Genomic DNA, 144,179 nt, shown 5'->3' on the forward strand with positions numbered 1-144,179 from the left:
TTCAGAGTTCACTATAGAGTTAGGTGAAGACTTTGCTGAGATTGCAATTCAACCCAACTTCAACCCCTGCCCAATCATGTTTCCTTACTCCTCTCTTCTCTCCTGCCCTCCCCTTACCTCCTTTTCTCTTCTCTCCCACATGTATTGGTCCCAGTTGCATGGTAATCTCAGTGTCTGCTTCCATAGGCACCTACTCTTTGAAGTGAGGGTAACAGTTACCTTTGGGGTGGTAATGACTGGAAAATGGTAGAAGAGAGCTTTTTGGGGTGCCAGTAATGTTCTATACCTTATTGGCAGATATACAGGTGTGTTTACTTGGTAAAAATTATTTGAGCTATATATTTAAGTTTTATATACTTGCTATTGCTATGTTATACTTCAATTAAAACATTTGCAATAAAAACAAGCCAATGAATATACTTGATGAATGGGCATATTTGAACAATTCTATAATTATTTCATTAAGATTAATTCCTAGAATTAGAATTGCTAGATCAAAAATGGACATTTTAAACTTAGGTGCCTATTGACAGAGGGTCCTCCAGAAAAGTTGTATCAATTGACACCTCATAAACAGAGGGTGAGAATGTTCAGTTCCCACATTCTTGCCAATGATAGATACCATCAATGTTTCAAATCTAGTAAATAAAAAAATATGTATGAGGTTCTTTTAATATTCTATTGCTCTTCTTTGGAAATAATTATATGCTGATGGTTAGTTGGCTAATTTTAAGTAATTAGTGAGGCCTACAATGTTCCTTAGTTGTACCATTTTATTGTGAAAAGTAGATAAAAGTTTAAATATTTAAATTATAGAACCAATGAGCAAACATTGTAAATAAGCAAGTTTGAACTCAACACAAGGTGTTACACAAAATCAAGAGAAAATGATAACACTTTGGATCTCACGGTGATAGCTCCTCCAGAAAGGCATAATGGTCATAAAAACATATTTGCTGATTCCCAAGATAATTCCTTGAGAAGGATACAGAAAACTAGAAAATGTTCAGAGGAAGTGACCAGAATAGTAAAGATTTTCTTGTTACTCTGAATGGTGTCATTTTTTCCCACCCTACAGTGTTTTTCTTTTTTAAAATACTTGGGAAACACTGAGTTTGGTATTTAAATTCCGTACCTTTGCTGTATTATATAAACCTATTATTCTAACAATGTTTTGGTCTGATTCTCCTTAATCTTCTAGGTGTATGATCAAATGGTGCAAATAACATGACTTTGTTTCTTCCTTTCTAGCATGTATAACCCATTTTTTATTTTCTTATTGCATTGGCTAGAAGTTCTGGAAGAATGCTTCACCAAGATTGTGGAGGATGAGTGTTAAGTAGGTGTACTTTTCTGGCTCCTTAACACGTACAGATTATTCTTAGTAATGACAGCTTATTATAAAAATAAACACTAACGTTATATAGCAAGAGAAATTTCCTAATTTGCTATGCAATATCTTGGGCTCTTTGGTAGCATCCAATATGAGGTACTTCTACTGCACAGTTTTAAAGACAAGACTCTTCTGAAGTACTGACTTCCCTTCAGTCCAGTACTGAAGAGTCACATTTGGCTTATAAACTAAGATGCTGTCCAGTTAGCAGTGACCAGTAGAGAAGACAGAACTAACACAGAACGTAAGCCACAGCCTCCTGCCTCCCCAGTTTTGATGAGTTATAATGGACATACGATAACTGCATGTATTTGGAGTGTACAATCTTATAAGTTTTTGTAAACCACCCCTGAAATCATCACCAAATCAAGATAATGAACATATCCATCATCCTCCAAAATTTTCTCATGTCCCTTTGTATTTCTTCCTTCTCTCCCTTCCCTGTCCCACCCACCCGACTTCTATTACCACGCAACCATTGGCCTGCTTTCTGTTCCTATAGATTAGTTTGCATTTTAAGACTTTTGTAAATAGAATTATACTGAACTTCTTTTTTTTGGGAGGGGGGTGCCTGGCTTCTTTCACTTAAGATAATTATTTTGATATTCCATGTATGTTTGGATATATATTTTCTAATTTCTTAACATTTATTTATTTTCTAGAGAAGGGGAAAGAAGGGAGAAAGAAAGAGAGAGAAATTTTGATTGAGAGAAACATGAATCCATTGCCTCTTGCAGGCACCCCAACAGGGGATGGAATGTGCAACCCAGGCATGTGACCTGACCGGGAATCACCCGGCGACCTTTAGCTCCACAGGACGATGCCCAACCAATTGAGCCACATCAGTCAGGGCTGTATGTTTGTATATTCATTAATATCAGTAGTTTGTTCCTTTTTATTGCTGACTAGTATTTCATTGTATGAGAAAACCACAATTTGTCTATCCATTCATGTTCTGATGGACATTTGAGTTGTTTTCAGTTCTTGGCTATTTCAAATAAAGCTGCTATGAACATTCATATATAAGTATTTATGTGACATACGCCTTCATGTCTCTTGCGGAAATACCTATGAGTGGAATAGCTGAAGCTGGTTTATGTTTAACTTTTTAATAAACTGCCAAAAATGGTATAACTATTTTAAATTTCCACCAACTTTGTATGATGTTCCTTTCTGTTTTTTCACATTCTCTTCAAAACTTGGTATGTTCAGTCTTCTTATTTACCTATTTGTTTGTTCATCTCTTCTGTTGCACATGTATTGTTATCTCACTGTGCTTTTGATTTGCATTTCTGTAAGGCAGGGTTTCTCAACCGTATCACTATGGATACTTCAGACCGAATAATGCTTTGCATGTGAGGCTGTTCTGTGCATTGTAGGAAGTTTAGCTGCATCCCCAGCCTCTACTCACAATGCGCCAGTAGCACCCTCCACCCGTCATGACAATAAAAAATGTCTGGGTTGTAGGAGCAAAACTGCACCCAGTTGAAAACACTGCTCTCTCTCATGACTAATGATACCAAACATCTTTTTATGTGCTTATTTGCCATCAATATATTTTCCTTGGTAAAGTGCATTTTTGAAACCTTTCGTCCGGTTTTAAAATCAGATTGTCTGCCTTGTTGAGCTGTGAGAGCTCTTATGTATTCCAGATACAAGTCGTTTGTTGAATCTATGCTTAAAAATAATTTCTCCCATTCTATCTATGCCTTGCTTTTTCATTTTTATAACATTATGTTTTGAAGAGCAAAAGCTCTAAATTTTGATGAAGTCCAATTTGTTTATTAATTATTTTCTTTTATAGTTTGAATTTTTAATATTCTATTTAAGAAAACCTTTTGGGATGCTAGTAATGTTTAATTACATAGCATTTTTATTTTATTTATTATAACTTATTGAATTTTACCCTTATGACTTGTGTACTTTCCTGTATGTATGTTTTATACTCTAATAAAATTCTTTAAAAATTAAAAAATAAGTTTTGTGATTGGTGGTGATAGTTGCAAAATAATGTGAATGTGCTAATTGCTACTGAACAGTACACTGGAAAGAAGAGGCCAAATTTTATGTTATATATTTTTTACTACAATAAAAAACAAGTATATGAAGCAAAAAATGTGAAGATTAATTTTAGAAGATAATTTGACAAAGTTCTTGGTAAAATTATCCTGTTTATATATTTTAAATTCTGCTGAAGTGAAGAAATTTTACTCAAATTCCACCCTGAAAAAAGAAAGAAATGATACGTCAACCTGAAAAAAACACCCAATGACAAAAGAATCATTTGAGAAAGAAAACAATAGTATTGAATTTATGGTCAAAGAATAAAATAACTATCCATGAGTCAATAGTGATATAAAAAATGGTTGAATGAGTAAATGAGTGGGAAGGAAGGGAAAACATTTCTGTACAAAAGCATTCCAATTAATAACTATAGAAGGCATAAGGAAAACAGAAAATCTCCATTAGAACATCACAGTAATAATAGCCACAGGCAGGAACAACTAATAAATGATAAAATTAATGAACAAGGTTTAATAGGAAATGGCATATTTACATAGCATCAAAGTGTCTTTTCCCAAATATTGTTTACCCTGGAGGAAAAACATAGTTACTTTACAGCAGAGAAACCTAGCAGACACCGCCTTACTCAACAGATCAAGATGAACATTGCAGGTAATGGGATATATGACGTGTCCTCCCTGATATGATCTGAGAAGCACACATTACCTCTGTGATATTCTTTTCCAAAATATATCGCTTCAATCTAACCATGAAAAAGTGTCAGTAAAAATAAACTGAGGGTCATTCTACCAACTACCTGACTAGTATCCTTTAAAAGTATTAAGGTCATGAAAGACAAAGAAAGACTGAAGAGCTATCAGAGACTGGAGGAAGCTAAGAAGACATACATGTTGTATGAATCCTGGTTAGATCCTGGAACAGAAAGGCTTCTGTGGAAGACTGGTGAGATCAAAATCAGGTCTGAGTTAGGATTTAGTAAGGGCATTGATGGCAATGTCAATTTATTTGTTTTGATCATTGTATGACTGTTCTGTAGGATGTTAACATCAGAGGAAGCTGGGGTAGGGGGAGCTCTCTGTTCTATATTTGTAACTTCTCTGTAAGTATAAAATTATTTCAAAATAAGAGATTAAAAAAAGAAGACTGACAATACCAAGTGAGGGCAAGGATATGAAATGAGAACTGACAGTAGATGTATAAATTCTTGCAACCACTTTGGGAAACTGGTATTAACGAATAAAGATGAAAACTTGTATATCCCGTTATTTGGCAATTACATTCCTAGACAATAGAAATTCATATGTATGTGTGCCAAAAGACAAATACAGGAATGTTTTTGTCTGCTGCATTATTTGTAATTGGCAAAGAATGTAAATAATCCAAATGTCTACCAACAGAAGGATGAAAAAAATTATGTGATTTCTTTGTATACTGGAAATGAAATAACTACACACAGCAATGTGATTTTGAGCAAAAGAAATTAAACACAAAAGATTATATACTCTTTGATTCCACTCATATAAAGTTCAAACACAGAGAAAACTATCTGTGGGGTTAGAAATGAGAATGATAGCTACCTTTGGGTAGAAGGGAGGGGCAGTAATTTGTCAGGGTCACAAAGGGACTCTCTGGAGTGCTGTAATATTCAATTTTTTGATATTGAGGATGATTATACAAATTTTGTATTATATTTATTATAACTCATGAATCTGGCCTTTATGACTTACACACTTTTCTGAACATATTTATATTCAAATAAAATTTTATAAATTAAAAGGTAAATATATTTTTAAAATCATGTAACTGAGTTCCATTTTAAGTGTCTTGGTTTCTATCAGATACATGTGCAAGGCAGGAAAACAGGGAGACTTTTGCATTAGGACCTTAGTAAGAGCACTGTGTGTTGGGATGGGGAAGATGAAACATATTAGAAAGATACGAAGGAGGTAAAATTGGCAAGTGTTTGATTGAAGGTGGGTAAAGATTTGAAACTTTATGCATTAGGCCATAAAGATCTAATAATTTTTTCTTAGGAGGGGAGGAACATAATGAAAAGGTAATCTTTGTACCACTCTTAGCATATGCTACCTTCTATTATAATTGACCTATTTATAGTCATGTGTTTGCTAATAAATGACAAGCCTCTTGATGGAAGAGACGTGGTTTTATATTCCTTCTATCTCAAGAGTTTAACTCTCTGCTCCACTACAGTAGAGTGTCATTTAAGATGACCATGATTAGAAGACAAAAAACAGCATAAGATGTGAAACTCAATTGGGAACAGACAAGAAAACATCTTAGAAAATACATGAAGGACATTAAAACACCTATTATTAATTTTTAAAAGACTCTTATTAAACATGTATAGAAAGTTACTTTAGTAACCTAATGAAGAACTATGTATTCAAAGCCGTAGCCAGCCTCATACTTGGTGGTAAAGCAACAGAGTCACTCATAGTAAAGAAAATAATAAATGGGCAACTTTTACTCATCCCTGAATTTATAATTGTTTTGCCAATGTAAAAATATTTTATAAAGCAGACATATATATTGAAAGGGAGACCATAGTATCATTATTTGTAGGTTGATATAATCATCTATCTCTGGAAACCTCAAGAGAATTAAAAAAGACATCAGAATTAAAGATAGCCTCTTATTTACATTATAAGTTATTTTTTAAGTCCAGTGTAAGTCCTATTTTCTCCATGAGACCAATGCCAAGGAAAGAAGGGACAATGGTAGGGGGAGCTAAGAAGAACCATTTTCATTATTATCGGCACCATTGAATTTAGTCATTTATTACCATTCATTTATTCAATAAACACTGATCAATTCTCCCTCCATGCCCCTTCCATTTCCTCCCATATGAGGTAATCAAGGTCAAGAGCTCAATGTTTATCCCTCCATGACTTTCCCTATACTTTTACAATCTATATCACAACAGTCAAGTTCTGTGATACAGTTACAATGGCATATCAAGGCTGCTAGTTGCACCCATTATCTGTTCTCTCCTCCTTTCACAGCAATAGAATTTTTATCTGTGCACATGGGTACAAGTTAAAAACTATATTTCTCAGCCTTCCTTGCAGCTAGATGTCGCCATACAACCGATTTCTGCCATTGGAATGGAATACTAATATGTACAATTTCTGATTATATATTTTAAAAGATTTTGTTTCCTTTTTTAGAGAGAGGGTAGGGTGGGTGAAAGAGAGAGAACCATCAATGTGCAAGAGAAGAGGAACATTCCCCTTCTCCTTTTCTCTTTCCCAATGACTGAAATGTGATCATCATGAGAAGAGTTGGAGCAACCTTGTGGGATTTGGAGATGGAAGCTTTATGCTGAAGGTGACAGAACAGTAAGTTCAAAAGAGCATAAATCCCTTGGTCCTCAACAGCACTGAGTCATCTATCTATCTAAAGATTTTTATGAGGAAGAAACATACTTTTACCTTGTTTAAACCACTGTATGTGGACTGTTGTATGAAACTAATACAAATAATATAAACACTGGACAGGACAAAGTTGTTTCTTGTCTTTGAGGAGCTTATAGTCCAGCATGGAAAACAAATCATTATAATAGCATTTGATAAGTGTCACAGGGTGCAATGAAGCCACTGAGGGCAACAAGCCTAGTCTGTGGAGGATATAATGTTTTCTCTGGAATCCAGAGGAATAGTTTTATCCACTTACTCTTGCTTGAAAAATTTCTCTCTAGGCTTCAAAGACAATTATTCTCCTGAGTTTCCTCCTACTTCCGTGAGTGATCCTTAGTTCTTCTTCCTAGACCAATTGGTGAAGGTTGGCCTTTTTCAGAGCTCTCTTGATGTATTATCAATTCATCCTCATGATTGCAAAAGCACTTCAGTGCTGATGATTGCCAAGTCCAGCCCACTCTTCTGAGCTTTGAACTCATATTTTAATTGCTTGCATCACAACTGCACTTGCAAGTCTCACAGGTATCTCAAACTAATTATGCCAAAATGTGAGCTCTTCCTTTCTTCCCTCTAACTGCTCCTCCCACAGTCTTCTCCCTCTCAGTAAAGGTTATCAGTAATGCACCCATTATGGGAGCCAGAAACTTGAGCCATTCTGAACAACTCCTTTCCCTTGCCCCGCCCCCCAATATATCACTAAGTATGCTGATACACTTCCAAAGTCTCTCAAATCCATCCACTTCTCTCCATCTCCACTGCTACCACTGGTCCAAGCCACTGGACCTCACCTTTCTCCTCACTGATGGTTACATTCTAAATGAGTCTCCAAGCCATTCTGCACACAGCAGCCATAGTAATATTTTAAAGGCATAAATCAGATCGTTTAAACATCCTTCTATGGATTGCACTGCATGTTACATTAAAATTCCAAATGTTTAACATGATGCGCAGGTTTCTGTCTGACCAGGCGTCTGACCTGGCTCCTGCCTACGTCTCCAACGTCATCTCTTGACATTCCCCTTAGCCAACCACTCCTCCTGTTCCAGTTATCAGTGTTTCACTCTTTGCTGCTGCAGGGCTGCCCTTGCTGTGGCAAAAGGTCTTTCCAGAGCTTTTTTTCCTGGCCATCTCTTACTTATACTCCAGGTCTCAGTTTACTGCTCCTTTCTCAAAGAGGCTTTGCCTATTCTCTGATCTAAATTATGTTCCTTTGTTTTTCTCCCGCATATAACACCTAGTTTTCTACCCTGTGGAAGACTGCTAGTTGACTCCCCAAAGATGTTCTCCCTTTCTTTTGTAATAGGAGAATTTAGCTGTGCATACAGCCTCTCAGCGGAAGACTATGTTTCTCGCCTTTGCATCGAGATGTGGACATGTGGCTGTTTCAGCCAAAGGGACATGAGTGCAAAGAGTGCAAATGCTAGGGTTTCCCTTTAAGTGACTAGGCTTATATTCTCCTTGCACCATGTGGTGAGACCTGTGCACTTACCCTGGATCAGATGTGGAATGCACGTGTTGTGTGGATGGTGGGGCCACACTATCAGCCTTGGCCTGTCTACTTGAGACTCTTAGAGGAGAAAAAGATTTTAATCTTATTTAACTACTAGACTTCTGAATCTCACTGTTACAGTAAAGAGGACCATTGATGGGTTTTAGGTAGAGGAGTAAGGTCTGCTGGCAGCACACCTAGAGGCACAACACGATGTGAATGCTACCCCAACAGCATTGTGCAACCCTGTGGGACTGCAAAGAAATTACATGGTCAGTTTTTTTAAAAAATTATTGTTTTATTGCTTTTACAAAGAGAGAGGAAGGGAGTGAGAGAAAAACATCGATTGGTTGTTCCATTTATTATGTATTCATTGGTTGATTCTTGCGTGTGCCCTGACCAGAATGGAACCCGTAACCTTGGTGTATGGGGATAATGAACAACCTGGCCATGGCCACATAGTCAGATGTTTTTCAAGATTACTTTCGTTGCGATAAAGAAAACGGATTGGATGAGAGAACACATTGAGGGAGAGAAGCCAGAGAAATGGTTGCCATAAGGCGGAGGAGAGAGAACTTCACAGATTAGCACAGCACAGGAACAGAGAGAACAAATTCCAGAGATATTTTGAAAAATGGACTCCACAGGGCTTGGTGTTTGGGTGTTATAGGCAAAATCATTGCCTCTTAGAGATACTCACATAATAATCATAGGACCCTATAAATACATTACCTTACATGGCAAAAAGACTTTAGTTTTGATTAAATGAATAAACAAATGGAAAGTTCTTTGAACAGTGCCTGGCACAGAGCAAATACCATGTAAGTGTTAGCTGCTATTGTTCTTATTATTACCTACAATAATGTGTTTGCTTTGTTATTTAAGAATAATACATTCCAGCCTTGGCTGTGTACAGCCCAGCTCATTAGAGTGTTTTCTCAGTACGCCAAGGTTGTGGATTCGATTCCCAGTCAGGGCACATACAAGAACCAACTAATGAATGCATAAATAAGTGGAATAACAAATCAATGTTTCTTTCTCTCACCCTTCCTCTCTTTCTAAAAATAAATAAATAAATAAAAAGAATCAATTCTGCCATAAGAAAAATAAACATTATAAGGAAGAGAAATCAAATTAAAGTAGAAGCAAGTAGTTTGTGAGATAAAGTAAGTAGTGCATATATGAGCTGAACATAAAGAGGAAGGTTGGAAGGTCCAAGTAGGCACCAAATATTCTTGATACAGTAAATATTCATGAAGACTATCCAGCACTCAATGTTCATCAGGAAGGCTTAAAATGATCACTCACTGGTGACACACCTACACATTTGCTCTCTGCTAAGAAATGCAGATGAAATTCATAGCTGCTCATAAGGCTAATTAGTGAGGTAGAACTGTGATCAAGCATACTTGCTCCTGTCTCTCAATAGAGAAAGCAAGTGTTGGCTTTGGCACTAGGCACTCTTTGTTTGCCAAGTCCCCTCATTGGTCCTTGTACACAGACCATTAGCACAAGGAAGGTTGATGTAGTAGAGAGAGAGAGAGAGAAAGAGAAAAGGGAGAGAGAGGGCGGGGCGGGGGAGGAGGAAAGAGAGAGGGAGGAAGAAAAATGCACAGGTTCTATGCATATTTCATAAAATACACCACCTCCTGTACCTAGCTATCCTAAATGTGTTAATCTACCCTCTCATCTCCCCAACTTTTTACTTTGCATTTTAAATGGATTCAGTAAGCCATGTGATTTCCACATCTTAATTTTGTCTTTGAGTCTTTCTGTCAGTGACCTCTGGGATAGACTGCCTGGCAGTATATATGGAAGCTAATTTTCACACCACAGCCACCAGTTACCTCACAGTGGGTGGGGAGATTCCCAGGAAGTGGAAATCATTTTTTCTTTATGCAAGTTTGCACCTTCTTCTTAGTTATACTGAAAAGGAAAGAGACTGCCAGGAAAAAATTCATGCCCTAACAAGGTCAATTAAAACATTTTCTTTTATGCTGACCCTTGATGCCATCCTGTGTCTATTTGAAACAGAATCGCCAGCTTCAGTCTAGGAAGATTTGGCATCACTTTTCGACATGGAGTTTCCTTTGAGCAGCTCTCTCAGTCAAGAACTACCTTTGCCCCTCACCTCCTCCCACCCTTTCCATATGCAGGACAGACCTGACTCCTGTTAGGCCTGCAGTTTTGTCTACCTTCTTCCTTTTTCTCTTCTTTCCTTTTTAAAAAGTTGCTTCTTTAATGTCTGGACAGATATTAAGAATGATAACTCTATTATGACAGCTACCAAATGGGTCTTTATAAGCTGTTCAGTTTCAGAGAACACAGTGGGAAGCTGTTTCAAGGCCACACCAGACCAAAATCTGTCATTCTGAGCCTCACAACCACCTTCATCTCTTTCATTTGAAACCTTTGCACTCACTACCTTTAACTGCTTTGCTCTGATCAGTATTGCAAGTGGACTTATCACAAGACTTAAGCCAGTGCCACTTTGTATTTGTAATTTTCTTTTATTCTTTCTAAAGAGGGATCTCAAATCCTTAAGCTTCAGGGCCTATAAAAACTCATATCAGTATGATTTCGTGGTTAAAAGCTTAAACCCTGGAGATGAAATTAAGACTTCTCTCCCTTTTACTGTTCAGTAATTTTGAATAGGTCACATTAAATTTCAGCCTCCGTTTTCTCAGTTGTAAAATGGAATATTACCTATGCTTTTAGGGTTATGGTAGACTTAAACAGTGCTTCATATATCATATGTTCTTAAATGTTCACTGCCATTATTATCATTGTTGTTATTTCCAGACGAGACCGTAAGTTCCCCGAGAACAGGATCTGGCACCCCTGAAGCCCAGCAGAGACACACAGAAAACACCTGCTGAAGGAACGATGCCTGTCACAACCACCCTTCACATCCTCACTTCTGTCCAACCAGAAATACAACTTTAATTACGTTCTTACTGCAACGCACACGGTTACCTCCACAGCAAGGCGCCAGACAGATATGCTCAGCCGCACCTTCTCAGTCTGAAAGGGTGCATCAGCCTCGGTGTATCGCTTTCCCGGTGAGTCCTGAAACCCCCGCTGTTTGCCTCCCGTACCCCGCCCAGATCCTGTCTCCCGGGTCAACTGAGGACAGCCTGCCAAGGCCGGCACTGGAGACATTGAGGTAGCGCATTAATAGCGTTAGCACTGAGCCTGGCACTGAATAAGCGCTTAATAAACGTCTGCTATAATTATTATTACAATAGTCAGCCAGGCCGCCCTCTACTCCCCTCCCCTCCCCCCCGGAGCTAGGCCTGCGTCGTTTCCCCGGGAGGGGGGGTTCTCAGCCAGGAGCGGGGGGTAGGGTGGAGGACAGCACCTCGCGGTCCCGCTTCCCCTCCTCGAAGGGCAGCGCTAGCAGGGCTGGGTTCCGAGGTCCCCGGGGGCCGCCAGGGCTGGCGCTAGGCCCGGAGGAGCGGCCGCCGACGCACCCGCCGCAGGAGGCGGAGCGCTGCACCTGGCGGCGGGTCCTCGGAGCTCGGCCCTGAAACGGGTCCAGCCGGTAGCGAGCGGCGGAGGCCCGGCCGGAGGAGGAGCAGAACAACAAGCAGGAGAGAAAGTCGCGCCGGTGCGTGCGCCCGGATCGCCGCTCCCGATCGCCCCACCAGGCCCGCATCCCTCGGCCGCGCCCGGCTCGCTGCAGCCCCCAAGAAACCAGAGATGGTGCGCGCCGCCCCGACGGCCGCCACCTGGGCGCCCCTAGTCACCGCCCCGCGCCGGGGGGAGATAGCTCCCCGAGCCCCGCGACCCTGAGCGCCACCCCTCTCGCAGCAGGTGAGCCCGGGCCCGGCGCGCGGAGAGGGAACGCGCTCAGCGGGGGCGGCCCGGCAGCCCCACCCTGACCTGCCCGGTGGGGGAACCAGCCAGGCCGCTGGACTGGGAGCTCCCCTACCTAGTGCGGCGCGCACACCTGCTTTCGGGGGAGGGGGCTCTAGGGGAGGGGCCTTGAGACAGGGCGTGTGTGGGTGTCTTCGTTCCCAGCCCCACTGGCCCGCCGCTCCCACCCTCCCCTCGGCTTCTGTTGGTTGTCATCTTTATCGGGTGCTGGGGGAGATGTAGCCGGCACCCCCTGCGCGCTCGGCCCCGGCAGCACTTCCGCAAACGTAAATAGAGTCGGGAAAACAAAGGCACTGCTCGCTGGAGCCCTCGCGGGGCTCTCGAAGCAGCAGGGGAGGGGGCTGGCTGGGTGGGGACTGAGGGTTGGGCCCAATGACCAGGCCCTTCTCGGTCCAGGCCCACTCGCGTCCTTGCTGTAAACATCCTCGGGAGAAAGGAGGAGGCAACAATCACCAGACAGCCCCAGTGACAAGGACGTGGCCACTTGTGTGTCAAGAGGAGGAAACTGACAGCGTCTGCTTCCTCAGGTGAATAAATACGAAAAAAAAACCAAACCTCTTCCCCTGCCTGATAACATCCTAGAAGAAATCCCCCACCTTATGCTTCTTCAGCTTGGTGTGTAACATGTCCTTAGAGCCCTTTTGGGATAGTAATGGGGGTTACTAGTCTTTCTGGGTCCTATTTATTCCCTACACAACCCCTTGTAAATTTAAGTAGGATGGCGAGACAGTCCAAATGCAACTTTCTCCCTCATTTATCCTCTCCACCTGGACAGACAGGTGAATTAATTACCCTAAGGCTGGTACACGGTGCATTTGGCCTCTCCCACACACATGGGCAATTACAAACATTTCCTTTTGTCCAAAAATATTTAATTTAATAAACACCTTCCAGAGCTATTGGAACAGATAAAATCTTGCTTATTAGTCAGAGGAAAGAACCCAAAATTAAAGAGTTGAGGTTCTAATTCCAACTGCTGTGTAAATAGTCGCTTGTCTGTGGGTCTGTCACATGTGCCTGAGCCTGTTTTGTCTCATGCGAAAAGAAATGGTTGGATAGTATAGTGGCCAAATTTTCCCAAACTATTCTAAAAGTTTAGGATTTTGTGGAAATCTAAGACATAAATCTAATCTAAATCTTCAATATGGATAAATGAAAAGGGTGGGTGGACATCCAGCTGACCAACAACATGTGATGAAAACAGATGTGTATTTGGTAGGTCCCTGGTGCCTGCAGCACATCCCTTTCCCAAGACGTGGCCACTAGCCAGCTAAAAGGGTATGGTATGCATCATTGATGGCCTTGTTAAGTGAAAGGAGAGGACAGGAAGCCTCCTCATTGGGAAAGTCAGCTTTTGACACTTTAAGCTGCTGGTCATCAGCAAACATGGAAGGTATTTTCAGTTATTTAGTGGTAGTCAGATGGTTTATCACAAATTGTAAGTAAAATTTAGGATTGCATAGCAAGCAGGAGGCTGGGACAGTGCTAAGGAGCCCAGTGCAAGACGCTCTGGGGAAGTAAAAAGAGAGAGGATCATATTTCAATAATTCATTAAAGCTACTAAGCATGTTTACAGTAATTAATTCCTAAGGCACTTTCTGTGTCTATACAAATAAGGTAAATATAAAAACATGAACGAAGGTAAACAAAATAGAAAGCCTTGCAGGTATAAGGTATTGGATCACCATCTATCATATATAGTTTCTGGATTATTAACAGTAATAAGGCACTTTTTGGGCATTTACTATGTTTAAGACACCATCTTAAACTCTTAATTTCTAAATATCTGTAAGATGAGTCTTTTCCCCAGTTTTGTGGATGCTGAAAAGGAAGCCTAGACAGAAGGAATGGTTAAACCAAACACACCATCAGTAAGAGGTGGAGTTTCACATGACCCCTTGTTAAGGGCTCCAAAGCCCAGGAAATTTCCACATGGTGTCCCTCCCTATTTAGGACTTATTGTCTCACCACTGACACAGGTGCCATTCTTTGCTTCTTATCTTTGAAAATTAACCTCATTTCAATGTATGTTTATCTATGTAAGGTATTCGATATATTTAAAGTACATATAGATTAATGCATATGTGTGTTTATCCATTTGTTCTTACCATATTTTTAGGTCAAAAGTGAGTGTAAAAACTAATATAACTGAAGATAAATTTAGTTTTAGTCTGACAGGTTTTGTTGTTTTGCTTGTTTTCGTATTCAGTAAATCTTAGTTTAGCAATCTCATTGTAGGGAAAAGGAGAAATTCAGTAATGTAAATGTGCCTGTTAGCTGTTTTGGTACATTGTCTTGAGAAAAACCGAGATATAGTAAGTGAAAAAAGGAAATTGCAGAAGAGATTTATATCATGCACATACTTAAACCTGCATGCAGGCATACATATACCTCATTGTCCCCAAACTGTTGACAGTCGCTACCTGAAAGAAATGGGATGGGATGAAGAGAAGAGGGTGCTTTTACTTTTTACCTTATAAAAGTATGTTTGGGCTTTAAAAAAAATTTGCAACGAGCACGTATTATTTTATTATATAAACTAAACAGAGAAACAAAAAAGTAGTCACTTTATACAAATCCAAAATAAGAAGAAAATGGAATGTCCTATACTCTGTAATGTTAGAAAAGTGAAATGAGACTCAGGAGATCAAAGAGCAAGGTGGTAGTCTAGGAATCGGAGTCATGGGAACAAAGAGGGAAGAGTCTCAGATGACTGAGTTTTTACCTTTTCTAACAGTATATGTAGCTTCTTCTACAGCACCCCCATTTGTCCTCCTCAATAAGAATGCTTTGATGCACATACCAATTTATCTGCTAGAGTAGGGCAATAAGGATTTCTTCCGGTTTTGCTAGTTAATCATGGCTGTCTAGGGAAGCATGACTGTTTTTATGTAAAGATAGGAGGAGAGGTAAATTCACCTGCTGTGTCCTTCCATGAAATTATGGCATTCGGATGACTTCAGGTGTGATTATTTTTAGTATTTAGTAATTAGTAACATAATTTCAGAAGCAACAAGTTATCAGTTTAGTCTTGTCTGATGTGATGTATAGTTATGCTATATAATCCCACAATTCTGCTCAGTTTTATGTAATATTAAAAAAAATCATTGTTTAGAATCCTTAAAAATTGATAATTTCCCTGCTCAGACTTAGAAATCTAGGGCCAAATGCATTTCATAGCTTTCAGAATCAAGAAAATACTCTTCTTGTGTTTTGTACATGAAGTGAATCTGAATAAGATCAGTTTATTTTACATTTTAAAAAATCTTCACCCAAAGATATGTTTGATTATTTTGTTCTTTAGAGAGAGAGGAAGGGAGAGAGAAAGAGAGAAAGACTGATGTGAGAGAGGAACTTTGGTTGCCTCCATGTGTCCAGACTGGTGATTGAACCCACAACCTAGGTATGTGCCTTGACTGGGAATTGAACCCGCAACCTTTTGGTGTATGGGACAACACTCCAACTGATTGAGAGCCACCCAGCCAGAGCCAGGTTAGTTTATTTTAAATATGATAGACAATCCTGAGGAAATGGGAGCTGTAAAATTATTTTGCAGAAGAGATATTCTGACAATTTTAGGTGTCATCCAACATTTTGTTTAAGGTTCTTATTATGTTTAGGGCAGAGGGAAATCTTAGGCTTTTTGATTTACGAAGCCCTGTTGCTCAGTCGCTTCTCTTTAAACCCTGAAATCAAGGGCAAAATACTTCCCTAATACTAAGCCAGTTTAAGTAAAACATTTTCATTCAAAAAACGAATGTGGCATTTCCCAGGGCATAGCATTTTGGATTCCTGGAAAAGGCAATCATACATCTGATGTAAATTATGTGTGTGGCAATGAAAACACCTTAATGTCTCCATTAAGAACATTCCATTTGGCTATAATTCCTCAGTGGTTAATTAACATTAGCTGTCTGTGACCATTTACTATATTTTACTAGCATTTTGGAGGGTGAGAAGGGCCTGTATCAGCCTGGTTTGTTGTCCTAAATCCTGAATGACACATTATCTAGGACTTAGCCCTGTTTTGCGATTTCAGTAAGCCTTGCTTTGTAGCTGTTTTTTTCTCTCCATATTTAGAAGATAGTTATTTACTACTTTTAAAATGGCATTGTCTAAATTAAATTAGTTGGCCAGACAGCTTTTGGAAACTATCAGAGTCATTTGCTAAGACAAGGATTTATTGGTGCTGAGCCCAAAACAGAAAACCAAACCAAACCAAAACAAATAAAAAAACAAATGTGAAACACCTAAGCCTTGAGCCTACATGTTAATATATGTCTGCTGTAGATACTACAACTTTGATTGTTAGTTTGTGGCTCCAAATAACACATAAGCACACACTTACTTGACTTCAGCAGCCGTGAAAACTACCCCCAGTGTTGTATTTTAAGTATCCTCCCTCTGCATATGTGGCTGAGCTATGGATGTGCAGATGACTGTGTTGAAGGGATGTTAAGATTTGAAAATGCGTGTGAGAGCCCTGTTATTACCTGATGATCTGCTGTGCTTTTGCATTTTATTTTATTTTATTTTATTTTTTTCAGATTTAATGTGTTTTATTGATTAAAATAGTACATTTGTGCCAATTTCCCTTCCCTCTGCTCCCCTCCACCCGGTGGCCCCCCTCCCTCCAGTGGTCCCCCCCTTTTAGATTATGTCCATTAGTTGTGCATACAGTTCCTCCCAACCTCTCTCCGTCTATTCCATTCCCTCCTACCATGATCCCCAATTCCTATATCATCTCCCTCCCTCTCCCCACTCCCCCTCCCTGTTGACCTCCCCCCAATATGCTTCCCGTACCCACAGTTCCTTTTCCACTCTCGTTGCCTGTTTAGTTTGCCTTTGTTTCATCTCCCTAGCTTCTGTTTTTTAAACCAGTCCCTTTAACATCTCATATAACAGTGGTTTGGATCTAATGAACTCTTTCAGTTTTATTTTGTCCTGGAAACACTTTCTCTGTCCTTCTATTCTGAATGACAGTTTCGCTGGATAGAGTATTCGTGGTTGTAGGTTTTGGATTTTCATTACTTTGAATATTTCTTGCCAGTCCCTTCTTGCCTGTAGGGTCTCCCTTGAGAAGTCAGCTGATAGTCTAATTGGGACCCCTTTGTACATAATTCTTTTCTTCTCTCTTGCTGCTTTTAAGATTCTCTCTTTATCTTTAATTTTTGACATTTTGATTATAATGTGTCTTGGAGTGGTTCTCCCTGGGTCCAGTCTCTTGGGAACTCTCCTTGCTTCCTGGACCTGCTTGTCTATTCCCTTCCCCAAGTCTGGGAAGTTCTCCTTTATTATATTTTCACTCAATTTTTCAAGTTCTAGTTCATCTTCCTCATTCTCTGGCAAACCAATGATTCTTATGTTGGGCCTTTTATAGCTGTCCCAGAGGTTTCTGATCCTCTCATTGTTGCTTCCCATTTCCTCTCGCTGCATTGGTTGACTGCTTGTTCCTTCTCCATATTCCAGTTTGTTGAAATGAACTCTGGATTTTTGTTCCTCACCATCTGTCTCGTATGCGGTTTTGTTCCTTTCGTTATGAAAGTTTTTCGCTTCTTTCTTATCTTTTTCCTGCTCTTTTGTGAATTCTGTAAGCCACCTGATAACAATGGCCCAGAACTGAGCCTCTGACAGGTTTCTTATCTGTTCATCTGTCAGGTTCTCTATCTGTTGCCTGGTGAGCTGTGTCACCTGGATTTCTATAGTTGTCTGCCACATTTTGACAGATGCGTTTTGTTTTCTTGGGCCGGCTGTAGGGGGCAGTGCCTGTGTACGCGTCACAAGTCAGCGACCGGCGCCTGTCTGCGACCTATTTCGCAGCCCTGTGGTGCTTTCTTTGGGGGCGAGGGTCCAAGGTGGATTCACACAGTTATTCAGCCAGGAGACCGGGATCCGTCCTCCCGCCCCCCTGGGCCTCACTGTTCAAGGCGATGCGGTGGCTGTTTTCCCCGGCGCTGGGGTCGCGCACCGCCAGGGGCTTGATTGCAGCCGGGATTTTTCGCCGCCCCGCCGCTGTCCCAGGTGCTACCGCAAACAGCACTGCCCTCTTTAACTCTTACCTGCCCAAATGGCACCGCTGGTTTATAACTTCATATGTTGGGCTTCCGTGTAGTTTTATTTTCTGGAATTTCTAGTTATCCTTTGTTTTGAAGTAGTTGTATTCCTCTCTAGTTGTAGAGGGAGACCTAGCGTGTCCGTCTAAGCCTCCATCTTGGCCGGAAGTCCTGCTTTTGCATTTTAGGATGTAGGTGGTGGAGTGAGACATAGTGGGGCATGAAATGGGATTGAGTCAAGGATGCACCGAGACACCTCTGGTAACGTTTGTTCTGGTGTGCATTTGAGAAGGGAAGACACATTCAGGGAACATTCTGCAAGTGGAAAACAGGCAAGCCCAACGTGGAATGACTGTGAGGAAATATTCTGATCTGAGAACAAGAGAGGGACTGAGGGTCAGAGGGAGACAGACATCATGAGTCAGCAGTGGCCAGAGGGAGCTTTGGTGTGGCTTTACAGGGCATAAAAGGAGAACTAGAAACGGGAACTGATGTTGTCTCAGCAAGCCTGATTTGTGGGTTAACTGTGCCAAGGGAAAGTGAGTGGGGAGGCTGAGCTAGTAGTTAGCTCCCTGTGTGGTTATCTAGAGCTGGAGAGACCTCCATCGCCCAGCGAGGCAATGGAGAGCAGAGACGTGGACAGCAGAACCCAGGACTCGCAGAGGAGCTCTGAGCCCCAGAACGGTGGAGGAGTGGGTCTGTATGAGCTTTGTGGAGAATTCATCTCTCATACCTGCTCTGGGAACTTTTAGGGACTACATTAAAGTGGAGTACACTTGGGCCCAAGATAAACAAGGCCTTTCTCAACAGAGCAAAGCCCCAAACCCACACATTAAACACATAAAGCAGAACCATACAAAGTGACATGCACACTGTCTCTCACTTTTTAAGAAGTGCACTGGTCTTATCCAGCATAGTCAAGCTTCAGTAGCTATTATGGAGTGCCTTCTTCATTCTGTTTCAAAAAAATATCTGTGGAATTGGCCTCTAATGTACAAATGGAACCCAAGCTCGCCTTTGTGAGGGAGTTTGAATAAAAGACTTTATTGTTAAACTTTCAATATGGCAAAATGACACACATTTAAATTTCTTTCCTATATAATGAGATTCCCTGCATTTTTAAGGCATAATCTTTTTAAAGAATGTTTAAAGCCCTTATAACAGGTTCTTTCAGTTGAAGGATAAACAGACTTCAATTTAGCAATTCCTCATGACCTTTCATAACTTCAGGATCAAGGGTGTCCCCATTGTCACTCAAATGGGTTGTATTTAAAACAATGCTTTGGAGCAAATCGATGTCTGTCTGTCTGTCTGTCTCTCTCTCTCTCTCTCCCTCTCTCCCTCTCCCCCTCCCTCCCTCTCTCTCCCTCTCTCCCTCTCTCCCTCTCTCCCTCTCTCCCTCTCCTGCCCATTCTTCCTTAAAGCCATGAAAAAATGTCTTTGGGTGAGGATAAAAAAAAAACTAAAACAATGCTTTTTTAAATACAGGCATACTCAGAGATATTGCTATTTCAGTTCTCGACTACAACAGTAAAGTGAGTATCACAATAAAGCAAGTCTCAATTTTTTTTCCTGGTGGAGGGTCTTGCCTTCAGTTTGTAAAAAGAGGCATGCCTGTATGTATTTTCAAAGTGATAAATGTTCATTGAAAAATAAGCCAGTAAAGTATAAGAAAAAAATTAAAGTAACTCCTCTAATTTTATTTCTCAGAGATAATCCTAGTAACATTTTTGTATTATTTTCTTCAAGTCTTTTTCTAAAATATATTTAGTATGAAGTACATAGATTTACAAATATAAACTCTTAAAATACATAGAAGTTTGTGTCCTTTTTTTCAGTTAATGTGATACATAGAGCATGAGAATTTCCCCATATTCTGTTAATTCTTTGAAATTAAGTTCTTTTAAGTTCTATTAATTAAGTTTTATTTTTCTATCCCATGGATATAAGGTTCTATTTTTCTCTCATATGGCTATAATTTAAGTGCTCCTATTACTAATTGCTTACTTTGTTTCAGCCATGAAAACTACTGAAATAAACATCCTTACACTTAAATCTCTGTATTCTAAAAAGGTTATACTTCTGTTCTCAGTTAATGAAAGTGCCTGTCAATCTTCATCCTAACAGCATTGAATATTTTCACTTTCAAAAGTACTGGTATGACATTTATATTAAATCTTTTGTCTTTGATGAGCTAGATAATAAATATTTTTTCTTAAAGGAATTGATAGCACTTGGTAACTCTCAACTTATTAGAGTCCTAACAGCATAATAAAACAATTTTAGATTGTGTATACTGGAATGTGCTTAGGATATAAATTATTGTTTTAAACTATAGTGTATTTAGGGGATATAAGTAAAAATTATTGGTGGTAACTACAAATCTATAGAAAGATATATTTTAAACCCTGAGGTCTATATTTTGAAGTAAATTGTAAACTTATAAAAGATGTGTCTGAGAACGAAACACCTTTAAATTTCTGTTTTAAATGCCCTGTATTATTGATAGATTGTTCTTTCTTTAACTCTCTTACCTTCCTCAGGGTATAACAGTGTCAGAATAGTCAAATAATAATACCAATATTTTATTAAATAAGCATTATCAAGCACTTACAAATATAGTATTATGTCACTTAAATAATACATGTATTAGTGCTGTGATTTAACGTTATATTACTAATACCTGGAATTGTGTTTTTATTTCTCATTATAACTCTTATTTTTCCACAGTCTGATTTTCCTGTGTTCCTAGTACTTTTAGATCTTAGACCCATAGTCCTACACTAATTATATTTACCTAAGTTGGTCCTATTCTGAAAATTTTGAAAAAAAAATTGTGTGTGTGTGTTTATGTGTATAAAACAGGGATTCCATAACTAGGGTTAAAAATAAACCAAAAAACATTTTAAAGATTTTATTTATTTATTTTAGAAAGGGGAATGGAAGGGAGAAAGAGTGGAAGAGAAACATCAATCAGTTGCCTCTCTTACTTATCTGCATTCTGTCTGGGAATCTAACCTGTAACCCAGGCACATGCCCTGACCAGGAATCCAACTGGTGACCTTTCGCTTTGCGGGGTGATGCCCAACCCACTGAGCCACACCGGTCAGAGCCCCAGAAACATTTTAATGGAATTGGAATATCTTTTTCTTTTTTACTAAAATATATTCCATATAAATTGCTTCTAAAATACAGCAAGCAATAATTTACTGAGGAAAATCTTGCTGTAAAACCTTTTGCCCTTGCTGGGGCTAGGTGTCATCCTTCCTTCTTTTTCTTCTCTTCTAACCCTGTACCTATTTTGTTTGAAAACACCATTTCAATGTTGATAGATTTCTCAGGCTCCCTCATGAAAATAGTTGCATTTGTAAGGTCCCCCATTGAGAAAATTCATAAAGATGGAAAGCTAGTAAGAATTGCATTAATATTTATTAGAGAATTAAATGTGTGGTGGTAACATCACTATATGAAAATGAGTAGAATGCATATGTGTGACACATGTAGAGAGTGTTTTCAAAGAATCCCACAGGTTGCAGCTGTTGCCCTGGAGGAAGCAGGTGGCTGGTGACTCCACGCCCGCTGTCCCAGCTCTTGGCTGGAGGGAAGTGAGTAGGGAAGCTCTGGGTAGGCCTATCTTGGGAGATGTGTTACTGGCACCCCAGAATGAAAAGTAGAAAGAATTTCCTTTTAATAGGAAATTAACCTCTTGGTTTCTTTTAGCACTCTTGGTTCAGTAATCTGGGTACTACCACTATTTGTAATATTCTTTCAATGGGGATATGGTTTCTAAGCTTCAGCAATTTAAGTAGAATGAATATTGGAAACAGCCTGTTTATTAGCTTGGTTATCCTGAACAATTTCATTGGCCCGTCTGGCTATTGTTCATTGTTTAGAGAGAGATGACTACAGATTAGTTTTACTTTTATAAAACTTCTGACCTACTTAAATTCCTACATTGTTTTCCTTCTTGACAAATAAGTGCAGAATATTCACTAGTAGCATATTCAATTAATTTCTTTTCATATTTCAAACATCTATTGGATGTTTTTTGTTGGAGAAATGATATAATTATTTTAATTTTTTTTTTCATGCTGTAATAGGACTGTTGCTTGTTTTAAGACAGGAAATCAATTTGAGAAGTAGAAGGAATGAGGTTCTGGGGCCTGCTTCAAGATTATATCATATGCTACTGGCACAATATTTAATCAAAAGCACAAAACTAATAAATAGAAATCTACTTCCATCATGGTTGATGAGGTCTAAGGTCCTAAATTACAAAAACTTTTATTGACATTTAATTTCACAAAGTGAAAGCAAAAATCGCTTGGCTTTTATTACTGAGCCATGTTTAGGGTTAAAGGTTATTCTTCCATCCCTTTTAAGAGATTAAAATAATTTGTTCCTTTTACCCTCTTAGCAGGTTGAAGAGAAATATATTAGAGAGGATTTCAGCTCTTTTTATTCACATTTATAGTGTTACAAGTAAAATTAAAATGTTCCTACAGGGGAGCATATTTCAAATAAATAGTTATTTCTTGTCTGGAGACACTTAACATTCCAGTCTGTAATCCAGCAAAGTGTCCTCTAGTGAGCCAGTGCCTCCCACCACCTGTTAGGCTATGGACATGGAAATGGATATGGATATGAATTCATGAGCATTGATGGATAAAATTCTAGCCTAGTTCAGGGATGGTAACAGAGAATTATAGAACACTCATTGGGAAGAATGCTTTAGAATACTTGCAAAATAAGGCCCAAGGTTTTAATGAAATAGTCAAAGACCACAACCACAACCAATGACCTATGTTCATATGTTTGCAAATTTCTGAGTTAGAAAAATGCTTTCTTATGTATCATTTCTTTTTAGCCCTTGGAACTCCTCTGTGAGTTAGTTGCCTTGGATTTGTGTTTTCAACCCCATTTTTCAAAAAAGAGGCTAAAAGAGGCACTGATTTGTCAAAGCCAGGAGGGCAACTGCAGCCTCCTTCTGTACTTCTCAGTCTCTGGTCACGTTAAACTTCAGTAAAACCTTACATGTATACTGTCATCAGGTTCTTGTCAAAAATAAGGAATATTTATGGAGAGCTTACAAGAGTAAAGAGCAATATCCTAAGTACTAGGTTTCTCCCTTACAAAGTTTATAATCTACTTGGGCAGACAGGAAATATATATATATATATATATATGTGTGTGTGTGTATATATATATACACACACATATATATATATAAAGAGCAGTAAAATTACTCATAAATCCTATAACAGCCTAGGTATGAGAGCAATCTCCAGAAGTAGAGGAAGGAGTTAAGAAAATATTGCAAGTTTATTTCTAGGGGTTCTAAAGATTGCATTAGAGATAATTAATAAATTACTGTCTAAAGTTTCATCACAGGATATTAATATTTACAGTTAGTGTTAAAATAGAAGGTCAAATGTTCCTTAGTAGGGATCAGTAGTAGCAAAACCCTGCCAATCTATTTTCCACATGAAGTTATAATGATCTTTGTAAAATAAAAATGTGATCATTTTACTTTCCTGTTTAATTCTCTTCAGTGGCTCCCCATCAGGCTCAAAATAAATAATACCTATGAGTTCTTATTATATATCAGGCACTGTACTAAGTAAGAGGTCAACATGCATTATGCTTTTATATCCTCACAGCTACTCTATCAGAAAAGTATTATGGTCCTCATTTTGTGGATGAGGACACTAAGAGTTGGAGAAGTTAATAGCTTTCCCAAGGCCACAGAGTTGGTCAGCGACAGATCTCCAGGAGTCCAGTCTCTGCCAGTCTCTCATCCCATACTCACTAAACCCTTAGTGATGTGTAGAAGGTACTTCCTGATCAGGCCTCACCTGTTCCTCCTCCTGTGGGTGACTTACTACTCCTTTAAGACTCCCTTAAGGCTCCATCCCAGAGACTCCTGTCGTCACCTGGGCTGGCTTCTATTTTAACACTTAGTGCAGTATGTTGTGGTTCTGTTTACCTATCTCTCTCTCTCTCCCACCATTGAACTTGATAGCAGAAACTGCATTTTCACCATTTGAATTATTGATCAATAAGAATACATCCCATCCAATGGTTGGTGCTAAATTTATATTTGTTGGAGTAAAAAACAATGAATGTCTTTATCTTCAATATAACATAGTATTTTATTTTCCCTTCTATCATCCCTCAGCTTGATATCTTAGAGCTTTCTGTAATGTGTTGCTCTCTTCTAGCCTCAAATGCCCTTTGGCCCCAGTAGTAATCTTTGAAGGCTCTCCTTCTGTCTTTTCTTTCCCCTATCCAGGAATAGTTTTCCCACCATCTTTGCCTAAGGCAAATCTTACACCTCTTTCAAAGTTCAAGTTAAGTCCCTCACTTTTGATAACTCCTATATGAAGTTTAGTCTTTATACTCTGAACTCCAGAAGCACCCATTTGTCTGTAATGTTTTTTGTTAATTAATTATGCAGTGCTATGTAGCTTCTCTTCTGGCAATCTTCTGACTTATCATTTAAATCTTGTGTTTTGGACTCATCTTGTGACTATACAGCAAGCCTCTGAGGCCCAGAACCAAGCCTGAGTTTCTGGCATGCCTGTTTAGGAGCTACTCAGTGCATGGAGAGGCAATATCTGCTAGGAGCATAATATATTCAGGTTTAAGCATCTTTTTTCTTCAAAAGTTGTCTCCCTTTCCATACTCACATATATGTTTGAATTCCATATATGTTTGAACAGTTTAAATTTAAATACTTAATAAATCTATCAATTTTAACAGGAGTGATTTCATCACTTCTCATCACTAATTCAGAAATACCTGCTATTTGAACGACTAACTAGGTACTGGTAAAATGTCTATCCAGGTTTTAAAAGTCTGTGTTATAGTTTTACAGTCATGGTGTTCATTACTATCATTAGAGAGTACTAGGTGAGAAAACTTTTCTGCTTTTCTAAAAAACAAGAGACCTCCTTATCTAATTAGGATTAACTGGAAACCTATAATAGAGATTTTCCAGAGAAGTTCATAAGTGTAATTCTGTGTATAAGTTGAAATGTAATTTCTCTTTTTCAAAAATTTCTTTTAAAAAAATCTTGAAAACTAAAGTTTGAAACAAAAATATTAGCTTACTGGGTTCATGTTGGTGGAGTATTTAATAAACAGAACCTCCCTTTGATTTGTAAACAGATTAAGTACTGCATCCAGCATATAAATATTTTTACTGCTTTTTACATTCTGTCAATCCTTATGGCAAATTAAATGTAATCTAAGTCAGCCAAAACATGCCCTGTTTTGGTGCATATTTTATTTTTATTAAAATACAAAGGTTTTGGGGTTCATTTGTTTCTTTTTGCCCCAATCCTGTGATTACACAGATGCCTAGAGTCACTCTTTATTTTGTTTCTATGTTTATAATGTGATTATTTTGGTTCCTTTTCATCAAAATCTAAATATGACCTGAAAATATTAAGTCTAAACATCGATGTTTTGAATTGAAACTAAAAGATTTGTTTGTATTTTTAGATTTGAAATTCATATTAAAATTATTGAATGTAACATTCATATGAAAGGTATTGAATGTTATATTACAGGAAAATTTCCTTACCTACTTTGCATTTGTTGATATTTCAAGAACTATTTAACATCTGTACTCACATAACAAGAGAAACCTTGTATATCCTTATGATAATCAAAAATCAATTCAGCCCTGGTTGGTATGGCTCAGTTGGTTGGAGTGTCATCCAGTAACAGAAGGGTTGCAAGTTTGATTCCCAGTCGGGGCACATACCTGGGCTGAGGGTTCAATCCTTGGTCCAGGTTTATGTGATCTGGTCCAGGTGGGTACAATTTCTGGTCTGGCACATGTGGGAGGCAACCAATCGATGCTTCTCTCTTTCTCTTCATTGATATGTACTCTCTCTCCTATCCTCTCTTGAAAAGCAATGAAAAAATGTCCTTGGGTGAGGATAAAAATAAACAAACAGACAAACAAATAAATTCAATAAGGGAAGAAAGAATGGTTTGGAAGAAAGTTACCCATCAAGGCTCAAATCAACATCATAATGTAAGATATTTTGCAGCATTGAATTAGCATTGGACATCAGTTACTCATCCTCATTTAGACAATTCAGGGACTTATGCCCTTTTAAGAAGACTTTGTCTCCTTCTCTGACCTACTTGATAAAGTCTCTGTTGATTTATGGAGAATAATTAATTACAGGCCACCTGATTAGAATTCATGCAGTCAGAACTCATTCTGTACAATTCTGAAAACTATTTTTAGTCTGTGATAGAAGGGTTCTACTGGCACCTTTTAATTATTATCTTTTACAAAGACAAAACTTATATAATTGCATATTTTTTTAGTTTTGATTTTTAAAAATTGGAGTATGCATGTACAATGATTTTTTAAAATGAGTTTACAGACTTGTTTAAAAAATAAAAACAGATTCTATGCCTTTCCTCCTCATTTCCGCTCCCAGAGGCAATTACTTTGCCTGCCATTTAGGCAATTATTTTAATATTCACCTCTATGTTTTTAAATAAAATGCTTGTATTCTTAAGTCTTGATTTTTAAATGTCGGCATTATTTATTGTCTTCCCACTATGGAAGGCATGATTTAACTTTCCTACCCCAACTCTCTATGCCCATTCAACCATCTAATTTCTGTATCTTCCCAGTGTGATTATATGATAATTTTGATTAGTTCAGTATTTATTATTTACATTAATGACTATGTAATCATAGTTGAGGTATGTAGTAAACCATGATTATTTTTCTTTTCCTGTACAACTTTTTTGTTTTCTTGTAGTGTTTTATTTACTTAACTTTCTTTGTATTTATCACTAATTCATCTCCAAGCTCTTCACCAACTGTCGAAATTTCTTCTTAGGACTTGTATTGGTATTCTTGTATTGGTATTCTGCCACTGTCATTTTTGCTGACAAAGAGTCTCCGGGAACCTTCAGACCTGCCCCAGCTAGACGGTTATCCTCTGTGTCTGGTGCACAGCTGTCATCCTGGGATCTCCAGTCACCATCGTGCCCATATTCTCCATTTCCTTTTCTAGTCTTAACATTCCTGTCTATTTAGTATCTACCAATTATTCTTCTTAATCCCTGTACCTTTTCCCCATTCTCCCCAATCCCCCTAACTGCTGATAGCCCTCCAAATGATCTCCATATCTAGGATTCTGTTCCTGTTCTAGTTGTTTACTTTGTTTTTGTTTTTTAGATTCAGCTGTTGATAGTTGTTTGTTGTCATTTTACTGTTCATAGTTTTGATCTTCTTTTTCTTAAGTCCCCTTAACATTCCATATAATAAGGGCTTGGTGATGATGAATTCCTTTAGCTTTACCTTCTCTGGGAAGCACTTTATCTGCCCTTCCATTCTAAATGATAGCTTTGCTGGATAGAGGAATCTTGGTTGTAGGTCCTTGCTTTTCATCACTTTGAATACTTCTTACCAGTCCCTTCTTACCTGCAAAGTTCCTTTTGAGAAATCAGCTGACAGTCTTATGGGAACTCCTTGGTAGGTGACTCCCTTCTTTTCTCTTGCTGCTTTTAGGATTCACTCTTTATCTTTAACATTTGGCATTTTAATTATGATGTGTCTTGGTGTGATCCTCTTGCTTGGGACTCTCTGTGCTTCCTCGACTTGGATGTCTATCTTCTTTGCCAAGTTAGAGAAGTTTTCTTTCATTACTTTTTAAAATAGATTTTCAGTGTCTTGCTCTTCCTCTTCTACTTCTGGCATCCCTATGATTCAGATGTTGGCACTGTTGGAGAGGTCCCAGAGCCTTCTTAAACTCTCCTTGTTTTTTTTTGAATTCTTGTTTCTTTATTTTTTTCTGGTTGAATGTTTATTTCTTCCTTATGTTCCAAATAGTTTATTTGAATCCTGGCTCCTTCCCATCACTGTTGGTTCCTTGTATATTTTTCTTTATTTCATTGTGTATAACCTTCACTTCTTCCTTTATTTTGTGGCTGTACTCAATAATTTCTCTGAGCATCTTTATCACCAGTGTTTTGAGCTCTGCATCTGATAAGTTGGCTGTCTCCTTTTTGCATAGTTCTCTTTTTGGAGTTTTGATCTGTTCTTTCATTTGTGCCGTACTTCTTTGTCTCCTCAACTTGACAGCCTCCCTTTGTTTGCTTCTGTATACTATTAGGTAGAGCTGCTGCACCTGTTACGTTGTAAGAGACAGAGCCTTAGGTATTCATCAGTGCAAGATGACCTGTTTTACCGCTTTGTGGTGCTGTATGTGGGGGAGGGGTTAGAATGGGAACAATGCTGCTTGCTCAGCACTCCCCGCTTTTCCAGTCACTTCACCCACATCCTGTATGTGACTGGTGCCCCTCTAGCTGTTGCCCTGCTGATGGTTCCCAGAGTTGGTGGGCTTGCATATGTTCTAGAACCATAGAGGCCCTCTAAATGGACTCTCCTAAGAGACAGGCAGTTTCTTCCACTGTTCCAACCCCACTGGTTTTCATAGCCAGAAGCTATGAAGCTTTATTTACCCAGCACTGGAACTGTGAGCTGTGTGGTGTAGCCTGGGGCTGGGTTTGCTCCCCAAGTGTCCCTCCCGGCTTTTATCCACCACATGTGAATGCAGGGCTGCAGTTACAGTCACTGCCTTGCCACTACCTCGCCTCCATCACACAGTGTCCTCTCCCTCCCTGCTCCCGGCTCTGCCCCTCCTACCAGACTGGATGAGTATTTCTTCTTTAAATCTTTGGTTCTCAGGCTTTTATACAGTTCAGCTTTCTGGCAGTTCTGGTTTTTTTGTTTTGAGGTAGTCATTCTACTTACGGTTGTGCAAGGAGGTGAAGAATATCTACCTATGCCTCCATCTTAGCTGGAAGCTCTATACCATAGTTTGTTTAACCATTCGCCCATTGAAGGACACCTGAGTTGGTCCAGTTTTGGGCTATTACAAATAGAGATGCTTTAAACATTTGTATTTTTATATGAAATAAGTTTTCACTTTTCTGGGGTAAATGTCCAAAAGTGTAATTTCTAGGTCATGTGGTAGTCACATGTTTAGATTTATAAGAAACTGCCAAACTGCTTTCCAGAGTACCTGTACCATTTCACTTCCCCACCAGCAATGTATGAGTAACCTTTTTTCTCTGCCTCCTTGTCAGAATTTGTGTTGTTGCTATTTTTATATTAGCCATTCATACAGGTATGTAGTGATATATCATATTTTAATTTACATTTCCTTAATGGTTAATGATCACATATTTTCATGTGTTTATTTACATCTGTATATTTTATATATCCTCTTTGGTGAAATGTCTCTTTGTGTCTTTTGTTTATTTTCTAATTGGATTTTTTTTTATTGTTGAGTTTTGAGAATTCCCTTTATTGTAGATAATAGTAGTCCCTTGTTTAACATGTATCAATTTTTCATTTTATGAATCATGCTCTTGGTGTTAAGTCTAAGAACTCTGCCTAGCAACAAATAAGAGTCTGGATATTTTCTCTGAAAGTTTTTTTTTCCCCTAAAAGTTTTATAGTTTTACATTTTACATTTAAATCCATGATCTATTTTAGGTTAATAATATTCCTATACGATATGAGAGTTAGGTTGATGTTTTTATTTTTATTTTTGCCTATTGATGTCTAATTGCCCCAGCACCATTTGTTGAAAAGGATTCCTTTACCTCATTAAATTGTATTTGCATCTTTGTAAAGAAAAATTAGTTGGGAATATTTGTGTGCATTTATTCTTGAGTTCTCTGTTGTATTCCACTGATCTATGTGTCTGTTCTTCTGCTCATATTATACATCCTTGATCTCTGGTAGCTGTATAATAAATCTTCTTTTTCAAAATTGTTTTATCTATTCATTTTCCCTTTCCTTTCCATATATATTTCAGAATAATCTTCTCTATCTACAAAAATATCTTGATGAGATTTTGATAGGGACTGTGTATATAAATCTTAGAATTGAAATCTTTACTGTGTTGATTGTTCCAATTCATGAACATCATGTCTCTCCATTTATTTAGACGTTTTATTTCTTTTGTCAGCATTTTATAGTTTTCAGCATATAGTCCTGTATGTTTTGTTAATTTAAAACTAATTCTTTTAGCAGTTGTAAGTGGTATTATATTTTCAATTTTGGTGTCCATGTGTTCATTGCTAGTATATAGAAACACAATTTATTTTTTTGTATGTTTATCTTGTATCCTGTGAACTTGTTGAACTGACTTACGGATTTTAGATTTTAGAGATTTCTTGGGACTTCACATAGACAGTCATTTCAAATAAGGAAACTATATCTTCCTTTTGGATCTGTATGACTTTTGTTTCCTCTTCTTTCCTTATAGCACTGGCTAGAACTTCCAGTACTATGTTGCAGCAGAGTGCTGAGAACAGATAGTCTTACCTTCTTCCCTATATAGAGAAAAGGCATTCAGTCTTTTACCATTAAGTGTAATGTTATTTGCAGATTTGTAGGTGATTTTCATCAAGGTGATGTTCCCCTATATTCCTGTTTGTCTGAAACTCTTCATATATGACTTTAATTTTGTCAAATTCTTTTTAGTCATCAGTTGATAGGGTCATATTATTTTTTTCTTTAGCATCTTGATATGGTGGATTACATTGATTGATTTTCAAATATTGCACCTTGGACTACATTCAGCTGGGTCATAGTATACAATTTTTCTTACATATTACTAAATTTTCTTTTCTAATATTTTGCTAGGGATTTTTGAATCTATATTTAAAAGGGATATCATGCTATAGTTTTCTGTATGTTAAGACTGTCTTTTCTGAATATAAGATTCTGAGGTGACAGTTCTTTTCTTTCAGCACTTGAAGATATTGTGCCACTTTCTTCCGGTGTCCATGGTTTCTTGTTTTTTAAATATATTTTATTGATTATGCTATTAAAGTCCCAGTTTTTTTCACCTTTGCCATCCTGTACTCGGCATCTCCCATTCACTCTGGCAATCCCCTCCCTTAGATCATGTCCATGGGTCATGCATATGAGTTCTTTGGCTACTCCATTTCCTATACCGTCCTTAACACTGCCCTTCCTATTCTGTAACTACCAATTTATACTTCTTAATTCCTGAACCTTTTCCTCCATTCTCCCCCTTCTTCCTCCCAACTGGTAACCATCCAAATGATCTCTATATGATTCTGTTTCTGTTCTTGTTTGCTTAGTTTGTTTTTTAGATTCAGTTGTTGATAGTTGTGCATAGTTTTGATCTTCTTTTTCTTAAATAAGTCCCTTTAGCATTTCATATAATAAGGGCTTGGTGATGATGAACTCCATTAGCTTTACCTTCTCTGGGAAGCATTTTATTTGATCTTCGATTCTAAATGATAGCTTTGCTGGCTAGAGTAATCTTGGTTGTAGGTCCTTGCTTTTCATCACTTTGAATACTTCTTGCCAGTCCCTTCCATCCTGCAAAGTTTCTTTTGAGAAATCAGCTGACAGTCTTATGAGAATTCCTTTGTGGGGACCTATCTGCTTTTCTCTTGCTGCTTTTAAGATTCTCTCTTTAACTTTAACCTTTGGCATTTTCATTATGATATGTATTGGTGTGGTCCTCTCTGGGTCCAACTTGTTTGGGACTCTCTGTGTTTCCTGGTGTTGTATTTTTATTTCCTTCACCAAATTAGGGAAGTTTTCTTTCATTATTTTTTTAAATAAGTTTTTTAATTTCTTTTTATCTTCTCCTTCTGGCACCCCTATTATTCAAATGTTGGTACACTTGAAGTTTTCCCAGAGGCACCTTATACTATCCTCATTTTTTTGATTCTTTTTTATTCTTGCTGTTCTGATTGAATGTTTTTCTTTATTCCTTATGTTCAAAATCACTGATATGATTCTTGGCTTCATTCACTCCATTGTTGATCCCCTGTACATTTTTCTTAGTGCCACCTTCATTTCTGATTGGATCATTTTTATGCTGCTAAAGTACCCACTGAGTTCCTTGAGCATCCTAATAACCAGTGTTTTGAATTCTGAATCTGATAGATTGCTTCTCTACATTCTGTTTAGTTCTTTTTTTGAGTTTTGTTCTGTTCTTTCATTTGGGCCATATTTCTTTGTCTTCTCATGGCAGCCTCCCTGTGTTTGTTTCTCTATATTAGGTAGGGCTGCTTTGATGCCCTGTCTTAGTAGTGTTGACTAATATAGAAAAGCCACTGTTAACTGCTTGGGTAGGCCTGTAAATTGGATGGGGCAGAGACTTAGGTGATCACAGGGTGGGGGTCCATGTGACCCAGGTTGATGGAGTCTCAGATATGGTGCCACTACTCTATGGCTGTGTGGGGGGGAGGGCTTGGAAAAAGAACACTGGCTGCTGCCTGGCCTCTAGAGTTTTATCTGGGAGGAAGCTGTCCCTCATAGTCATCCTGATTCCAGATACTACAGTTCCTCCCCTTATGCTACTGGTACCCTCAAGCTTCTGCCCTGATGCTGGAGCCTCAAAGGAGAGCATTAGATTAAGTCCTAAGCTCATTGCAGATGCTTTAAGAAGAGATGCCTGAGAATCCTGTAGATTCTTCCACTGCTCCAATCCCCCCTGGTTTTTACAGCCAGGAGTTATGAGGACTTATTTTCCTGATACTAAAACTCTGGGTGGAGATCTGATGTGAGGCTGGGATCCCTTGCTCCTGAGATGTCCCTATGTCCCTCCTAATTTTTATCCACCACACATGGGTGTGGGACCGGCCTGTTCTGTGGCCCCTTGTCTCCTCCTGTTCTACCTGTCTGAATAAATGTGACTTCTCTAATTCCTTGGTTGTTGGACTTCCATACAGCTTGATTTTTTGATGGTTCTGAGTGTTATTTGTTTTGTAGTCTAGTTGTAATTTTTCCTGTGGTTGTGTGAGTAGGCAAGCCATGTTTATCTATGCTTCCATCTTGGCTGGAAGTCTCTGGTGTCCATGGTTTCTGATAAGAAATTGTGATTGTTGGAATTGTTTTCCCCCTATTGATATGGTAAGTTTGTAATTCTTGTTTCACTGCTTTCAAGGTTTCTTCTTGGTCTTCAGTTTTCATTTTTTTAAACCACAATTCATAAAAGCACATCTGAGGAAATGTATGTAACATAAATACCTGAAAGCTAGTTCCTTACCTGGATGTCCTTGTTGTGGCTGTAGTGACCAAGTCCTGTTGCAAATGTGCAATTGGTTCCCTGTTTCTCATTGCATTTATGGACGTAGTTAAGAGTTTCTTTCTATTTTTCTCTAGAAACTGAACAGTTTTAGCTGCCTTTATTTTCTAAAAATTCTAGACTTCATAGTTCAGTGGGTATGTTTGAACAGTAAAACCAAGAAACCATAAATACTATTTATTTTCAGTTTTCTACCTTTGGTTTAAACATAATCCCTATCATTTGGACATTTTCTGTAGGAACCAGTGAAAATATTGAGAATGAATCTGAACTATAAACCTGCCATTGAAAGATGTAATTAGTCAGTGACCACAAAGAGTATTTGATATTTTGAAAGATTTAAAAATAAATCAGTATGGTATGGCTGCAAGTAATAAATGATGAGAATTCATTCTCACAATTATTTTTTAGCTATTGTTTGAAACTCCTCTGTTGCCTGCAAGATGAAGCTTTATGTTTAAATGTTATCAATTTCATTACTAAGCCATCTTTTAAATTTTACTTTACAGATCAATAATCAAAATTTTGAAGGCCATACTTTCTGATGGTGGTGACAAGCCATGGCAACAGATGATAAAGTTGCTATCTTAACTGATGATGAGGAGGAACAGAAGAGAAAATATGTGCTTGCTGATCCTTTCAATGGGATTTCCAGGGAATCAGAAGCACCTTCAAATGAAACACCCTCCTCCACAGAAACAGCTGCTATTCCTGAGGAGGAAGTAGACTGGATAGAGAAACATTGTGTTAAAATAAACAATGATCTTCTAATTTCCAAGGTCTTTTATTTTTTCTTTTATTCTGCCTATGGCTCTCTTTACCCACTTTTGCCTGTATATTATAAACAGCTGGGAATGTCACCAAGCCAGAGTGGATTGCTAGTGGGTATTCGATACTTTATTGAATTCTGCAGTGCCCCATTTTGGGGTGTAGTTGCAGATCGCTTTAAAAAAGGCAAAATCGTTCTCCTCTTTTCTCTTTTGTGTTGGGTTTTATTCAACCTGGGCATCGGATTTGTCAAACCTGCTACCTTGAGATGTGTACCAAAGAGTCCCCCAACAGTTCACCCCACCAATTCAAGTCATCTGCTAACCATCCTGCCAACAAATTCTTCCATTATCACAACACCAAGAATGCGTGAGAAAAGAAACCTGCTTCTTTCCAACGGGCCAGTGATGTTAGAAACAGAGCCCAATATCACAGAAACAGCTCCAAACAAGACCAGTGCACCCACTGTGCAGCCTCAGACAGCTGAAACTACAGAGGATATTAAGGACTTAACCTTCAATCCAATCACAGGAACCCCCACCCCGCCAGGAAATGTAACCAGGGAGACAACTACTACTGTTGTTGCTACCACCAAATCTTTACCTTCTGACCAAGTCACACTTGTTTATGATCAACAAGAAGTAGAAGCTATATTCTTGGTGATTTTGGTAGTTGTCATAATAGGAGAATTTTTCAGTGCCTCTTCTGTCACCATTGTGGACACAGTAACACTCCAGTATCTGGGAAAACACAGAGACCGTTATGGATTGCAGCGCATGTGGGGCTCCCTGGGCTGGGGGCTGGCAATGCTGTCCGTGGGCATTGGGATTGACTACACCCACATAGAGGTGTTCATTGATGGAAAGGGGTGTAAGCCCCCGGAGTACCGGAACTACCAGATTGTCTTCATTGTCTTTGGAGTTCTCATGACCATGGCCTTGATTGTCGCTACTCAGTTCCGCTTCCGCTACAACCACTTCAAAAATAATGAAAACAAAGGAAAAGAGGTGGAAATCCCTCAGGTGGAGAGGAATAGCTCCACCGAGTCCTCTGAGGAGACACCAACCACCACAGGCCACTCACAGACCTTCAGCTTTTGGGACTTGATCAGATTGCTCTGCAGTGTGCAGTATGGCTCGGTGTTGTTCGTGGCATGGTTTATGGGTTTTGGATACGGCTTTGTGTTCACTTTCCTCTACTGGCATTTGGAGGATCTGAATGGAACCACAACACTTTTTGGAGTATGTTCGGTCCTGAGTCATGTATCTGAGCTGACAGCTTATTTTTTTAGTCACAAGCTTATTGAATTGATTGGCCATATCAGGTAAGAACCTTCCTATGTCTGCCCCATAGCAATTAGACCTTATATTTTCATAGTTTTATAGCTCCTTTGGTCATGTTTATGGAATTATAATTTGTACTGGTGTGGGAATGGGGCTTTCTATTCCTTTCTCTTTAAGGAAGAAAGTAGTGAATCTAATTGGATTATCTAAAATAAACAAACAAAGAAAATACACTTTTTTCTGTATGCCAACAGCAAATGTTTTGAGGCACAGGCACATCAGTTTAGTGAGTTGTATTATCCATGGAACTTGAAGGACCTGCCCATCTCAGGCATTTATGAAGGAGGGCTTAACTAGATAAAGAAGATAATGTTTTTTCAGCCTTCAGGTATTCTCAGCCATTTAATGACACAGCTAAACACTGACTATATGGTGTATAAAGATGTCTGTTATATTGAATAAGACTGTGATGTGACCCACCATAATCCCTAATTCATATTACATGGAGGAAAATTCTTATATCATTTCTTCCTGGTTATTACAAGAGTTTCTGTATTTTATCTTCCATGAAGACATGGGACATTAAAAAATGTTCCTTTGGCCTAAAATTTTCCATGTAATCCTTTTAGTCAAAAAATCTAATGCCTAATGTTTCTTCTGTGTAATGTTTCTCACCATTAATGTTTGTCTGAGGTTGACTGAACAGTGCCTTGCCCTTTATAAGTTTTTTGCTTTGTCATTGACTCTACAATAAAGAGCTGCTACACTTAAAGCATTTGTACATCATAGGAAGGTATGGCATGTCTGTTCCTAAAATTGAAAGTTGCCATAACAAAAAAAAGCAGCTCTGTGTCAGTGTGTATGTGGTAATCTTTTTTTTTAAATAAAGATTTATATATTTATTTTCAGAGAGAGGGGAAGGGAGGGAGAAAGAGGGAGAGAAACATCAATGTGTGGTTGCCTCTCACACGCCCCCAACTGGGGACCTGGCACGGAACCCAGGCATGTGTCCTGATGGGAATCGAACCGATGACCCTTTGGTTCACAGGCCAGCACTCAGTCCACTGAGGCACATCAGTCAAGGCTGTATGTGGTAATCTTTATGTCTGCTGGTTCCATGAGAAACTGGAAAGAAATAGACACTGACAAGATCTGAGAAACAGTTAGATTTTTTCTTTTAATTTCCCTTTTACTAACTGAAGAAAATATTTTCTAATGTAAGGTTTCAACCTAGAATCATTCTTTCCCTCAAACAGCTGTAAATATTTTTTCTTGTTTGGTTTTGGTTTTGCCTCTGGAGGCTGTGCCCTAGTCCTTCTCTTTCTCAAATCTCTGATCCCTTTGTTGTCACTAAACAAACTCAGGCACTGTGTGGATGGTTCCCAGATCTACAGAGTCCCCAAGGCACATTTAGTGGGACTGATCTGAAAAGAGTTGTGTAATACTAACGACTTGGAATGTGCTTTAACCTTGTCCAGGTTGTGTTTACATTCTCTGAGCCATGTGGATTGATTAAGATGATCAGGCCGGGTGTATATGGTTGTATTATCACTTCAGCTACTAAAATCAGCAATTCATTTCCAGAAAGGTCCCCAGTTAGGTCTTCCCAGTGAGAGGAGTTCCCAGATGTCATTATTTAATCAGTTAGTAGAATTAATTGAATGTTGACTAAGTAGAGTATATGTATAGGTTCTATTTTCAAAGAAATTGTTAGATTCTTCTCACATGGTAAAAGCAGCTTCATTTCTGCCTTTGCCTTTTGCCTGAGGTATATATTTCCATAATTAAATCCTAGCAGGTTTACTACTTTACAGAAGTGAGTTTACATTTGTGTTTTTCTTTCCTAAGCATTTTTAGTTATTTTTCATCACTTAAAATCCTATGGCTCACTTAATCTTAATTTTTCTGGTTTTATGTACAATAAGCATCTTCCTTTTCTTAATTATGTGATGAGAGAAGGCTTTTGTAGTCACATCGTTGCTCCCAGGAGCCCACTGGGATTCCATCAATTTGTGATCATTTACCTCTTGGATTTGAATTCTGTCCAATAAAATGTATTATCTTAACTTTTTAAAAAAGATTCTGATAGCTGTAGTGAGATTATGCCCACATATTCAGGTAGAATGAATATGGGTTTTTTTGTTTGTTTTTTTTGGTGAGAAATTTGGGAGCCCATTCAGGTGGTGGTGGTTAAGATTTGGGGGTTTGAAAATGTGGTGGTGACAGTTTAAACTTTTCATTGGAAAAATATCATACCTTAATAATTGGTGAAGAGAAATTATCTTTCTATAAATTCATAGTCTTTATGTTTTCCTTGTTGGATCACGAGGAGGTATTTCTCTGTGGCTCTTACATATGCATATATGTTTTTTCAGTATTCTTTGACTGTCTCATTGGGACTTTGTTTTGGGGGGTCAGCAGTACCATAATAATTGTAGATACCCTAATGTAGTCAAAAGTGGATTTTCCACAAATTCTTTATAAAGATTCATAATAAAGAAAAATTCATACCAGAAAATAATTTTTTTAAATAACATGACCAATTTTGATTCATTTAGTATTTTAACAGTTCTTAATAGTTTAGGCCCAGTTTTTCAGGGGAGAACCTGTCTGTAAGTCTAAATATATACACACACAGAGTAGATGATTTCTGAATTTGACCTTCGATTTTTGTCTTTCTCTGGGAAGTGGCTTTCTCAGGAAAATAGGAAAATGCTTAGTATTTCCACTAAAAAAAAGTAAATTTATTTTGATTTGAAACCACAAGACTTTGGAATTTAGAGCAAGTATATTTCTAGATGAATTTTTGTAAAAACTTATTTAACTAGAAATATAAATGTATCTTAAGGGTATATTTAATATATTGCTGAATGTTTCAACAGCCATAAATAGGGTTATGATAAAAATACATTGCTATTAAATATTTGTAAATTTGTAAATCATTACTGTCCAATATTAGGCCACCACCTGTGTTACTTGATTTAAATTTATTAACATTTTAAGGGACACACAAAAATAGACTCAGTCAACTCTGGCTTTGCCCTTAAATTCTTACTCTGTAGGTCAGTTTTGCCATGCAGATGTTATTTGGAAGGTGTAATATAATAACCATTGTTAGCCATTAATTACTACCTGATAATAGCTAACTTTATCCAAACGAACTAGCCAGTCCATTTGGGAAGGAAGGAAACACATGATGCAAATAGCCAGCGGAGGAACAAACAGGCTTTCCTGGTGGGGCCTGGCCGGAAGACCCAGAACAGATAGCAAGATGCTGGCTACCAGCTGAGGACTGTTACGGATGAACAGTTTTTCACGGGAGGAATGGCAATCAGCATTAAAAAAAAGGAGAAAACTGCAGCTGGGTTGATCAGGGAAGGTTGCACAGAGCTGAATTTGAGCTGGCCACCGAAAGATCTAGAGAGGATCGTGCTTATAATTTCTTTCTTTTTCTTGTTTTGTTTCTCATTCTCTCCCTTGTTTCTGCCCACCTCTTTGTGCCATTTTTGATCCTGGATCCTCGCTCTCAGATCCTCTCCTCACCATGCATGTCAGGGTGCTGATTTCTGAAGGCTGCTTCTCCCAGGACCTGGTCTCCTGGCTTCTGTGCGGGTCCAGCTCATGCAGTGGCGCTCTACCAACTGATTCACCAGGAGAGCTTTAAAAATTCCTGATAACCCAGACCAGTTACATCAGACTCTCTAGGGTATGCACAGGCATTCATACTTTTTAAAGGTCCTCAGTTAACTCTTAGTGCAGCCAAGGTTGACAGCCACTGAGCTGGGGGTTGGTACAGAAGGAGGATTAGAGTAGAGAGGAAACCCTAGCCCATGCAGAGTCTTGTGTGAGCTTAGGAGAACGTTCCTTCTGTTGCTTTCAGGTGGTTCTTTCCCTTGCCTCTGGTAGTTTCCACACATGCATGTGCATCATTACTCCGCTGAAAAGTCCAGGGGAACCCTCTGTGTCTCTATGTAGCTCTTTCCACCCCTGTACTCTGCCCTTCTCCCCAGACTCACAGCCCTGTCTCTTCCACTCAGGAGTCTGTGCCCTGTCAGACAGTGTCTCTGAGAGCTGCTGCATCTCGCTGTGACTCTACCCACAGTGGGTGACCCTGAGCTCTGGTAACAGGGTCTTTCCCTTCACCCTCTGACCTAGACCTTGTAGAGGCTGCTGCGGTTCTCTCACCTTACACTGGCTTCTCAGTTCTTTTCATCACCTATCTAACCAAGTCCTTGAATCAAGACAGATTGCTGCCTGTTTCTCTTATTAGATCCTAACACATACACAATCTCTAACTGCTTAGGAGGACTTCTGATAGCAGTGAAGTCCTTTACCACAATGAAGGGACAGAATGAAAATAGAGTAACTGAATTCTTGATTAAAAGACAAAAAGATGATGGACCTTAACCAACTTTCTTTTTCTCATTTCTTAAGGGAGTATTATTTATTCCTTAAAAACAACTTTTACCACAATAAAAAATGTTAAAGACTTAATTTTCACAGTAAATTTGAAATTATAAGTTATACATGCTCTAAAGGAGCAAGTATTAATCTGTTATTTGAAAATCAAAATCCTACATATTTGTTCAATTTAGTTGAACAGTTATTTAGGCTTAGAGAATCCCAGATTAATAGCATGCAGATATGAGCACTAAAAGGATGGGGGTTGGAAAAAACAGGGGCGACTGAAGGCCAGATGGGTGCTGGCATGAGGTACAGGAACACGTACTTTATCCTGGAGGCAGCAGGGAACCATAGCAAAGTTTAGAGGGGGCGGGCTATAGATTTTCACTTATTTGAAATGGGTAACTTTGAAGCAGGGAGCCCACTGAGGAGGTTCTTGAAATAGTCTGAGTGGGAGGTGATACAGGCCTGAACTGCAGCAGGTGCAACAGAAATTGAGGGAAGGGCTGGATTTGGAAGGTATAATTGGCAGAATGATTTGGATGTAGGAAGTGCGGTAGAGCTACACGTTTGCAGCTTGGGTTCCGGTAAACCCGAGAGAAAATTCAGGAAGGAGATGCAGAATTGGGGGAGCCATCTGAATTCAGTGGGTTTGTTTAGTTTGAAGTTGGAACATCTAAATGGGAATGTCTAGCACAGTTGACTGTTATAAGCCTGAAGCTGAATGGAGAGGCTAGGATTGGGGATTCATATCTGGAGTAGTTAAAACCAGGAACATGAATAAGGTCAACAAGCAAATATTGTGGAAGGAGAGAAATGGGCTGAATATTAATTATGACTGTTTTCAAGATTGTACTCCAAGTTTCTGAACTTATTGAAATGTTGGTCTATGCATTAGTTCTTAAAGTATCCTCATACTTAAGAATAATTTGTGTTATGAGGGATTATGTTGTATATTATTTGCTGTAACCTGTGTCCACATCTTCCTTCAGCAGCAAATGACTTTCTGGTCACCCCTCCAATGCCATCACCTGAGCCAGGCATGCTCTATGAGTGTTTGCAAGTGGTCTGAGGACATCAAGGGAGAGAAAAAACTAAAGGGAAAGAAAAAGAGATGGAAAGAAAGGAAAGTAGAAAAAGGAAATATAGGTTCTTCCTAGGAGAAAGTTTCTTCCTGTCCTTATTTCTGAAAGGCAGTGGTACACAGTGGTTACACACATGGGCTTGGAGACTGCCTGGTTCGGACCTGGCTCTGCCGCTTGGAACCATGTGGCCTTGGACAAGTTACATCACTCTGTTTTGTCATCTGTAAATAGGAATAGCACTAGTACCTAACTCTTAGGTTTTGTTTTGTTTTGTTTTTCATGAGGACTGAGTGAGATAAAATATAGCAATTGTTTAGAGCAGTGACTGGTATTTAATAAGAGTTTAGTTCATTTTTTTACTGTTACTTTGTCAGTCTTCTGATATATTACGTTGCTCATAACTACAAGACCCATTGAATATGATAAAACTATAATGACTTAGTATAAAGTCAGGGGTATACAGATCATTCAAACTGCAAAGTTAAAATGTATGTTGCTTTCAAAATAACTAGCATTCCCCTTCAAAAACATCCTGATCAAATTGAGATTCCCCCCCCCGACCCCCCAATTTATGATAACTGTAGATTGTTTATATTCTTCCTGCTGTTTTTTTAGGGCTCGATGACAATGAACTATAATCTCTGTAATAGATGGCATGCAGAATGATTGTAATTATAGCTGTTATTATTTATAAGTGGGTAGATTTCTATTTTTCTATTCCTTTCCCACTTTACCTTCAATGACATTGCTATTCATATTTATAGGAAAAGTCTCTTAGAGCTACTTCAAGTATAGATTCTCATTATTAAACTATAAGCCGTAGAGTCTCAAAAATAGAACTTAGGATCAAGAGCTGAAAGGGTGTAATTTGGTTTTTACTGGCCCTTGAAAAGAACATCTTTGCAAAGAAATATATTACCATCTTATGTCATAGCTCAGGCTGACTCATTAATAACAACATTACTGATCATTGAGCTATTCATAGTTCAGAACAAAAGGCCACTGTTGCAGGGTAGTACAAGTAAATCCAGGGATTTCAGTTATTGGTGTCATATTTGTTTTGTTTTCTACTTTTGGTGGCTGGGTTGACTGAGGCAGTCACTGAATTAAAGAGAACAGGACTAACTCTGAATGAACTGTAGCTTTTGTGGTTGTGGACGGCCTCTCTCACCATCTCATGGGCCAAGGTGGTGGTCTCTGAAGTACGCAAAAAGACCTGGAAACACTTACGCACATGTACAAGGATGCTTACTTGCATACTGCAGCTTTCTGGTACTGAAAAAGAGAGGCAGTCTAAGTATCCATCAAATGGGGAATGGATATGTTCAATATGGTATAGTCACAGGATGGGATATTGTGCAGAAGTTCGAATATGTTGAATGGGAAAAAAGCAAGTTTCGGACTGATACACAATTTGGTACATTTATACATATTTTTATGGATATACCTAAAGTATACAAAGACATTTAAATTTGTAGCGGGAAAATACATTCCAAATTCATATTAGCACTAGCTTTCTGGACAGGATGTAAAAAGAAGGGAACTGGGACAGGGAACAAAGAGGACAGAGGACAAGGAGAGCCTACACTTTATATGTAATATTTAATTTCTTTATGGAAATATGGCAAAGCATTCGTAATTTTTCATTCTTATGCTAGATATATGTAGTCTCTATATTTTTACTTAGTATTTTCTATTGGAAAATAGCTTGAAGTTTAAGTCTATGTATAGTGAGTGGATCAACATAATTGTCCTCCTATAGAAGAACCAAATATGTATGTGTGTGTGTGTGTGTGTGTATGTTTTAAAGAAACATATTGTATCCAAATATATCAGGGAAGTACTGAAATTTTATGCCTCTGATATGTACATTGCCCACATATTTTCCCCTAAGTAACATAAATAAAATGATTAAAAGTCTACTTTATATAATTATCATGATTTCAGGTCTTATTTTCCCTCTCTTTAAAATGCGATCAGGTGCAGATTTATAGTAACTCATTAGGAATTAATACCAAACTGTACCCAACAACCCTGATTTGGATAGTAATTATATTTCTCTCTATATGAGAAGAAATCGAGGTACATTCCAAAGATCATAAAGTTTATTACTGGCAGTGGTTTTGAATACAGGTATTTGCATGAGCTGTTTAATATATCTTCTGTCATACAGCCTTTTTTGTATAAGTCAAAAACCTATGTAATCTGGCTAATTATACTTCTGCTTAGCCATAGAAATATTTGGGAGATTGCAATTATATAATTTTGTAGAATACTCTGAAGAGTAGATAAGAAAATAAATTTTCTTAGAAGCTTACTTCATAGCATTCATCTCTGAAGCCTTTCCAACTGGAAGCAAGAATACCACTCTATTCTTATTTCAGCATTTTTTCTTTGCCTTTTCTCTGTTGAAAACAGCACCTTTGAATAGTAGTCCATAGAGACAAACAGTAACTTGTTAACTTTTTCTTTCCTTTAAAAAGATAACAGGCAGATTAAAGCTCAGATATTATCAGAAAGAATCAGTGTTAGGTTACACTCACCTAATATATTTTTGAACCATGCTGTTGCGTGTTGTGGTTGACTGCTGAGTACAGTGAGGAGTCCTCAGCTGATGGAGTGTGGTAATGGTCCCTGGTTCTAACTGTGGGATGCTGGCCTGGGATTTCATTCCATTTAGGAGAATGAGAAAAAGAAGGGAGCAGATTGGCCCAGCCTTGAATCCAGTCATCTTTCTAAGTCCTGTTGGGTAGTCTGGTAGCTATCCAGGTTCTTTTCTTCTTTTTGCCTGTTGACCTATAAAGCTAGTGTGTATGTGTGTGTCAATGTGCATGTGTATGCTTGATCTATATTCAAATACTACACCGGGTCTGACTTTGAATATGTCAGCATTGAACTCTGTTAAACCTTTGGTTCCTCATTTGTAAAGTGGATATAATAATTGTATCTAACTTGTATCATTGTTATTAAGATTAATGAGATAATAGTATGGCACATAGTGAGTGCTCAACTATAAACAGTAAGTGGTATTATTACTGTTATTATTCACTCCGTCAACAAGTATTTTATTAAGCACTTTTGTAGTTCCTGAAGATATCTGGAGTGCATAATAAGATAGACAAAGGCCAGTCCTCATGGGACATTCTATTGGGGTAGACAATAAGCAGTAAACAGATTATTTTATTTCCGATAATGATGAGTGATAGATGGCAAAAATAATGCAGGATGTAGGGTCCCAGAGTGATTGAGGAGAGGCGACTGTTTTAGCTTGGGTAGGGTGGGAGGATTTCTCTGAGGAAGTGACAGCTGAGCAGAGATCTGAATAAAAGCTACCCAGTGAAGATTTAGGGGCCAGAGGAGATCCGCATGCTTGAATGGCCTAAGGAGAGAAAGAGGAATAATAGGAAGCCAGTGAGGTGGGCATGGATCCTGCAGGGTCTTGAGGATCATGCTAAGAGACAGGATGTTATTCTAAGAGAAGTAGGAAGACATTGGTGAGTTTGAGCAAGGGGTGACGTGAACCAATTTCTGCTTTTATGTTTTTTAAAACAATTATGTGGATGAAGAATTTATTATCATAATTTACCTTGCTCTCCTTTAGAAGGGTCATATTTTACTTCATTCTCTGAGTTTCAGAGACATTATGAATTGTTCCTTTTTTTTTTCTTGAGTTATAAGCTGGTGATTCATGCACTGTCTTTGTTGATGTAGTGTCTTCCACCAATCAAGATAAAGGATTTTCTGAAAGCAACTTCACAATTTCAGAATAACCATAGAATCTAGAGGATTAACAAAACATAGAAGTTTAAAAATGTTCAACCTTAACAAAAAATATAATTATGGGACAGTATTGTAAATGTAATAATAGTTGTTACACTATCATTTGAACACTTACCTATAAAGTACTTACAGAGGCACTGCAGAATGCTTTACCTCCAAGCCCTCATTTAATCTTTTTAACAGCCCTGTGAATTAGGCACTGGCGCGTCCATTTTAGAGAGAGGTTCAAAGTGGTTAAACAGGTTGGTTGCCCGTGGTGACACAACTAGTACCTAGCAGAGGTAGGATTCAAACCCACACCACTCAGACTCCAAAGCCCATAGATTCATTGGCACAGAGTTAGAATGGCGAGTATTTTGTTCCTTTATGCAACCTAGTCTTACCTCTTCGTGTTATTCTTTTCTGCTCTGAGTGACCAGTGTCTGGTACAGCTCTTTCAGCTGTCACAAGCACCTTCCTGTATCTTCCTGGTAAGATCTCCATTCCTCTAAAATGCCCCCTTTTCCCAAATTATTCTTTTTACCCCCAGTGAAACTTAATTCCTACAGAATAGCTATCCTCAAGCAGTGATAGGATGACAGTAAATGTGATTAAACTAACTCACACGGAATATAAATGGCAAAAACGAATATTTCTCATGATGACTATCTATCGTACAGAAAGATGTGGAACTTGCTTCCTCACAAGGTAGCTAAGATCTATGTCACTTAGGACTCTTTTCACTTGAGGTGGCAGAAAACCTTACCCAGAGTGGCTTAGGCAAATCAGGGAATGTATTGTGTAACTGAAAAGTCTAGCAGATGGTCTTAGGTGTAGCTTTAACTAGGCCTCAAATGCTGTGATCAGAATCTGAGTCTCGCCATCTACTAGCCCTGTCTCCTGTTGGGTCGGCTTCGTGCCCAGGCCTACACTGGAGGTCCCAGGCAGGTGCAGGCACACATGTTCCCAGGATCAAACCCAGGTCAAAAGAGAATGCTGCCTTCTCTTAGTTTCTGCTTAGCAGCTAAAACAACAACATCTATTGTACTGACTGCCCACAGATCTGACTTTGGGCTAACACAGCCCACTTCCTCAGCAGAAACGCCCTTCATATATTTGAATGTCCCTCCTACAGCTTTGTGCCTCCAATTCCCTCAGGGATTTTCCCTAGAACATCATCCCAGACTCTCCTCCCACTTTCCTCATCCTTATTCTGGCTCCTTTCTCTTTATCAGTGATCTCTTAAGTGTTCCCACTTCTTCTGTGGCATGGTTAAAGTAAAAAACAATGGAATTATTATCTCCTTTTAGTTTGGTCATGATAATCTTTCAGTCTGAGTTTTGATGAACTTGTTTAGTTTCCTCAAATTTACCTTGGGGTCAGCTAAAACTCTTGAGGCCTTTTTCAAATTAACTGTTATGCCAGATGTCAATGATTATTTTCTGCAAATTATAGAATTTGTGTTCTATGTATACCTCAGGCCATCTCAAGGAAAATTTTTAAACAGAATTATGGTGTGTGTGTGTGTGTGTGTGTGTGTGTGTGTGTGGTCATTTGACTTTAACCTAAATGGAAACTATAATAATAAAACAGCATAGTGTATCTTGCAACTGGTTGGGTTCCATTAGGGTTCTACTTTGTTTTGAACATCCTTATTTTTCTACTTGGAGATATATACAACTTAAGAAAAATATACAGATAAACTAAGAGAAGAATGGAGAGATATAAATATGGCCAGGAACTGGCACAGTAAACTGGTTGATCGTTACCATAATTATATTCTTAGCTCATCAATCTCTTTGGAGAGGAAAGATTTGAAAGCAGCAAAATAAAGAATGACTTAACACCAGTAAAGACTCAGATTTCAATTTTCTAGAAGAAAAAAGTAAAGGAAGTATTGGTAGCTGCACAAAACATACACAGCTAAATGGATATTTTCCCCCACCTACTGTTCTGACACAATGTGGTTGTTATGCTCTGTTCTACAAGATGGTCAGTGACCGGCAACAGCTGCTTGGTGATGGAGACTTGGTGGCTTCCAAGATCTCTGTTGGTGATTCAGCTGTGGTACGGTAGGTATGGGAGTGCCACTGACTCTTTGAGCTTTGTGGCTTGTATGTTAACTCTTAATCTTCTGGCGAGATAGGCCTGTGAGTACTCAATAACCCTGTGATCTGCTTATTTACATGTGTTGAGGATCCACTGCATGAGTGCTTCAGGATGCCCCAAATAACCCAACTGTAGTCAGGTATTCGTTGAACTATTGTTTGTCCACATAAATGACTTAATATTTATCTTCATGTATAGCCTATTAACATTAATCAAGAATATTGCCAAATATGGACACCCATTTTTTTTAACCATCCTAGTTCTAGGCCACTTTTCTAAGTCAGTTCATTCTTTCACATGTCCATCATTTATTCCTATACTGTAATCAGGTATCATAGTATGTGTATGTATATAATTATATATGCATAGTTTGTATTTAAATCTTGTTCACCACCACATCCCTGCACTTACACAGTATTCAATAAATATTTGTTGAATGTTGCTCTATTTAAAGTATTCATATTGTCGCTCTAGCCATGCATATTTATTGAGTGCCTGCTATGTGTCAAGCACTGGAGATGAAACTGAGCCAAAGTAATATGAAATAGACCTCACCTTGTGTGGAGCATACAGTCAGGTTGTCGTATGGTTACAAATGAGATATGGGTCGCCAGGACAGGCATGTGGTGCTGTGATCACATATAAAGGAACTGAGTGAGATCTGAAGGAGGGTAGGATATCAGGTCACAGTTAGGGACGAGTGGGGACATGGCCCAGTGGGTCCACCTGGCATTCATGTGGCTGGAGGACAGAAAGCTAGGCAGAGCATTGTGCTTTAAGGGAAGATGGTTTATAGAGGAATCTTGTTTCCTGTCAGCAGTTTTGATTCAAAGGTTCCCACTGAATTATATATGTCTTCTGATGATTCAGGTGGCTCATGAAGCAAATGAGCATGATTCTTGAAGTCAGGCTGTACAGACTGCCATTTTCTTTGTCAAGAAAGAGTATGATAATGGCAATGTTGATTACTTCATGTGCCTTTACTATTTGTATGACTGTGTAGTTTATTCACAGGCAGTCTCACAACAGATTCAAAAGATAATGAATATTGAATATAGGGTGTTGAATTGTTTTTTAAATTTTTATGTGTTGATTTGAGAGAGAGGAAGGAAGGGAGAGAGAGAGAGAGAAAGAGAGAGACAGAGAGAGGGAAACATCAACTTGTTTCACTTACTTCTGCAGTCATTGGTTGCTTCTTGTATTTACCCTGACAAGAGATTGAACATGCAACCTTGGCATATTGGGACAACACTCTAACCAACTGAGCTATCTGACCAGTGCCTGTCTATTGTTTTTAAGCCAAAATAGAAACCCAGGTAACAATCCCTTCAGGTTGGAGAGCCATTGGTCAAACATCATATGTCATTTACTGTGCCTGTTTATAGCTACATGAAACACAGTGACTGATCTCTACTCATTCTTTAAGAAAGTAGATATACACATGGAAGAAAATTCAAGAGTACTGGAAGATATCCAGTAAAGTTTCTCTCTCACACCTGGACAGTCCCCTAACTGCCCTTCTTAGAAACCATCAGTGATATGACTTTTTAGTGAATCCTTCCAGAGATGTTCTACTCACATGTAAGCTCATGCATGCATATATAACTCTCCTACTCTGACATAATATTAGAATGCTGTACATACTATTCTGCAGTATCTTTTAGTTTGCTCTAGGTGACAGCATCAAGTAGTTAGTGGATTAATGATAAAACATAACATAGTCACAACTTAAACATTATAAAACACAAGAATATTTAAAAATTTGCTAATCTTTTGATGTAGGGCTAAACCTTTTCTTTGAGCACAATTTTACTGATTGGGATTAAACCATACCTATAATCTATGGTTTCCATCAGTTTCAATTTCTTTAATGTGGAACACAAATTTAAAGATACTTTCTAACAATCTGAGAGAATTCTTTTAGTTTTTTATTAACCCCAGTTTTTATGGTTGTCTTTCCCATGCCTAATTGGATAGTTTTTTCACCTTTTAAATATTGTTATATGATTACAAAAAAGTACATAATTCACTAAAGAAACTCAAAATCTACAAAAATATACTCTTTGGACAATGAAGGGGCCTGTAATGAAAACTTCAATATAACCATCGATCATGGTTTGGTTTCTATCTCCTTCTGGAATTGTTTATGTAATAATATAACTTGAATATGGACACACACACGCACACAGACACACACAACATTTTATGACACAATGACCAGGAAGCCAGTGTTCTGAGAGACTCAGTCAGTAGTTCTCAACAAGAGTTGTTTAGAAATGCACAGGGGCATTTTTAGTTGTTTCAGAGACTGGCATTTACGCGCAGGGTCAGGGATCCCGAACATCCTTCAGTGAATGGGTAGGTCCCATAAAATAAAAAATTATACCATCCATAAGGATAGTGGCCAAATGAGAAACTCTGTTTTCAAGAGAGCAGTTCTTCTTTTTGCCTTAATATTTTATCAGTTTATATAAGATGATGTTAACTTAATGTTACTGTAGACTCACTGAGTACTTGAGCAAGGCAGGCTCTTTCTGAGTACAAAGATAAAAGACACCATCCTTATCTCCCAGGAACTCACAATCTTCTGTGTGCTACAGTGGTAGATTGTGACAAGTATCCTAATGGAAACAGTGTAACAGAGGAACAGGGGGAGGTAAACCAATTATACTTGGAGTCACCTGGGAAGGCTTTTTGGAAGGGAGGATCCTTTTCAAGGATGGGACTCTCACAATTAGAGGTAGCAGTTCCAGAAGGCGAGTCTTGGAAAAAGAGGAATATGTCATCAGCTCTGCCAGCTCTAGCTAAGCACTTGATCTGGGCATGAGGTGTGGCAGTTCCAGCCACGTGTTGTCAGGTCGCTGACTCTGTGGCCATGTCTTCTCTCCCTGTCTGGCTGCTTTTGCTACCATTGGGGTGTGAAAAGAGTGTACCATGATGGTAGCTCAGGGAATGCCAGCTATGTTCCCTTTAAACCAGACACAGGATGGCAAGAAATGCCACCACGAGCGGACAAGAAAGGGGAGAGAGGACAAGAGATTCCAGATAGTTACAATAAAACCCTGTTCTGCTAGAGGGCAGAGAAACCCTGGTGGAACATTTATAGTAACATTACATCACGGAAGTTGGCTGGGAGGAGGGGAATGGGTATGAGAAAACATATTTTTCTAGACTAAAATTTAACTCTTTCAAGACGTAAACTTTATATTTGAATTATTCTCTAAAGAATTTGTATATATATATTTGTCCTACCTTCTTCAACAAACTATAGGGAACATCATCTTACTAAGGTCATCAGTAGGAATCAGTGATTGTGCTAGAAATAAGCTTCATTCCCGGGGAGGACCACACTGCTTACGTTGAATGCTTACATTAAACACCAGAATCTTGACTGTAGGTAGCAGCTGATGTCTGCCTGGTAAATGAACTTCTGCAACAATATCTAAAGGAGGTTTTTGTTTTGTTTTTAATGACAAGTTTATATGGACCATAAAAGGATGACCTGGGAACAAGGGAACCTAACCTAAGTGTGAGACATACTATTTACCATTCAGAAAACCCAAGCTGAATCATACATGAGGCAGACTCTAGACTGTGTGCTCCAAGTATCTGGTATTAATGACCAATCTATCTCATTAGAATTGGTAAAAAATCTAGCTAGGCATAGCTGAGGAAGTTGTCTGGGTGGTCTGTAACCTGTTCAAAATGTTGCTTTCTGAATCTTAGTTTGTTGCTAGTCTCTTTCATGTCCCATTGTGCCCTCGAGCAATAAGCAATAGTTGTATGCATTGGAACCTGTGCGTCTTGTAAGGCAGGTTGCAGAGAATTTTCAGTCTACCTATAGGTACTTTACTTCTGATAGAAAAAAACAATCTTTATCCAGGTATTTTGTTTTTATTCAGTGATGTTTTTTGTTTGTTTGTTTTTGAGGAACTTTTATGTTTTTCTAGTAGAGGTTTTGCAAAATGCTTGTCCCAGTTCCTCATTGGGCTGAGACTTGGTTCTCTTGCATGGTATTGCGCTTTTGTTCCTCAGATCTGAGCATTATGGGATAGCCCTGCTTTGAGGTCTTTCTTTGCTGCTAATACCCTGCATTAGCTCTGGAATAAAAACTAATTTTCAGATTGGATCTAGACTGGAAAACTTCACTTATCTTTTCATAAATCCTTAGACTTTGACCCTTTTTATATCTTTTACTTTTATATTGTTCAAACACCTTCCCTGTCTTCAAACACTTGAGATTTTATGGTTAACCTTTGTTCCCATTGTTCCCTCTGCCTGTAATGCTTCCCCCACCCTTTTTTTGTCCTATTATTTCTAACCCAGGTGTCCCTAAATCCCCAGGTACAGCCATCAGCCTCTTCCCTGTATTCCCACTGCACTTTGTGCATATCTCTTAGAGTATTATATTTTAACTTTGTTTGTCTGTCTCACCACTAGACTGTAAGTTCCTTGAAGGCAAAGAGGATTTCTCTTCATTTTTATTCCTCTTAGGTCTTGCACAGTGTGTATGGTACATAGTGTTATCTCAACAAATATTTGTTGAGCAAAATTCATGTTCATTGTGGTTTAGAGAGGTTCTTGAAGAATTCAACTCTATTATAGATGGTTAAAATTAGAAAAGTAGGGTGTCATAACTAGCCTAAACTCTGTTAGGAACTGTAGAATGACTCACAATTAATTTTATCCATATTTGAATACTGTCTGTCTGGAAAAAAAGGTACCAGTTTTATTATAAGATTACCACCAATTTGTCCTGCCATTGTGTCCTGTGAATTGTGGTTGTATAAGAAATTAGAATCTCATAAACTTTTTCTCCTTTGCCCAAATACAGAATCAAGGTGTGTTTCAAGCGATTTGGGTTTTCCTTGGTGCAGTGTTCTCTGCTGAATTATTTGATCCCTACCAGTTGTGTTCCTCTTTATAGAAAAGTTCACTTACACCAACCACCTGTGCTAACATTGCCTTTATTTCTTGCCCATCTTTATACCTACTGATTTCCTGTTGTAGGGAGGAAATAGGAAAGTGATGATGTTGTTTCCGAGCTTTTGCATTATAGGTGTTCAGTAGGTATCTGTATCTCACTGAGAAAGATTTTCAGACTATTTTTCTATATTTCCAGACTTCACCATGGCCAGGAAAATTCTAGTACCCTAAACATGTACTCTGTATTCAACATAATAAATTTGATTGTCCAGAAGATAATCTAGTAAATCACATTATAGTTCCAGTTTATTAGCAAATCCTTGATTTCATGAGTGTATGTATTTGCTAGGACTGCTATAACAAAGCACCACAGATTTGATGGGTTTAAAAACAAAATTTATTTACTCATAGTTCTGGAAACTAAAATTCCAAGGTCAGAAGGTTAGCAGGGTTTATTCCTTCTGATGACCTGTCTCCCTGGCTTATCTTTGTCCAGTGTCTTCACTGGGTCTTCCCTGTGTGCCTGTCTGTGTCCTAATCTCCTCTTATTGGAGATTAAGTCATATTGAATTAGCACTCACTCATATGACATTTTACTTTAATTACCTCTTTAAAGCCCCATCTCCAAATACAGTTACACTCTGAGGTGCTGGGGTTTAGGACTTAGGACTTCAACATATAAATGTATTTGGGAAGGACGACACACAATTCACCTCCAAACAGTGAATAAAAGGCAGTGTAAATATTCCACTCAGATATTAAAGAGATTCTTAGGTTGCTGAGATTAAAATGCTGCCTTCCCTTCTGCTCATAATTTTACCTTTGCTGATTTCTTGAAGTCACTGGCTTCCCCAGAGGGCTGGTGAGGAAGGAATGCTAGTGCTCTTCTATCTTTTGGAATTCTGGAATAAAAATTTTGTCAGAGAACAAAAGGTTACTTGATTACTCTTCTTTAAGATAATAATAATAATGAGGGTACCATTTATTGAGTGCTTATTTGGGGCAACTCACTGGGTTGTAATAATCACAACAAGCCTGCAGAGTAGATGTTATCCCTACTTGATATGAGGAAACTGAGGCTGAGAGAGATGAAGTAACGTGCCCTGGATACTTCTTTTCTTTTTTTAAAAATCCTCACCCAAGGATATATGTGTATTTACTTTTTTTTAGAGAGAGGAAGTGGGAGGGAGAGAGAGAGACATTGATGTGAGACAGAAACATTGATTGGTTGCCCCCCATATGCACCTTGACTGGGGAGCAAGCCCACAACCTAGGTATGTACCCTGACCGGGAATCGAACCTGCAACCTTTTGGTGCACGGGACGACATTCCAACCAATTACCCACCTGGCCAGGGCACCCTAGATACTTCTTGTTTTGGTTTTTCTCCTCTAAGGTACCTCTTGGGTCTTGAAGGATGACTATCAACTGTGAGGTTAGAATATGGGAAAGAAGTGAAGGATATATCAAGCTCATAGCCACTTGGCTTGTTGGTGACAACTTGAGACCTAAGGGTCCCAGAAGTTATAGACTCCAGGGGATGAATTCCACATGGGTAGTGATATGAAGGCATAGCACAATCTCTTATACTGGGCTGATTGATTCTGGGTTGCTTTAGGCCAGGACCTTTGGACTGTGGGTTGGATTAAACAATGGTTGTCATAGTAAATAATTCAGAGTTGGGTTTAGAAGAAAGGTTTGGGAGAAGCAATATGAACATAGGGAAGGTGTGATATGAAAACAAGGAAGATGCATTACCAATTTTTAAAAATAGGAATATAGTATTACTGGAAGCTGCTTGGAATGAATTAAATCAGTGGTTGTCCAGTCTGGCTGAGTATCTGAATAATCTGGGCAGCTTTCAAAAGCTCCATGCCTGTGTGCCAGCCCTAGAGATAGTCATTAACAGTGGCGTGGACCTTGACATTTGCAGTTTTTAACAGTTACCTGAGTAAATCTGATGTACATCCAAAATGAAAAAGGAACTAACGAGACAGGCCAGGGTTTGGTGAGCTACAGCCCATGGGCCACATCTGGCCTGCTGCCTGTTTTTGTATGGCCCATGAATTAAGAATGGTTTCTACACTTTTAAGTGGTTGAAAAAAGTCACAAGAAGAATATTTTGTGATATGTGAGAATTATATGAAATTTAAATTTCAATGTTTATAGATCAGATTTAAAAAAAAATTTAGAGAGGGGAAGGGAAGGAGAAAGAGGGGGAGGGAAAGGAGAAAGAGAGGGAGAGAAACATCAATGTGTGGTTGCCTCTCATGTGTCCGCAACTGGGGACCTTGCCCGCCACCCAGGCATGTGCTCTGACTGGGAATCAAACCGGTGACCCTTTGGTTCACAGGCTGGCGCTCAATCTACTGAGCCACACCAGCCAGGGCTATAGTTCAGATTTTATTGGAACACAGCCATCCATGCTCATGCATTTACACGTTGTCCTGTGGTGGTTGCTTTCGCTCTACAACAGCAGAGTTGAGTAGTTAGTTGCAAGAGACCAACAAACTCTAAACTATGTTTGCTGATCACTGAGTTAGGTTAAGTCAAGCTCATCAACAGAGCTAATTTAGAACTTAAAAAGGAGACACAGATTTGTGTAACTTGTGTGTTTGTGTAGTGTATTTTGCATTTAATTTCCTGTGGGCTTTTTTGTTTGTTTCCTAGCAGAGAGACCCTGGCTGATTGATCTGTAGCAAGTTTGTTCAACAAATCAAATTTTTTATCAAAGAGGATTGAAACATATACTTTTCCCCTCAAAACATACAAGTACAAAGAACATAATGTCTACAAAATATGATGACCCAGACCTTTTCAATACTGAGAATCTCCCAAATCCCAATACTCATTTCCTATTTCATTCTCACCCCCTCAACCCCTTTTTTGTCTTTCTCCCATCCTTCTGTTCCACATTTGTAGTTAATACCAGCTGGATGCCTCAAAGCATTTCCTTTCCTTGATCTAATATTTGAAAAATGGACAATATTTATAGGAATGATTTTAATATAAAAATATAGTTGAGCAAGCAAGATTAGGAAAATACTACTGATTGTCGTAATATTTCTTTTACCTTCTATTTTTCACCCACTTGAATTTAGAAAAAAAGAAAAGCATTAAGGCCAGAAAAATTAACAGAAAATGGAGAACAACCAAGAAGGAGAAATCCATACCATCAGGTTGTGTTTTATACAAAGCAGCAGCCACTCTTTGCTTCCAACCTAGCCCATCCAGTTCAGAATGAGAGAGATCGGAACATTATGCTTGGACATACCACTATGGGCCTTTGTTTATTTTGTTTTTACTCATAATTTTGGTGGTGATGATTGTGAGGAGGAAAAGTGAGCCTATGATTTCATGCTTTTTAAAAAATAAATAAATATGTAACAACTGAACTAATAGGAAAAAGTATTTGATTTCCAAGTTCATTATTCATCATTGGATGATAGTTTTGATGACCTTGAGAATCTCCTTGTGAAACTGCTTGGTGTCTTGGGTACTACAAGCAAGCCCACATTCATATTCATATGCTCTCATTTTTATCCTGTCCTTCCCCTATCATAGTGAAGTAGCTACTCTCCCAGGCATATTTATCCTACAGCCACCTGGAAAGAAGCCAGCAATGTCATTACAGATGGCAGTGTGCCCAGACTATCTTAAAAAAAAAGCATCCTCTCTGCTACTAATTAAGTTTCAGGAAGGGTGATGCTCGCCTTTATATTAACAAGCATTTTGAAAGGCTGAGGGCAGATATGTAGAAGCAATCTTATTCCTAAGAGTTCCTGGTTAAATTTCATTGTCCTTTAGCTTCCCCACTTCTAAGTTTGGAACACTGTCTGCTGGATGATGGACGGTTTGGGCAGGGGAAAATACTGTTATTGTTTGTATCTTATACCAGGGCCCCAACTTATTTTCTTTTGCTTTCTTCAGGGTTCTGTATATTGGCCTGGCTTGCAATACAGCTCGCTATATTTATATTTCCTATCTGGAAAATGCTTGGACTGTTCTCCCCATGGAAGTTCTTCAAGGTAAGTTAACAGCTGGAATTATAATTATTTTTCTATCTGACTGAGCTATGACTATGTAAAAGATCGGTGGCCTTCAGCGTCTGACTCTACAAAGGAAGGGTGGACCTGCTGTTTTATCTGATTTTGAGGTGGTGGTTAAGGAAGAGGTGACATCAGTGGGGCTGGCTTTTCAGTTTTTCTGAATTCTGTTCTGTGTTTGTTGAGCCAAACAAAGCTTGATTTGACCCACACCCTGTGATTAAACAAAGAAAGAATTCTTGGATAAACTCTTATGTACAGTTGTTAGGCATATACATTCAGTTATTTTTGAATTTAATGAATTTATCTTTTCAAGATTTTTGGTGTTTTGATTTTGTAGGTTAAGTACACTTAATGAAAAAAGTTGTCATAATTATTTTATACCTTCAATTATTTTTGTCACATCAAGTGATTTATAACTAAAGCTATAGTCAGGCTATTGTTTTCCCCTTAAATCTTTGCTCAAATATGCAGACCTGAATTCTTCTATTTGCTTTAGTGCACTGTTTTCCTCTAACATATAACTTTGAAAAAATTCTAGGAGGCTCTTTCCATGTGGCTTAAGAACACTGAAAACATGGATATTTATTTAAGCTCATTGCCATATTAACTCATATATTTCCAACTATATCCTAAGAACCCCCATTCATAGCTTGGCTAAACCATGGTGGCTGGCATTATGATTAAAATAGTGGTTGGTATTATGATTAAAATAAAGGTTCAGGACAAGATCATTGGCATTGAGGTCTTCTGGGACAGCCCAGGCGCCTAAATCATTAATTGCATTAAATAGTCTGTGATTATATACAATTTCATTAGCTTTATATATTGTTATCATTTTCCCTAACCCTAAGGATGCAAATACAGCATGATCAACATAATTTCTTATAACGATATCTAAGCCGAAAGACTCACAATTAGCTTTCCTCTGATGTAAGTGGCCTGATGTGACTTCTGAAAATGGTTTGCTATTCACTTTACCCTTAAAGCCCCACAAAATCATGCAAATAAAGAGGTTCAAATCTTTGTGTCCACTTTAAAAACACTTGTGAAACTTCCCAGGCCATCAAGGGTATGCACAGCAGAAAAGCTACCAAGATCTGAAGGATGTCACTTCACAGAAGCAATGTGTGCCATTCTGCCATTACAATGGTGGAGTTAGCAGGTGTGCCCAGGCCAAACAGTGGGGCTGGACACAGGGTCAGTGACCCAAAATGAGTGCTGAATTTTTGCTACACAGGCTTAAAATGCAGAGAATAATGCTTAAGGGTTGAGCATTAAACACAACCAGATGAACAAAGCCCCCGAGATGTGGCACAGAATTTACAGAGCTCATAGGTGTATTAACCCATACATGAGCTCTCAGACCTGCCATGTCGAGAGGCTCCTTACTGAAAAGGAGTGGATTGTTCCTCAACCAGAAGAAGAGGTTGCACAGAAGGAAAATATACCCCAGAAGAAACTGAAAAACCAAAAACTTATGGCCTGGGAGTAAATTCAGCATCAAATAAATGTTAATAAATGTAAAAGCAGAAAAAAAAGACAATTACACATCTGAACAAAATGCAAGCTCATTCATCAGATCCTGTCATGGAAATAGGGGGGGTGCATATCCTAATTAAAAGGAGATAATAATTTATATTCACACTATAATTATAAAATTCAAATATATACACACTTTAAAGGTGCTTTTCTGAGGTCTGATGCAATGGAGTAATTGATGAAAGGAGATTGTGTTTATAAAAATGTAGAAAATAGAAAGACAGTCTTATAATTAAAAAAATATTGTTTGTAATAATGAGAACTCTAGAAGAGTCGAGGTGGGATGCATATCTCGGCATTATGTCATTTAAGAATAACAAGACACTAAACATGAACGTAGGAAAGAATTGTGCAATAACAAGGTATATGCAACACAGTTCTTCGGCTTTTTCACCTCTAGCTCCTATCCTGTTCTCTGAGGCAGGATCCTTGCCTGACCTAACTGCTTTTTTTATTGGTATGTCACAGTGCAAACTCTATAAATATAACAAACACACTGGTATGCCTACAAAGAAGAAAGTATATTGTAATAATATATGCATATTTTTATCTCCTTTTAAAAAGTATGAATTGCATGAAAAAGGACAGTTTGCATAAGTGATTCAAGAAAAGAGTAAAGGAGAGAAGCTTTTTAATGAAATGGTTAAAGGAACAAGAGAAGAATGTAAGAGGGAAAAAACAAATGCTGTTGTGAATCAAAAAGCTGTTGAAAAGAAAAATATATATTAAGTAGCTACAAAGAGTCAGGCAGCATGCTGGGTGCCGGGAATGAAATAAAAAAGCCATATATTAACTTAGGCCCCAAGGTCTCAGCATCTGTTCCAGAAGCCAGATGTGTAAACATGTAATTACTGTACAGTGCGTTAAATGGAATCAGGAATGATTAGCTTTGTGAAGCAGGGAGTGGGAGGATGAAGATATTATTGAAAGATTCCCCAAGGAAATCATGTACAGGCTGGATTTTAAAGGGTGAATAGGAACCCAGGAGGTGGCCTAAAGACAACAGGCATTTTGGCAAAGAGAAGAGCCCTGTGCCAAAGCTCAGAAGTGGGAAACAGAATAGCGTCTTCAGGGAATCTGTGGTGTGCTGCGGCCAGAGCTCAATGCATTTATCATTCCGAGCTGCCAAACCAGGACATAGTTTTATAATACCTACGTGTACCCCAGGGCATTATTCCAGGATTTAGGGAGTTGGCCATGTACTGAATCTAAACAGAAATTCCTCTTCCTGTGGCAGGCTATAATTTATACTCTGTGCTTCATTTCATTCTCCCCTGTGCCAGTAGAAGCCCACTTGCTGATCTGAAACAAATAGAAAGGGGGATCTATAAAAACAGAGTCTCCTTGTCTAATAGAGGGCTCTGGCTCTTTGCGTCTAAAACTGGAGGAGATAGTTTCATTCCCTGGCAGAAGTGAGTGCTGAGTATTTCGGTTGTATAACAAAAACAAAATCTCTTGCCTTTGTTTAACTCACACCCACCCCACAGAAGACAGTAAATCATCCATGTGGAATTAATCCTGTGTCACAGGAACATACTTCAGCCTGAAAAGGTTTGTTTTGCCAGTCTGGATCCTTCCATCTTTATGAGCTTATCCAAATGAGGCTCAAGTCCCTGTGCTTAAGGCAGCTCTACTTAAAACACAGTAGACAAGAAATGATGATGACAAAGCACTGAGTGATTGAATTACAGTATTAGAGATGCACCTTAATCCCTTGACAGGAATTGTTACCTGATCATTACCAAAGACCTAGCCTTGGGGGGGTGGGGGGAGAGTTGGGCAGTGGAACGCAGGGCTGTCATCATAAATGGTCTTGACAATCTTGACACTGAACAGTCAGCACTTCCATTCTTTGATTCTCACCAGAAGGTCTATCTCATCTCTCCATCCTGTCACCCCTTGCCTCAACCCCAAACGCTATGAGAACTAGTACCACCTAGCGGGTGACTGAAGGAAGGGGAGAAGGGAAGAGGTGTACTTTAAAAGATCTCATATCTCCTGCTTGTCAGTCTCTTCCCCTTTTGTGTTGCACGTGACTAATGCAGGAAGATTCCATGTTCTCCTTCATTCCTTGAAGCTCGTCATCATCGGCAGCATTAGCCTCCTCAGGCCATGTTGGTAATAATTAACAGATGAGAGGGGGGATTAAGCAAATTTCCCCCTCTCTGGGCCCCTAGGAAGGAGGCTATGCAGGTATCTGTCCGGGGATCAAGGTAAGGCTGTTGGATGCTGTTGGGCATTGTGGGGATGTTTCTTACCTAGGATCTTTCTCACATTTGGTAGACAATATTCTTTTACAGTCTTATTCTGTCAGCAGTCCAGCTACCATTTGCAGCAAATATATTGTTCTGTAGGCAACTGGTGGCACCATATAAAGAAGTAGGACTGCTCATAAGGAACCTGTAATTTATTTTAAAAAGAGATAGTGGGTCTAAGTACCTAAAAGCATTGCAGGGTGGAGTAGAGGGGGTGGGACAGTTTATATTTCTCAAGATCTCATTTTACAAACCCATAGGAATTTTCTCCTTTACTTTTGTACAAGAAACATTTAAACATTCTTGATTGTGGTGAGGAGGATACACTTTTGATAAAAAATCAAGCCCACATTTCTTATGCACCATCCTGTGTGGGTATTGCTTGTGAACCCTTGCAAGATTTTGAGATGACTGTGATTAAAATTATTCTTGCTATTAAAATGTACTTAAGGAGAGCAAGGCCAGCTGGGGTTGCTGTACCTAAAGAGGTCCTTTTGAGGTACGTGAATTAATGGCTCAAGTACTGAAGTGTGAAAAATGAGGCCTATGTCAGGTCGTTCTTTGCAGGATGCTTGATCAGTGGGAGCTGGGCTAAGATTCTAATGAAAGATGGTTTTTTAATGTCACCAGTAGGAGGGCTTGAACTGACATTTATGAAGCTTGCAGTCTTACTAAGTATGCCTATTCAGATGAGTAAGACATGTCTTTATTCATCTTATGTCTGGAAGAACATGGAGAAATTGTGATGAAAGGATTACTATGATATCCTTATCTGACAGTTGAAATTCTAGACATGATTACAGTCTGTTACCATCCATATTGGAAATTTTCTGTCTGGCTTAACACTTGAAACACAAGTGGTTTACCATGTGAATATGTGAAATAGACAGAGGGTCTAAGTTAAGCATTTGAATCGACAAATTGGCATATAAAAGTCATTGGTGTTACTGTTGGAATTTTTAATTAGAATGTTCTTATAAATTGTAATAGAGCAATTTTATTCTTTGTCACTCCCATGCTAAAAGTTACTAGAGTTCTTAAATAACCTTTTCTTCAAAATGGACATTATTTTGTTCATTTGGAACTTATTTCAAATGTCTTCTGCTCTAAGAATCCTTTTCTGGTAACTGCATCCTACATTTAGCTCTTCCCTTTCAGGACTGTTCTCAAGCTTATGGACTGTGTCTCATAGTTTAGCATTTAATTGCAACCCAATTATTTTACAAATACTGTTAGTTTTACTTCCTGACTTAAAAAGTTATAACTCTTTTTTATTTTATTTTTTTAGTTTATTGATCACGCTGTTACAGTTGTTCCAATTTCTTTTCCCCCTGCTCCCCCCTCCCTCCAGTTGTCCCCCGCCCCTTAGTCCTTGCCCATTGGTTGTGCATATAGTTCTCAACATCTTCCTATCTATCCACTCCCTCCTACTGTGCCTCTTAATCCCTGCATCATCTCCCTCCCTTTTCCCCCTTCCCCCTCCCCGCTGACCTTCCCCCAATATGTTCCCCGTACCTATAATTCTTTTTCCCCTCTTGTTGCCTACTTAGTCTTTGTTTCGATTCCCTAGCTTCTGCTGTTGGTTGTTGTGATACAGTTTTCATTTTAATGTTCATAGTTTTGATCCTCCTTCTTCTAAACAAGTCCCTTTACATTTTATACAACAGTGGTTTGGATCTGATTAACTCCTTCAGTTTTACTTTGTCCTGGAAGCACTTTCTCTGCCCTTCTATTCTGAATGACAGCTTCGCTGGATAGAATAATCATGGTTGTAGGTTTTTGATTTTCATTCCTTTGGATATTTCTTGCCAGTCCCTTCTTGCCTGTAAAGTCTCCTTTGAGAAATCTGCTGATGGTCTTATTGGGACCCCTTTGTAAGTAATTCTCTTCTTCTTTCTTGCTGCTTTTAAGATTCTCTTTTTATCCTTAATTTTTGACATTTTGATTATAATGTGTCTTGGTGTGTTTCTTCCTGAGTCCAGTTTCTTTGGAACTCTCTGTGCTTCCTGGACCTGTAAGTTCATTTCCTTCCCCAAGTTAGGGAAGTTCTGCTTCATTATTTTTTCACATAATATTTCAATTTCTAGTTCTTCTTCTTCACCCTCTGGCAATCCTATAATTCAAATGTTCATTCGCTTATAGCTGTCCCAGAGGTTTCTGAGCCTCTCCTCATATTCCTCACTTTTTGTTTCTTCTTTCTGCACTGGTTGACTGTTCCTTCCCTATGTTCCGATTTGTTAATTTGGTCCATGGCTTTCCCTTTCTCAACACTTGTCTTGTATGTATTTTTGTTCATTTCAGCAGGACTAGCCTTCATTCCTTCCCTGTCTTGATTCAGCCCCGCTATTATATCTGTAAGCTTCCTTATAACTATAGCTCTGAACTGAGCCTCGGAAAGATTCGCTATTTGTTCATCGGTCAAGGCTTTTGTTTTTTTCGTTAGGTGTATGATTGGTATTTCAATCATTAATTCTGCCATTCTGACCATTTTGTTTATCTTTCCTTCTTGGGTGGGGCGCTGTCACAACTCCTATGCTATATTGGGCGGAGCCCTGTGTGCTCGTCACAACCTGGCGACCTTTCTCACTACACTGTGGTGCTTTGTGTGGTGGCAGGGGTCCAAGACGGATTCCTGGTGTTACTCTCCACTGAGAAACCGGGAGCCTCCTCCGTCCCCACAGTCCGAGACAATGGGGTCTGCCTTCCCCGGTGTTGGAATTGCGAGCCAGCGGGTCTGGTCTGCAGCCAGGGCCACCTCCCAGGTGCTTCTCTCCTCCCCCTAAATACGGGTGTCTGCTTACCCAGTCCTGCTGTTCGCTGCTGCGGCTGCCGCCTCCAGCACAGTTCGATCTTTCTCAGCCTTGGTTTCGCCCTTCCTACCCGTCCGGACGAGCACCACTTGTTTATGACTTCATACATTGGACTTCCATGTAGCTTTATTTTCTGGAACTTCTGGTTATTTTTGGTTTTGCAGTAGTTGTAGTCCTTCTTAGTTCTGGAGGGAGACAGAGCGTGTTGGTCTATGCCTCCATCTTGGCCAGAAGTCAAAAGTTTTAACTCTTAAATGCAAAGACCATATCTCAGACTTTTTGAATTCTCCAAGAGATATGCACATAGGAAGATGTACTGTAAATATTTGTTGATTTTACAGTCCCCTGAAAAAGTACTGTAGTTGATATTATCTTTTTTAAATTTTTATTGTTGTAGTCGATATTTTCTAATTTTTAAAGCTCTTTAGTGATACAGAAAGTTTTATCTCAAAAACTGATAAATATGTGAAGAAAATCTGAAAGCTAAACTTAAAGGCTGACCCTTTAATATGATAGCTTTTTCCTAAGATACCACCCCACCATTCCATTCATTGTACATCTGTGAAAACATCAGTGTATTTTACTCATGCTCCTACCTCATTCTATAATTCTATTCAATTTAGATGAGGCAGCTTAAACCAAAATATGCTGTAATCTGGAAACCATAAAGGCTTAGACTTCAATTAGATTATTTAAAAAATTATATTCTATTGATTATGCTATTACAGTCATCCCAATTTTTCTCCCTTTGCCCCTCATCCATTCACCACCCCCTAGTTCCACACCATTGTTCATGTCCAATGGTCATGCCTAGGTTCATTGGCTACTCCATCTCCTATACATCCCCATGGCTATTCTGTAACTACCCATTTGTACTTCTTAATCCCCTCACCTCTTCACCCATTCCTCCATACCCCACTCCCATCAGGCAACCATCAAAACACTTTCTGTATCCTGATTCTGTGTCTGTTATTCTTGTTTGCTTAGTTTGTTTTTTAGATTCAATTGTCGATAGATTTGTATTTTTTGCCATTTTATTGTTCATAGTTTTGATCATCTTTTTCTTAAATAAGTCCCTTTAACATTTTATATAATAATGGTTTGGTGATGATGAACTCCTCTAGATTTTTCTTGTCTGGGAAGGTCTTTATCTGCCCTTTAATACTAAATGATATCTTTGCTGGGTAGAGCAATCTTGGCTGTAGGTCCCTGCTTCTCATAACTTTGAATATTTCTTGCCAATTCCCTCTAACCTGCGAAGCTTCTTTTGAGAAATAAGCTGACAGTCTTATGGGAGCTCTCCTGTAGGTAACTACCTTCTTTTCTCTTGCTGCTTTTAAGATTCTCTTTTTGTCTTTAACCTTGGCATTTTAATTATGATGTGTCTTGGAGTGGGCCTCTTTGTATCCATCTTGTTTGGGACTCTCTGTGCTTCCTGGACTTGCATGTCTATTTCATTCCAGATCAGGGAAATTTTCTTTCATTATTTTTTCAAATAGATTTCCAATTTCTTGCTCTTTCTCTTCTCCTTCTGACACCCCTGTGATGCAGATGCTGGACCTCTTGAAGTTGTCCCAGAGGCTGCTTACACTATCCTCATTTTTTTGGATTCTTTTTCCTTCTTGTTCTGACTGGCTGTTCTTTGCTTCCTTATGTTCCAAATCATTGATTTGATTCTCGGCGTCATCCACTGTACTGTTGTTTCCCTACAAATTGTTCTTTATTTTAATTAGTGTATCCTTTGTTTCTGACTGGATCTTTTTTATGCTGTTGAGGTCCTCACTAAGTTCTTTGAACATTCTTTTAACCAGTGTTTTGAACTCTGCATTTGATAGATTGCTTATCTCCATTTCATTTAGTTCTTTTTCTGGAGCTTTGATGTTTAATCTTTAATTTTGGCCATGTTTCTTTGTCTCCTTGTTTTGGCAGCCTCCCTGTGTTTGTTTTTATGTAGTAGGTAGAGCTGCTATGACTCCATGTCTTGGTAAAGTGGCCTAATGTAGTAGGTGTCCTGTAGGGTCCAGTGGCACAGCCTCCCCTATCACCCAAGCTGGTTTTCGAAGTGCACCCTTCATGTGGGCTGAGTACACCCTCCTCTTGTAGTTGAGTCTTGATTTCTGTTGACAGATTAATGGGAGGGATTTACCCAGGCCAATCAGCTGCAAGTCCTGGCTGTGACCACTGACCACCAACCTCTGCCTTCCATAGAGGATCAGCTGTGTGGTGGCAGGGTGGTAGTGCTCTGATATAGTCCATAGCTGTCCACTGGGTGAACTGGCCTTGGGGTTTCCCAGGTAGAGTAGGCCAAGGTCAGCCCCCACCTGTGTTTTGGCTGGGGCCACCATGCCTGAACTATAAAGCAACCTTAGATAGTTGTTACTTGCGCTGAGCTTGGAGATTCCCAGGCAAAGCCAAGTTGTGAATCTAGGCTGGCTACTGCTGGTGCTGAGCCTGAGGCCACTTAGCAAGAGGCACTGAGGCTGGCTGTTGCTTGTTTGAAAGGACTAAGAAAGTTTTGAAGCATGAACCAAGAACAGCCATTCATATGGAAAAGCAGCTTGGGTGAGCCTGTAAGTTGGATGTGACTAAGTCTTTGGGAATCTCTAGGGTGGGGCAAACAGTGTTAGCCAGGTTGATGGAGTTTCAGTTAGAGCAGCAGCCTGCTGGCTCTGTAGCTCTGTGGGGGGAGGTTTCAGAAAAGGGACAATGGTCTTTGCCTGCCTTTCTGTCTGGGAGAAAGCTGGCCCCCAGCCATCGCCCTAAAGCCAGGCACTTCCCTTTCTCCATGCTGCTTGTGCCTTTCAAGCTGCTCCCCTAGTGCTGGAGCCAAAATGAAATGAGTCTGTATAAGTCCATGTCTGGGTTCTTTAATAAGAATTGCTTGGGACTCCAGAAGTTTCTTTCACTAACTAAATCCCTGGTGGTTTTAGTCGGAAGTCATGGGGACTTATCTTTCTGACACTGGAACCCTATGCTGGGGGACCTGGTGTGGGGCTGAGACCCCTCACACCCGAAATATCCCTCCTGATTTTTTATCCACCATATGTGGATGTGGGACCAGACCATTCTGTGTCTGCTCCCCTCCTACCAGTCTGGATGGATGTGGTTTCTTTGATTCCATAGTCGTCAGACTTCCATTCAACTCAATCTGATGTTTCTGAGTGATGGTTATTTTTATTTTAGTTGTTATTTTGATGTTGTTTTATATTTTAGTTGGAATTTTGATGTGGTTTTGCGAAGAGGTAAGTCACTATCTCGACCAGAAGTGAATTAGATTATTTTGTATTCTAGCTCCCCAAACTAAAAGCTCTGTGTCTTTTGGAAAAATGCTCTATCTGCCTAAACCTCAGACTCTTGTGCTATAGAATACATATTGTGAGTATTAAATAAACTAATCTATGCAAAGTACTTAACATATTACCAGGCACATAGTTAGCCATCAATAAGTATTAAGTAATATAAAGTAACAACAGTAAAATAAAAAAATTATAAATAAATAAAAATCAAGACCAGGGGAAATATAGGGTGGGGTAAAGTAGGTTTACAGTTGGTATGGAAAATATACAATAATTAATAAATAATACAAGAATAAACTGTTTCACATATAATTGTAATCCTACTTTTGCCATACTCTGTAAATGACTAGTCAATGCATGTTATTCTTAGTTATCATTGGGGAAGTGAAATTTTTACTGGATTTGATACAAAATTTCTCATGTGTGGCTTGATTTGGGGAAACACTGATCATGAAACCTCAGTGTTGTCAACTCTTGACAGTAAACACAGTCAGTTTTGGGGTGGGAGTCTCCTAAAACCTGCTTTAATGTATGCCAAGGGCATAATGCCAGCATGTAGAATTCATGAGGGCCCCCCCAAACATTGTTGTCTCAGTTACAGAATTTTAAGTAACTCATCTTTTTTTAAACTTGCAAGGGGAAGTTTATAGAAGCTTTATTTCCTCTGTCAATTTTTCCTCATAGATAAGATTTGGATGTTTTCTCCAACCTCACCCAGGGTACCTCTTATCCACAAATGCTTTTGTTTTCATATCCCAACATATAGACCACACCTTAGTTTCATTTCAACATTCTTTTGGTCAGCTGTCATTACATGTCAAGCCTTGTGCTAGGTGCTGGATGTTTTTGTTGTCTCAAGGAGCTCAGTCAGCTTTTCTTTTCAGGTAAATCCTGCCCCCTTCCCTCCATCTGACTATAAACTCATGTTGGTTAGGGTTGTGTTTTGTATGTTGTCATATTCAAGAGCAGAACATGGGCACGTAGTCTAGATGTTCAATAAGGGCTGTTGAATGAATGCACAAGGGAGATTCTTGTAGTGCTGTATACTGGTGGATCTTGGACAATAACAGTAATTGTTGCATGTTTTATATAACGTCTCTCCTACCTGACACACAGACGGTTCATTCATGCAGCTGCTGCTAGGTCCATTGCTCTTTGTAGGTTCCTCTGCTGTTTTTGAAAGCTCCATTGCTTTGATTGCTCTGACTTTGGCAGAAACTGGCTTGCTGTTCACCTGACATTTCCTCTTCTTCATGGACACACACAGAGCAAGATTCTGTTTCTTAGCCTCCATTGCAATTAGGTATGACTGATTCTGCAGAAACGGAATGTGAGCAGAAACAATGTGTGTCACTTCTAAACCTAGCCCATAAAAGTTCCCATGTGCCATCTTCTCCCTCCTCTGCCAGGGTAACCAGGTGTTTTAAAGGGCAGAGTCCGCATCCTGGGTCCCTGAATGACTATAAGGAGCAGAACTGCTACTCATCCCGTCCCTTGCCATTTAGACTTTATGTGAGCAAGAAAACATCTAATGTGTGAGCCTCAGCTTGTTTTATTTTTATGTTTTTTATCCCAGCATTTGAGAGGTACACTGAACTAACTGAAATATATGCTTTGGTCCATCACTGGAAAGGGGTTGTCACAATTGATTCAGTGTACTAATGCTAAAGGGATACTTATGTTTTGTTCAGTGAGCTTAAGCCAGTGGCAGAAGAAAAACAAAATAAAACAAAAAATTCTAGTTCACCAATACTTTGTCATTTTTCACCCCTCCCAGACATTATGATGTGATTTCCCCAAGCCAAGCAGAATTTTACAAAGAACAACTGTCCACTCGGCAAGAAAGGATTTTTTTCTTGCTCATGTGTCATGAATGGCAATAGGGCATTCTTGAGGGCCAAGACTAAACAATTTTGGAATTCGTGTTCCAGAATCAGATACCAGTGTTGAGTATTAGAAGGTAAAGAGTTACTTGCGGGCATATAGAAAATTGGATAATATGTGTAATGTGAGCCCTTTAGGGAAGGAGGGAAAGAAGGTAGTAAGAATATACTTTTCTAAATTGCTAGCTTGTTGGTCATGTTTGATGTTATCAATAAAATTTCTCAAAGCAGATGGTTACATTTACTATAGAATATTTGCAATAGTTGTTATGAGGATTTATAGTGTACTTAAGCATTGAAATTCTGCTTAGACGCACTGGGTTCATATATTGTTGCACTACCCTGTTGTCTTCTATGGCTTTGGACAAGGGACTTTACTCTCTCTGGGCTTTAGTTTCCTTGTTGGAAAAGGAAGGAAAAAAATAGTACCTGTTACTGGGAGGAATAAATGGGATTATCTGTATAAAACACAGCATAATTCCTGTTAGAGTAAGCTGTTGTAATATTATTAATCAGAAAATATTTAATGATAATCATAATTATCTCTAGTGGTTCTAGGTTATTCAGATGTTAATGTGTCCCCAAATAGTTAAATTCTCAGTAGTAAGTGGAATGAAAATATCTCTATGTTTCTGTTAGGTGCAGAAGCTAATCTTGAGAAACCCCAGTAAAGGTAAGGGAGGACTGACTGGGAAGCTAAGTTTCCATGACCTGAGAAGCTAAGTTTGTGTGACCTATGTGATCTTTGAGAGTCATTCATTGTCAGTTAACATATGATGTTGAATTGCCACTCAGACATATTTATGAAGTACTTATATATGAGCTGGTATTGAATTATCACTCACAAACGTCAGCAGCTTTGTGACAAGTAGTCAGGGTTAACATACGCAAGGAAATCAATTTGTGTCCTTTTGTTACTGTTATTAGTGGTGGTGATGTAACATTTTTTATTCCTACTGTTTGATCCACCACCTTAGTTATCTCATACTGAAAGGTTTACAAAAATTGTTGCTCCAGTGTAAACACATTTACCCATGCCACTGAATAAATCTGTTCATTTATTTCATCAAATGGAGATTAATCACATACTACTTTTTCACAGTTCTTTAAGAAAAAGTAAAGGAAGTACTTTAGGCAGCACAATTGTCAAGATTTTCTTTCTTACAAATATGTAAAATGGTAGAGGGGTTTAGATTTCTGGACTGCTTTTTTATTATTTAAAAATTAGAGGATCAGAACACAACTATAGTAAAAAATCATTGGCAAGATTTTCAAATTATTAATATGGTTAGTAGAAGACTGCATACTCAGATTTAAGAACAAGAACCAAAATTCTACAATTGCCTTTGTGTACAAAGGTGATGTTACCAACATAATCTCCTCTGTGGATTGTTTAGTTTTGCTAGTTTCCTTTCAAGGAAATGATATGGATTCCTAATTTACACGATATTTTGAAACAAGGTATTTCAGAGAAGCCAATTTGAATTCTACATCTGCCTTGGAAAATGCTGGAGCATACAAGAAGAGTGGCTTTCATTCTTCTGCTTTTAGTACCAGAGAAAATTTTTTTTAATGTATGCTTTACTATTTTTTCTTTCAGTTAATGCCCTGAGTTGCTTTAAAGAATATAGTTCCCATTATCTAGTCAGGTCTCAAAAAGCTACAAGGAAACTCTAGCAATCTAACTACAGAAAATCTTTTACATCTGCCACTTAATGCCAATCAACAAATTCTAACAATTGTTTAAAAGCATCCTCACTTAAGTAGTCCTGCTGGAAAGGCTTTAATTATCTTAGAAGACTAAAAGTTTTGGAAAACCCTTAGAATTAAAAACAAAAAAAAAAGAAAGAAGGAAACCCTATTTTGGTGTGCCTAAGCTGTCACACTTAAGATAATTAACTGCTAAAATTATATTTGATCTAGAATTAGAGCAAAAATATTTGTTATTGTCTTGGTTGCATAAATACATACGCTCATCTTTCTCTACTTGCAAATCCTGCAATTGATTGCTCAGACATAGACACAGTAAATTTGGTAGCACCATTGAAGTTTATTTATAACCATTTGATGTGGTTTTAGGTTTTTGATGATTTATCTTTAAGAAATTATTTCCAAAACCTATTTGGATGTTACTGTTGGATCTAAATTAATTTTGAATAAATTCATTTTATTTCTTGGAATATTTTTAAGTTTTTTCCTTAGTGTTAATGAAAAATATGTATATCTGTAAAGAAATGGAGTTGACAGCATCTTTAATAATATATTTAATAATTCTACTGTGTCATCTTTTATAATTAAGATTCTATGCATCCATTTCTCAGCTCTGAGAAAGCCAGCAGTATCTCAGGTACTGAAATTGTTTAGCCAGATAAAGCAAATATTTTCTTTGGAAATTAAGTAAGTGTGGATAGTACTTCTAATCATCTAGCCCATATTTTCAGTTAAAAAATAACCTAGTTAAAATGATTACAGGAATAAAAATACATGCCTAGGAAAAACTATTTTTGATGTTTTTCTGTTAACTATAGGACATATAATCTAATGTGACCAGTGAAAACAGTGTTTATTTCATTATGGGTCTACTTAAGTAAGGTCATCACTGGTAATTTGCTTGTATGCAAGTCATTGTGAGTTTTTACTTTGTTGGGTGCTGGATATATTTGTATTCTTATATTCTTGAGCTTTGTTGTGAAACACAGCTAAATTATTTGAAGATAGTATGATCCTTTGGGGTCTTGCTTTTAAAGATTACTTAGGTGGAACCAGAACAGTTTTTAGAGTAGGGCTGATTCTTTCATGAGACTAACAAAAGATGTTTTGAGTACTCTACCAGTCCCAAGAATCGAGTTTTTCCAGTTTGGCTGGTGAAACCAGTACTGTTCCTCGCCCTGTATGGGTTCTGAGTACTGTTTGTATAATGCTTTCTGGTGGTTCCTTCCCTGGTTTTGCAGTTTCTATACACGCTTTAGCTGATCAGTACTCTGATGAATACTGGAGGAAAACCATCTCTGGCCCTTTCCTCTGGAGCTCTAGCCGCCTTGGTCTCCCTCAGGCTGTCAACTCCATCTCCTCAACCCAGTGGTTCCCTCTCTATGCCTCAGAGCTTTCAAGCTCTAACCAGGTGGTAAATGGAGGCTCCTCATCCCTACCCTCTTCTCTCAGAGATTACTGTTCTTACTGCTAATGTCCAGTATCTTGGGAAATACTACTTCATATTTTTTTCCCAGGTTTTGGTTGTTTCAATCCAGTCACTGTTAATTACATTTTGGCCAGAAGCAGACTAATGTCAGATTAAATCTTAAATTTATATTAATCTTTCTGTTTAATTTTCTAAAACATAGGTTAAGAGTGTCTGATGGTATTATCTCCAACTGAGATTATTTTTCAGGGAGCAAGTCCATGACTTGGTCTAGGCAGAACCAGATGATTTCTTAATCCCTTTCATTTATAAAAACCTGTCATGTCATTATCTTTTTATTAAAGCAGTGCCCTAATAATGACTTAAATTTAGACAACGTGCAGTTGCTGTACATTAAAATAACAACCAAAAATTTTTTCTACCGGTTATTTTTCTCCTCTCCTCCCTCCCAACAAATGATAAAGATATAATGAAACTGGAAATGAGTCATTGTAAATGGTCTCTACGTTCTTTTGGAAAACAAATTGGCACTATTTGTTGAAAAGCATAAAAATTGTTATATCCTTTGAATAATTAACCTCACTTGTAGGATTATAGCCAACGTAAATAATTTGGAATATGTAAAAAGCTGTATTTCCAACAATGTTAATCATGGTGCTAATGATAATGAAAAAAATTAGAAAAAATTTTAGTGTCAATATAAGTGCCCGATAAGGGGTTAATACCCAAAATATATAAAGAACTCGTACAACTCAACAGCAAAAAAAGGAGAAGAAAAGGAGGAAGGTAAATAGGGGATGAATGGTGATGGGTGGAGACTTGACTTGGGGTGGTGAACACACAGTACAGTACACAGATGATGTGCTGTGGAATAGTACACCTGAAACCCGTATAGTTTTGTTAACCAGTTTCACTCCAGTAAGTTCAATAAAAAAGGAAAAAATCTAATACCCAAAAAACCCAGCAACCCAATTAAAAACTAAGCAAAGGATTTGGATAGACATTTCTTCAAAGAAGATATACAAATGGCCAGTAAACACAAAAATAAAAAAGTAAAATATGGTCATCAGCCTCACTAGTCATTGGAGAATGCAAATCAAAACCACAATGAGATTACCCTTATACCCATTAGGATTGCTATTATAAAAAACACGAAAATAACAAGTGCTCGTGAGGATGTGGAGAAACTTGAACTCGTGTGTTTCTGGTGGGAATGTAAAATGGTGCAGCTACTGTGGAAAACAGGCAGTTCCTCAAAGTTTTAAATATATTATTATCCATATGACCTAGTAATTCCACTTCTAGGTATACACCCAAAAAGATTGACAGCAGGGACTCAGGTACTTGCACAGCAATGTTCATAGCAATAACGTTTACAATAGTAGCCAAAAGGTGGAGACAACCCAAATGTCCACCAACAGATGAATGGATAAACAAAATATGTTTTCCATACACAGTAGAATATTAGCCTTAAAAATAAAGGAACTTTGGACACATACTACAACATGGATGAACTTTGAAGACTTACGCTAAGTGAAATAAGCCAGACATAAAAGGATAAATACTGTATGGGTCCACTAATATGAGGTACCTAGAGTACCCAAATTCAGAGAGAAAGAAGGTGGTTCCCAAGGCCTGGGGAAAGTTAACATAATGGATACAGAGTTTCAGTTTTGGATAATAAAAAATAGTTATGGAAATGGATCGTGGAGATGGTTGCATAATATTGGTGAATGTACTTAATGCCATGAACTATACACTTAAAATGGTTTAAATGGTAAATTTTGTTATGTATAAATAAACATATCTCTTATAGATAAATGTATGTGCATATATATTGATTATATATATAAAATGAATAATTCATATTTGAAAAAAATAATGTAAGGAGTGCTGTTCAGATGATCCTTCCTGCCCTTCTTCTTCTCCAGGAGTGACTCATGCGGCCATCTGGGCAGCCTGCATTTCCTATCTCAGTGCAGCTGTCCCCCCTGAGCTGCGGACATCTGCTCAGGGCATCCTGCAGGGCCTTCACCTGGGTTTGGGGAGAGGTTGTGGTGCCATGATTGGAGGCGTGTTAGTCAATTATTTTGGTAAGAATGGCTTTCTCTTTTTCCCTTTATTTTTTGATGAAAACTTATGGTTTTTCAGCAATATCTCAATAAACATTCAAATTATTACTGAAGGTTGCCAGAAGCTAAACTCTAGTAGTCATATTCTCTTTCTAGCTTTCATGGTAGTCATAATTGTAAAGCAGTGTATTGAAGTCGTTAAGATGATTAGAACTAACCTATAATCATGCACATTTCTCTGACAAACAGCTTAATGAGATGCAACACAGATACTTCAAGGGAGCCAAACAAATGAATAAGTACATATGCTGTTGTTTGAAGGAGACAACCCTAAACCTGCTGGTAACTGCTAGAGGAAAGAAAATTTATCATTGTTATTCCACTATGAGATTCTGAACCAAAAACTAACCCCATATAAATATATGCTGGCTTTGGTAATGTCATTGCATCTATGACAACACAGTCTGTCTGCCCTGGCAGATCTCCCTTATTGGAAGTGCAGGGGCTGGGGTGGAGATGAGATCATTCTGATGTAGGATCTTAACTGCTCAGTCATCTATGGAAGGTGGGCCCAGGGGTGTCTGAATTTATAGCATGATTTGAGCTCCAACTACAGATTAATAGGGCTGTTTAAAAGTTAGGTAATTGTCTTTACGAATAAGAAAGCACCACTCAATTTTATGGTAAAAGGCACTCAGAGACAATCGTTTATAAGTGCAGTTTTACAATTTGACCAATGACAGATCGAATAGCAGCACCTGGGTCTCCTGACACCTACCTAGACCTGTGTGTTTTCCACTATATGAAGCTAATGGCCATTTGCCATTCTGTGATTCATGCCTAGCTGTGCTGCCTTTGTCCTGAACTTCAGAACATTGACAGTTTTGGATGAAGGGCAACCTGCATTTCTTGGAATTACTTTATAGAGTGCTCTCTTTGTTTGCACAGGGGCTGCTGCAACCTTCCGAGGAATTGGCATGGCCTGCCTGGTGATCCTTCTGCTCTTTGCCCTGATCCAGTGGCTAGCAGTGCCAGATGAGGAAGAAGGTAGACATGGCCATTCTTCTTAGTGGTTCTAAAGGTTGAAGTCATGGGGGATTCTACACATACCGCTCAGAAACCCAGAGGTGGTAACAGAGTGTACAATAGACCTATTTGGCTAGATTTTCTCAGTGCTATATCAGTGGACTCCTGTGTACCATTGCTGGAGAAGAGCTGTCTATGGTGTTGAAAAGAATATTGGTCATTTTAAATAGCTTGGGATATTCTTGATTTTGTTTTGGTTTATTGGAAGTGTTGGTTTTGTATTTCTGTAGTATTCTAAAGGGATTTAAAATTTAAATCAAATAGATATAAGGCTATACAGTAATTTTTCTACTAGGGATAGGAAGTGGTATTAATCCCTATGATTTTACCTTCCTTTGGAAAAAAAAAAATCTAAACCTTAACTTTGAAGTTTTCCTTCAATTAGGTATTACCTTCATTAAAAGTGTTATACAGAAAGAAGGTTATATCAACTACAATGTTTAGATGAAAACAAATTTTCAAGTTTTTTTAATCAACTTTTTTTTTTTTTAATTTTTTTTAATGAAGGCCAACCATTAGAATAGAAATATTCCTGCTCAGCTCTTAGGTCCCAGAATATGGTTTATCTTCTTTTGTTTCCTAGCCTTTGAGTGGCATTTGCCTCAAGTACCTAAGGTACTTCTGTTAGAAAAAATAGCTTGTTACAAAAACTCCAGAGACAGATTTTACTTCAACAAGTTATTAAGAAAGAAAGACCAATAAAAGTGTTTCTCACTCTTGTTCTTTTATATATTAACTGGATCATATCTCTTAAACAGCCTTGATCTCCATGCCTTTAGTATGGGGTTGGCCAAAAAGTCCATATGTTTTTTTCTGTAACATAAAAGGCACATTTTTTATTTTCACCAATAACTTTATTGATTTGGATATTTTGGGTATGTTGGCTATCTCCTGTGCACTAGAACATTGATTGTTCTTAATGTCTCCATTTGATTGCTATCAACTTCAACTGGTCTAGCTGACCCTGGAGCATTGTCCAGTGAGAAATCTCCAGCACAAAACCTTGCAAACCACTTTTGACATGTTTGATCAGTCACAGCACCTTCTCCATACACTGCACAAATCTTTTTTGTGCATTTCAGTTGCATTTTTGCCTTTCTTGAAATAGTAAAGCATAAAATGCTCAAAATGTTGCATATTTTCTTCCATCTTCAATATTAAATGGCTATACAAAAATTCACCAATTTTGATTTTTTTAATGCACGCTGATATGACAACTGTCACAATACAACCTAAGAAAATTATTTCAAATGAAGTTAAAGACAACTAAGCACTACTAGAGCCTTCTTACAGAAAAAATCAAATGAACTTTTTGACCAACCCAATAAAAGGCTAATAAAGACAGCTATCATGTGGCTTTTTCTGTTTTGATGCTTATGTTTAACATCTCAATACTGTAAGTGGGCCTAAGGCACTGTTCACTATCACCTGTGCCCCACTGATGTTATATCTAACAATACATGTCATAAGTAAATAGAAATTAAGGATGATTAAGCCCTGTAAGGAGACCCTGCAAGATAAACCTCATTCATTTGCTCAGTACTGCACCAAGTAAAGAAGCCCTTACTACACAGCAATTAATGTTGCCAAGCACACTAGAATGGGCTTATGAGATTCTCTGCTTATTTAGTTTATTTTTGTTTAAATATGTAGAAAACTCTTTAAAATGATTTAAACATGCTTTTCTCTCCAGATAAGACAATGTTGGCAGAAAGGATTCCTGTTCCATCAAGTCCTGTTCCCATAGCAACCATCGACTTGGTACAGCAACAGACAGAAGATGTCATGCCACACATTGAGCCCAGACTTCCACCCAAGAAAACTAAGCATCAGGAAGAACAGGAGGATGTGAACAAGCCAGCCTGGGGAGTCAGCTCCTCTCCTTGGGTAACCTTTGTCTACGCACTCTACCAAATTAAAGAGATGATGCAGCTAACAAGAGACAACCGTGCTTCTGAGATACAGCCTTTACAGGTAAAATTTCTCTGCTGGCTTACCTTATGTGGGCTCAGTCTTCATTATTCAGATTATTCATTCACAAGATTATGGAAGGTCTGGTGGGGGAAAGAGACATGCAAATAATTTCAGTACTCTGTGACAAGTGCATTGTAGAGGTGTATACAAGGTCTTATAGAGAGAAAATCTTGCCTTGTGGAGTTCAGGAAGGCTTCACAGAGGAGACAATGCTTCTTGAAAGAAAGAAAATAAATTCTTCTGATTTTGTATATTTCTTTAAATTTTTAGTATTGATAGATGATAGTTGCAGTGAGGATATATGTCTCTTGCTTTGAGGGGCATTAATCTGTAATTCTAAAATTCTAGTGGGGACAGTATAAATAATAGGATCTTAATAAATATCTGATGAATTAATGAATACACTGAGCCTCTGTATAGATCTGGTAAGAACATTTAACTCAGTGGAAGTGTAGTTTTGCTGGTGGACTCACATGAAAAATAAAAAGTGTGATTTTTCTTATCCATAGAGGTATAGTCTTTTGAGTAATGTCAAATCGTGTTGGTAAACCTGTGGGTAATTGTACATAAAGCTATACACTGCCTTTGGAAAATGATTAAGTGTGACTTCTATGAACAGTTTGGCCAAGGTGATGAGTCCATATCCCTGTGTTTATGTTAGTCACTCCCTTTCACTTGATGTGTCATGTCAGGTCTGTATCTTGAGTAGCTTCAGAGGACACATAAGAAAAGTCTTAAAAATAAAAAGTCATTTGAGTAACTTCCTTTTTAGAAAATTTGAACTACCTTTATCACAACTTTGTAAACTAACATATATTTCTATAATTTAAACCAAACCTCATTCTTCTTTTTTTACTATATTTTATTACGTTGTTATAGTAGTTCAAATTTTTTTCCCCTTCCCAGTACCCCCTTCCCTCCAGCAATCCCACCCTCCTTAGTTCATGTCCATGGGTTGTGCATATAAGTTCTTTGGTCATTCTTCTTGATAACCATAATGCATTCTAGTCAATGCATGATCCTATTTATTAAGATAATCAGCTCACACAAATCCTCTGCTGAGTCAAAAAAGAAGAATTTCAGGGTTAGAGGGGCCTATGAAAGATACAAAGCGGGGAAGTGAATGAAACAGGAGAAAGGATATCTTTTACATGAGGAGCAGTGTTTTCATTACTTTGGGTACTCATCTTCATTTTCACAGAAGCCTATGAGACTTAAGTATCATTAAAATTTTTTTCTGATATGTTAAGATTAACAAAATCTGGCTGGTATGGTTCAGTTATTCTTATGAAGAAGTCATTATACTAAGATTTTGCTTTCATTTTAGAATCAATCACAGAAATAAAACTTTTTTTTTTTTTTTTTTGGTGCTCAGCTATTTCAAGTGATAGGTACCAATTTAGAGGAACTCTTTAAAAAAAAAAAAAACACATGTCCTGACTTGTATAAATCAGTAACGCGGCATGGAATGGAGCAGTGTGGCATTTCACAGACATGCTCTGCGTGATGTGCTAGAGTGAGTGCGTTTTCCCAGTTACTTACAATTTGTTACGTTAGCGCTTGTTTACATTCCCTTTTTTCTGTGGATGTTCTGTCTTATTTAACTTTTAGTGTATACTTTTAAATCTCAAATATACACAGGACTCCTAATTTCAGGACATTCTTTTCCTGGCCCTGTCTCTGAGGCTGAGAATGCCTTACTTCCTTATAGACAAGGTGCCTTAAAACTGTTGAATTCTGTGATCTCAGCTCACATCCATGCTGCTTGCCCATATAAATATTTGCCGATATAAATTGTGTTCCTAACAGTAACAGGCATTTTGATAGTAATGTTCCTTTATCCATAAGATATGTCCGCTCACAGTGTTTGTGTTTTTCATGCGGCTTTGGCAGTTGCACATAGGAAAAGAGATGAAAGGTAAGACATTCTATCCTTATTCCTTTAATTACTTTCTCCCTGAAGTGATCACTGAGGATAATCTCCCCAAGTTTCCTATGTCTTACTGGAAAGCATATGTAAACAGTGTATATAAAAGGTGTTAGATTAGTTTGCAAACACTGACTGTGAGGCACCTCCTGTTTTTTTTTTCCTTCCAGGGGACCAGTGAGAATCGGGGAGATTCTCCAGCTGGTGGAGCCCAGCCTATCCCATGCAAGACTCACTCTGACCCATCTAGAGACCAACCCTCCCCTCAAACAACATCTCAGACACAGAGCAGCTCCACTCACACCAGTGAGGACCAGCGTGCAAAGGAGAGTGAGGACCAGCAGGCTCAGCCTGCCACTCGGGGACACTGAGGGGTCCTGCTCATCTCACACCCTGCATGGAACTGGGCTCCTCTGCCAGGACACGGGGAGAGGTGCCCCGAACCCATGACATGCTTCACGTTGAATATGCATTGTACCACATATGCTTCTAGATACCTAAACTCATTAACATGGAAACACACACACATAGTAGCTACAGTACATATGGGCAGAAATAGCTGAACTTCCATAATCCCACTGCAATCACAGAAGGGAAATGGAGTTCAATGAGGACTTTCTATTCTTTGGTTGGTTAAGGACTATAGGACTTCTCTGCCAGGGCAGTTAAGAGTTGAAACCAGCAGTTACATTAAGTAAGCGCAGGGCAGGAAAACGTTATGAGGTGAGTGCTGATATAATTTACTCTTCTGATTATTTATTCTAATTATTTGGTTCTTAATGCAAACTGGGAAGAAGCAGAATACACCTATAATTTTGTTTCTCTTAAAGAGAACCATTTAAAACTTGTAAGATTTAAAAAATACAGTAAGCAGATAAAAGTAGCATATATGCTTTTGTTTAGAAAGTTTCATGAGAAACCTGGCATATCTCTAGCAAATATATTTTTATATGTGTATGCTGTATAATGAAAATAGTTAATTCTTTGAGCAAAAGCTGTTATTGACTACTGCAAGCTAAGCTGAGCTTTCAAATGCCTTTTGTTTTAAATGGGCTTTAAGACCAGAGGAGGGAATATTCCAAATAAACCAACTCAGTATCCTGTGGCCTGACAGGGTTTACTAAATATATTGATACTGTAAGTAGCCTATAACACTATATACAACTTTATAGTGATTCAGGCTCTACTCAGCTGATGGAATTTTCTTTTTTTAAAAATCACTGAATTCCTAAAGGTTTCTTTAATTAAGCAGTACTATCTACAAATAACAGTATAAGATTTAAGTGCCTGGGGGAGGGATACAATTTTTAAAAATTACAAAAATGGGTTTTTGTTTTGTTTTTAGTGAGCGGGGCGGAAAAGGTGATGAATAGGAAACCAGGAATGGAAAGGACAGGAATAAGAAGTAACTATACTTTCCAGTGACTAAAGAAACAAATCTCAGTACATTTTTCCTGTGAAGACACAGTCAGAAACATTGGACAGTCTGGATATGGGTATGCTACTGTAAATATTACAACTCCTGTCAGCACAATGGCTGGGTGAATTGCTGCTAACAATGAAAGCTGAGGTTAATAGAAAGACTTAGGAGAGGGCTATGGCAAAGGGAACACTGCTCTAGATGAGTGAAGGTCAATTATAGTGCATATAATAGCTGTGGATAAGCACCGAAAAAAGGCGAGAAGAGAGTTAAAAAAAGAGCAACTCGCTTTACCCTCTGACCCTGATTAAACAGGATCAGTTGTAAAGTAAGAGCTTCTCTATGATATCATCCTTCTGCCTAAAACTGCATCTGGGAGAAGAAGTTCCACACTTGGATACCTAGCACCACAAAACACAGCTTAAAAAAAATAACAGAAAGAAATAGAATTAAGCAAATACTTATTTTTGCACTTGAACTGAAACGTACTGTACTATAAATTATCATGACTCATTTTAAGTGACCTTTAAAAATCAGATGTATTTATTATGCTTATGTAATTATAGAAATAAATGTGTGACAGGTTGAACCTCACCTATGAATGTACAGTATGTCAATTCGTGAAACTGACTGTAGGAAGTCAAAAACTTATACTGTATCTTGTGTTTACAGTTCTGATTTATTCATTGAAAAGCCTGTTGTTTTGGAAATGCACAGTTGATATGTTGAGATAAAAATAAATACCATTTTTAAATATTTCTTAATTGATAAAAGATATGAACAAACCAATAGAAGTCCTTTACTCTGTAATGGATAAAACCAGATTCAACAGGCCTTTGTTATGAAACCTGTACTGTGAGAGCTGATTCAATAACACTGTAATTTCCAGCCTTTTAGAGCAGACACCTTCATGGGTTTGTGGACTTTGTGACCTTTCTTCCTGTCCTCCAAGTGCCATTTTAAAACATATTAAGGTGAATTCAAATTAAATTTTGTTTTGAGAATTTTATAACCCCTCTTGAGATTCCCTGGAAATACCCAGAGGTGTCACAAATCCCAGGCTGGTAATCACTGCCTTAATGACTTATTTCATACTCTTTCCTTTATGATGGTAGAAAAAGTGAATTACCCATAGTGCTGAGCTTATGTGTATCCGAAGAGGTTAGCTGCTAATTATTAAACTATAACCTTAAATAAAACAACAGACTGTTAAAGTAACATATAGCTCCACTGGCCAGTAAACCTCATGAAAAGCCTAAACAATTCATAGGAAGACAACGTTGCTTTACTGGCCACGAGAAGCAAAAATTTGGCTCTGTGCTTCCCTCTGATTTGCAGTGCCTCCAATACTGATGGGGTGGGGGTGCTGAGCCCATTATTAAGCAGTATTTCTTTCAGCCAATATAGAGTTAAGCAGTGAATTCAGGAAAAGGGGAACCACACCTAATAGTTACCAGTTGCTTGCTTAGTGCTGATAAGATTATCGTTTTATCCTTATCACTATCCCCACTTTAAGTATGTTTCCTTGAGCTAACACAGCTTTTATGGGACCAAGTTTACAAAGCCCGGATTCTAACTCAAACCTGATGCCCAAGTGCAGGTCTACCAGAACCCTTCTCCACCCTAGGATGCATGGAGGCCACTCCTGCTTCTGTTGTAGAACAAGCCAGAGAGCAGCCCTGGACCGAACCCCTTCTTCATGTGCCTGGTGGCTGTGTTTCCATTTAGGATTTCTGTAGTCCCAGATACCTAGAAACCCAGCACCGCCAAACTCAGCAGCTTTGTTAGTTGTGAGTGCCAACCCCAGACACTCTGGAGGTGACTTGTTAGTTGTGAGTGCCGACCCCAGACACTCTGGAGGTGACTTGTTAGTTGTGAGTGCCGACCCCAGACACTCTGGAGGTGACTTGGATGGTGTGGCAGCCTGGCAGAGAAAACTCATGAGGTTGGCAGGGTCTCTGAAGACCAGTGCCCCAGGAATCAGGAAGGGCTTATATTTGGTATATCTTTTAAAAAAATTATTCAGTTTTTCTAATTTATTTTAATGTATTTTACAAAAGTACTGTTTGTGATGAACTGGGTGGGAGACTGGTCCGTCACCCCAGATAATTTAGTAGCCCTGTTGCGGACCATTATCTGCTGTACACATAACTACAACGCCGAAATGATTGGCATGTGCATAACATCAATGGATGCAGTCATCTCTTGAATAGATTCACTATGGGGGCCCTTCTTTGACTAAGTTTTTTTAAAGACAGCAATAAAGGAAGTAGCAAGGGTGTGGGAGCTGACACACGGGCTCAAATTCTGACCCTACCACTTCTGCAGTGTATGTTCTTCAGCAACGTTCTCCGAGTCTGTCTTCAACTACAGAGTGGAAACCGTACTAAAACATGTTACAGAGTGGCTCTGAGAGTCAAATGAAGATGCGTCAGAAGTGCCTCATATAGTGCTTGATAGATCTCCAATGAATACTGATACTCTTTCCCTTTCTCCTTTTCATCACTGCTTTTTAGGAAAATGGAACAAATCTAAAAACAAACACCCCCAATTATTAAAATAATAAACAAGGGCAGCTATCACACTGAATGCACCTCCTGAGATTTATCCTGGTAAATGTATACTTATCTCTAATCTTTGATGATCCATTAAAGTAGCACATTCAGAAAAAAATAAATAAATAAAAATAAAAATAAAGTAGCACATTCAGGGACAGTAGGCCAGAGGAAGACTGAAGATTTTAACATATCTTAATGAAGAACATGCCGCTACAAGGGATTTCAGATGTTGATGAATAACAAAAGATTAGAAAAACAGTCACAAAAAGGAAAAAAGTTGTTGGGGTCTACATAAAGGAAGGGGTGGTCTTTGCCAATAGACTGGGTATCTATCACTTTAGCATGGCTAGTTCCATTGTGTGTGTGGAGGGGGGGGGTTGTTTGCATGAGACTTTGTGGTCTGGTGACATTAAACATGTGAATAATAACATGTCCTCTTTCTGTTTACCAAGCAATGTTCTTACTACAATTTGACCCCTTGTAGATCTGTCTTCTGAGAATCTGCTGGTTATATGGATTCAACTGTTTTTATCCTTATGCTAGTTATATTGTTGGGTATGAATCACTACATGGACAGAAAATATGAACTGGCTAATGTGAGAAAGGTCCCTTAGGGTGCAATGACAAAAATCAAGGTTCTGAATCAATAAGGCTAAGTAAGAGTCACATCCATACTTATCCACTTCATACCCAGCGGGGTATCTCAGAAGGCAGCTGGCTCTGGGAGTCACCTAAAATACCTCTAACTGCAGGCTTTTTCAAAATTCCACGTCCATTATGGTACATACACAGGATCCTTCTATCAGTTGGACAAAAAAGTAAAAGCTGATTTAAAAAATTGCACTTCTGTAATTCTGGGGAATAATCACAATACAGAATAATGTATGATCCTTTTTCTTGATATCATTTCATTCATCCACATGTTTAGATAGATTGATATAACTCTTCATCTATTCTAAACATCTTAAAATCTAAAATCTCTTAAATTTCTAGATTAAAAAAAAAGGCCTAAGTTCAAATATCCTAAATGTCATATGGGCACTCCCCTGTAATTCATCCCTAAGTATTAATGACAAACAAATATAACTAATTCACAAAACACTTTTTTTGTGATATGTAAAATGTGTTTTAAAGCCTTCTAAAAATAGCATTGACTGATACAAATGTTTAAGTATCGCCACCTCCACTATATCTCACCCACACTTTTTGGTGTCAAGTAGTCCAGCTTGCTAACAACATAAGCTTTTGTGAGGCACTTAGCATAAGCAATAACACAACAAAGGGTTCTGTTAGGTTCCATAGCTGCACATCTCGGATGGTGTGAAGCACAAAGCAAACCTTCAACCACCTGTGAAGGACAGAGCTATTTTACTTAATGGTTATTTAAACCACTTAAAGGCCTTGAAAGAAAGAAAGAGAGAGGGAGGGAGGGAGGAATGGAGGGAGAAAGGAAGGAAAGAAAGAAAGAGGGGGAGGGAGAAAGACTGGGAAAGGAGGAAGAAAACAAGGGCAAAAGATCTATGGGAATTATCTGTATATTGTTTGATAGGGGTTAGAACTGTGATGAGCACTATAACAAACCCAAATCAAATGATCACAACAGAAATAACACCAAATATATTACAAACAATGCTTTTAATTGTTTAGCTTTTCACAGTACTCATATAACACTGACAATTCCATAATTTCCTGAGAAAAATAACATGAAAAACAACATCCTGGAAGACTTGCCTCTTCTTTTTCTTTAGCTATTTTTATTGCAATGGTTACACCCAGCTTGGTCAGCACCTGTCTACCCTGGCGCAGGTAAGGCCTGTTGGCAGTCTTGGCTGGGATGTCTCCTGGGAATGCCAGCACACTCTTCACATATTATTCACATACATTTTGTAGGACACGAATGGCCTCTGGGGAGGGGAATGTGGTGAGCACAACCACTGATTCATCTGATATATTTATAATGTGTCACCAATAAATGAAATTATTAAAAAATCAAATGGAACTATAATAAAAATGATGTTGGAACTGTTGACACTTAGAAAACATCACCATCATGAATCTGAATGGAAGATATTTTATTTTTAAAATCAGAGTCTACATGAAATCACATATTGAATTTAGTGCATTTCACACACACAAAAAAAGCTCCTAATAATAAAAGGTGTTTGGCAAAAACAGAGACCTGTAAAACACTGACACACTGCTTAAAAAGGAAAGGTCATTTGGAAATCAATCCAGAAAGTTCCAAATGGATAGCCACGCTCTTACTCAACAATTTAGAACAACTCCACTCAATTTGGCTCAGGAAAGCTGTGCCTAAATTCTCTACACGTCCCACCCCCGGAACCTCTCTTCTAGTGGAAGGGTCCACGTTCTTTATTCCTCTATTTTTTATGGTCCCATCACAGCAAAAATGTCTTAGTTTAATTCTTAAAGAGAATCAGTTTAGCAAATCTTAACACTTGGATGGTTTTGCCATGTTTAGAATTTTTCTTAGATCTGTTTAGGTCTCCTTTGCTCAAGGTCAAAGGTCACAGTCCCTCATTTTAACTCTGAAGCTTAATATCATGAATCAAGAAAAGAAGATCTGCTCCCTGTTAAGATCTGTTCTCTGTTTTGTAGGAAATGTTACAAACATAAAACTAAACAAGTTTTAAAAATGGACCAGTCAACTCGCAGTGTGACAAGAGGTTAAATATATTCAATTTCAACATATAAAAAATATATAAAAATTCTGATTTCTAATCCTTATCGTATGTCTATAAAAGTCTTATCAAAACTTTAAAATATAATCTTAGGAAATGTTTCTCTTTTTATCAGTTACCAAATAACTACTTGGCCATTATTAAAAAATAAAAAGTCACCAATATTGTGAGACCCAAGGCTGTAGGGAGCTGACCTCTTGGCTTGCCGTTAAAGGTCTCTTCTACCTGAGTCATCGGAAATGCTTGGGCTGAAGTTCTAGTTCCAAAGCTGCCTTTAAATAGCTTTGTGGTCTTGAACATGTTGTTTAACCTCCCCAAACCTCAATTCCTCCGCCATTAGCATTTTCTAAACATGTATACCAAGGAATATCAATCTCTTGAAAAATGGTTCGTTCTATGGGCAAATTAAGTTGGAAACTGCTACACACAATTTTCCTCTTTAGGAGACTCACAGTGTGCATTAACATAATTAAAGGTTCTCAGAAGTCCTGCAGTACTTTTGTTTAATTTTGCATCAGTCTTAAGTTGACCTCAGAATCCCTTTACTGACTAACACTTACGAGCAACTGTGCACTATACGTCCCACCTATCTCAGGTCTCTTGCCAGCACTTGTACTGATAATGTTTAGGAAGAGCAATACAGTCTCTTGACACAAGTTCTGGGGATGGAAGGGACTTAATTCCCCGTGTTGACAAGGTACCTGTTCATGCTTACTGGCCCCCTTGAAGATCAACACAATTCCCTTGTTCCTAATGAAAGTCTTCATTCAAGGGAAGTGGTAGTAACAGTAATAGAATCTTGGTGGCCACCTACAGTACAATAAATAGCAGAACTGGGCACGAATGATCATTTATCTTCAATACAATTTACTTTTCTTTTCCAGTGTGACTTAATTTTTCTCCATAGGAAGTGCTTTTGCCACTGTTCATAGACCTACAAGAGGATCCTTGGTTTATACCCAGTTCATCATCCAGATGAAGTCAACGTGCAGGCAGACTGTCAGGCAGTCCTCAGGTTAAAGAGCTGCTCTTCCAAAAAGGCACCCCCAAGACCATATTGTTCTTCATGAAGACTAATTTCTTCAGGCGACAAGTGGCTTCCTCCAAGAACGAAGTCTGCAAACCTATTAAGTTTTTGTTTTAAAGTTAATGTTATCACAGAAAGGTTTATTTGAAAGATAACAGTTGTCTTGCTACATGTCCTCCTTAATTAAATTGGACTTTGCGGCAATAGCGAATGGCATTTACACAGTGAGGGTAAGAACAGGAATGGCTTATGTGATCCTTCCCAAGACATTCAGGGAAAGGGTAGAGAAATAGACATAAGCACTGAGTGCTGCCAAACGTACCCACTCCTGTTTTCTAACTCCTCTCTTCTCTGAGTTTAGATTTATTATTTATTCACTATTTTATTGTCAATACTTTCCCCCTCTGATCTTTAATTTGAGTGCATTGGTATTCAAATAAAACTATGAAGAAGGGAAAGCAGTAAAGGAAAAGATTTTGGGACAGAGATGTCTTAGTGACTCTTAAAATTATTTTCCACATCAGTACAATGAGAAGCAGGTGACAGAGCCCATTTGACCTTTCTCCTCATGTGAAAGTTATCTTTATGGCCTTCCCTATAAAACACATCAGATCAGTATTTATTCTGACATTGGCAGTTCTACTGTGCAAGTCAGAGCACTGAGGAAAAGGAAGAACCTCTGACAGCCTCCACACCATCTGTTATCCAGGGAAGTGGTCTGTTTCTAGTGTGAAGTATCTGTACCAAACCATCATGGTATTTTCACAGTAATTCTAACCCAAGTTGTAGTCCAAGTAGCTGAACAGGGCTTACTTCTTAGGAGCCTGGAGTCTGGAGACGGCCAGCCATGATGGGAAGTCGGATCTGCGGCAGGCTTGGCGCAGTTCCTCCAAAGCACTGGTTGTTTCAGCATCAGCTTGCTCCCTGTATTCATCTTCAGTAAGATACTTAACTGCCAGCTTTTCTGGTATAAACCATTTCTTCATTTTCCTAAGACATGTGGCATTTGGTTGCTACATTCTTAGCCATGTTTGATTATTCAATTCAACACTTTAAGATTTTGAAAATACATTTCTTTGACAGCAATAGTAATATTTCTTAACTATCTTTATATCCTACTGTAATTTTTATTGTTGTTATTGTGAACGAGGTACTTAGAACATGCAGTTTGGGCCTGAGAGTGCATTATTCCTCTTCTATACCATACTAAAGAATGACCTAAAGCATCTGATGATCAATTTCCAACAGAAATGTTAACTGCATCTTTCTTCCTTGGTGATTTCTAATGACACAACCAGACAATTAAGTCTGGCTTCTTTATGCTTGGCCTGCTGATTTTCTTGGGCATTAACAGAAGCAAGCCTTTGAGATGTCCTTTTGTGGAATCCAAGTAATCACTCACCACTTGTCTTCTAGACAGAAAAGCAGGATTTGTGGGATATCGCCTCCACCTAGTGGTGGTGATTCTCACTAATCCTAGAGAGAGCGAGTGAATATTGTACAAGGGTCATGTATGTGCAATAATTTATAATAATTCTTGCTTTACTACATGCTGAAGGGCTCATGACTACAACTGTTTTCCTACCAGGAGAGTCCTAAAAAAAACAATCTCATAAAAATGGTAATGATGATAAGGTTTTAACATACACATTTATAAATGAGTTTTTAAAAAATGGTTTTGGGTAGTTTCCATTATAATTTAACCAAAGATTCCAAAATCTGGATGAGCATCAGAATTACCAGGAGATGTTTTGAACATATATTTTTTTGAGGATTGGGACCCGAGAAATCTTTTAACTTTTAAAGATCATCTGGTGGTTGATATGATGGATTAGGGAACCAATGACATTATTTCCTTCTCCTTTTCTGGATGTGTTGCTTGGTCTCCCTGGAGAAAAAAACCCTGGCCTCTGAGCAGAAGAGTGAGGCACAGTCCTGGCTTTGAGATCACCCACTGTGTGAACTGGGGTCAGTTCAGTGTGTCAGTTTGCTCATATTAAAAAACTGAAAACAGTAACATCTACCTTAGGAGGTCACAGTACAGATTAAATGAACTATTTTGTATAAATTGCTTTCAGCACAGTGAATGGCCCATAGTAAGTGTTCAATAAGTATGATAATAAAAAAAAAAGCCACCATATATTATTAAAATATATTCAAACAGCTCTTTGCAAACTAGAAAATACTCTAGCAATCAAGGTATTATTTCTCTGGTTTATTATTTAACCTATAAATAAGTTCCTGTTTTATCTCCTAGTTCTTCACATAATTATTCACTAGCAAAATGAAAATTTGAGAAGTTTTACTACATTTTGATTATTATGTTCATGATAACAGAATGCACAGAGAGTGCTTAAAAGAATCATAATGCAAAAAATTCTACCCTGGGTTCCTCAGGATGCAAGCCTGGCATATGGCCAGAGGCCTGGAAGATGTGAAGTGGTCAGCACATTCCTGGCAGAGGGACCTCTGGTAATCTCAGTCACTGTCGGGCTCTGACACGGGCAGAGAGGTCGGCCAGCCTCAGCCTCTCCAACCTGGCCCTGCTGCCTTTCAGCCTTGCCAATGTTCTCTGCATGTGCGCTCTGTCCTGACACTGGTGCACTCTTGAACCTGTGACCTTGCCACACATGCAGTCACCAGATGCATAAACAACCAGTTACCCCAAAGTAACCTTAGTTATAGCCAAGTATACCTCATAAGCATTTATTAACTCCCTGTCCCAGCCTTGGTCTCACTGCCTTACTCCAGGTCCTCATCCTCTCCTTTCTGGAACACCGTGATGTCTGATGACTGGTCTCCTGCCTCAGAAGCCCCCCCTTACATCCACCCTCTGCCAGAAGGCAGATGGACCACATCCCGCTGCCTGATGAGTGCTCATGGTCTCTACTTTGATTTTTTCTTATTGAGTAATTTTATTTTCAGATTAGTTGCCAACATTTAAAAACCATAAGAACTCACATTCTAATTCCTAGCTTCTCTAGAAAACCAGCACTAGCAAAGCAGGGCCCATATTCCCACATGACAACAGTCAGCTCAAGTTGAGTGGTAACTGACCCATTTTCAATGAAGTTGCATTGAAAAATTTCCCATAGTCCTCAGGATCACCCCACTACCTTACCTCCTGCTCACATCACTCACTCAGTACCTGCCGGGGCCCCAAGCATTTGATATATAACTCCTGTCTAGGCATCAGTCGGGGAGCACTGACCAATATGCATATTGGTTACCTCCTTCCACTGTATGCAGGGTCAGACTAGATTTATTAACATGGCCTATGATACCTCCATGACCCATCCGAAACCCATCTCACTCACCTGCCTCATGATGGTACCCAACTGGGCTTTCTCTCTGTTAGGAAAGCCCTTCCTACATTTAGTCATCTGGCTATTTTGATTCATTAAGTATCAGCCCAGTAATATCACTTCCAGAAATTTTCCTGAACTTTGTATACCATAGTCCCTGGGCAGGCCTATTTTAACACTTCAAATGTATGACAACGTATGCCTCTGTCTCAACAAGTACACCTCAAGGGTAGGGACCATCTCCTTAATCTGTGCACCTCACATGAAAACAGGTGTTCAATCAGACTCAATGAATGAGGACAGATGTAAATAACAAAGCTATCGCAATAGAAGTTACTTCATCTTTCTATATTTTCAAAAGGCTTAAGCCTTAACTTAAAACCTAAGAGAAAAGAAAGTCCTAAATATAAATAATATCCTTCAACCATTTATGATTCATTTCTGTTCCCTAACTCTTATCTCATAAACACTACAAATACCTTTAAAGCAGTGTTTGACCCTAATGAAAGGAAATATAGAATGAAAGTAGAAATTTTAGGCAACCCAGAGCCCAAGTACTTTTGCCACTGATTTTAGTGAATTCTGGGTGACCTGTAATTACTTAGTGATGGGTGGTACATCTCTGAAGACCGCATCGGAGATTAGATCAGATGCTTCTATTCTCTATCCTCTACTCTTCAAGAGGGAAATTTCCAGATGAAATGTAGTAATTATAAGGTTAAAAATGATTATGTCCAAAAATTCCCCCAAACAATAAATACAACCAGAGCTCAAAGTGTCAAACTTATCAGTAAAAAAGAAAATACATACCACGTCATATAACTGATTGCTTTCATTGGGTGGTGCAGACTCCTGGACAACAGCATGAGGATCATAACTGCATATGTGAACTCAGGAATAGTGGCACCAGAATAGACCAGAAACAAGGAGAGGAGCTGCAACGTCCATGCCAGAAGACGTGTGCTCCTCTCTTCAACAAGGGGCCCATGGTTGTAACAAACAGCAAAGCTGAGAAATCCAAGTATCAAGATATAGCCTGTAAAAGCAGAAGAATGTAAACTAATATAAATCTGAACTTAAAATTTATGTGAAAAACCTGTAAGAGCCTTGACTAAGACCTAAGAATATACCAGAAAAATCTTTATTATTTTTTTCTTTTTCCAATGAAGTAAAATTGAAAAAGGCATTTAAGGCTAGTTATTCCTTCCATGTGAGATACTAGACTGACTTGCAATAATTAAGGATGTATAATCATAAGTTATTATAATATATGCCTATTTTTTAGTCCAGAGTCCTAGAAGGGCAAATGTTATTATGGTTGCTTTGGTCAGGAATAAGCCTCAGCATATGTCACAGTCTGCTACAAACCCTATTTTTCATTATTACTTTCTAGTCACACACACACAAAATGTAATTTTATAGTGGAGGTATCAGGCTGTCACCCTCGCAATCCAGTGCTCAGTTTCAGCAATAGCAATGGTGGGATGATAAGATATTCTGCGTTCCCTGGGGTGATCCAGTGAGGTGCACATGGCTTCTTATGTATTCCACCAAGTGTTTCATCTGTATCTAAGCAAGCCTCAAGATCTAATTTCCAGTTTACAGGAAATTCAGGGGAGAGAGAAACAAAATTAAATTATACAACAAAGGAGTAATCAGAGAAATCCTTGTGCGATATTCTGTAGGACAACCAGCTTGGTCTCTTCAGCATATCACTGTGATGAAAAAAGAACTGTTATAGATTAAAAGAGGACATAACAGGTATAAAATGTGATTCTCTGTTTCTGAAAAGTCAAGTTTTCATTAGTCATTTATGTTTATGATTTCTCATCTTTCATGCTGAATACATCAAGAAAGATATATAAAGAGCCACATTTTAGAGAAATTTTTTCATTACAAGTTAGATGTGGTCGGAGTTTAACCACAACACAATTCAAAAGCATATGCAGTCAAAAGGGGCAAATAGTATTTTGCTGTTTTGATCCTTAGTATAGAAGACTAAGAAGAATGTCACAGGGAAAGAGTCTAAATTGAGATCTAATGAACTAAAATCACCAACTATGGGAATAAAATAAAATACTATTTTTAACAGCACTTCTTAGTTCAAAATGGAAACACACTCCAAAAGAAGCCATCTAGTTGTACTTTTCAGCTTTGCCAGTAATAGAATGTATTTTTAAAAACTTTTACCTACCTAATATATATATTCTGTTTTCATACCACAGCCACTTCAGATTTTCCATCAACTGGTACACCACATAAACTGAAGCAAACCAACAACCAACCATTAAAGCCCCAAAGGTGCTATACTGTGTGTGGAAGAAAATAAATGGCAGAGTTTTTGGTTTATTCACTCTTATAAAAATAGAAGTAAACAAATAAACCCATTTCATTGTATTAGACATTTTTACATCAAACTGCACTGAGGTCAATTCAATGCTCCCTAGAGTCTAATTATAGGTATGGTCCATGAACCGGCAGCTTTGACATCACCTGGGGTCTAGCTGGAATGCAGACTCTCAGGTCCCACTACAAACTCCTGAATCAGAATCTGCATTTCAGCAGGCTGCTCAGGTGACTTGCGTGTACATTAAAGTTGAAGAAGCAGTGTTCTAAAGAATAAATTTATCTCAAAACAATGTTGGAATTGCAAGCTTTAATCAGAGAAATTGCAACATTATCATCATGAACTCCTATTTATCCTCAGCTAAGCATAGGGAATTCCATTTTGGAGAACTAATAATAATAAAGAAATCCCAAGATGTAGCAATGTTGTTATTCAAAGCATCCCTCAGCTATTCCAAGAGAGAAGAAATTGTCACTTAGCATAGAATCAGCCACTGCCACTCATAAGAGAAACACATTACCTAGAAAATAAAAGGATCTCAAAAAAAACTATGACCCAGACTCATACAGTAACAAGTAAATATGGAATCTCTAGAAGAAGATATATTTTAAAGCCAGCTTATGCAATGTAGAAATAGTCTGAATTAGTAATTGTCATAATCAATGTGAATTAATTTGATCAATTTTTCAGGTCTACGGACATCCTGATTTCCATTTTTAAATTCATTTGCACATAGTATACCTACCTTAGGAATTAACCTTTTCACCAGCAGTAGGAAAAAGACAAATGTCATCAGAATACCTAGCACAGTCCCTGAAGAGTAATAGAAAGTCGGGCTTCTGTCAAGACAAGCAGATGAAAGCTATTTAAATGCCAAGTCACACTTTCATTATGAAAAGCATGTTTAACTTGACAACAGTAGCCATATGCCTAAAAAAATGAAATCTCCACCTGAAATTTATGGTAAATAGCTTGCCACTAATTTAAAAGAGAATGTGTGCGTTAACTTCTATTCAGAATCTAATCCAACAATAATTATTGAGCTCCCATCACGTAGCAGGCACTTGTCTGAGAGCTTTACATGCATTCACAACAGCCTTGTGAAACAGCTATTTAGGTTTAAATTTTACAGGGGAGCAAACTAAGGCATCAAGAAGTTAAATACCTTCCCCAAGTTAGTATCTGCTAACTAGAAGATCCAGGCTTCAGCTCAGCTCCTCTGAGTCCAAGCTTTACACTTCAGGCTACGGAAGCAACATCCCATTTATAAGGACCATGGGTGATAGTGAACACTTGATTATGTTATAAGAAAAAGCTCAAAAGTAAATAATGTTAAGAACAGCAAGCTAAGAAGTAAAATATTATTGGAAAGAGTCCTCTTTCCTTAGAAGTTGTAGGAAACAAAGTATCAGAATAAGATGTTTATCAGATATTTGTTAAATTCAACCTTCTGTATCAGAGCCTCAAATCTGGGAGGCAGCCTGAATGTAATAAAGAGATCATCTGGCATCAGAAACCTGGAGTATAAATCTCAACCCTGGCAAGAACTAGTCATGTGATGACAGATACTTATTTTCTCATCTACAAAATGAGAACAATACAGAGCTCACATAGTTGTCAAGAGGATCAAATAAATTAAAATAATTTATACTAATATGTAATATAAAATAATGCACGTGGAAGCACCCTGTAACATTTACATATCATAACTATACAAATAACTATTACTGGTTTTAAAGGCTTTTCCAGTACAAGTTTCAGACCTATTGTTTGCAAAACATAAAGCAAGAACTACCTACAAACTAGTGTGGCAATGTTTAGCATAGCGCCAAAAATGTATTGTACTCTTTTTGATTCACAAAGTTAAGTAACTAAAAATGAATACTTACTGACTCAAGGTCTTTGCATAAAAGAAGAGGAAAATGCCTGCCACAAACACAAGGAGGAGTTTGAAATCCACAACTGGTGTAAAAAAGACACACACACAAAACGAAGATTTTGTGTCAATGTAGTGATAGTGAATAAAGAGAAAAGTCAATTTACTGAAACGTCACTCCAGAAAAACTGAACTGACAAAGTCCAGTATAATAAAAACAGACTTACTGTTTCGATGTACGTGTATTGTGTAATTTCTAACAGGCTTCACAGCGAAGCACACAGGCTCACCATATGAATCAATGGTTATGGTTATTTCATGAGAGTCATTTGGTATCCAAAATTTATGAATCACACATTTGATAACAGATAGAATGGTTTCTGGATACTGGCAATTTTGTCTTTCTGTGATATATACAATACTGAGCAGGCCTGAACTGGTAATTTTCACCTATAAAACAAGAATAAACAACTCCATAAACACAAGAAGTTTCTTAAAATGATAAACAGAGTAGTAAAGACAGCCCAAGATTGGTTGAGCCAAGAACATGCAGGTGCCACAGATAAACCTACATATACTGCAGCACAGACACTTTTGAAAGTAGATGTTTGTTCCCCTGAGTGGTGATTGATTCAACTCCCTTTTCTAGCAGGTTATTGTGGCCAAGGGACATGTAAACAAAGAAGAGATAGGACGTAACAGGCAACAAACTATTTGGTTATAAGCATATGAGAATAGGGTTTATCTGTCTACCATTTTCTACTGTGACTGGGAACAAGAGCTTCCTTCTTCTGGATCAGCTGAACATACGTACTTCTGGTTTCTCTCACCAGCCTCCTGAAGAAGGACCAGAACCCAACCTCAGGTCTTATTTAAGTCTCACAGCAAAGCACTACCTACAATGCCAAGCATGGTGACAACCCAGTTACCATTAAATGGCAACTCTGCTGCTGCCTTCGTCTGTCCCTCTCTATTTCTCTTCTTTGTCCAAGATTAGGGCAAGTCTGAAAAGGAGGGTGAGAGCACCAGCTCTGACTCTCAGGCATCAGGTGGTACAACCCACCGTCTACCTATCCCTCATTTCTCTTGGACTTTAGCCTCTGGCTTGCTGTTGTTCTTTCAACATACATGTTATACACCCCAAACTCCTTCCAATATGCTGGCTTCTCTCAGTTCGTTGAAATCCTCTCTTCTGTTCTTATCCTCTACCCACCTCAGAAAATCACTCCTATGGCCACATGCTGGACCTTGTCAGTCCTAACTGGAGCCCCAAATACAGGTTGTATTTCATGCATCTTACTGGCTGACCACTACCTTCTATCTTTCCAGCATGTCCCCTTTAGCTCCCTGACCCCAGCAAGCCTTTGACCCCACCATAGAGCGAGCATCTTCACCCTGCTCCTCACCTTCCTGATGAACTCAGCCCCTTCTTATTCAGCTGAATTCCAAGATGCACCATTAGGAATCATTCCCTTACATGTACCCTTGACTCTTTTGCATCCCTCTTTTATTTGTCATAACCACCTCCAAAATCCAACCCTCCACCTATCCCATTCTTGCATCTGTGCCACTGATTGTGGTGGAGAAACACATACGGTCTCACTTCACACCGGTAACCGTGAATCTGAATGGGACCTGAAAGATGCAGGCACTCATACCACACATTCCTATCCAGTCACTCTTCCCCTGTCTTCCACAAGGATTTCACAACTTCTCCTTCATCAATTCCCCAACACCTCCTCCACCTCCTCAGTCTTGGCTGGTGATCCTCTTACTTCACTGAAAATGGAAAACATTGGAAAAGAATGTTGACCGGCCCCTACCCTCATAACCCCAACTGTCAGCATCTGCAGGCACATGTTCTGCTTCTGGCCTGTGGGGAGGAAATTATGCCACAGAGATCTGCATGCTCCATTCTCAAGACAAGCCCACAACTTGTGCACTGGATCTGATCCACCTTTGCCTACTCATAGGTATCCCACCATACTTCTTTCTGCTCTTCTAGACCGTTTCTATCAGAATACAAAAGTGCTGATATTTTCCCATTTAAAAAGTCTTCTATTGACTCCACTTTTCCCCGCAGCCTGCAGTTCCTCTCCACCCACTCTCTTTAACCAACTCCAATCAGGCTTTCTTTCCCATCAGGCTATTTTTGATGTGGTCTCCAGTGGCCTCCATGTTGCTAAATCAAATGATCAATTCATTCTCAGTCACCTTATTGGATCCATCAACAGTATTTGGTACTGTTGATCATTCCATTTTCCCTGTTACATTCTCCCTGCTGCCCTCGCCAGGGCTTCCTGGACTTCTTCTTTACTAGTTTTTCCTTCTCTCTTTTCTCTGCTGGCCCCTTCCCCATCTCTGGCCCAGGCTCAGTCATTGGTCCTCTTCTCTTCTCCATCTAAACTTACTCCTTCATCTCATGGTTTTAAGCACCATCTACAGATATGCATCGGTGTTCACTTTTGCAAAAAGAAACACAGGAAAGATATACCAGAACTTAATAAGACTGCCTACAAGGGTTTGGTAGGAATGCATAGAGGAATAAGAGGGGCATTGACACTTCTCTGAAAATACTTTTGTGTATTTATTAATATTAATATTGTACATACTAAAAAAATAACAAAATCAACCCTGAAATGGGAACAAATAAAAACAAATATATTTAAAATGAGTAATATAACCATATTGAAAGAAGATGAGTGGAAATAAATTGACCCAAGTAACTTCTGAGCAAGAGTATTTATACTACATACCCTCAAACTAAAGATAAAAACACACTGTAAACAAATATTGAATTCCTATTACTAGATTTGTTTTACACAATGGCATGGCTTAGCAAATATGAAATTACTTTCAGTATATTCTAGGGTTAGGCAAATAAATCAATATATTGAGCATAATGGGAACCAGGTTTTTCAAAGAAGGAAGTTACACGAATAGCAAGGAGGGAAGTTAGAATTAACCCAATAAATAGTATTGGAGATATCAGAACTCATGGCTTTCAATATGTGTAGAAATAGATATGTTTGCAGGTGAATGGGTATGTATGTGTGTATACCCATATGGCAATGATATCACAGTATAATAAACATACCAACACTGAATGCACCTTGGAAAAATGTAATTCCAGAGCTGGGTCTAAGAAATTACAAGTAAGCCCCGAACATCTTGTTTGTCAGAAGGTAAAGAAGCGCTCAAATGATGGGCACAAGTTAAAAGATCACAGGAGCTAATTTGAAGGGGCTTCTACTGGCCAAATCTAGTACGATTGAATATCAAAATAAATATTTTAAAAATCCCAAGTAATGGATTGTAGTCCAATGAATGACTGGAAATCCACAAGATTATGGGGATATAAATAAATTGGAGGAAACATTCTTCTCTATAGAAGAATGCCAATTAATGGAGAAGAAATAATGAAATTAGAAAATCACCCTTTGACAAACATCATGATTACTGATGCAGGCAAGCATCATCAATAGATAATAAAACTAGGTGATGAAAGTCTGATGAGGAATAGGATTTCTACACAGTCTTAAATTATCTGCTGAAAATATTAATTCCCTACATAAGTGAAATTAGTCATTTTACAGTGGTAAAGCTCTAAAATGACAGATACCACCTTAACCAAGTGATGAAAGGGTATATAAATTATCAGTAATGGGACAAATCAACATCGTGTGCCTACTAATATATCCTAGCTATTCCCACAGCCTAGAACACTCTTTGCCCAGATACCTTCTTAGGTAACACACTCACTTTATTGAAATCTTATTCAAATGTCACCTTCTATCCTGACTACTCTTTTAAATATGCAACTTGCCCCCGACTCCCTCAATCCACTTATCTTACTCTACATTTTCTTTTTTTCATAGCACTTAACTAGTTTTATAATTTTCTTCTCTTTTACATGTATGGCTTACCTGACCCTATCCCCACCACCAAGAGTGTAAACATTATAGGAGCAAGGATCTGTTTTGTTTACTGATGTATCCTAAGAGCCTAGAATTCCTGGTAGTTAGTAGGTGCTCATTAAATATTTGTTAAATGTTGAGTGAGAGAAAGTACTGGGCTATCAATAGTAACTACTATATCTTGGCCATACCTAGGATGAGAGATAACTTCAAAATTTCTATATAGGGTAGCTTGGGATAGCAATTATTTTGGAAAATAAGCAAGAAGGTATCGTCTTGAGCTGTGTCTACACAGCAAATACACTGTACTCACTTAGATGGTATATTTATTTGGAGTGGTATGGAGAAAGTCTGGAGAAGAAAATAGAGAATTAATGTCCCCTCCCACACACCCTTCCTCTTGAGCCACTGTGGATGATGCTACTTTCTACTCTTGAAATAGAACATTTTAATTCTATGTTCCGAAGACATGATTTAAAAGTCTTACCTGCACAGTTGACCATATGTATTTCCACTTCCACTCCATTTGGAAATTTTGATTGTAGCAGTAACATTTTGATTCAGAAGTTTTAATTAAATCCATTTCCTTCAAAGCTTTGCACATTGAAACTGAGATATATAAAAGAAAATATATTTCCTAAATATTTAATTACCCAGAATCTTTTATTTTCTTTTTTATTCACAGGGATAATGGTAGCTGTTTTTATATTCTTTGACCAATAAGTTTTTCTACATGGTAATTATAGTTTTTCAGTCTTTCCAACCTAGCAGGAGACAGACCAAAAATTACATTCCAGTATCAAGATTTTTATGACATTTGGAGGACACTATAAGAGAATAGACACTTCTTCAATCCTGAAGTAGAGGGAAAGGATTGAGGGCAGCTTTCCAGAAAAGAGGAAATGTGAATCTGTTAAGTTGGAGGCAACTATGTACAAAACTATGGAAATGAGGGAAATCACAGAGGTGGTTCAGCCCTTCACAAGGATGGAGTGTAGGAAACGCAGGAGGACATTTCAACACCTGCAGTTAGAGAGGTAAGCCAGTGGTTACTATTACACTTAGGAGTGTGGACTTCGTGCTGAAAGCAGAGCATTAAAGGATTGATTTAGGTAAGTATCCCAGTCTCAGCAAGAAACTGTTGACACTCAAAAAGATTTAACTGAAAAGAGTTAATGAAGCTGTGGGCGGAGTTAAAGCCTTGATGATGAAGCAACAACAGCAGGAAGCCTTCAACACCCTAGGCCTTAAATGCTAAAGGGAGGACCAGATGTTCTTGGAGAGGCTGAGGGGTGGGGGTGGGTGCAGAACTTCAGTGGAACGGTGGGGTGAGGGTATGCGTAGCTCAGCCTCTCTCTCTCCTGCCCTCCCTGCAGTGCCTCAGGCCAAACCCAATGGGAAGCCATGGGGCAAAGCCCCGGTGATGCAATCCATAGAAGTCAGCTTCCAGGCACTAAGCAAGGGAGATGAGGGCAGAGACTGGATCAGTGGGAACAAAGAGAGAATGACCAGTTCAATAAGTAAGTCACAGGAACATAGTCATGTTTTAGAAAGAGAACTCTTTAAGCAATATGAAATATTAGAGGGGAAGAAGACTAAAAGCAGAAGAACTACTAAGGAGGTTACTGAAACAACCTCAGCAGGACATGAGCTAAGTAGGAGGTAGAAAGAACAGATTAAAGAGTACTTAGGAAGCAGAATCAACAGACTTAAGAGACTCATTAGATGAGGGAGAACAAGATGATGTGAAGGCTCTGATGAATGAGAGATGGTGAGACCCTTCACCCAGAAAAGGAATACTGAGTGAAACTTGTACAGGGAATGGAGAGATGAGTTTAATTTTGCACATACTGAATTTTGGTTGGTGGGACTAATTGAAGATGGACAGTTCTGCAGCACAGGAGAAATCTGACTAGAGACAGATGTAGATATATACACATGGGCGTATATAAATATATGTGTGTTATATATAATATACAAATATAATATACAATAACTAACATATAATATAACACAACACAATGTAACATACAAACAGAGAAAGAGAAAGACAGGTGCTATATTTGAGTGGGTAAATGTAGTAGATACCACAAGAAAATTATAAAGTGATGGGGTTCATCTGCTGTTGTACTTTAATTTACTGTAAAATGAAGTGAGATGAAAATAATAAATTCTTCTAGATCCAGGAGAGGGTGTAATCACTACATCTGTCAACAGGAAACAGCAACAGGGACTGATTATGGGCTTACACCCAAGTCCCCCCTTTTCCCATTCCTCTAAAGAAAGTGTGGTTAACTGCTTCTCCAGAAAAACCTCAAAAGAAGCTGGCACAACCTGCTACACTAAAGTTGGGAAAGAATCAGGTAACCAGTCATAACTAGACAACAATTAACATCCATTTAGGGAATAATATTGAGTAAGCCCAGTTAGGTCCCTGTTCTGGCTAGAAACATCCTTAGCATTAAGCTGGAGAAAAGTGAAGACAGACTTGGGGAAGGGATACTGTGAATGCCCACCACTTCCTGAAACACAACTGCATAAATGTCACAAAGCTACCAAAGCAGGCAAGTCATACAAGGATCCAGTACCTTCCACTGTGACACCATCAAATCGGTTAATCTTTACTAAAAACATTTTGAGGAAATGATGTGTTTTAAATATATCAACAAATTTGCAGAGTCTGAGGTGCAATTATAAGAATCCAGGTTAGGAAGCAAGTCTTAAAAGGGCATGAGAAGAAAGCTTTAGAGGCTGTTAAATACAAGACACTAACAATTGGAAACACATTCCTACATGGTCTGTTTACACACAAGAGCCAAAAGGAGAATGCAGACACAGTGCTACCAACACACGAAGCCACCAACACTGAGGTACATTCTTGGCTATATGTGAGATGCAAATGCTCCTGGGTGAGGGCTGCACAAGGGAGAGGGCGCTCAGGGACATCAAAGGGCTGCAGCCAGCTGTATGAATGACAAATGTCAAAGAAGGCAGAGTAGAACCTGGAAAAGCCTGAGCAACTGTGATGAGAACACACTAAAACACATTAAAAATCCTCAACTGGTGAGCAACAGAAGCAGGATAGAAAGGAGGGCTCTGGACTTGCCTTCTAATACCCCCTGTTCTGCCTCCACATAGCTTCCTGTGGGCTCTCTGAGCAGGAACAGGACTAAGTCATGAGGCTACAGTTGAGAACTTTATGCTGGGGATGCCCAACAAGAGAGGAATCCTTACCTATCATTGCAAAGGGAGTACATTCCAGTGGGGCAGGTGAAGAGCATGAGGTCTAAGGTCCACAGACCCCAGCAGCCCCAGACAGTTAAAGGGAAGTTAACTTTCAGCCAGTTCTTTCCTCAGTTACTTCTATTACCACAGGTGCTCAATGCTAGGGGCTTCTCTCGTTGGGGCATCCAGGGTCTCTCCCTACTGTCCCCTCTCCTAGTAGGCTCCACTACTTCAAGGGCTGAATCACTTCCCACAAGAACACTGAACTACCCTCTTGTTAGTGGTCTAAGGGAATATCCTCTTTGGGCCTGAGCTTTGCAAACAAACACTGTCTTCAAATTGAGGTTTTTCTTCTTTTGGTTCTCAGACTGTCTCATAAATCGTTTGATATTTTTAACTCTTAAGAGCAAGATGGTGCAATTTAAGTATAGTGCAACAGTTTGAATTTAGGAGTAAATGCTTCTCTGTTGTCCAGGCCACAGTCCTCTCGCACTTGTATTACTGTAATGGCCTTCTAGCTGGTCTCCCTGCTTCCAGAATTACCCCTGTGACTTTCCCCCACAACTTATTCTCTAATCAGCATGTATTTTTCAAAAAACATCAGAGCACGTGAATGAGCTACCTAAAACCCTCCAGGACTTCTCATCAAACCCATAATAAAATACCCCCTCCCTTGCGAAGATCTGGGTACCTATGATTTTTCCAACTTTCCCTCTGCTTGACTACTCCAGCCACACCAGCCCTCCTGTTCTCAAGGTGCCTCAAATCTTCCTACTTGCTGTTTCCTCGTATATGATACATCAGTGTATTCTGTGCAAGGGCACTCCCAATTAGAAAAACTTGCTCTGACTTTCACCTCAGTCTTCAACCAGATTAAGGTAAGTACTAGGAGGTAGGTTGCCCAATCGATACCTATAGGAACACTATTAAAAGCATGTTGCAAACTGTGTCTTCCCAGGAATTCTCCAGGCTTTGGAGATGCAGTTGATGTCGAATGTATACAATACATGAGACATTACAGACGTGTCAACATTTCATGGTGTCCTCTGGCTGCCCTCATTGTTATCGCCTCTCTCCCAAGGTAAATGCATCTCAATCAACCCACACAAGAATTCCTAAATATCAAAGAAATTAGAAACTCCCAGCCACAAGAAGCCACAAGCCTAGCTCCAAGTGAGTTCATGTGAACCTTAAGGCATAGGTTAGTTGGATGAGGCATTAAGACAGTGACTTGTGACAATCAAGATTCTTATCATGGCTGGCCTACTGCCTTCCTAGAGAGAACCAGGTTTTTTTATCTTAGATCAGAATCAAGAGGCATACTGGTATGCTGCAAGAATTTTAAAACGTGCAATACCTGACTCTTCAGTCAGGGGCACTGACCTCTCTTCCCTTAGATTGTCAAATAAAAAAATGACAACAGACAACGCAAGAGCTATCTGATGTGAATGAATTAAAATTATACCTATATTTTTGTCAGATTGGCAAAAACTCTATTTTTTAGTGTGCCAAAGAATTTCAGTAATTAGTTTATGTGTGTGCCATGAGATGAAAAAGGTTGAAAATCACTGTCTTAGACTGTTTACAAAGGTATGTCTTTCCTAGGCCTCTCCTCCCTTCCTCAGTCTTCTTCTAGAAACATTTCATTGCTCAGTTTCTAGTTCTTCTATCTCCACCAGAGGGTGAGAAATAGAAAATGCAGCAAGCATCACAACTTAATCTGAATTCCATCACGTGTTTGAGCCCTGACACTGAAGACTGTGAATCTGCCTGCCTGCCTGTTTGCAGGTGTCATGGGACTCGCTGGTCCACAACAATATCAACAAACCCTTTACAATTCAATCCAGGAAACAAAAAGGAGTTTCTAGGGATTCATAAAAAATGCAATAATAACCATTCATTTGGTAGAGAGAGAACATTTACCCAGGGAGAGCTACTACTTCCATTTGGGGCTAAAATATGTCTTCACCTTGGAGGGTACCCTATGACCTAGGTATTTACTTCCTTAAACCTAATTCAGATCAGGTGAAAGATCTGGAAGTTCGAGCTATTCCAGCTCTGGCTCATCTCCCAAGCACTTAGGAGTATCTGGGGACCTAGCCTGAATGCCCTCCTTACTCCAGCTACTCCAGCAAAGTTGTGTCTCTAAGCCGTGGAATGAGCATCGCCTTCATTAACTACCTACAGTCCTTAGCAGGCTCTCTTATCTTTTCAATAATCCTGAATTATAGAGAACAGTATATTTCTGGACAGTTGTGCCCCAACTGCTAAGACAACGCATAATTATTTATATTATCAGAGGATCAAGTCAGTATTACCTTAACCAATGAGATCCGTCAGTTCATTTTAAATACCACTCAATTTATAAATATTGAATTAATCTAAGTCTATATATTGTATGTAAAAAGGGACAGCTGCATATCACCTGCTTTAACTAATAAATTTAAATTCACTCCTTTGTAGTTCTTTGTTCATTTATTATTTTCCTAAATGTACAAAGACATATTTAAGTTAAAGAGTTTAGTCATACATAAGGTAAAAAGTTCAGTCAAAACTTCAGAAAAGGGCAGGTGGTACTTAAACCTACTTATATTTTAGAATATGAGTATAATAAAAATAAAAAGCACAAATGCTCCATAAATCTTAGCATATCTTAACCTCCAGCATGAAAATATTTCAGCAACGTTTCTCCTGAAAATTTAACTTTACATGGCCCTCATATAAGAAAAAAATATCTTCAGGTGAAACTGTAACAGAATAATAAAATCACTTATTAGACTATCACTTTCTCCATTTGGACTGTAACTGCTTCTCTTTTGGGACAAGAAAGGAAAGCAGAATAGGAAAACAAAAAGCAAAACCCACATTGTCAAAGGAGTTAGCATGCAGCACCAAAGTTACAAAAATAACTTCTCTATTCTACTAACCTTAATTTTTTTAAAAACATGAATTGAATATAAATCTCCATTTTTTCTCTCCAAGAACATGCATAGAGCATGAAACTGAAATTAGCACATGCTAATGCATATTCAGGTATGATTTTAACTTCAAGTATTGGTTTTTCTTCTCTCATAAATGAATTTGAATACTGTAGTTTCAAATAACCTGTCGCTATAGTTCAAGCCTGGGAATTCAATGCAGTGGCCTGAACTTCATCACAGGACAACACCTAGTTTATAGGAACCTTATCCACTGGTTGCAAACCACTGGTGATTCTTGGCTTGAAGTTTCTCTTCCTCTCAGCCAGACCTGACCATCCTGTGTCAACTGCCTCTGACTTTACTTCAGATAGGGTGACATAAAGCTGGCCCAGGTCTAGATGTTCTCCATTCCATGGCAAGGTGTATATGTGTGGTTGAGAGGAAAATTTAGAACAAGAAGTATCATCTAATCCAAGCCTTTCACACTAAACTTGGCCCCTACTTAAAAGGAAGCACCAGCTGTTTGATCTTAGGGTTCCTCATTAAAACTAGAACTTTTAAGGAAGCAATGGTTCTTAGACTTAGTGTAATCCAGAGGTTCCCACAGTATCATTAGCACACCACAGGAACCAAGACGCTTCACAGCCTATCTGGAATGGCGACTGTCACTCTAAGGCTCATAAATTGCCATTTATGTTTTTTAGCTGTGGGCTAAAATTTTATCAACTCAGTGGGCATCCTGCATGTGTCAGATAGAAGAGAAGCTCTGATAGGTATTTAGGTATGCCTTTGATTAACAAAATAGAGAAGTGAAATGTTAACACTAAATCTGGTAACAAAAACTTGAAAAACATTGGATTTATTGAGGCAAATAAAAAGGCGAGGAAAATATTGGAAACCATTCTGCAATATAACATCTTCATTTTACTGATGAGGAAACTATAGTCTGTAAAGATTATGTGCCTAGACCAAGGTAATGCTACAAATGGGTGGCTGAATGTAATGACTGTACTAGAACTCAAGGTTCTGGGTATTGGTCCAGGGCTCCTTACCATCTTATCATGTTACCATGGTCAGAAAACCCTCCTTCTTGGCAGTATTATGACTTACTTTTTCACCAATATATACTGACGATATTTCGTATTAAGCATTAATTTTCTGATCTGTAAAATGCGTTTATAAATACTCCCCTCCCCTTCCCTGGGGGCTACCATGGGTATCAAAAAAAATAATGCAGTTAAAGCACTTTAATACTGCCTAACACACAGTAAACACTCAACAAATGTCTTATTCAGTATAAGCTGGTGTAAAACAGTTCCCCAAGGTGATTCCCCAAGCTTCCTCTAGTAGACAGCTGTGGCAGAATCTCATAATTGCCTTATTCTTAGATAAAAAACCCTGATTTAGCGGGGTGAGGGGTGGGCACCCTTGGTTGTCTCCCTTGCAACCAGAGCTGGCCAATGGGATGGCCGGTGTGGCTCAGTGGGCTGGGCTTAAGTCCCGCAAACCCAAAAGGTCACAGGCTCAATTCCCAGTCAGGGCACTTACCAGGGTTTCTGTTGGGGCCCCAGTACCAGTCAGTGATCCGTGCTTCCCTCTTTCTCCCTCCCGTACCCTCTCTGGAATGAATAAAAGAATTGGTGGGCAGTGATTCCAGGAACTCTTTTAAAGGATCTTATGGGGAAAAAAATTGAAATAGAAATGCTTACTAAGCTCATAGCAAATAATAGCAGTTCTGGAACTACCACTCCAACTTCCACTTCTGTGCCAGGCTCTTGAGAGCACTGCACATATAACCCGTAACAACACTATGAGCATCTACCATTTCTTGTTTATCTGAGTTTATATGTGACCAGTTTGGTGATTCGCTTAAGGTCACAGAGCTACTCGGGAGCAGGGGAACTTGGGTTATATTCCAAAGCCAAAGCTAAACAGAGAATAAGATTTTCAATCTAAAGGGACGTGCTATACAAAGCCCTGTGCTGCAAGCAGGTCGACTAAGATCAGCTGTGCCAGTGACTAGCTGTGTGACTTGGGACAAATCAAAACATCTCTGAGCTTAGGTCGCTGCTTCTGTAAAAGGAGAGAATTGGGCCAGACTTTGAACTTTGTGGTGCTCCTAGTCCTAAAAACATAAATTGTCCCAGTCTCAGCAGAGATCAGGGAGGCTAAAACAAGCAGGAAGGGAGGCTGGGTCCGCACCGGGGACAGGCCACGCCCGCCGCGTGAGCCCTACTCGGGGCAGGGACTCGCCCACAGGCTCCCTAGGCCTCGCGGCCCCCGGGCAGGGGGAGTGCCCACGCGTGGACTTGGCAGAGTGGGAATCAGGAAGCCGGGAAGGGCATGTGCTCGCCTGCTGCCAGTGCCCGCGGTTACCTGACAACGCCGCCTCGACCGCCTCCTCCCCACGCACCGCGCCAGCGGGCAGTGTGGCCAAGGGTGGCAGCCAGAGCAGCAGCCACCACGGCCCTCCGGGCCGCCGCATCCCACCCGGAGATCAGCTCCACGCCGCCCAGCGCAGCAATAACCTGCGAGGACTCTTCTGAGGAGAGTAGCAGAAATGGCGCGGGGTCTAGAGCGGGAGAAGGGGCGGGGCGGGGGGGGGGTGATGCATCCTTAGGCGGGAAAGGCGGAGGTCCCGCCTCCGGGGCCCAGGGAGGAACCGCCCGAAGCTCCTGCCTCTTCCCGCGCCTGGGTCTGCGCTGGCGGGACACGTCGGGCCCAAGCTGGTGCGGCTCTGGGAGCTGTCTCTGGGCTCTTTCCGGCCTCCGCGCTTCCGGGCCGCATCCTCTCCTGGCGGCCCTTGGGCCTCGTCCCACCTACCGCTGCTGCGGGGTGGAGGTTGTGGGAAGGGAGGGCCACTCCTCGGTGAATTTTGCTTAAAATGTGCCTGACGTGTGACTCAGGGGATTTAGGACTCATTTCTCAGAGCTCCTGTCAGTGATATTCCATGAAGGGGAAGGCCCTTCATCAACTTCCTTTTTCATAAGTAAAAGTTTATTTTTTCTTTTTGGTTTTCGTTTTCTTTCCTGTAACATGCAATAACAAGTTGGCAATTTGGCTGCTTAATTAAATAACATTGACTTGTATGTCTGAGCTCAAAAACACCCCACATTTCAGTATAAGGAGGCTGGAAAAGGTTCACCAATAAAATACCAATTACAATTACCTTGGGTTAAAAAAAAAAGACAACAGGGAACAGATTCTTGGATGCCAGAGGGAAGGAGTATGGGGTGGGGGAGAAGTGGGCAAATTGGGTAAAGGTGATCAAAAGGCGTGAACTTCCAGTTACAAACAAGTTCTTCCCATATAATGTACAGTATGGTGACTGAAGTTATTAACACTATGTTAGAACTGAAAGTTGCTAAGAATAGATCTTAAGAATTCTCAAGAAAAAAAATTTCTAACTTTGAGGTGATGGAATGATAACTTATTTTGATGTATATACATATATACATATTTTAAAATACATACATATATGAAAACATGTATACCTCAAACAAATACAATATGTCAATTAAATCTCAATATAACTGAAAAAATAGTATAGAACTATCAATACTAATATATACATATATTTTTAATCCTCACCCAAGGATATGTTTATTGATTTGAGAGAGAGAGAGGAAGGAAGAGAGAGAGAAACATAGAGTAGTTGCTTCCCACATATGCCTTGACCAGGGATTGAATCTCCGACATAGGTCTGTGCCCTGACTCGGGATTGAACCTGCAATCTTCTCATGTACCAGGTGACGTTCCAACCAACTGAGCCACCTGGCCAGGTCTCAATATTAGTATTATTAGTATAGAACTTACAACCTTAACTAATATTATACTGTTTTGTTTTATTTTTAGAACATACCCTCCTTAGGCCCCAGAAACCCATTAATGTGATTCAATGTTTCATATTAAACATTTACTGGAATAAAAGGTCATTTCCTCTTTTCTAATTATGGTCTTCAGCAGAGGTTCCTCAGAGAACTCAGTTGTGACAGTAATCATCCTCTAAAAATAGCTCAGCTTCATTTTCCCTAAAAGTCTGAGGAGGATTCAGTCACCTTTCCTTGGCTTCAAAAAAGGTTTGACAGACTGCCCTCAAACCCCTGGCACACTGATATATGGCTTTTAGAAAGTTCATAAATCTTGTTATGGACTCTTTGGGAAATGATTTTTACAAGTAAACTATTATTACTTGAACTCTAACCTTGTCTGACCCTGCAGACTATCTCCAGAGAAATGGAGAGCCTGGGTGTTCACTTGCCTCCTGCACAATGTTTTCTTTTTGCACCCCGCCCCCCTCCACCAACCACACTGATTCTGATTTAGTTTAATTTTGGGTGGTACTATGGAAAGTAACTAAAAGAAACAGGTAGATTCTTGAATGACAAGTGTGTTTTCCTGCAGTTGTATCTGGTAGAGAGATAAAGAGCAGGCATACTAAATTAATAGTTAAAGTGCTATTCATATAGCATGTCCTTAATAAATGTCTGTGAAGAAGCTAAATTGAAACACTATGTTCCTGTCTGTGGAATAGCAATAAATATTTTTCCATAGATAACAAGATTATTATAAGGTATTAGTTCTATCATTGGGGGCAATCAAGAAACCCCTTCTGATGTCCATCCCTAAACCTTTATCTCATATGAAAGCCTTAAGTCACTGAAAAAGGGGCAGAAAACACCACAACCAACAGGACTATGGCAAAGATCCACTGCTTCTGGGGGAGAGAGAGAAGCACAAACTCTGTGTCCCTTGGGAAGCAGCAGGAAACACTGGGGCTCAGTGTTCTGAACTGATAAAAAGTAAAGGTTGGGTACTGCTAGGAAACCATCTCTCATTCAAGACATGCCACAGACACATGGTGGAATTTGGCAGCAATGGATCAGAGGGACAGAAATGCTGAGAAGTCTCTCACTTCTTGGCTCAGGAACACAGGACCTGCCTAAGACCAAGACTGGACCAGGAGTATGCCCCCTTACCCCACTATAAGCCTAGCACCAGTAACAAGCAACATTAGTTTTGTTGAGTAGAAAAAAAAGAAGTGTGTAGAGAGATTCCCTGCGTAACAAAACTACTGAAAGCTGAGGGATACTGAGAAAAACTCTCTAGCACTCCAGGCCCCACATAAAGCACAAAATAAGAGCAGTAGAATTTGAATCTGTGGTACACCAAAGGTAATGATAACAACAATAAAACCCAAACTCAGCTCAACTCCTGAGTATGTTGATTCAATCACCCACATTATTGACCTGACAGAAGAGGTATACCCATTTCTGGATATAAATATTATTTACCTCAGTCTTTACTGTTCTTCTACACATGAGATCCATTATTCAATAAAAAATTATGACACCCCCAAAATTAGGGGAAAATCTATTATCAAGAGCTAAAACAATCAATCAATAAAACCATATTCAGAAATGACCCAGATATTGGGTTATGATTAATACATTAAAAAATCTAGTGGAAAAAGTGGACAATATTTGTGAACACATAGGGAATTTCAGTAGAAAGATGAAAATTATTAAAAGTGTGAAATAGAGATGCTAGAAATTAAAAACACATTATTAGACATATAGAATTGCCTTAATGTGCTTTCAGAAGACTGGGTATTGCTGAGGAAAGAACCAGTGAACTTAAGAGAGGTAAATAGAAATTATCCAAACTGAAACTCAAGGCAAGAAAAGAATCTTTCAAAAAACATCAATGTTCAGCTGTGAGACAATGTCCAGTAGTTTCACAAACGCAACTGGAATCCCAGAAGGAGGACAGAGGAAGGATGAGGCAGGGGAAATATTTTAAGATATAAAGCTGAGAATTTTTCAAAAGTAATGAAAATACAAGATAGAGAAAAATCTCGAAAGCAGTCAGAGAAAAATGAAAGGTTGTAAAAAGAGGAATAAAATTTATAGTAGGCTTCTCATTAGAAACCATGTAAGCCAGAAGATAATGAAGTGACATCTTTGAAGTAGTGAAAGAAAAAATGCTGTCAATCCAGAATTCTATACCCAGCTACAATAGCTCTCAAAAAGTGAAGGTAAATGAAGCTTTTTCATTTCCCATAGACTTTCACTACAATAAATGTTAAAAGAAGTTCTTAGGCAGGAAGAGTATAGCAGATGGAATCTGAATCTACAAAAAAAAAAAATAGTTCTAGAAATGATAAAAATAAAAGTAAATATAAGTTTTTTATTATTTTAATCATTTTTAAAAATAATTGTCAAAAGCAAAAACAGTTGCAATACTTTGTGGGAATTTTATGTAGAATTAAAATGAATGACAACAATACCACAAAAGACGAGAGGAAATAAATGGAAGTATACTACCATAAGGTTCTTTCACTATACATGAGTGACATAATAGTACTTGAAGATGGACTGTGATAAATTTAAGATGTATATTGTAAACCTTAGATCAACCACTAAAATATTTTTTAAAGAGGTATAACTAAGAAGCCAAAAGTGGAGATAAAATGAAACAATAAAAAATCCAAAAGAAGGCAAGAATATAGGGAAAAGAAGAATAAAGAATAAATTGACAAAAAGAAAACATCTTAAAAGATACTAGATTTAAATCCAGTCATATCAAAATTACATTAAATATAAAGGCCTCAAAACCATAAATAAAAGGCAGACATTGTCAGACTGGAAAAGCTTATTTATATGCTATTTACTAGAGATACACCCTAGGTATAAAATATACTTTTATAGGTTAAAAAGAAAAGGGTAGAAAAAGATATTCCAAACACCAATCAAAAGAAATTTGAATGGCTATTTTAATAGCAGATAAAGTAGACTCTGCAACAAGGAATATTACCATTAATTCAGTGGGTCTAAGGGAGGGCTTGAGATTATGCATTTCTAAAACACTCACTGGTGGTCTAAGGATTGCCCTTGAGCAGCAAGTCTTTAGACCACTGGGCACATACACACATTGGCAGAATGAGGGCAATTGGAGGGATTCCAAGATCAAACAGTTGGGAAAATATAGCTTACAGCATTATCCCCCTTAGATGTTCACAATGATGAAGAGAATGCTAAATACCAAAAAATTCCTGCAGTCAAGAAATTTGTAGTAAGCAGCCTCTAAAATGGCTTCCAATGATCCCCTCTATTTTCTGGTATTCATGTCATTGTGTAAACAATCCTCTCCCCTTCAGCGTGGACTTCTTTCTAACGAATAGTATATGGCAGAAGTGATGAGATATCACTTCCAAGATTAGGTTATTAATAGACTAGTTTCTATCGTGGGTTCTCTCTTTCACTCTCTCTCTGGGATCACCGACACCAGGGGAAACCAGCTACCATGTTGTGAGGTAGCCCTGTGAAGAGACCTATGTGAATAAACAGATCTTCCCCAGTAGGACTTTGAGATGATTGCAGCCCTGGCAGATACCTTAACTGCAGCCTTGGAGGGACACTGTGCCAGAACCACCTAGTTAAGCTGCTTCTAAATTCCTGATGCTCAAAAAATGTAAGATAGTAAATGTGTATTTCTTCCACCTGCTAAGATTAAGAGTAATTTGTTATGCAGCAATAGATAGCAAATATTAAACTAGCTTAACTTTCCCTGCTCAGTGTTTAGATCCAAGGATTAGGTTTTACTCCACTGATGCTATGTTGTTTCAATCCTAATCCCTCTCTCAGTGTTGAGGAATTCTGAGTGAGACTCTTTATTTGTGCATATTCTCTACCCAAAGTTAAGCCTGATAATTATTTTTTCTAAATACTTATATTGTCCATCATACATAGTTTTGAAAACACTACACTTAATCTTTAGTGAAGTCTTATTTCGAAGTCAAGTTACAGCTGTATAAAAATCTTTATGATACTTAGGCCAGTACTTTGTGTTAAAAATGTTAAAAGGTAAGCATTATGCCTAAGCTTCTTTGTGGTGGAAAAGACACCAGTGAGAAGCAGAAATACAAAAAGACAGAATCAGGAGTGTGGTTAGATTTAGGAAGGCTTGTATGTTCTTTGACATCATCATGGAACATTGCTTCCTCTCATGAAAAGCAGATGGGATTAACAAACTGATTATTGCAGTCTATTATTCTTAAATTACAACAGCATTTGTGTGTCTCTTTATAGGACATGAATGAAACTAATTATATAAAACCCCATATAAGCAGGACACCGGCAGAATCTTTTGTTGAAAGCCTCGTAGCACATTATGCAGACTTGCTTTCTATCCCTCCACTAGAAATAGAGAAAGAGTTTACCCATCAGTGGGGTCAATTAGGCGAGGAAGTTGTATTTGGGCTCACCACTGCCCAGATGACACAGACAACTGTAACTGGATATTAATATCAGCCCATAAATTTCTATACCAAAAGGGATTACTGAAAAGGACAAAATTCATTGACTTTTTGAAGCAGTTGCCCAATTGGGTCTACAGACATTAGCTGTGGACTTCTGGTAAACATCCCAGAATGAAGCACTGATGCTTTGGCAATTTACATCTCAGAGAGTGAAGAAGTTAGCACTCTCACCAGAATGCTAGCAGTGTGGGTCATAAGTAAATGTATAGCATTGAAAATGCAGATTCCCAGGACATACCGTCCAGAGATTGAGTCAGTCTATCTGGGGTAGAGACCAAAATATTCCTTCCTAATATTTGCCCAAGTGATTCAAAAGCATTAGGACTAAACTTTGAGTTTTACAAGTTTCATGGTTGACAGATAATAAGTAGCATTTTAGACAAATTTGTAATTACAGTTAAAAGTATTGTGTGTGCATTTCAAGTAATTCATATCACTATAATATGACATGTATTTATTGGGAATAAAATCAATGTGTAATAAAGGGCTTCCTTTATATTATTTTAGTTACCTGAGTGCTATAATCCCATTTCACCATTTCCACATGGTATGAAAAAGATATACATATCAATTTTCAGCCTCTGTATTTTTCTTCCTAGAATTTTTGCTCTTCATAACTAATTAATTTACCATAACTGTCATAGTGTTACAACCAGTCATTATGAATCAGAAGTAAAATTTAGCTCATGTCAAAAATTATTTAGAAGATTTCACTTAGTTTCTAGATAGGTAGAACACTTAATTAAATAAATTCGAAGAAAATAGACAAAATTTTAGTACTTTGGGTTCTTTCATGAAGAAAGATTTATTCTGTTACTTCAATGATAACTGCCAATGTCATAAAGATTACAGAAATTATGCCATTGTTTCTTCCTTTAAAGAATTCCCACTGTTAGAATTTTACATATATAGAAAAAAAACAAGCCATTTGAGAGTTCTCCATAAAGAAAAAATATATAGAAGTTGACTTGTGGGATCATGTTTTCTTAGTATATTTCATGTAGGAAGTACTTTAAATTTGACTTTCCCTATACTAGTTTAGTAGCTTTTATAATAATTCATGTCAAAACTGAAAGATAGCTTTCAGTATGAATAAATGATATTGGGAAAGATTAGAATAAAAATATCATCAAGAAGTAGATAATATGTTCTCTACATTAAATTGCTAAAGCCTTTTGTTAAAAAAAAAAAAGGTCAAATCAATTCAAATCTTTCAATTTTGATAGAGAGTAAAATTCTTTAAAGCAATGGTTCTCAAATTTTGGTGTGAATTAAGAGTACTGTCTCCAAAGATCCATACTGAATAGTCCAGTGTATAGCCTGGCAATCTATATTTAGAATTCTGAAGCAAATAGTTTGTTGACCATACTGTATTAGTGGTGGGAAAAAAAATATTCAAAAGTGATTGATGATTAGTTTACGATGGCTGGAAAATATTATCTATGGGAAAAGATTGATGTATATACTTCGTCAATCGAAAAAAAAGAAGGTTGAAGAGTTATAGCTTTCTTATTTATTTATTTATTTATTTATTTCCTCATCCAAGGACATGCTTATCGATTTTTTAGAGAGCAGGGAAGGGAAGGAGAAAGGCACAGAGAGAAACATTGATTGGTTGCCTTTTATATGTGCTCTGACCAGAGACTGAACCTTTAACTGAGGCATGTGCCCTGACTGGGATGATACCCAACCAAGCCACACTGGCCAGGGTGAAGAGTTCTAGTTTTCTAAGAATTAACTTAAGGGACTAGGAAACATAAAACTGCTCATTATGTTATAGAACAAAAAAAGAGGGTTTTGTCTGCCCGCTGCCAAAAAAGCCAAACTTCTGAGGAGGCAGAGCCTAGTGTAAAAAGGAAAGAGGTTTTCTTTTTTTTTTTCCAGGTGCTGCACAACCTGGGAGAATGGTGGAATCCCCATCTCAAAGTCCATCTCTTCAGCAAAACCATGGAAAAGCCAGTGCCCAGAATTCCTGGTCCATTCCAAAGCACAGTCCTTTGAAGCCCCCAGGCAGCTGATAAGCAGTCATTCCTGTAGCTTAGCTTGTTCCTGGTCGCTGTCCGTTTCAGATTGCCAGGTCTGCAAGGTCATGTGAAACCACCGACCTGTGCATCACCAGGTGTGCAAGAGTGTGAGAGAGGCTCCTTCCTAGAGGCCAGAGGCCATGTGGCTGCTAGGCCATGTGGCCCATGGAAAGAACAGGTGGATCCACTGTGCAAGTGCAGGTCCTGTAAAAGCCAGCCACAAGCTAGAGAGCATTTCTTTGTTCCCTGGGACTATACTGTACTAGCTTGAATGTTGGCTGGAGCAGGTGCTTCATACTTTGGGTGGATCCACCTTCCAACCACTCCCTTCTTTCCCTAGGCTAGACTGACAGACCTCTTTGGTCCAGCACCGCCTCCTGTCCCATTTTGACTTCCGTTAGGCATGTGCCTGTTTTCTTCTGGTGAAACCCCCAATCTGGTCCTGTAGTAGGGTGTGGATTTTTCCTATCCAGTTATCTTGCTAGCTTTTTCCAATGCTTGGGCCCTATCCACTGAAATTTCTAGCTTTATGTGTGCCCAGCATAAAAACCTCCCTCCACTGCCGTTGCAGCCAATGGGGGAGATTCCTTAGGCTCCAACGCACTGACCCTCCACTGGTAACAAACACTGAATTGTTACATTTCAGAAAAAAGAGTAAGGGAGCAATAGGTTTTAATTGCAGCCAGTAAGTTTAGGATTACATTGTAAATACATTTTCCCAGCATTGGGACCCTAGTTTATCTCTTACCTGGACACCATCCAATCCCACCACTTCACTTCATTTGATTCCTAGGGAACCTCTGCCAAAGTTTTCTTTGCTGCCAACACAAACTTAGGAAACATTTTTCTTAATCAGTTATTCTCTACAATCTAGTGTTTTTCCCCCACCAGAATAAATTTTATTAAAACAATTTATAGTGACATAATTATATTTGAAAGTGTTTTTTTTTTTTTCTTTCTTTCTTTCAGGGAAAGCTGTAAACTGCAGACATTCTTTTCATTTAAGTCCTTTCACTGCTTTGTTAGTCATTTACTGGCAGTGAAAAAAAATTGTGTATGCCCTGGCTTGGCAGCTCAGTGGGTTGGAACATTATCCCAATGTGCTAAAGTTATGGATTTGATTCTTGGTCAGGGCTCATACAAGAATCAACCAATGAATGCACAAAGAAGTGGAAAAACAAATCAATGTTTCTCTCCCTCTCTCTCTCTCTCTGTCTCTCTCTCTGTCTCTCTCTGTCTCTCTGTCTCTCTCTCCCCCTCTCTTTCCCTCTCCCTCTCTCCCCCCCTCTACAAAATCAATTTAAAAAGAAAAAAGAAAAAGAAAAGATTTGTGTATGATTCAGGAGCCCCCTATTCAATTAAAACAGGAATTTTTTTGTCTCATTTCTGTTACTGATCATGTACCTCAGAATATCCCCAGTGGTCACAGTCTATCCAGAAAATTCTTCAATTTACTTTCTTTCATGTATTTTTGGAAAGAACTCAAATATTTTTCTAAAAGGACATGTGGGGGCTGGGAGATAGAGATAACTATAGGTCTCTTATTTTGTTCTGCTATATGTTTCCTCCCTACCCGCCCCTCACTCTCTTGCTCTAAATCTGATCTCAATAACTTCTACTTCGAATATTGCTGTCTATTTTTAGTCTATATCTGACTAGACCCAAGTGTATTTTAGAGTTGTTATACATGTTTTTGACTCCCTTATTTTTCCAGTATGTTATTGTTGATCATGGGAGTGGAAAGAAAGTATCACCAACTGTTCAGAAGAAAAGGATAATGTTTTATTTATAATAAAAACATTTTATTTTATGAAGAAAATTGATACAAAGAGTCTACCTGTTCTGAACTGTTTCTATGACAAAACCATAATTTCTAGATTAGTCATGTTTCAATGGAGATTATGAAGAATAGAAAGTATAAATAATTCAACCAATATACTTCTAATTTTTGCTAATGTTGTTAATCATGTTTTGCCTGTAAAGTCTATTATCTGCCTGAAATGAGATATATTTTTGCTTATATTAAGCAAAGTCTGTAAAACTAGGTGAAAAAGAATATGTACTTAGTACATTTCAGTAACGCCCCCTTCCCAATTACATTTGTTTGCTCTGATTAACAGGCCCTGCCCATATTGACAGGTCCATAAGTCTACCTGTATTATCAGAGTATGTTATTAGTTAGGCTGTTTCCAACTACAAATAACAGAATTTCCAGCTAAAAGTGTTGATTTAGCAGCTTAAGCATGCTATCAAGGTCTCAGACTGTTTTAAGCTTTCTATTCTACCATGCTCAGCTTGTTGGACTTTGTCCTTAAGCTTTTCTCCTCCTAACTGAAAAAAGCTGCCACTGCTGCTGATACTGTGTCCTCACACAACAGTGACCAAAGGCAGGAGCCGCTAATTTCATTTCCATCCCTTACACAGGGAAGTAAGACCTTCTTAGATGCTCTCACCTCCATCCTCTGAGCAGACAGACTCCCTTGCTTGTCCCATTAGCAAGTGATCGGCCCAGGCCCTTGCTAAATGGGGTGCAATGGGTGACTAGTATTTTCAGCCTCTACTGTAAGAGGTACTTTCATAGAAGACAAAAACTGAAATAGCAATAAACAGGGAAAAATCACTATGTGATACTTTTGACAGCTCCCAAAGCCTCCAGAGGTGTCTGAAAATGGTAGTCTGAAGTTTTATGCAGACTAGATGAGTTTTATTCATTATTCTAAACTTTGATAAACATGTTTTCTTTTTTGAAATTTACTCATTGACTGAAAACTAGAGTTGCTTCTATACCAAGTATGTATTTTATCTTCTGTTGATCTTGTTTAGTAGATTTATATAACGTCTTTATTCTAAAGCATTCAATTTCCTAGATAGCAAATATTTTCTATTCTAATAATAAAAGAGAAGACATATCAGACAAAGGAGTATGGTTTACAATGGGGAAAGTGAGGGGAGGATAATAGGAATTATAGAGAAAAAAAGGAGAGGAGGAGTAGAATAAGCAGTGATTAATCTGGATGGTCTAAAGCAGCAGTTCTCAACCTGTGGGTCGCAACCCCTTTGGGGGTCGAACAACCCTTTCACAGGGGCCGCCTAAGACCATCGGAAAACACATATATAATTACATATTGTTTTTGTTATTAATCACTATGCTTTAATTATGTTCAGTTTGTAACAATGAAAATACATTCTGCATATCAGATATTTACATTACAATTCATAACAGTAGCAGTTATGAATTACAGTTATGAAGTAGCAACAAAAATAATTTTATGGTGGGGGGTCACCACAACATGAGGAACTGTATTAAAGGGTTGTGGCATTAGGAAGGTTGAGAACCACTGGTCTAAAGTGAGAGTTCAGTTAACAAGGTCACTTGTCACTTGGAATGATGGGTAAGAGAAGCCATTAAGACATTGGAACAACTAGAAGGGAAGGAGAAGGAAGTTTACTCCTTTTTCAGGCATGCATTTTGCAGGTTAGAATTTGTCTGTCCTAACCACATTGTAGGTGTGTCCTGGAAATGCATGTTCATATAGGTTGGCACTTATTTTTTCCCCTACTTAAAGATAATTTGCCTAACAATGATGTTTAAAATAATCCATGTCAATATTTAAGGTTCTTAATCTCTGTCAGCAAAAATGAAAGCAAAGTTAGAATAGGTCAAGGAATTTTTTAGACTCTGAGTTTCAAAGGACCAGACTCTCCCAGTGATTGGGGCTTTATAAAGATTTATTTCTCTATGTAATATCTAAGCCCACTTTATAGAAAAAAGTTCACCTACATCCCATAATATTTCTTGGATTTATTTTAGGATTAAGAGATTACCCTTCCTGCCTTTCACTTCACCAGGTTCTTTATTGCCTTTTCCTAGTTTTCTCTCTTTTTACTCTTTGCCGATTATATTAATCTGGAAATATTCTTTTTAATACTTTGTCAATCTCAAATAATACACATGAGAGAATCTTGTTGAAATTCTCCTTTTGTTATAATAGCTATCTTTTATGTTAAATAGTTTTTTGTTACTTTAAATCATATCTATTGTAAAATAAAAGATTTAGAAAACAATACAAAATAAATGTATACCCTGATGAGTTATTATAAAGCAAACATTCTTATAGCCAACACCCAAATCAAGAAATAGAATTTTCCAGCTATTCCAGAAGCACTCTATGTGCCTCATCATCATTTCAAACCTCCCTCTCCTCAAAGTATAGACCATTCTGTGTTTCACAGTAATCATTTCTACGTGTTTCTTTATAGTTATCATTCAAGTGCACACCCATAGACACTGTATTTTTGCCCATTAAAACGTTTTTGGCTATGTCTTTTAAATCTCTCTCATTCTATGGGTTCACCTTTCCCATTTTTCTTCCTTATGATTTACCTATTGAAGAACCCAAGATGTTGGACTTGTAGAGTTTGCCACAGCTTCGAGTTTGCTGTTTTCACAGTCATGGTGCATTGTCTTATGTTCCTCTGTCCTCAGTATTTCCTTCAAACTGCCAGTTAAATTCAGAGGCTTCATTGGAATTAGGTTTTATCCCTTTGGGCAAGACTGTAAGTTGTGTTGTGTTCTTTCATCAGGAGGCATGAAATGTCTGGTTGATTCTCTTTTTGTGGTATTACTAACTGTTGATATCTACATCCATTCATTTACTGAGGGTTACAAAATGGTGGTATTCAAATTTCATTATGTCTTTTCCACTTATAGTTGAAATATTTTTATAAAGAGACACATCTGATCTACTATTTGGTGATCTAGTGGTGCAGTTCATATGGAAAAGGTAGGATAGCGCTGACCAGGTAGATCAGTTGGTTAGAACGTCATCCTGATATGCCAAGGTTGTCATTTTAATCCCTGGTCAGGGCACATACAAGAAGCAACCAATGAATGCATAAATAAGTAGAACAACAAATCAATGTTTCTCTCTCTTGCTCTCTCTCCCATCCTATCTGTCTAAAAACGAATTTTTAAAAAGGTAGGATAAGTGGTTGCTTCTTTCCCTGTATTCATTAGTTTTCAAGAGAATAAATTGGTTCCTTTCCTGCCTTGGAAGGAGACCAATTCTTTGTTTTAAAAAATATCATCATGAACTCATGATTTCAACATATTTGATAAGGTTTTAATAAATAGCAATAATTAATTCTTTTTTTGAAGTTCAAATTGTCCTTTCTTTGGCCAGCAGGATTCTTTTCAGGTTGGCTTCTGAACCCTTCTGTAATACCCTAGTAATTTTTGATAACTTCCTTGATACTTGATATCAAATGTCCAGGTTCATCTTGTATATGTCCTGCCCCAGACTTAGAATTAATCATGTTTTCAAAAATCCTGATTTATGATTTCAAGACCACAATCTGGGTATTAATGCTTATTGCTACTGGGTTGATGATTGTTTCTGGGCCTTTTCAGTGATAGAGCTAAGAAATCCATTTATTGATAAGTATACATATAGATACAATTTTACAGATAAAATACATGGTTATGCTGATATTCCAATTAAAATTCAGGAATATGGGGGTTTTTACTTAGTCTTTTAAAATATTTTTCACTACATCTATATCTCTTTTCCTGCACAACAAGATTTCTGGTTCCCAAGGATACACTATATGATGAAATTAGAATGTCTCATAGTTGGTTATTTACATTATTCTACATTGTATACATGGCAAGCTCAGAAGAAAAATATTCACATTATTACCATCGATATAACTATAAAACACAGCTTAAAATATTTTTCATATGTTATCCCCACTCTCACCCTGTTTTTTAAAAAATATCTTTTGTTTTATTCTCACCCAAGGAAATTTTTTCATTGTTTTTAGAGAGAGAGAGAGGAAAGGAGAGAGGGTTTAGAGAGAGGGGAAGGGAGGGAGAAAGAGAGGGAGAGAAACATCAATGTGAGAGAGAAACATCGATTGGTTGCCTTTCGTACACACCCTGATCAGGGGCCAAACCCGCAACCTCGGCTTGTGCCCTGACCAGGAATCGAACCAACAACCTTTCAGTGTGTAGGAAAATGCCTAACCAACTGAGCCACACTGCCAGGGTTTTTTATAGTTGTTTTATATCAACATTATGTAAGAATATAGCCTTTACCCTAATATTAGTTCTTTAGATAATTATGTTTATGTGTATATCACTAGTCCTTATATTAATGTCTCTTTTATCATTTTGATCATCTAAAACTCATCTTTTATCAAGTTCTTCAGGAACAACTAATGAAAACAATATTCTCTGAGTTCTTGCATATTGATAAATGTTGTTCTGTGCCTTTTATAGTTGAAAGTCAGTTTTGCAGGATATAAAAGCCTTGGTTCACATTTTATTCCTGTGTCTATTAAATATGTTATTCCATAAAGTATAGCTGTAAAAAAAAAAAAAAAAACAAAAAAAAAAACCCAGCTCTGATGATAATCTAACTTTCTTACCCTATAAGTCATTTGCTGATTTTGATTGGATAGTCAATGGCATAGTTTATTTTTCTTTAAAGTTCATTTATTTTACTAGAAATATGTCTTGGAGTTGATTATTCTGGGTCAAAATTCTCAGCTACATGTTGTGCTTTTTCAATATGTAGTTTCCTATTTTTTTTTAATTTAAGGAACATTCTCTTTAATTATAGATTTTAGTATTTGTTTTGTCCTTTTGTTTAGCATTTTTTCTCAAGGATTTTGGTTATTTGTGCTTAAATCTCTATTCGTCTTCATATTTTTCACTTTTCTTCAAGTATTGCTTTTTCTTTATTTTTTAATTTAAGAATTTCTTTTGTATTTTATTTCTCTTATGTCACTTCTGAAAAAAAATTTTTATGTCTAAATTTCTCCTGAATTCTGCTTCCTTGGTGGCAGAGTATTAAAATTTTCTGAGTTTTAAACATTTTGATTAATGTTTTCATTTCATGTCTTACATTATTTTCAAAAATGTATTTTAGCTTTTGAGATACAAGATTATAGTTTTGTTCTATGAGCATTTTTTTCAAGTATAAGGATATTATTCTGCTCATTATCTTCCTTAAAAATAACTTTGCAAAGGATTCAATTTCAGTATTTTTATGTTCCTAATTCTCATTTGAAAATGGTTTTCCAGAATGTTTGATATAAGATGTAGCTGAGTAGCTTTTCTAACTTCTCAAACTTTCTATTCGGTTGTTTTCATATAGTGTTAAGAAGCATCAAATTGCTTTATAGATTTTCTGGTTCTGTTCCCTTCCCTCAATTTTATCTGGGCCTCCTCTATCTGTTCTAGTCTCTGTCTGGCTCAATTATGATTCCACTCTCAGCATTTCTCTTCATTGTGATGCTGTCCTGGAAGGAAGTTCTGATAGGTTAGTCTCTGGAGAGTTCATAGGCCTGGACTGCTTAAGTAAGCCTCAGTCTTTCTAACAGACCCTTGCATTCACCATTGACTGCATTGGGCAAAATCTACCCACATGCTTTCCAGTGAATAGTCATTGCTATTTAGGGCTTCTCCCTTTCTCATGTCTGTCAAGTCTGTCAAGCTTCATTGCTTCTGTGCATTTCCTGCTCAGATGCTGATATAATTCAGGTCTTTTGGCTATTGGTGGGTTGTCTTCACTCACATGGATTTTGAAGTTTGTATAAATGTCTTGTAAGATAGTGTCAGTGTAAATGTTGTCCATAGATTTTTGATTTTGATAAGTTATTATTCTTTGTTTTCATGCTGATATTTGGGTTGAAATCATGCTGTTGCTGTAGCCATCTTTCCAGAAAGCACCAAATAGATTTAAAATATTCTCTTCTTTAAGTAAAATATACAATTTCACAAGAATCAGAAATGGTACACTGCTAATACCTCCTTAAGCTCTGATAATCTTGTTATAGCTTCAGCAGGGTTTAGGGAATGTATTCTCACTGTCAAACTCCCACCCCCAAGAGCTTTAGACCAGCATATTTTCAGTCTACTTCTGGCACAGTTAAAAAGAGAAAATTTCTGTGTCCTCAAACTAGTCAAAGAAATTAGATGTTCTAGGTATTAATGGAACCAACTTTACAGAAAACTTTTGTACAAAGCAGGTTATAAGCCAAATATTATATTATGAAAACAATCATCTTGTAATAGAAGAGGTGTGTTCATCCTCAAAAATGACTCTCTTAGGGAGGTATTGTTATTATGAGTGGCATTCTTCAGAAAAAGGAATTGAGTTTAGAGGACTTAAATGACTTGGTATAAGATATTAGCAGGGAGGACTCTTACCACTTCTATGTGTAAATGGTTGACTCTTTCATGGAGAACCTAGTTTTGGAGAGATTCCTGAATAGCAGATGGGAGGAAGTGGAACCTGCCTAGCCAACTCTATCAGTCTCATATTTCCTGAGGACTCATGGGTGACAGGTGCTGTAGGTAGATCTCTATTAAAAGCCTTGCCTAACTCCTGGGGGTCTATAAGGGACAGAGTGGCATTTGAACCTAGGTGTTTAGGCTCTAGCCCCTATGCTTTTTCCTGTGAGCTAAGTCAGCTTAAGCAGTGAGCTCTGTGTGACCCACAGCATAGAGTAGTTCCTTGTGGCATCACTACACATACATGTTTCAGGACATGAGTAGTTTGTATTCATGGTAGATGTGAAAGGACAGTGTCTGCATTTCTGGTGTTTGTGGCAGTTCTACTCCAATGTTTACTCTAAGCAGCAAAGAGGAGAATCCTGTCTTACACCTTAGGGAATCGTTCATTACATTCTAGTATTAAAATTCATGGGACCTTTAAGTTCTACTTTGCAGTGTATCTGTGCTATTTGAATACAAAAAGAATATTTTCCATATATGCCAGCAAGTAAAATTGTTATAGGGAGACCTACACTGTTCCTCTGGGGGCTTTTAGTACCTTCTGACACATTACCATGTACTCCTAAAATGTTGCCCAGTTTAAAACCATGAGAGGAAGTGGAGAGAAGTAGGCTGTGGCTCCATCATGGGAGTTTGAATGTTTTTGTAAATACTTAGACTTTATTCTGTAGAAACTGAGGAGCCAGTGAAGCATTTCAAGAAAGAAGGAGGCATGATCAGTTTTGTATATTAGAGGAATGTGCCAATGAGTTGACTCTGACTCCTGGAGACCCTATGAATGATTGATGTCTGCAATGTCCTGTCCTCAGCAGCCCTGCTCAGCTCCTGTAGACGCATGCCTATGGCTTCTTTTATGGAGTCATACCATCTCATATTTGGTCTTCCTCTTTTACTGCTGACTTCTATTTCTCTTAGAATTATTGTATTTTCCAAAGAATTTGCCTTCTTGTGATTTCCTGAAGTAGGACAACTTCAGTTTTGTCGTTTTTGTCTCCAGCAATGTTTCAGGCTTAATTTGTTCTAGGACTCACTTGTTCATCTTTCTGGAGGTCCAGGGTATCTGTAGAGCTCTCCACCAACACCATATTTCCAACAACTCAATGTTTTTCCTTTCAGCTTCCTTCACTGTACAACTTTCCCATTCCTACACAGTAATTGGGAATACGAGGGTGTGGATGTTCTTACCCTTGGTCTTTAGTGACACATCTTTTTTGTTGGCTATCTTTCCTAATTCTTCCATAGCTGCCCTTTCGAGTCTCAGTTTTATTTGATTTCTTGGCTGCAGTCTCCACTTGAACTGATGGCTGAACCAAGGCTGACAAAATATTTTTTTACTTCAGTTTCTTGTTTTTGCTGTGTGTATCCCTTCTGTAGTCATGATCTTTGTCTTTTTGGTGTTCAAATGGAGTCCTGCTTTGGTGCTTTCCTCTTTCACTTCCACCAGAATGGGCTTCAAATCATTTTTACTTTCTGTCCGTATATATATGAAATGAAAATTTGATGAAACTTCACTTTTCCTTATATTTTTCCATTATCGTCTATTTCATCTAGGAAAAGTTAATGCAATCCACTAAACTGGCTGCACAACCCCTAATGGATTGCACTTAAAATTTTTAAAAATTATTTCAGTGACACTATGAAAGAAGGATGGTAGAAGGGAGATGGCAAGACCATTCGAAGTGCAGATAGATCTGAATAATTAGGATATAAAGCAAGGCAGTGGCAGTAGGTATCCAATTGCCCATGAAAGTGGTTTGGGTTTCTGGCTTGAGTGAATATGCATTCTATTTATTAAGAATAAGAAAACAAAAATACAAGTAAAGAAAGAAAATAATGAATTCTGTATGGAAGTGATTTTGAAGTACATGCAAGATATCTAACAGGTATGTGGATTGGAGAGTTGAAGCTGAGGGAGGAGATATGGGCAAGATTTGGGTCTTAGTTGAAGCCAAAGGAATGGGGATAAAAGATAGTGAGAGTGAGTGGAGAGTCAAATGAGAAGACAGGCAAGGACATAACCCTGAAGAGCATCTTCATTTGAGAGGAGGGCACAAAAAGAGCTCAAGAACCAAACCAGGAGAGCAGAGTGTCATGTAAGCCGAGGGAAGAGAATTTCCAAGGAGAGAGTAGTCAGTACTGTCCAATGCCAGAGGAAAGTTTAGTAAGATAAGATTTAGCAATTAAGAGGACGTTACTTCTTGAGAAATAGTAACAAAAGGGGATGGTGGTCTCGGAAAGCAGTTAGGAAAGTAGGATCATAAAAAATGACAGGTCTGTCCTGGGAAGTAAGTGGAGAGGAGTACCCTGATCCCTGACAGAGAGTCCAGGAATAAATGAGGTTTGGCTGCTTCAGAAAGGTTGCTGGCACCTGGGAAAGCTGTCAGTGAGTTGCAGAATTGTCTTTGTTCTGGGATTCAGGGATAAGTCACTAGTTTCTGAAAAGGAGGATGGTGAGAATAAGGCAGGAGCTCAATCTTAAGGGGGTAGCCGTTCTAGCCAGGTCTCTGAGACGGCAACTGAGGCACAGGGATGAAGGCAGCTACCAACTCCAGTGTATGTCGTGTGGGCCAGACTTAGGACACAAAGCAGTAGGCCACTTGTAAGTACTGATCTATAAGTACAGGGAAAAATAAGAAGTTAGGTAATTTAACTGCTGAGTTCTAGTGTTCAGACAAAATCTCCTTCCATTTTCCAGCCTGGAAGGAGTACTGAATTAAGTTATGGGCTTGCAGGGAGGTCAATCAGTCCCTGCTGCAGGGACAGGAATGTTTAAGAGAGTTGGAACCAGTGGGCAGAGGCAAATAATGAATGAAGTGGCTGCAGGCTAGTTACCATCACCAGATCATACTTCTTCCTTCCTTTTGTCAACTGCTTATATACAGCTTGCTCCTCGAATGCTCACTGAGCTGGTTTTAACATCTTACTGCTCTCTCACTTTTTAAAATATTAAACTATAGTTGACATACAATATTAAATTAATTTTATATGTATAAAATAGTGTAATTCTGCATTTAAATATATACCTTATGATGTAATTACCATGATAAGTATTATATAATAATCATCTGTTACTGTACAAAGTTATTGTGATATTTCCTGTGCTGTTCCTGCTCTCATTTTTAATGTGTTGAGCAAAAGCTTTCTATGTATTCATTTATTATTTGTATGTTAGTCATTCTATCTTTTGAAGATTATACTCTAACAGCATAAATAATCCAAAATTAAAGAAAATATGACATTTGCTCTAACTGTTACAAATCATCTTTTATTCCCAGTCAAGGCACATGCCTAGGTTGCATGCCAGGTCCCCAGTTGGGGGCGTGTGAGAGGCAACCACACATTGATGTTTCTCTCCCTCTCTTTCTCCTTTCCCCTCTCTCTAAAAAAACAAATAAATAAAAATAAAATAATAAAAAATATATTAAAAAAAACAAAAAACAAATCATCTTCTTTTAAAAACAAACTAGACATCTGGATTAAATCTTTGAACTTCTGGACAAATATGCCATTTGTTGGTGATATCTTGATTTTAGGTGATATTCTCTTTAATTCAACAAATATTTACTGAGAGCCTACTCAGGGCAAGGAGTTTACATCTATTAACTTCTGACAAAAAGAATGTTAAATGTTGTTTAATAGTACCATGGATTTATTGTGAATTCAGTTCATTCACATAGCTGATCCTCCAGGTGTGTAGGAGGAATAATCACTTTGACTCAATCCTGTCAACTGTAAGTTTAATGGGTTGAGTTCTGGGTAGATTAGGAATCCAAATATCAGTTTTCATAGTTTATGCTATTTTTAAGTACTGAAATACTGTATTTGTGTTGGCACAATATCATTAGCTTAATATTTTAAAAAATCAGACATCTGAAGCAATCATGTGAAAGGTTTCCAGAGAATTTATACACTGCATAAATATTTCGTGTGGAACAGAGTTGTACTCATTAAGAAGCATTTTAATGCTACTGAACAGGAAGAGGAGGGAAGTTTCCAGACCCCATTACTACAATTGTCCCAGGAGCCTACACACCTTTTTCTCCGGGGCCAGTTCTCTCTGCTCTCCTCAGTACTGCTCATTCTCTTGCAGGCTGCCCCCTTCTCTCCTAGGATAATTTCAAACTTAGCCTTCTCCAATCATACTACTTGAGAAGACTCAAGAAGAAGGAGAGGGTAATCTCTGTCTTGAACCTTAACCCTCTCTCAGACAGAAAACACCTGAGGGCAAAGTGTATAACATAATGAAGACCATAGGTACTAGTTTGCTATGGCTGCCGAAACAAAATACTGCAGATTGGGTGACTTAAATTGATTTCCTTAAGGATGTGGAGGCTAGACATCCAAGATCAAGATGTCAAGTAGGTTGGTTTTTTCTGAGGCCTCTTTCTGTGGCTTACAGACGGTCAACTTCTTACTATGTCTTCACGTGGTTTTCCTCCTATGTGTGTCTATGTCCCAATCTCTTCTTATGAGACCAATCACATTGAATTAAAGCATACCCATATGGCCTCATTTTAACTTAATTACTCCCTTAAATACTCTACCTCCAAATATAGTTACATTTTGAGGTACTGGCGTTAAGACTTCAACATATGAATTTTTCTTTTTTTGTGGAGGTGTATGTTACAAAATTCAGCTCATAACACCATGCATGTCTATTCCTTAAAAATCAAATACAGGCATTTATATGTTTTGAAAAACAAGTGCCAAAAATACCAGTATTATAATGGGGTGCAGGGTGAGGGTCCCCTGAAAATAGAAAACCCCCACAACCCTTGGTTGGGGCAAGGGGAAAGTGGATGATACCCAGGGCCAAAGGTGTACATGACTGAGAGCATTCAGGGACTCTTGACATAGCTGGGGGAGAGGAGCAGCTTATACAGTGCCTGCCCGAGAGGCAGGGGGCAGATGCCCACCACGGAAGTTGCTTGGAACTCTTGCCCTGACTAAAGATGGCAGTCAAAACAAGGTAAAATATACAGAGGAACTGGCAAAAGTGGTACATTTAAGAGGGGCCGAATATGAGGTCACATAGGAAGTTCCAGGCCAAGCATTTTAAAAGAGGGTGGGCTGAAAGAGAGGGAAGAAGAAGCCACATGGCCTGGAAGGGTGTAGATAGGAGTCAGCTATGAGGTCTGGTACGTAAAGGGGAAGCTATGCGGTTTGGAGTAAGAACATGTCACGAGGTCTGGAATAAGAAGACTGTGGCAGAGCTGATGGATCTATACAGGGACCTGCCTGAGCAAGCATGGATTTGTAAGAGATACTTACTGTGACTGGGAATGCTGAACTGCAGACTACTGCTTCTCTGAAGGACATACAGAGAAGCCACTCTCTTAGGATGTGTGTCCTCTGGACCGCCACCATGATCCAGTGTAACACAGCACATGTTTCCCTGAACCACCACATGGAGGCTGAGGACAGGGTACCCAAGATCCTGAAGGAGAGAGCTGCTGAGAGAGGATGGTGACTCCGAAACCCATAAGTGCACCTTCCAGAGAGGATGGAGATCTGTTTGTGCAGCCAGCTTAAGAACGGATAAGAATATGGGGAACTTCTGGGCATGGTTTTGGCTTATAGCCTTTTGGGGAGCAACGGAAGTACTTTGTTTCATGGGGGAGGAGTGCTCTGAGCAAGAGTTCTTTCAGCCCTCCTGAGGTTTGAACTCTGTTAATAAAAACCTGTTTCCTTCAACACTAATTGTTGGGTCATGTGTCAAGGTGCCTTGTGACTGAGCCCCAGTTTGCCCCATTACAGTATTACAAATAATATACTATTCTCCTAGTATGATGAGTTTAGTTGTTACTTAATAGTATTGTAGATAGATTTTCTATTTAGTGCCCTCTGGAAGAGTATCAGGGGCTACCAACTTTATATTTTAAAAATAAGAGAATCTTAGTTTTGATTTTACTATGTAGCTAGTGCTGTGCACTGTTTCATCTTGCCCTTGACTGTATGTCCTCAACACATAGAAAAGATTTGCATGAAAATATAGCTTAAAAAATATATATATGTATATATATACACACATATATATATATATTTCTTTGTTTATTTATTTTATTTTTAGAGAGAGGGGAAAGGAGAAAGAGGGGGAGAGAAACATCACTGTGTGGTTGCCTCTCACTTGCGCCCCCAACTGGGGACCTGACGTGCAACCTAGTCATGTGCCCTGACTGGGAATCGAACCAGCGACACTTGGCTCGCAGGCCGATGCTCGCTCTACTGAGCGACAGCAGCCAGGGAAAATCTAGTTTTAAATGGGTAATTAAAGGACTTCTGTAAAAAAGAAGAGAAAGACAAGAAATACTTGGTTTGGGATTTGCTGAGCTGACTGAAAAAAATCCAAACAGTGCTCTCCCTCTTTGGGAAGTTCAACAAGAAGCAAGCCCTGTATATTGGAATCAGCTCAAAGGGAAAACACAGGCTAAGACTAGTGGAATTGCGATATAAATTCATTAGCTAAACTACAGTCTGATAAGGCCCCCTCCTGGCCAGGAAGCTCACATTGTTGCATAGTTACTAGGTGTCCCCAGTCCCCTTCCCAGCTACCCATAGATGGGCCTTCAGCACCAGAGTGGAGCTCTTTCTCGTCTGCATCCAGCTGTGCCAGCCCCCCTGCTGGTCCTTTCAATGGAATCATAAAGACTCCTCAGCTTCCCCCTCCTAGTTTTGCATTTCACATTTATTCTAGGAGACTGCTGTGGGTGGAGGTCAGTGTCCTTGCATCCCATTTATGTTCGCTGATTGATTTATTCATTGAATCAAACTCCCTACTTCAGTCTTGGCCAAGTCCTTTGCAGCTCTCGAGTCTCAGTTTAATTCATTCTGTTGATGTGGCTGTTCATCAGGATGATTTCTATGATCCTGTTTTACCCTAATATTATATGAATCTGTGCTTCAGTTTCAGACTTTATTGAAGATTTTTAAGAAACCCCATTAATAGTTACAAAAGAAAAAATATAAATACCTTTGGCTAACAAAGAAAGAAAGCACCTCTTTCTTCCTGGGATTTTAAGGCTTATTTTAGATAAAAAGTTGAAGCTTACCTCAACCATGAATCTTTAGCTCATTTCCTTGCACTGCCCTGTGCCACTCTTGTCTACGGAGGCAACTCAGAGATCACTCTTAAAACTATATATAAGTTTGAAACGTTCTTCATCAGTGACATTGGCAGATTCACCATCAATTATCAGGCAAATAACACAGAAATAATTCTTAAAAACATAACTTTAAAAATTCACAACAGCTCTCTGTAAGATGGCATTATCAGAAACCTTTGCTTTTTAAAATTAGAATCGCTAATGAATTGTTTTCTAATGCTTTTTTTGTATGGTTCTATGGATATTTTCTTAAAACCTTCACATTTGCAAAATGGCTTTGTAGTGTTTTCTCCTCTGGCCCACTCATCACCTACACATACCTGGCCTCCTACTCCCTGCTGACTCATGGGCCCAGCCTCCTCCCACACACACACTCAGTGACCTGGCACCCACTATCCACTCTCTCCTTTGTTCTCCCACAAATCCACTCACTTATCTTCTTTCCTTCTCTCAGGTAGACATATATTCACACTCCCACTGCTCAGCAGACAAAGAGCAATAATGGCTTAGGGAGGAAAAAATTATAATTTTTCCAATGACCATTATGTTTGTTGTTTTTTTAAATTAACAAGCTCTAGTCACAAATGAGTAGTTGCTAAACAGTTCTTTTTTTATTAGATTATTTTTTCAAAACTCCCCCATACACAATAACTGGATTTTCTAATTTTGAAAACTCTACCAAAATGTATATGCTCATCTGAGTGTTGTAACTTTTTTCACTGAAAACATATGTCCTATCTTTTGTTCAAATTGAAATGTTTTCCTCACATTTTGAAGTGAATGGGCGCACCGAGAGACAATGGCTCATAGGGATGGTTATTTTTAATGACAGTGTCTTAGTGATAGTTGGAATTGACAGGCTGCCTGACAAAATTAATTGTCTGTGAATTATGGTAGAGTAATTCCAGAGCCATCATCAGAAATAAGGGCCAGCCAGCTTATCAAAACCCTGCCAAGCCTCCCCTATTTTGTGGGGCTGGCCCTCGGGGAGATGGGGAGGCCTGCCTCTGCTACTTGCGTGTGTGTTTTAAGGCTACCAGAAAGGTCTTCCCAAAAGCACCCTCACCATGATGTTGCTATGTCTAAAATTGCAGCACTAGAGAGTAATTCCCGAACCTTCTCAATATTTAAAGAATGAAGAATTAGAAAAATATTGCTGTTTTTTCCCCCACTTGTGGCAACTATTTTTATCTTTTCAAGAAGCACAGATTATATGCCATATAATGTGATCAGAATCTATTCTGCAATATTACAAATCCACTCTTTAATAGGATGTATGAGCTTAATAGTGGGCTTTAAGGAATGCACAATTGAATTCACATTGGTATTTTTTGTTTTGTTTTATGTTTTGGCTTTCTCATTATTATAATTGATGTGAACTCCTCGAAGGAAGGCTGGGATCATTTCCCCTCCTCATTTATCTCTCTGAGGTGTAGCACCATTCTTCATACGTAGGGACACTCAGTCCACAACTGGAAAATTGCTTCCTATCCCTGGTAATTCCTCTAGTCAGTGCTAAGCCTCAGGGTCCATTTTATTCTACTTCTTATCGACCAGTATTTTACTCTTTATTTTGAATAAAACTACTCTTTCGTTCAAATTTCCACAATGCTGGATATGTTCTCTTGGGTATTTATCACTTTCACTCATATATTATATTTAATCTTACAGCTCTTCATGGCTCATAAGTTTTAAGTTTGACCTCTGTATGATTTAACTTCATATCATCACAGAAAGCAAAGCTCCTTATATAAAAAGCTCCTTGCACAAAAAGATGTAAGCAAAGTGAAACAAACAAGAAACAAATACCTCCTAGCCCATTCCACAGATATAGTGGCGATATGATTGCCATGAACTCTCTAGCTAAGGATGGTAGAATGAACAAAGGTACGTAGCTCCTCTCAGTAGAGATCAGGAGGGGGGTTATGAATGGATGAAAGATAGCAACAAATATTTGATGGAAAAAGAATAGAGCAGTGGGGGATACTGAAAATAAAAAAGAGGCTCAGGACTCGGGGTCACCAGATTTGGAAGAGAGTGGAGGTGAAGTGTGGGTTGCAAAGCATGAGATAGTTAAGAGTTTACATATGGGATAGCCAACTACTCTTGCACCCCCGGCACAGAAAATCAGCAGCCAGGCTACTCCCTCCTGCCCCAGGAGGAAAGGAGAAGGGATGATTATTCCCTGGAGACACTTAGAGAAATTGTACCTGATAGAAGACATAGATAAGGCATGGATGTAAACAGTAAATGAGTTGGAAGTCTACACAGGTAACGGTTGGATTATCTGTACTCTCTCCCCTGCCACATAATCAAAGCACAGTTAATCCAGCAACTAACCACTAGGCCAGTGTTTCCCAAACTGTAGGTTATGAAATCAATTATGATTAGTGGATTATGGAATCAGTTTAATGAGTCATAACCAATGTTGTCATAGGTTGGGTTTACCAGGAACCAGACTCTCAGACAGAGCTGATAGTTCAGAATTTTTATCAGGATATATATATATATATATATATATATATATATACCCTTAGGATCAACACTTGTAGAAGGAAGAAGTGGAACTGTGATTCAAGTCCCAAAGACCTTTTTGGCTAAGCCCACAGCGAATACCAAAGAAGCTCTTCAGAATTGTCCCAAGTCAAGCCAAGAGGGTAGGCTTTTATCTCCTTTATCCTTTATTTGGGGCTAAGGTCTTTAAAATAGTGATTAAGTTAAGATGAGGCCCTTGGGTAGAGCAGTAATCCAATGTGACTGGTGACTTTATGAGAAAAAGAAGAAATTCCAGGGGCATGCATACCCAGAGAAAAGGCCATGTGAGGACAGAGCAAGAAGTTGGCCATCTGTAAGCCAAGGAGAGAGGCCCCTGTTGAAAATAAACTGCTCACACCTTGATCTTGGACTTCTAGCATACAGAATTGTGAGGAAATAAATTTTTGTTGTTTAAGTCACCAAGACTGTGGTATTTTGTTATGGCAGCTCTAAAAATTAATACATCCCCTCTCACAAATGTGGCCATCCCAGGAAGTGTGACCTTGGGCATGGCAGCTCTCTGCACTGAGACAGTCCTGAAGGGGATGACAGCTAAAGATCGCCCACCAGTAGTAGCACTTTCAGTGACTGGGACAATCAGTGCTTCATTGCAAGGGATCTGATTAGTACATAACAAGATCTGTCACAAACATTAAAGAAAATAAAAATTTAAAGATGAGATAGAGAATGGAGTGTATATAAAAAAAGTAAACATTGTTTCATGAAACTTTTTTTGTATATACCTATGTATGTATGTGCGTGGACTGGGATGTGGTGAAATATCATTTCTTACTTTCAAAAATGTTTAAAAGTCACTTCCCGCACTGGCTGGTGTGACTCAGTGGATTGAGCGCCGGCCTGTGAACCAAAGGGTTTCCAGTTTGATTCCCAGTCAGAGCACATGCCTGGGTTGTGGACCAGGTCCCCAGTTGGGGGTGCATGAGAAGCAACTACACATTGATGTTTCTCTCCCTCTCTTTCTCCCTTCCTTGCCCTTTCTCTAAAAATAAGTAAATAAAATATTTTTTAAAAAGTCACTTCCCTAGTCAAGAAATTAGAGTAATGTTTTCTGGAAAAACTAAACAGACCCAGAGAAGAAACAAAATTGTTTTTTCTCCACCATGGAAAAGTGAAGCCCATCACTATAGCACCCATCTACCCATGTGCCATTCCTCATTAGCTTTATAGCACCCTATTCTTAAAGATGAATGGGCAACAACAACAACAACAGCAGCAATAACAACAAAGACCATGAGGTATGTAAGATAACCTCTAACTTAAAAGAGAAAAATCAATATGAAAAACAGAAAGTAGAACACAAAAGAAACTATAGAAAATTTTTAAAATACTGTTTATATGCTAATTTATAGCCTCAAAAGTTATGAAAAGATTTGTATACATAGACTGAAAACAGAATGCTATAATGAAAGAACACTTAAGAAAAATCAGAAAAACAAACCAACACACAATATGCATTGAAGTTATACAGTGATGTATGTCAATTATTTCTCAATAAAACTGAAAAGAAAAAATATATGTTGTTAGACAAAAAAAAAAAAAAAAAGCAAAAGAAAACAGAAGAGAGGGCTCTTAGAACTTAAAAATATAATGAGTAAAGAACTTCAGTAGAAGAACTGAAAGATGAAGTCAAGAAAACACGCTGAAAATTGAACCAAAAGATGAGTAGATTAACAATAAGAAAGGAAAGATATGAAATTTAGAGATTCAATCCAGCAGGTATAATATTTGACTAGAAGGAGCTTAGAAAAATTAAGAAATGGAGGAAAAACTATAAAAGAAAAATTTCCAGAACTGGAAGGCATAAGTCTCAAAATTGAAAGTGCCCATCAAATACTCAGTACAACAAAGGAAAAAGGACACATCATTCAGAAGTGTGAGACCACTAGAAATAATTAAGGAATCTCAAAAGCTTCTAGAAAAAGAAAACCAAATAAGTTTTATATTAAACAGTAGAAATAGAATGCCTCAGGCTTCTCAACTACAATATTGGACTCACGGAAGCAATGGAGAAATGCCTTAAGAATTATGAGGGATAATTTTTTTAAACCTAGAATGTGACACCCAGCCAAAATATCAGTAAAGTGTAAGGGCAAAATAAAGATATCTTCAGACAGAAGAATTCATAAAATTTACCTCCCATGTATCTTTTGTAAGAAGCTACTGCAGAATATGATCTAGAAAAATAAGGGGAAAACAAAGAAAGGGGAAGAGAGCAGATCCAAGAAATAGGGGATCCACTACATTTGACATGAAAAAGGAATCCATATGATTATTGTGGAGGTGATTTGAGCACAGCAGCTCAGCAAGAAGCTTAGAGAGCAACAAGTTCTGTTTGATGCAAGAGGGTACAGGGCTTCAGGAAGGGTGTCTCTAAGAAAATAAAGAAACATATACCTTCATGAATTTGGGTGTATTGAGAGATTTACATTTCTGGACGATAACAGGAAATTAATTTTTGACAGGTGCAAAGAAAAGTAAGCATAGAAATAAAATGAGATAATTACCAATTCCAGGGAAAACAAATATGTACCAAGAAAAGCAATATAATCATAGTATACTATATGCTTCAGCCTTAAATAATATTTACATTTTCTTAATTATGTAAAAACTGAATAATGACTTGGGAAAAACATTGTCATACAACTATATTGGGAGAATAAGAGGAGGGTATAAGAAACTAAATCCATATCTTCCATACAAGGAAGCCATAGGTACTATTTAGAACTTTGAAAAATCAAGATATAGCAGTTAGAAACGTGGAGATAAATACCAGAAGAAATGGCTGAAAGAGTTGAGTGTAGTTGCTTTTGAGAATGGAAATGAGTCTACGGCCATACCACCCTGAACGTGCCTGATCATCTGAATGGAAATGAGTCTACGGCCATACTACCCTGAATGTGCCTGATTGTCTGAATGGAAGTGAGTCTATGGCCATACCACCCTCAGACATGCCCTGACTGAGTGGGGTCGAGCCTGGTTAGGACTTGGATGGGAGAATGGGAATGAGCTAGAGCTTGTAGACTGTAAAGGGAAAGGGGCTGCTCTTTTTCTTTCAGGCATTAGAGAGATATATTTGGCTTTTAAATTCATACATTTATAACTTAAATGAAAATATGAGCAATTTTGAAAGAAAAATGACAAAATAGCCCTATTATTCATGAGATATGGAGGCAACCACCCTAAAAGCTGAAGGGTAAAGCTTGAAAGTGATTTCCTCTGTGGGAGTTGATAGGCACTGTAAGCAGTCATTAAGGCATTTGATTCTGTAGACTGTTGAAAACATTACATTCAAGAAAATGTTTAAATAAATATAAAAACAATTAATTTGAAGGAATAGATCCAGGCATGTAGACCCTTAGGAAGGTCTTTGAATTTTAGCTCTGCTGCTTGCTGTTTCTTAATATTTAAAATCTTTAACATCTGCCTTACAAAGGGTAAAGAGTTCATGAGAAAACATATTTGGAAGCTTCTGGTAGATTGAAAATGATCAATAAAAGTTCCCTTCTTACTTCTTAGAAATAAAAGCACGGCACTAGTTTTCAGAAGTATAATCTCATTTTTTGAAACTCCTCTCTCCCTGGGTTCACAAGGGCCCTTTGGCCCTTTCATTACACCTTGGCTACTCATTGTACATGTAAGTAATGAAGTCATTTAAAAAATATTCTATATGAAATAAGATATGTCCTTTGTGTAATCTAAGATTTCAATGAGTGTATTTTTCAACAATAAAGTACAATTCATAGTTTACTCGACTTTTCTCAAGTCTTAATGATTTTTGAATGGGTTCCAGATTCAAATTTTATCTAATAGTAATTAGAAGCAATCCACCAATTGTGGAATGCCATTAAAGCTGGGCTGTGGTAAATAATTTAGAAGTGAGGATTGAGGCTTTGATCCCCACATTTCTTGGAATAGACAAATAGCTTGGATCAACAGCCTTTGACCAAATGCCACCTGTTTTACACGGTACTGAACAATTCTAATTTTCCTTGAGCCATGTCATAAAAAAAGGATGGGAAACACTGTCTAAAACAGATGCCATAAAGAAGTCCATTGTAAGAATTGATAGTCATTTAGGTAAAGCCTTTTTCAGTTACTTCCTTATTCAATTTATAAGAGATGTAGTTGAATTAGCAAGTCTTTAATTGATATTTAGATGTCCCCAAATCTGAATGGAAATTAGGTAATCTTAAATTTAAATATGAGTTTGGATTAAGTGCAGCTACAAGTAACTGAATAGAGTCCTCAAGGGAGTAGTTTAAACAATCAGATCATTACTATCTCCTGTAAAAGAAATTTTGGAGAAAGCCAGCCCAAGGCTAGCGGTGGCTTCATTATCATCAAAGATCCTGCTGCTTCCAGCTTTTGCTATAACATTGCTAAGGCATGAGTCTCAGCTCAGGAAATGCAAGCCAGCACATCCACACCCCAAAGAGCAGGGTGGAAGAGAAGAAAGGTGTGTCTTTTCCCTTTTAGGGAAACTTCCCAGAAGCCACCATTCTATTTCCATTGAGGTCTCATTGTGAGGAACTTAATCACAATGAAAGCATGGCTATATACAAGGGGGGAATCCCAAAAACCCAGACTTTGTTTATAAAACCTTGTGCGTTTATGTTTAAACTTCAGTCACCTTCAAAGTGCTCGCCATTTGATGCAATACATCTACTGAGAGTTTTTTTCCCACTGCTCAAAAGAGCTTTTGAACTAATCGATTTTGATGCCTTTCAGTGCTTCTTCTGTTTTTTGTTTCACCTCTTCCAGATTGGCAAAATGTTTCCCTTTAAAGACATTTTTCATCCAGGGAAACAAAAAAATGTTGTTCCATGTGAGATTGGGTGAATAGGGAGGGTGGGACATGGGGGTCATACTTTTTTGGTCAAAAACTGCTGAACACTCAGTGTGTGGGGGGCAGGTGCACTTGTAAATCACCCATAATGAAATGGGCAAAGGCGTTCAAAGGATCTTCAAAAAAAATTCACCGAAGCCAAATGCAGCTTCTCACAACAGTGCCAGCTGGCACAGATATAGATGGGTTCCTGGAACATTCATCTAGTGGAGGAAGCCTGTACTATAAGGGGTCTGTCCTCCAGAAGATAATTCTGGTTTTTTTTGTGTGTGGGGTCTCCCCCTCATATTGTGGTCTTTTAGCTAGGTGGCACTATGTCCAGCTTAAAATAGGAGTTGTGTTCATTTGAGAGGGAAGAATGAATAATTGCTATGTGAACAGCAGTCTTTACAACATGTTTTAGTAACTGCCATGTAATTCATTTCAAACAAAGTCAGCCTGTCAAGTAGTTATTTTATACACACTGCTATAAATGCTGACATAAGCATTAAGGAAGACCAATTAGCAAATTCATTATTTGATGTCTTGATTATACATTTTTGTTAGATTTAATAATTCGTGATTCAGGCAGTGTAGCTAGGGGGTAAAAACTGAGATGCTGAAGCAGACTGCCTAACTTCCATTTGTAAGTTGTGTGACTTTGGGAAAATTATTTAAGTGCTTTGTGCCTTAGTTTTCTTTTTGGTAAGGTGGAGATAAAAATAATAATACCTATCTAATAGGATTTGGGAGGATTAAATGAGTTAATACATGTAATGTACTTAGAATAGTGTCTGGAAAATAGTAAGTGCTCAACAAATGTTACCTATTCATATATCTTTTACTTAAATTAAAACTTTTTCCTTTAAAATCATAGGTAGTCATGAAAATCTGACTCTCTATTAAGAATTTCCAGGTATGCAGTATTCTCCTGGTTTTGCACTCGTAGATACTTAAAAATGCCGATCCCTGGAGTTAAACCATAGGGCTTTTAATTGAGCTAATAAACGTTATATCCCATACTACCATAATGAAAGGAAAAGGACTTAGCCACTGGTAAAAACTGAAAAATAACTGGCTTGTCTCTTTTTCCTTCCCTTTCTCCCACTTCTTTTTAATAGATTGTAATGATGGCATTACACCTCCCTATTCAACCCTGGTCTAAAAGTCTCTTGTTACCCCAGGGCTGAACAGACTGTTGTTATTTCTACCCCAACACTGTAGCATGCCTTGCCCATCCAGAGTCCTTCCCAGTCATGCTCCCTGATTATTTCTGGCTGCTCAAAATTATAAACTCTCTAGATTGGTGCGAAAGTATCATTTACATGTGTTTCTTCATTATTTTCTTTTTCTTAATCAAAGTTTTCCTCAGACATCTCCACAAATACAAGAGGATCTATTTTCCTTTTAGAAAAATAATATTTAAGTAGAATGTTGATGATTATTTGCACTAAAACTATAGCTAAAACACTTTCTCACCTTTTCAATAATAAAAATTGTATTAAGGTAGTCTCATTAAAAAAACATCACATTTCCACTAACATGTAGCTTTTACCTTTGGACTGGAAGCAACTGCTTTAATTGCTGCCATTTCCTTTTTAGAGAGAGGGGGTAAATAAGGCACCAGGAACCTGTGCCTCATCACTTTTCTGGGCAAAATTGGGCAGCTGGACACATTCCTTATGCTCATATTCTACTGGCAAGAATCAGGTCATATGGCAATACCTGGATCCAAGGGAGGCTGGGAAAGGTGCTCCATAGCTGGGTGTCCCTGTGCGGCTTAAACTGGATGTGGGTTCTCCTACAAAAAGGAAAAAAGGGAGAACAAATATGGAGTGTGTTAGCAGTCTTTGTTACACAATATCACGTAGCTGCAATAGAACAAAAAACTTTTTTATTTTGCTTTTTACTTAACATTATATCAAAAGGTTTTTTTCATGTTACTACACAGTCTTCTTAATTATTAAGTAATAGCTTTATAATAACTCATTGAGTATATCATCAATAAATTCTTTGACTCTTCCTGTTGTCAAAAATGTAGATTTTTTCCAGTTCTACACTATTATAAACAATGTCACAATAGATCTTTTCATGAGTGCAATTTTTTCATCTTCTTGGGATGATTCCCTTAGGACAAGTTCCCAGCACTAGAATTCTTAGGTCAAAGGGTGTGTGAACAGTTTATGATTCTTAATGTTTTTATTCCAAATTGGTTTCTGAGAAGGCAGTACCAATTTGTTCCCAGAGAAAATATGCACATTTTTTTCTATGAATGTGGAGAGGGAGACATATTCACATATCCTGGTGGTAGAATAGTTTTTCAGGGTCTTGCTGTAATGATAGGAGACAACATAAGACTTGGGTTTGATCTCTTATTCGGCCATTTCCTAGCTATCATGGAGGCAAGTACTTATTCACCCCATGCCTCAGCTGTCTTATTTTAAAATTAAGAACAAAAGTATTCCCCTCATGAGGTGGAGTGGTAATCATTAAGGCTGCTGACAAATATTTTCTTTTATCATCTTCTATGCACATATTAAAAAATATAATTCCCTGCTCCCTTGAAGATAAATATGGCTATGTGACTTGCTTTATTTTAGCCAGTGAAATGGGAGCAAAGTAACATGTCATCTCCAGGTATACATTAAAAAAAAAATCTGTGTGTGATTTGTCATATTCTTTTCTTTCCTTTGCCATGTCATCAGAAGTATTCCAGATCATACCAGATCTTTAAATGAGTCCTAGAAGAAATATGGCACAGCGTGGTGCCCCAAGCCAACCTATGATGAGTACATAAACTGAGTAAAAAATAAATCTTTGGGTTGCTTTATTTTTAAGTCCCTGAGACTTTGGTATTTTTTTTTTTTTACCTCAACATAACCTAGCCTACCCTGACAGTTACAGGTATTCTCAGGATTAATAAAATAATATGCTTGAGATATTGGACCAACGGTAGAGCCTCAATATATGCCTTTTACAATAATAACTACTATGATTCATTTGGTGCCCTGTATATGCCAGGCATATGTACACATATCTCTAATCTTCAGAACAACCTTGCATATCATGAAGCCTTCACTTTATAGAGCAGAAAAACAAAGCCAGGAATGCTTAGTGCTTAGCTTAACATCATCCTGAGCTGAGATCCAAACCTGGTGTATTTCCTCCCACCTTTATTTTTTCCTTGTCTTTGAAAATTTATGGCATTATTATTATTTTTTATTATTTACATCATTGTGTAGATTTCTTAATGAACTTCACATTTATTCATGCAACAAAACCTTTATTTTCTTAAATGCATTGCAAGATAAACAGAAAATGGGTCAAAGGTACAGTGGCTTGCTACCCAAGCCCCTGCCTGTTCTCCAGAAGAAGCCTCATGAACTCAAGTATCTTTTACATTTTTCTTGGCTTGAATATACCTGAGAGCAGTTAAGATTTATAGACTTATGAAAAAAAATGGTTTCAAAATTGGAATGGAATGAATCAGAATAGAATGAGTTAGATGAGATTAAATAAATTCTCAAACCTAACTTTACTGTCTCTGTCTCTCTTTTAACAGCTTTTATTAAGATATAATTCACATACCATAAAATTCAACCATTTAAATTTACAATTCAAAGGCCTCTAGTATATTCAGAGTTGTGTATCCATCACACTAATCAATTTTAGAATATTTTCATTACCTCAAAAAATAAAATTCCACACCCCTTAGCTGTCATCAAACCTCCCCCATGCCCCCCAGGCCTAGGCAACTGCTCATTTGCTTTCTAGACTCGTTCTCTTTTTAGAGTCTCCCAAGATGTCAGTTTTCCACTGTCCTAAACACATGGTTCTTCCTCTCTCCGAGTCCAGCCCCACTCCCAACCCTGTAAAACTGTTCCATTATTTTCAATTCAAAGCTCAAATTTGGAAGTAATAAAATAATTTTTTTCTAAAAATATGTTTACTTACTCTACTAAACTTAGAATTACCTTGCAGTGTAGTACCAAAGGTTAAAAAAAGCAGTTTAATGTTTTTGAGCTCTCATCTGTTCATGACCTGATTATCCACTTTGAAAAGCATTCAAGATCTTTTCTTCTCCTTCATTGTTCTCTTGTAAGCCATTTCACAGCTTCTTAGTACCTCTAACTCATTATATAAAGTAGTCAAACAGATTAGATTAAATTAAATTGCTCTCATATGAATCTTGTTTTTAAAAAGTGTTAGTTAAGAGAAAGGCAGAAATTAAAATTAACGGTTAAAAAGAGCTTTAATGATCATCTGTGAATTTTAGTAATCTATGTTCACAATTGCTGTGAAAAGTTTCTGATTTATTATTTATAATGCTCATTGCCATGAAAAATTATTGACAACTTGTTTAATCAGATTGTATTTGTTACCATGGCACTCTTAAATTATCTGAACCATATGGTTGGAAATAATGACTTCTAGAACTAGCACAAACTTCCAAGGCATGTTGATAGAAGGTATAGTCCTGATGTTAGTAAATTTTACTGATGTTTAATAAAACAGGAAGCAACAAAATGCAGTTGAGCACTAAGAGGATAAGAAATATGGGAGAGATGAATTGTTCACCTCATATGAGGAAAAAATTAATGAAATGTGCAAATGCTTATACACCCCTAAAGTTGGTACTTCTACAACATACTGAATTGAGGGTGAATAAACTAATTCATGGGGGGTGGGGGTCTGGTTCTTGTCTCCACTTGTGCTGTGCTGACTTGTTTTCTGTGTGTTTTGGATACGGGTGGTGATAGCAACCTGTTAGGCTCTGGTAAAACCGAGTCCAAAGATGTGTGAAGCCTGGACATGTGGGGTTGAATAAGCACATCCTAGAGCCATAATATATGTTAACATTTTGGGGCAGTTATGGCAACGGAGAAACAGTGTTGATGAACAACAATGCTTAAAGGGCAATGGCTTTAGGGAAAAAACAGGCACTTTCTAGGTAGGCACTTTCTAAAGGACATGGCATTCCCTTTAAACTTTACTTATTGCACTTTGCAAATTCTAACTTTACCCCAATTATAACTGCCCTGTTCTCATGAAGCTTATCTTCAGCAAATGTTTATTCAGCAACTACAAAATTATACATAAATCACTGGGCTAGGCACTGTGAGAAATACCATATCATGATGACAGGACTCCTAGCCTCAAGGTTATGTGGAAACGCTCAGACTGTATTTGGGAATCAATGAGTCTGGTGTGTAGACTACTACCTTGGTGGGAAAATGGAAGACAGAGTTGAAAAGGAGCATAGGACTCACATTGGTAGGTTCTTGAATGCCAAATATATATATTAGAACTTTCTTCCTTGGAAAGCAGAGAATCACTATTCTTTTCTTTTTAATGTGAAAAGGAAGTGATCAAAGCTGTTTCTGGCTATTTATTCACATACATTTTTTTTTTTTTTTGTCCTGGTGAAATAATCTTTTTTAGATGGTAAATTTTCAGTGAAGAAAAACAGTATGTATCTTGCCTGTTTAATGTCCAATGCGATGTGGTAGGCTATGCTTAATATTTAGTTCATGCAAACAGCAGCTGTTATTAAAAATTCATGTGTTCTTAGTACGGAAAGGAAAAAGAACTCCCCATTGTTCTTAATATTTATTTAGCTAAACTACCATCTGCCTCACCAAAGAAAAATAACAAACCTAAGCAACTGTGGCAGATCATTTGCCCAAGAAGACTGCTTTTAAATCCTAGTGAAGCTATTGGTGCTATCATGGAGCATGGAAACACTATAAACTGGTTATTTTCTGTATTTCATTGATTCAACAATTTTTTTAAGGTTATGTCGGTAGATAGGTTCCAGGGTATTAGTATATATTTAAATTATCTAAGGTTCTGGTTAAACATAATCAATTTTACTCCCCTCTTTCATTGTCCTTTATATCCTCTGTGGGATCTCCTAGCCCTGAGTAACTTGTCACAATGGACAGGATGCGAGGGATGCCACCACAGCCACCCAACTGTCAGGGCATCTGAAGAAAGGGGGGAAGCAGGAGTCAGAGGGAAGCAGGAATGATGGTAGTTATAGTGGGGCCTACATTGATTCCTCCAGGAATTTAAAAGGGGGAAAGCAAGAGTTTTTATAGTTTCTAGAAATAGGACTGGCTGCCAGCTTCTTTCCATCCTCTGTCTTAGCCTAGTTGTGGGTGGAGAACAGGCAGGCACATGCAGGCTGACTACTTTCCTGCTTGTGACAGCTCCAGATTACAAATGTGCAGAACAGGGTTACAGTGCCAGCATTCCCAGGCCCAGGGAGCAAAGTTGGGCAGGCTGGGATTAGGTGAAGGAAAACCATACAATAAGACGAAAATAATGAGAAGAGGAAGTAGGGGTAGTCGATAAGCTATTAAGGTAATATGAGAAGGCTGCGTGGAGGAGAGGATGAGGGCATGAGACAGAAAACCTTGTGCCGCCTCGGTGTGCATCTGAGAGCTATGTGGGTGTGTTTGCAGAGGAAGTTGTGGGGGCATGTGTGTGTGCAGAATGTACATTAGGGAGGGGTTTTATTGACGTAGGAGTGGGAGGGTGTGTGCAGTAGGGTGTGGAGTGAAGGGGTGGAGAGAAAAAAGTGCATAGGGAGGGAGGAATTTCATGGAGTGCCAGGAACACCCATTTACAAAGGAAAATTGTCAGCTGCCAGAGAATCAAATCTCCTCTGTGGGAACGTTTCAGCTCCCCATGGTGGATTCTGGCCATAGATTCTACTCCAGGATGTTTGCCAGATGTTTGACCCATAAAGGGAGGGATACAATTTCTGGACATTTTACCACACCCTCATCCGTGATCTTTCCCAGGAACTGGTGCTTTTGCTTGTGTATTATCACAGCACTGGTCACAGAGCAGCATTTCTTGGCAGACGGTCTAGTGAACAGAACTATAAATTACAGAGAAAGAAATACTTTCTAGTCTTGGTTTCTTCAAGTGCTTTTTGGTGGCCGTTGGAATCCTACTATAATATTTTTATGTCTTGGTTCCCATTTTCCTAGTAATAAAAAGGAATATACCAACTACCTAAGGGAAATATGGTATAGAATTAATAACTTCAATGAATAAATAATTATAAAGACCAATGGCTGACAAATTATTAACTAGTATGCGAAAGAACTTCTACAAATTAGAACTGTTCAAAACTTGAAGAGATTGATATAGGCGGAGGTATGTGTCATGTCTTTAGAAATACTCAAACAGAAAGAGGAGGACCACTTGTTAAATGTTTAGGGGGAATTCCAGTAGCAATAAGAGTTATGCTTAAGACACTCTGAAGAATATGCAAAACTTCTGAGATGTTATGATTCTAGAACTATACTGTGCTTTAAGCAATACAGAATCACTTCAACTATTAAAGTACTACCTTAAATATGAAATTAATTATCAACCTGTTAAATTATCAACTAACAAAGAATGCCTTGTGTAATTAGCACTGTTACTGGACAGGCTGTATGTATAGCACATAAATGTAGAGGGAACTTGAGGCTCAAGTCTTCCACAGGAACCCCAAAACAAATTAAATATAGACAGAGGCTATGTTATGTACCAGGTAGAAGTATTCAATAAAAACAGGCTAGAACTCATCCATCATTCTTGAATAGCCTCTATTTCTATAAGCTATCCAGTTTTCTCTTCAGTGACAAAACTTCCAGATGTTTATGAACCACCAAGTTCAGCTGTATACCAGATACTTGTTTGAGAAATGGCACAGCTGTCCTTAGAACTTCATTAGCGTTGGAAGAACTGTAGATAAGCCTCCTCAAACATTGATGTGCATTTTATTTTTTAACTATATTTTAATGATTATGCTATTACAATTGTCCCATATTTTTCTCCACCTGGTACCCCCCTTTCCTCCAGCAATACCTGCCCCCCTTAGTTCATGTCACTGGGTCATGCATATAAGTTCTTTGGCTTCTCCATTTCCTTTACCATTCTTAAAATCCCCTTGCCTATTTTGTACCTACCAATTATGTTTCTT

The 144,179-nt window shown here is 38.3% G+C and overlaps 2 protein-coding genes across 9 annotated transcripts; one reads left to right on the forward strand and one right to left on the reverse strand.

The window, feature by feature from the left end:
- The first annotated feature begins 11,321 nt into the window (after positions 1-11,321).
- MFSD6 (major facilitator superfamily domain containing 6) lies at positions 11,322-79,756 on the forward strand. 8 transcript variants are annotated; one of them, XM_090281888.1, is made up of 9 exons: positions 11,681-12,160; positions 12,620-12,750; positions 33,914-35,496; positions 55,668-55,765; positions 72,640-72,801; positions 73,729-73,827; positions 75,560-75,840; positions 77,734-77,758; positions 77,938-78,006. In XM_090281888.1, exons 3-9 carry the CDS (start codon positions 33,965-33,967, stop codon positions 77,946-77,948), a joined length of 2,208 nt encoding a protein of 735 aa, XP_090138014.1. In that variant the 5' UTR covers positions 11,681-12,160; positions 12,620-12,750; positions 33,914-33,964; the 3' UTR covers positions 77,949-78,006. The 8 variants fall into 8 exon arrangements, with proteins under 8 accessions (XP_090137963.1, XP_090138014.1, XP_090137987.1 ...); XM_090281861.1 differs by lacking the exon at positions 77,734-77,758 and adding an exon at positions 15,602-15,626 and having other exon boundaries at positions 11,698-12,160; positions 77,938-79,756; XM_090281837.1 differs by lacking the exons at positions 11,681-12,160; positions 77,734-77,758 and adding an exon at positions 11,322-11,406 and having other exon boundaries at positions 77,938-79,756.
- A 5,655-nt stretch (positions 79,757-85,411) lies between these two features.
- On the reverse strand, positions 85,412-105,583 carry NEMP2 (nuclear envelope integral membrane protein 2). Its single transcript, XM_090281904.1, has 9 exons — positions 105,442-105,583; positions 97,407-97,528; positions 93,230-93,452; positions 93,016-93,088; positions 91,872-91,965; positions 90,974-91,088; positions 89,590-89,815; positions 86,288-86,464; positions 85,412-85,571 (listed from the first exon to the last, which is right to left on the reverse strand). The coding sequence occupies exons 1-9, from the start codon at positions 105,548-105,550 to the stop codon at positions 85,448-85,450; spliced, it is 1,263 nt and encodes a 420-aa protein (XP_090138030.1). The 5' UTR covers positions 105,551-105,583; the 3' UTR covers positions 85,412-85,447.
- Positions 105,584-144,179: the final 38,596 nt, after the last annotated feature.

This window comes from Furipterus horrens, unplaced genomic scaffold (assembly GCF_987537825.1).
Source record: "Furipterus horrens unplaced genomic scaffold, mFurHor1.1.pri manual_scaffold_1, whole genome shotgun sequence".
Lineage (NCBI taxonomy): Eukaryota > Metazoa > Chordata > Mammalia > Chiroptera > Furipteridae > Furipterus > Furipterus horrens.

What these genes read in the sequence shown, in the direction of transcription:
- MFSD6 (XM_090281837.1), top strand. Translation starts at nt 33,965, where the DNA reads ATGGCAACAGATGATAAAGTTGCTATCTTAACTGATGATGAGGAGGAA. An exon ending in GAATTGATTGGCCATATCAG is followed by an intron (nt 35,497 to 55,667) that starts GTAAGAACCTTC and finishes TGCTTTCTTCAG; the next exon opens with GGTTCTGTATATTGGCCTGG. An exon ending in AGTGCCAGATGAGGAAGAAG is followed by an intron (nt 73,828 to 75,559) that starts GTAGACATGGCC and finishes TTTTCTCTCCAG; the next exon opens with ATAAGACAATGTTGGCAGAA.
- NEMP2 (XM_090281904.1), bottom strand. Translation starts at nt 105,550, where the DNA reads ATGCGGCGGCCCGGAGGGCCGTGGTGGCTGCTGCTCTGGCTGCCACCC. An exon ending in GGTCGAGGCGGCGTTGTCAG is followed by an intron (nt 97,529 to 105,441) that starts GTAACCGCGGGC and finishes TATATATCTCAG; the next exon opens with TTTCAATGTGCAAAGCTTTG. An exon ending in ACATATGGTCAACTGTGCAG is followed by an intron (nt 93,453 to 97,406) that starts GTAAGACTTTTA and finishes CTTGTTTTATAG; the next exon opens with GTGAAAATTACCAGTTCAGG.